Source organism: Sebastes fasciatus, chromosome 2 (genome assembly GCF_043250625.1).
Source record: "Sebastes fasciatus isolate fSebFas1 chromosome 2, fSebFas1.pri, whole genome shotgun sequence".
NCBI lineage: Eukaryota > Metazoa > Chordata > Actinopteri > Perciformes > Sebastidae > Sebastes > Sebastes fasciatus.
In genome coordinates, this window is record NC_133796.1 from 11176161 (window position 1) to 11283321 (window position 107161).

At 40.8% G+C, this 107161-nt stretch overlaps 3 protein-coding genes across 4 annotated transcripts; all 3 read left to right on the forward strand.

Moving 5' to 3' along the window:
* The first annotated feature begins 13647 nt into the window (after positions 1-13647).
* cyp1a (cytochrome P450, family 1, subfamily A) lies at positions 13648-17491 on the forward strand. Its single transcript, XM_074661628.1, has 7 exons — positions 13648-13776; positions 14220-15099; positions 15211-15337; positions 15439-15528; positions 15760-15883; positions 16082-16168; positions 16380-17491. Exons 2-7 carry the CDS (start codon positions 14260-14262, stop codon positions 16675-16677), a joined length of 1566 nt encoding a protein of 521 aa, XP_074517729.1. The 5' UTR covers positions 13648-13776; positions 14220-14259; the 3' UTR covers positions 16678-17491.
* Positions 17492-18875: 1384 nt separating this feature from the next.
* On the forward strand, positions 18876-43544 carry LOC141783981 (enhancer of mRNA-decapping protein 3-like). The gene is made up of 7 exons (XM_074661640.1): positions 18876-19007; positions 20748-20927; positions 21590-21786; positions 31834-32190; positions 39353-39506; positions 40351-40568; positions 41121-43544. Exons 2-7 carry the CDS (start codon positions 20764-20766, stop codon positions 41453-41455), a joined length of 1425 nt encoding a protein of 474 aa, XP_074517741.1. The 5' UTR covers positions 18876-19007; positions 20748-20763; the 3' UTR covers positions 41456-43544.
* Positions 43545-45824: 2280 nt separating this feature from the next.
* On the forward strand, positions 45825-101897 carry cskl (c-src tyrosine kinase-like). Of its 2 annotated transcripts, none has more exons than XM_074661760.1 (13): positions 45825-46080; positions 76750-76833; positions 80948-81061; positions 82916-83028; positions 88750-88969; positions 96184-96277; positions 96827-96892; positions 97011-97110; positions 97237-97327; positions 98230-98303; positions 98989-99184; positions 99956-100042; positions 100395-101897. In XM_074661760.1, the coding sequence occupies exons 2-13, from the start codon at positions 76819-76821 to the stop codon at positions 100575-100577; spliced, it is 1353 nt and encodes a 450-aa protein (XP_074517861.1). In that variant the 5' UTR covers positions 45825-46080; positions 76750-76818; the 3' UTR covers positions 100578-101897. The 2 variants fall into 2 exon arrangements, with proteins under 2 accessions (XP_074517861.1, XP_074517869.1); XM_074661768.1 differs by lacking the exon at positions 45825-46080 and adding an exon at positions 67808-67832.
* Positions 101898-107161: the final 5264 nt, after the last annotated feature.

The following is a 107161-nucleotide window of genomic DNA, read 5'->3' on the forward strand; positions in this document are numbered from 1 at the left end:
CAATACACGGAAAGAATAGGATAGGAATTTTAAACCTATACCGTATACAAAAGATACATATGAATTTATTTCAAGCAATATTTCAGAATATTACAACAATTCATGGTAATACTCATCAAGGTCAAATTATGAGATATTATAACTGAATTTGTAAACTATGGTGATGTGCACTTCAAAACACATGTTTAAAGGAACAGTGTGTAACATTTAGGGGGATGTATTGGCAGAAATGTAATATTCATAACTATGTTTTCATTAGTGTATAATCACCTAAGAATAAGAATTGTGTTTTCATTCCCTTAAAATGAGCCGTCTACGCAACTGAGATCCATAAAATAATGGGAATAAAGTTAAAGTACTCATTCATTACACTATACTTGGGAAAAATACCAGAAATTGTTTTACACAAAGATAAATATTTAATAAAGATTCTCTTAGCAAGTAGTAAGAAAGCCATAACTCGAAAGTGGTTGCAGACTGATCTTCCAACATTAGACCAATGGCTGGGTATTGTAAATGAAATATATTGTATGGAAAGACTCACATCTATTTTAAGGCTTGAATTGGAATAAAGTATTGAGTACTGGGAAAAATGGATTGTTTATTTACACCATTGATTGAAGTGTGACATTGTAAATAAAGATGTATTTACAAAAATGTACTGTGATCTGACATTGTAACACCCATGACCTCATGTTCTTTGTTCTCAAATAAAAAAAGAGTTAAAAAAAAAAAAAAAAGAATGAGCCGTTTATATGAGTGGGTCATCTTCACGGAGTCGGCCACCATGTTTCTACAGTAGCCCAGAACGGACAAATCAAACAATGGCTTTAGATAGGGTTATTCACATTTTCACGTTTTCGTGTCGGCCATCGTAGTTCTCCTACACGCTTGGCACACAAGAGAAGCTTCAGTTGGTTGCAATCTGCAACCTCACCACTATATGCCGCCAGATCCTACACACTGCACCTTTAAAGCTGCAATCAGTATTTGGCCACAGGAGGGCAGAAGAAGAAAACATGCCGTCAGATCGGCTATACAGTCTGACATATTATAGCATCTTTAGTGCGCTTGCTGTTTGGCTTTCTTCACCATCTAACTTTAGTTGTTTGTTGTGAGTTTTTTTTTTTTTAATGAAAACAGCTGCCTGCTGCTTCTTGGAACCAGAATCAAAGCGTAAATGTGTCGCAAAACCAAAAACGAACAACTAAAAGAAAAGATTTTATAGCGCTGCAGAGTGGAGTGATAGCCTCATTCTATTTGTCTGTCACTATGAGAAACACGTTTCTCATAACCATTTTATTCAAAGTTGATATAAAAATATTGATTAGTGGAGCTTTAAATATTTTCCTGGGAGAGGGGAGAAAACTAACTTTTTTTTTACCAACCATGGCGCCAGCATGCAGCCATGGCCAGACAGTTAATTAGGATCATGACCTCAATTCACTCATTTACTCTATTGCAGCGCGAGGTGGATGGTGTGTGATGCTGCCTGCTGTCAGGATTTGTCCCACGACCACAAAGCTTTCACTACACACAGGGTCTCTATCAGAGGCCATGTTTTGAGTATAGGGGAAGGAACTCTTTTTCTCAATTTGTCAAAAGTACATCTTCCCTATAAGTCCAAAATGTATGTTTTAAGAAGACTTCTGATTACACTTTGTTTTGTGTTTTTTTTACGTCATATGTTATATGCAGGCCTATTCTTGACAGTGTGAATGTTGTTTTATATTACTTGGTAGAAGTAATGAATATGTTCTTTTGGCCTTTTTATGAGCTTTTTTAATGTAATTTTTTAAAATGTTAATTTACTTTAATAATAAAAGTCAAACTCAAGCAATCCTTAGAATACATTACAATAAGCATCTATACTGTAAGTGATAGCAAGGTCAATATACATGGTATAGCCTATTTTTGATCATTTATTGGAGATACACAGGCATATCAGTCACTTTGGATTGAAGCCAGAACGGCCCACTTGTGTTTTGTGCAACACCATAATACCCATACAAAAATCTGATATGTGGACATTTATGAACATATTAAACATTGAACTTTATATTCTTACATATATTTTGATCGATTGATACTTTGATTTTGGAGCAGTATCTCCAAAAAAGGATTATTTTTCTCTTTTTTTTTTTTTTTTACTTGTATGTTCATATATGTTGACAGCTTTTTCTTTGATAACTTCAGAGTTGACCCAATGCATTTTATTTCCAATTTGTTTTTTATTAAACAAAAAAAAATAGAGAAATAAGTCTGAAGTTAAATGATGTAATCCTACTGGTTTGATTTAGCAGTAATTTAAAAAAAAAATCCTTTTGTAAAACCATTATTTCCATCAGCTCAGATGATTTATTTACGCGGTATCCATTCTGCTGTATTAAGCCAATCTTCTCACACGCACAGCGTGTCTGGTCTGGTCGGTGCTGGTTCTCGCTGTGCAGGTCATGACTCTCCTCAGACACGCATCTTAAGGGGTTTCCCATTGTGACCTCACCTTCCTCTGCCTTGCCTTTTACGCTCAGTTATGACACCTTCGTGCACCGAGAGAGAGGGAGAGGTGACAGAAAGATGGATGACCGAGATATTTCCGCACGCAACTATTGTTATTGCCGCGGAGTGCAAATACCGGCTTGCAAAAGGACGGAGAGGGTTGTGGGGACGGGAGGGGGGGGGGGGGAAACCATTAGCTCAGTTACTAATCTGGTATTCACGCCTGGTCAGGAAGGGAAGGTGATCCAGTACCCCCCACAACCCCACACACACACGCACACACACACGCACACACACACAATGTGAACGAGTCTTTTTCCCTCTCAGGGACGCTTCATCATGTTTGTGTTGCGTTCATGGTTGCGTGTGAAAGACATATCAGCAGCGGCGGATCAGCTGATTTTGGTGTTTACTGGTGACCCACCCTGACCTTGTTATCTCGCCTATTGATTGTGTCTGTTTTAACCTGAGCTGATGTAACATGCCTCTGACTCTGTCCTCTAAAATAGTGCTGTCACCTGTTGCACCGCACATTGGCCTTATGATGAACCACTGTCACATTATCATGTCTCACTCAAACCTGAGTTACAATTATAAATAAGGAGAGTGAACATCCAGTATAGCCCTAGCAAATGTTTTCAGAAAAACATGAATTTATTGCTTTTTCTTTCTTAAAGGGTCCAGTGTGAAGGATCTGGCGGTATCTAGCGGTGAGGTGAGTAGATTGCAACCAACGTGCGTCAAGCGTGTTGGAGCCATTGTTACACACTAGACCTTAAAAACACTGAACTTTAAAGGTGCTAAATGCGAGATTGGGAGCATTTCTATTGCCTCCGCACGGCTCTCAACATGGCGACGACTGGGCCGGCGGCTCGTAGCTAATGTGCTAACAATAAAACAACAAAGCAGTAGTAGTGCTGACAGAGCTAACTTCGTTAACCTGGGGTGGAACCGGAGGGTGGGCATTATGCTTCCGCAACGGCACCGTCAGTCAGGACGACCTTATCAGCTGTAACCGCCGTATGAGTTAGCCATGGGGCACGCTCACGTGCACTAAAGGGCACATGTGGCCGGCCCGGCAATGTAAACAAAGCACGGAGAAGTTGGGATTGCAACACACACAGAGGAAGAAAGACTTCATTCTCTGCACAGGTAGACATTACTGCTCTATATCTTTACATAGACAATAGGTGTTTGCTGCTATATTAATGCCCTGCGCAGCACCTTTAAAGTAGGCTGTAACTTCCACATTAGATTGACACGGATTATGTATACCTTGAATAAAGAAAAAAAGTAATGTTGGGTTACCATTATTGTGAAATCGATTTAAAAATCGACACTAGTATTAAGTGCATTCCATAAATAAAAGGACGAAATCACAATATCAGGTTTTTTCAGTGGATGAAAGTTGATACTGAGGCATGAAATGTCATATGTCATGCTCAGTTTGACTTTTTTTCTACTGAAAAGACAACAGTATGTATTGTGTGTGACCTATGGTGTTATTCAATATATTCTGCAATGAATCTGTGAATATCAAATTACAGTAGGTGGTTTCACTTTTCTACAGGTGATAACAGTACCAGTCATTTAGCACCATTCCTCGTATTACAGGAAAACTAATCATTTGTCATTTCTGACATTATGAGTATATGACCATCCTCCAGGTTCAACACTGAGTGGTGAGTTGTCTTTAAGGCTCGGTGACTGAACTTCTCTGCAGTCCATTCTAATGGTGGAAAATAACTATGTACATTTACTGAAGTAATGGTTTACAGTACATTTACAAGTACAGTTTTGAGGTACTTTACTTGAGTATTTCCATCTTCAGCTACTTAATACTTCTACTCCACTACATTTTTTTAACAGCTCTAGTTACTTTTCATATTAAGAGTCTACAAAACAAACGATCAGCTTATATTAAACTACACAATAGTATAAGAAGTCAATATTAGCGCCACAACAACCAGAAACATTAAAGTACCTCTTACATAGTAATGCATCAATAGCAATGATCCAACATTATAATGATATAACACTGTAAGGGACCATTCTGTGCTTTAACTTTTGATATAATTACAAAACTAAAAGTACATTTTGCTGCCAATACTTCTTTATTTTTACTTGTAATGGAGCGCTTTTGTGCATTTACAGGTTTTATGATGCACTTCCCCTTAAAACACACTGTAAAATCACACTGGAATGTTTCACAGGAACTTCAGGTTAAAGGGGAGATATCATGAAAAAATCACTTTTTCAGTGCTTGTGCACATATATTTGGGTATCTGGATTGCCTACCAACCTCATTACAATATACCACCCACGGCTTGAGAATTACCTTTGCAAAGGTGCACCATATATTATATTATTGGGTATATTCAGACAGACAGTATGAGAAAAATAATGTGTTTTCTGAACATTAAAGCATGTAAACATGTTCTGGTAGAAACCCAAAATACAAGTATGAATCTGAAAATGAGCATGATATGTCCCCTTTAAAACTAAAAAGGGACATATTTTGAAAAGGAGAAAGAGAACTGTATCAATGGGTAACTATAACTAACCTAAATGTTAATACAGTATACAATCAAAATGACTGTGTATATGTGTGTGTCACTCAACAGATGTTGAAGCACCAGTCGGTCAGAGTGGCGTGCTGTAAGTTGCAACCACAACCTAATGAAAAACTTCTACACATTGCATACAACAAGGATTTGTCTATTGTTTTACTTTCAATTTGAGCACTTTGACCATATTGCATGCAACAGATAAGATACTGTAATAACGTGTACTGGAAAACATCAAATGCAGTTTTGTGAAGCACGAGGTGATATGCCAAAACGTAACTGATGTGCATCTTTTGAGCATCTGACACAATCCGTTTTAGCTCCGTATTAATGCAGTGAATGGGATACACTGTGAGTTTGTATTAGGTCATAGGCAACACTCATGTGAGGTGTCATGACCTGCAGTCCAAAATAATCCTATTAAGGTTTGCCCGATCGGCCACACGCAAGGCCAGGAGCCCGTTCACTGATGTGCTGTACTGGTCAAGCCATAGTTCTCTTTGATAGTAGAGCAACTGTATCACTACATTTATGTTACGGTAAGGTTTAGCTTTTGAATTTAAAAATTAATGCAGAGTAAGTATTAAAGGGGCACTCCACCAATTTTACACAAGAAGTGTTTGGCTTTGGTGGGAGCTTTCCAAAGTTCGAACAAAATAGGTGGTGAGGCAGGGAGGGTCTCAGGAAAAGACGCTACGGAGTTGAATTATGGGAAATGTACAGTAGGGCCCAGCTTGACCCATACAGTCATGATATCTCAGCCTCTTCTACTTTTTGATTTTTTTGGCTATTCTTTTTTGACTTGTCTCTAATGAACAATGTTGGCCAATGGGATTACAATTTGAAAAGGGCTGTTATCAGTTTGTCGTCTCTGTGTTCAGTAGACAGTCTGCTCTCTACCAAAATAGGAGAATTGTGATTCCCAGTAACTCCAAAGTTCACATGTTGTGTGTTCTTTATAGCTGGTTTGCTAACGTTTTGGTCAGAGTAAGAGGGTGTGTGAATGTGTCGTTTTCTGTTTCTACACGTGTTAAAGGTTCTCTATTTGATATTCAGAGCATTAATATAGCATCAAACAACTATTTGCTATATAAAGATATAGAGGAGAAATGTCTATCTGAGCAGAGATGTCTCTCCCTCTATGTGTGTTGTAATCAGAGCTTCTCTGTGCTTTGTTGACATGGCTGGGTCGGCCGCGCGTGCCTTTTAGCGCATGTTCGTGCATGTTTGTGCACGTGAGCGTGCCCCACTGGCTTGCTCACGGCCGCTGCCGCTCTGCACTGCTCTCATACGGTGTTGTTACAGCTGATAATGCCGTCCCGACCAACGGCGCTGTTGTAGAAGCATAGCACCCCTCCGGTTCCCCCTCAGGTTAACACTGTTAGCTCTGTCAGCACTGTTGCTGTTGTTTTCACTGTTAGCATTGAAAAAGTTATTTAGGGCTAAGTAATGTAATTGCATTTTAAATGTGGGATGATAAATTGATTACAGTTTTCCAGTAACACTACTTGTGAGTCCCCCAATTTTATCGAAGTATAATACTTATTTGAATGCCTACGTCATCCAAGTCACAGGTAACAAACAGTAATGGCTACAATAGTCAAGTCAGTGTTCTGCCGACATTCCAAAAAGTAAAATATGAAATAAAAACAATTATTACACCCGGGATACCTGCAAACATGTATGTGTAGGCTAACTTTGCAAAAGAGGCCTGTTGTTGCCATGAGACTTTAATGTGATCCTTAACTCGCTGAAGGGGAATTCCTATTTTGTTTTCCCACTTCCTCAAAGTTCCCAGCTCATCAGTGCTGGATCAGGACAACACTTCAGTGTCTTGCTCAAGAACGTTTCAGCAGGGCAGCTCTTTGTCAGAGCATGAGGACAGGTTTTGGTATTTAAGGACGTATTAATGTCGTAACCTCCTAATGTTAAGTATTAGGAGGTGGTAACAGGGTCAGTGATTTTATTTATTTAGTACATCTTTATCTAAAAAGTCCTATATGTTTGATTTTCTTCTTACAAAAGTAACATAAAAAGCATGCTGATATGTATAAATAGTTATACAATAGTTTTTTATTATTTTTATCTTTGTGTTTCGGAGATGTTTCATAACATGACAGCATGACAAGGTGCACTCATTCAGTCAGCTCAGGATAAATCATGAAAACCAACACAAAGTAAAAACAACCTCCTGACAGCGGCGGTATGCAAAGACACTCACAAGGTGAAACGGAGGTACACACCTGCTCTGAAGGTGTGTGCGTGACAACCTTTGCGTGAGTAGAAACTAACAACCTTCACATGTCATTACACCTGCTTTTATGTCCAAGAATTCTGTAAGAAGTACATGGCTGAAGGCAAAACACTTTTTTTCCTGTTTTCTTTTTTTTCTCCCGCCCAGGACACAGAGCAAACTAACACCACACACCTCCAGGCCGCCGTCCAGCTCTGCATTCCAGCTCATCCTGTGCATCCTGACACAACCCACCACTGCCTTGGCTGTGGTCGACTCTACACACGGCTTTGCACAGTAGCACTACTCTTCACTTCCTGTAGTAGCAGCCTGTAATCTCTTTAATCTTTTTAAGGAGTTAGGAGCTCACCACAGAGTCTCCCCACTGACTCACATCCTTCCACTTCTGCCCCCCTAGTTTGCTCTCCCACTCATTTCAGCTATTCTGTCTAGAAAAGAGAAGCTCAGCTGATGAGATGACTGACTGCCAAATGCCTAAAATGTGCATTTGAAAGGGGAAGTACAGTTTTCAGCCCAGTTTTATGTGACATTTACAGTTGCCCCATCTCCAGCTGTGAATGCCGCTCACCTGTTGTGATCTGACACACTCCTGCAGCATGAGTGCCCACTGAGAATGCAGCCAGCTCTCACCTCAGGCAAACCACCATCACACGTCACGTTCATCTTTAATCAGGTTGAGTTACATCACTGAAGAACACAATCACACTCACTTAAAATGCAACGCTTGTGTGGATCAGAATCCCTTTGATAGCTGAACAATAACAGGAGTTCATTTGGAGACATTGCTCTAGATTTCAAATATTTTGAGGTCCACTGCACTGTACAAAAATTAGTCTGTACTGGTGATGAGTAATTCTGGGTTTATATGTGACATGGCTTTCTCTTTACCTACTAACTCAACAAGAGCAGCAGGATAAGGCACACACCATATAGCCAGCATTGTGTCCATCACAAGCACACAGATGGCACTTCATTATTTGTCAGTTGGCGGTGTGGCATATAGTTGCAGCTGTAATATGACATTTTTTTCAGATCCCAATAATTAGAATTGGTTCAGTTTTTTTTTTTTTACTTTAGTTCACTGAGCTATAAAGGCTATGGATTTATTTATATATAATGTATCGCTGTCTGATTTACATTTTGGATAAAGAGCTGGGGTTTCTCTCTAATTATTGGGTTCTCAAAATGTTCATATTAAGCTCCCTTATTATGGTTATTCTTTTTATTTTTTAATTCTTATTTAATTTCAAATTATTTTTTTTTATTTGTATTGCATTATCTTATCATTATTATTATTAGTAGTATTATTGCTATTATTATTATTGTTATCATTATTATTATTATTATTATTAATAATAATAATATTATTATTATTAATATTAATAATAATAATAATAATAATTCATTCATGTCATCATTATTATTGGTAGTAGTAGTATTTTATTATCTTTTTTACAATGGAAATGTATAACTTTTTCTGTAAAAGCTGGGAGAGTGAAATCACTGCTCAATTTAAGCATCCTTTTTCATGTTCTCCCTGTCGTGACTTTCAGTTAAACATGGAATTATTCATCATTTTGCAGAGAGACTCTCTGCACGCTCTGCCAGGCTGGGCTCTGCGTGAGAGAAAGTGTGACTATAGTTCACCTTGTTTTCTAAGTCCCAGTGTTCATAACTTGTTTTGGTGGTTTCTCTCGCCTGTGTGGCTGGCTGCTCAGTCCTGGCCCCAACGTGTTGCATGACTGCAATGAATGAAGCCTGAGTGGCAGATTGCATGACTCCAAAGCCCCCAAGATCCTCGCATTTACAGAAGCTATAGCGCGCAAATATGTGCACCTTCGTGCCCAAAGCTGGAGGGGAGGGAAAAAAGTGAGTCTCGCGTCCTGCGCTCTTTGTTCTGCAAGTTTAAGACCCTTGTGTCTTTTTTCCAGAGGCTGCTGCCTTCGCGTGACTTGACCAAGCAGATTTAGGATTGTCCAGAAGACCCGAGACCCTCCCCTCTGGACCACAGCTCCGCTTCTCACGCAACCTGCAGCACCAAAGGAGCAGTCCTGCAGCGCACTGAGAGAGTCCCTGGAGAGTCTGCAGCATGCAGCTCACAGTCGCAGTCCTTGTCCAGGAGTAGCAGGAGGACAGAGCTGCACCGCAAGGATTACACTCAATAAATAAATATACATGCCACACATTTACCTGCATGACTTTTTTTTTCCTAAATTCAAACTCTTTCCTTGATTTCATAGCCCTACTTTTGGTTTTACCTGAAATGCATGTGGGCTATTTCTAAACACAAACAACTTCTAGCGTGACTTCAAATACACAGAGGGTTTTGTTTACGCCTAATATAGTAACTCATAATGTGCCAACAGGCTTTATTTTAACCCTATCTTCCCTACACATATCTGTCGTTATTTGATTTTCAAAAAACAAACAAAAAAACAAACAAAGAACTGTTACCTGCAGGACTTAATTTCAAACTCTTTCCTTGATTTCATAGCTGTACTTTTGGCTCGCACTGTTTGGTAGAAGATGGTTTTACCTGAAATACACTGAACAAACAATACATCTGTGCAATATTAATACACTGAATGTGAATACATTTATCTGTGCAATATATCCTTGATGCAATATACACCTCAAGTGTAACTTTGTTTACATTTTATTTATTACATATACCCTACCTACTTTACAAGTGCAATAACCTCTGTTTACATAACATCAATTTTTAGATTTATACTTCTAGTGTAACACTTCTGTTTATATTTATTTATTTATTACATCTACTTTACCTGTTTTATTTACTTCATGACTGGTGTGTGTGTGTTTCACCTGTTATATGTTTTATCTGCCTCATTTAATCTTGTCAAGTATTTGCTTTAAAGCACTGACCAGAAGTGGCAACTGTGAATCTTGTTGTATTTAATACAATGACAATAAAGCTTTCTATTCTATTCTAAATGCATGTGGACTATTTCTAAACACAAACAACTTCTAGCGTGACTTCAACTACACTGAGGTTTTGTATATTGCCTAATAGTAACTCATAATGTGCCAACAGGCTTTATTTTAACCCTATCTTCCCTATCCATATCTGTTGTTACTTGATTTAAAAAAAAAAAAAATGATAATAATTCCACCTCTAAAAGTAGACACACACACGCATCCTGACCAGAATGAAAAGGAATTAGTTGATAATAAATCAGGCTCCTCTGTTTATATGCCCACAGACAGCCCTTTAATTAGTTTTTTAATTGTTATTTTAGGCTGAGGCATTTTTTTTTATTATTATTTCTGTCTAATTTCAGGAGATAACAGGAAGATCATTCTTGTGCCATTTGGAATTGCATAATTAAAATAAAATAATTCAAAGAAGGCAAACAAGAATTAAATTCCCCAAATTATAATTGACATTATCCTTTATTTCAAATAAAAGTAAGGATTTAAGCTTTCACTATACATCACACACCAGAATGCTCTGCTTTCATGAGCCTTGGGATCATTTTGTCATGTTTTGTGAGTTTTGCTCCAAAAATGAGCCTTCACATTTTTAAGGATATAAAAATCTGAGTATATGTTCTTGAGTAGCAGTCATAGTTTACAGACTGAATTATAGATATTGAGTGGTAGAGTGTGTTTTTTTTCTTTTAGATGCTTTTTTTCCACAGAAGTGACATGATGAATATAGTTTATACTATATACTATACACTATACTATAGTCCTTCATCCATCCATTGCCATATTGTCTGATCCAAAAGTTATGAATCCACAAGGGACTAAATAAAACTGTTGAAGTCCAGATTTTATGTCCTATGTTATGTCAGTTTAGATTCACAACCTTCAATAATATGGTTTCTCCAATGGCAAAGCTCCATATGATAAAGTAACCAATGCAGCACATTATTGGTGCAAATGAACCTATTGATTATCTATACATTACTGATCACTGCACAAAAACAAATAAACACAGCAGAACACATCTTAACTGAAGAAACTTCAAGAACCTCACATCATTCCACTAACAAAGACGAGCCAAGTAAAAGCCTACACTGTAAACAATTGCTGTCAATTTTACAGCAGGATTTCAACAGTATTAACCTGTTATTGCTAAAAACAGTGCTTTACTGTTAATACAAAATACAAAAGAAAACCTGTTAAATTACGCTCATAGGCCGTTTTTTAACTGAACTATAATGCATTCTTAAAAAACAACACTTTACTGCTGATCAACTGTCTAAAGTATCATCAGAAACAGTTTCATGCAGTATTTTTTTAATTCTGGGACCTGATCTGCACATGTGAGGCTTGTACATTGTACATGATTGTAAAATCAGTGAATTAGCTCAGTTCTTCACTCACATGTTGTTCTGGTTTGCATTCTGTGCTTGTAGCCAGCTATAGACATACATTTTGGGAAAAGTGTCAACAAGTCTATTATAGCCTTTTTCCTAACAAGTGCCTTTAATTGTATTCAGTGTGACTATTCCTATGTCTGTAACCTGCTAAGTCTATTCATCTAGGCAAAAAAATTATGTTTATTAATATGTAAAAAATACAACCTAAATAGTGCATTAAAACAAATCAGTGAGATAATGTAAAAGAAAGGTGGAAAAACAGCTATATAATGTATCTTTAAACAGTAAATTAACTGTAAAATACTGTGAAATTAATAAAAAAAAAAAAACAGTTCAAACTGTATTTTTCATTAACAGTACAAAGCTGTAAATTTCAGCGACAGTATAATAATGTTAATTTTACAGTAACATAAAGGCAAACCCTGCTGCCATCAGTTCTTTACTGTTATTTTACTGGGAAATTCTTAACAGTGTAATAACAAATAAGGAAGGGGGAAACAAAATACAAAATAGATTCATTCATATAAAATGTGTTATTGGTGATAGGGTTTAGTTAAGTGTATAAATCTGTCTGCAGAGCCACCAGTGTTTTTCTCCATCACAGACTTTAACAGGTCACAGATTCTAGTTTAACACCTGTTGCACGACAAGTCCACATCATGTAACAGTTTAAAAGGTTAAAAAAAAATTACTAAGGATTATACATTTTTCATTTCATCTATCGAATGAAGTTAGCATTTATGATTTTTTTTTTTTTTTTTTTGTTTAATCCCCCAAGGCACAGAGAGCAACAGTAGCCTGTGAAGCGGTGCTCTATAATGTCGACTTAGAAAAAATCAGTGTGGGTATAAAAAGGTTGAAAAAGGGACAGACAGAGGAAAGGTATTGAACTCGTATACCCTCCAGCAGTGAGTCCTCTTCAAAGGGTTTGATCACTGCGCTTCTCACGCAACTGGTCAATCTTTAACTCCGGAGGAGAACTAACAGGTACAAGCACGACACGACATTTCACTGTTGTATCAGGACTTGAAGCTGCTGCCTGCCAGCATGGGTGGCTGCTGCTGCTGCTGTGGAAAGTTGTCACCAACTCCTATTCTCACACCCAGACCTTGATTTTATTCGCCTGCTGCAGGGCAAACAAACAGGACTGACTTTAAAAGACATAACTCATTAGTCTATTATTTCTAAAGGTGGAAAGTTTCCATGATATTTATAGATTATTGCCTATAGCAAAAAGACAAATATACTTCCTCTCAGTCTTGATCAATAAAACCGATTTGATACCACATTGATAACAAAGCTTCCCCAAAATATCGATTCAAGTCAGTTTGAAATCACAATATCAATATGTGAGATGCAACAACCTGCTATCGCCTTAATTCATTTGCATAAGAAATTGATTGCTGAGTGGATTAGATCATTTGAGCACAATGAATGAAGGTTTCTGCATAAACCAACACAACACTGGCAGAGAAGAGGTCAAAGCGCGGGTATTTTATATAGATAGTGCATTTTTAATTAAAATTATGATATATATTATAGCCCAAATATTGTAAAAAAATAAAAACATAAAACCATAATTTCGCATCTGCATAACAGTGATAGGTGACATGCATGAAATAGAACAGTGTTATCAGAGATTGGAAAGTTTTATAGTGGTGTAAATGATCGTCTTATCTGTCATTAACAATAAGACATAAATAGCATTTAAGGCTACAAAGTCATGCAAGGCTGCAACTTCCAACAAGTGTGATACATGCGATTTCTTCATTGACACGAAGTTGTTCCAAACTATCTCTAATCTTGCACGCAAGTCACGCACACTAGAACCACACTCACTCACACTCACACACACACACACACACCTTTTCCCAGTACTAAACTTCATTCATGACAAACAGAGAGAGAGGGAGGGAGAGATTACGTCATGAAGAGCAGCCAATGAAGCTGTGGAGCGCACTATAAAGCGAGAGCCCATTCTCTGTTTTGGAGACATTAAGAGAGTTAACTCGGGCATTAACTCTACTAAAAGATATATTTTTTTAACTCTCTTGGAAAGTACCTCTGTTGGCTCACAGCATTGTTCCTTTGTTACCGTTCCACTAAGGTAAGCTTGATACATGCATGGCAGGATTGATTTCTAACTGAGCAGGCAATGTCAGAGTGATAAGTGCTGAGTGGAGAATCTTTTGCAAGCAAAGCTGTTAATAAGTATGAGTTTAGTCTTTGCAACTTTTAATTTATTTATTCAATGCAACTTTTTTAATATGCTCATTCTTTTTCAATTTAATATGTTGTATTTATGGGCTTTCTATGAGTCATAGTATGCTGGTAATAAACTTTACCCACTACTTTGCATAGCCTACCGCTTGTAAAAGTGGTGTTTTTGTGCAGCATGTGAACCTATAGAGTCCAATTAATGGCAAACGCATGCCGTGTGACAATCTTTAGTTACTTTAAACTTCATGGTGCATGTAGTCAACATGTTGCACAACACTTCTCCTCCTCCCTGCCTTCACTACTCTAATGCCCCTCCTATTTAATTTCCAGCTTGTGCAGAAGCCAGAAAAAAAAAGAAGGAGTTGTCATCATGGCGCTAATGATACTACCATTCATTGGATCCGTGTCGGTATCGGAGAGTCTGATTGCCATGGCAACGGTGTGTCTGGTCTACCTGATCCTCAGGTTTTTCCGCACTGAGATTCCTGAGGGGCTCCGTCGTCTGCCGGGACCGAAGCCCCTGCCTATCATCGGGAATGTGCTGGAGGTGGGCAGCAGGCCCTACCTGAGCCTCACCGCCATGAGCAAACGCTACGGCAACGTCTTCCAGATCCAGATCGGCATGCGTCCCGTGGTCGTGCTGAGTGGCAGTGAAATGATTCGACAGGCTCTCATCAAGCAAGGGGAAGAGTTCGCGGGCAGGCCGGACCTGTACAGCTTCAGGCTCGTCAACGACGGCAAGAGTCTGGCCTTCAGCTCGGACCAGGCTGGAGTCTGGCGTGCCCGCAGGAAGCTGGCCTACAGCGCCCTGCGCTCCTTCTCCACCCTTGATGGCACAACCCCGGAGTACTCCTGCATGCTGGAGGAGCACATCTGTAAAGAGGGAGAGTATCTGATCAAACAGCTCAACACCGTCATGAAGGCCGACGGCAGCTTCGACCCCTTCCGCCACATTGTCGTCTCCGTTGCCAATGTGATCTGTGGAATGTGCTTTGGCCGACGATACAACCACAACGACCAGGAGCTGTTGAGCCTGGTGAACCTCAGCGACGAGTTCGGCCAGGTGGTGGGGAGCGGTAACCCTGCGGACTTCATCCCCGCTCTGCAATTCCTGCCCAGCCAGACAATGAAGAAGTTCATGAACATCAACGCTCGCTTCAACGAGTTTGTGCAAAAGATCGTCAGCGAGCACTATGCCACCTATGACAAGGTACGCCACACATTAAGTCCATCCTTCTTCCACGAAAATGAGACATTGTTTTCCCTTTTTAATCACTGCGTATGAAAGAGTTATTGAGATCGTCCAATCATCTTCTTTCAGGACAACATTCGTGACATCACAGACTCCCTCATTGATCACTGCGAGGACAGGAAGCTAGATGAGAACTCCAACGTCCAGATGTCCGATGAGAAGATTGTAGGAATTGTCAATGACCTGTTTGGAGCTGGTAGGTTGAATTTCTCCACACATTGAATGACCTGATCAGGAGTGACCGTCCAATAAATAAATAAAAAAAATATCCTTACAGAGGTTATATTTCTCTTCTAGGTTTTGACACCATCTCCACCGCCCTGTCTTGGTCAGTGATGTACTTGGTGGCGTACCCAGACATAGAGGAAAGGCTTTATCAAGAACTGAGTAAGTACAGCTATTTTTACACAAGATACTTCCATTTATATCACAGGACCATTTTCATTCTTGCTTTGATTAATGGTAAAAAAAAAAAAAAAGTATTGCAGGAACGCACATTTTGTTAGTTAAAGTTAAAGTTAAATGGTTGGTTGTGATTCTTTAATCAATTAAAAGTGTGGGTGACTGCAACCTCAATCTTCATCCTGAACTAAGTCAATGATCTTTTTTCATTTCCAGAGGACCAAGTGGGTATGGATCGCACTCCTCTCCTCTCTGATAGACCCAACTTACCCTTTCTGGAGGCCTTCATCCTGGAGATCCTTCGCCATTCTTCGTTCCTGCCCTTCACCATCCCTCACTGGTGAGCTTCATCTCTTTTAGTTGCCTGAGAGTACCACATGTACCTGTTAAAAGATCTTAGGTGTTAAAGACATGTTAAATTCTTCAGAACCAACACAGCAACATTGAGCAACATACATAGCTATTACGACCACAAGAATGTGTGTGATATAAACCTGTAAACACACAACCGACTAACACTTTTTTCCTTCTTTTTCAGCACCACAAAAGACACATCTCTTGACGGCTACTTCATTCCCAAAGACACCTGCGTCTTCATCAATCAGTGGCAGGTTAACCACGATCCGTAAGTTATTTTTGTTACAATGAAGATACTAACAATTCCGAGCTACCCAGTACAACCAGTAGAGAGAGCTATGTTAAAGCTCAGGCAGACCTTGCTCAAAGGAGCCCCATTGATAGTTGCAAAAGAAGCACAGCAGTCCTCTAAGTAATCATAGACCTGCATTTTCATTTGTGCAGCTTATCTTATTTCTTCATTCACTGCACTTTTTTAGTGAGCTGTGGAAAGATCCGTCCACTTTCAACCCGGATCGCTTCCTGAGCGCCGATGGCACCGAAGTCAACAAGCTGGAGGGGGAGAAGGTGATGGCTTTCGGCATGGGAAAGCGGCGCTGCATCGGCGAGGTCATCGCGCGAAATGAAGTCTACCTCTTCCTGGCAATCATCATCCAGAAGCTGCGCTTCCACACGATGCCCGGAGAGCTGCCGGACATGACCCCAGAATACGGTCTCACAATGAAGCACAAACGCTGCCACCTGAGAGCCACGATGCGAGTGAGGAACGAGGAGTGAAGCTATTTATAATGTACAATGTATGACTCAATATATATATAAGTTGACTCTAACACTGTATGGGTCACAAGCCAGTGAAAGACGCATCTTTCTCAGAATGTAAGGCACTGGATGCCGAATTTGATCAACACAGCTAATGGCATTGAAGCAGATCAGTGCAGAAATGTGCTTGTTGCAGATTGTCAGAGATGTTTGTGTGAACAAATCTCTGTCATGTTTTTGGTCCTGCACATTGTTGGTGCTTCTCAGTGAAGTATAAGGAGACACCTGGTTCTCCCGTGCAGTGTAAACTAAACTGCTCCCACTAAGAAGTTGTAAAACATTCAGAGACTTTGAGAAGTTGCTTTGTTCAACTTTGGGACACACAGTATGTTTTACTGCATAGGCATTACTATTTAGGCTGCTAAAACCTAAACTGTTTTCTTCTGTGACACAGGACTCTGAACTGAACAGATATTACCTTGTTATGATACCATTTACACTTGTAAGCTAATTATTTTAATTCCATTGTAATGTGGATGTAAGACACTGAAGCTATATTTGTATCCCAAAATGTGATTTTTTGTGTGTATATTCTTTGTATTTTATAAAGTCATTTTTTTTATGTGCCTAGCGTTTGTATATATTTGAGTTGAAATAGTTTTGCTGTGCATCTATATGAAATAGCAGGACACCAAAAGAGTTCCAGTGATTTTTTGGAATATATTAGTAGGCTATACAATTTTGTAATTCTATCTCTAATGTATCAATGATTGTATAGCATGTAAGGGCATGTGATCTGAACACCACGCAAATAAAACATGTTGAATAATGATCATCTTGTTCCTATTGTTTGCTTCATTTGAAAGAAAAAGAATCCACCCACACAGTAATAGAGTGATGGACATCACATAAGAATGAATACAGTCACTGATGAGTAAGAAAAAAAAATCCATGTCAGACTGTATCAGAGTATTGAGTTGTCGCGTGAACTTTATAGAGAGAGAGAGGGAAATAAATGGCTGTGTCAGCTCTGTCCACAGACATAGGTGGAGACAGAGCAACATTTCCTGCTACAATGTAGCACATGTGAAGAAATTAGGAAAAAATTCTTCACAAAAATGAAATGTAAACTCCAAGATTTTGATTCCCATCTACTTGGACAAAATAGTGTCATCGCCATAGAAGCTGCATGATATGTCAGTGCAAGAGACAACCACAACAACACATAATAGATGTAACTCACACTTTTATTTACTCCTCTACTTCATGTTTTATTTTAATTTTTTTACATTTATCCTTTGATATTGCAATATATTGTTATTAATTGTTTTTTATATGTTTGTTGTTTTATTGACACAACAGACATTACTTACTTCTTAATTGTTTTCTTCCATTTACATGCATATTCTTTTTAAATATCTATATATTGTAATTTTCTTAATGAATTGTATTCAAGATTTCAAGATGTTTATTGTCACGCCAGTTATACAGGTACAATCGTGTGAAATGCTTTTTGCTGGGAAGCTCCATTAAAATAATAAGTTATATAACAATTATAAAAGGAAATACTTTGTACAAGGGCATATTAAGAACATATACATTAAGAACATATACAGTATATACAGTATAAGATATATTTTTGTGTGAGAAGGTGTCATATGAATTATCTATTTAAAAGTCTGATGGCCTGGGGGAAAAAACTGTTCCTCAGTCTGCTGGTGAGAGACCTGGGAGTCCTGTATCTTCTACCAGAGGGCAGGAGGGAGAACAGGCTGTATATCCTCCTGAGACCCAGCCCATTGACATGTGTCCTCTGTAGTGGACATTTTGTCCACATGCATATCCTCTCACTCTTTTGACCTACTCTATCAACCCCTGGTGTATTGTAAAGAGCACATCCTAGGCTTTCCAGGGATATGGCATGTGTTGTTGTTTTTTTTAATCAATTTGAATGTATTCTTGGTTTAATATCACTCTACAGCCATAATCTGTTCATTTTTTTAGTCTTTTCACACTGAAATAGTCCTGTAGTTCACTACAGAGGACAATAAAAATAAAGTTTAACAAGCCTAAATTGTTAAGATTTTTCTTTTAACTCTAAATAGGTATATATATGTTTTTGTTTTTATTTTGTTCTTTTTTAAAAAAAATCTGATTTATTATTGAATTGACTCTTTGGCAAAAGATTGTTCACCTGACAGTCATGCCAATAAAGCAAATTGAATTGAGAAAAGAAATCACAACAAACCCACGTGGGATATAACGGAAGTGACGTCACGTATCAACCCGGAAACCGGCACAAACAACAGGCTTTCTTTGACTCACTCAGCTACAGATCTATCGACCAGGTATATATCTATCCGTTATCTACTAAATAAACTCGGTTAGGAGTATTTAAAGAAATGTAAGCACTCGTTTACACAAGCTTACAGCAACAGTCTGCTTAGATAGAAAGTAAACAAGAGGAGAAGCTAATGTTAACTAGCTGCACAGCTAGCACTGCTTTCTAACAGCTCAGTTAAATGTTGTGATTATCTGTGAACTATGCACTCATATGGATGTTATTTCAGGATATTTCCCCCCCAAGTTGTTTATAGTCAAATTCTACCTCAAGAAACACGCAAACAAACCTTTTAAATGAACAGTAATTAGCTAATGTTTGTGCACAAAGCTCGGTAACGTTGCATAGTGAAGAGCTTTTAATATGCTGAGCATGACATAACGCCAAGCCGGGACTAGTTATCCCAATTATATCACATTTAATTTACCATTTAACCGTCGTTTAGTCTTCTCTTCACCGGTGGAAGTAACTTTGATTTAATGAATTAGCTAATTAGTGCAGGTGAGCAGCGCGTGGACCAATTAATTAAAACCACGTGTGCTGCAGAGTTAGTGGGCCGAGTGGACCGGAAGGCCAGATCGATTAATATAATGTCTTCATTTAAGATAGATAGATAGATAGTAACTTTATTGATCCCGAGGGAAATTCAAGTTTCCAGCATCACAGTTCCATAGTGCAAAACATGTTAGTAAAAAGGCAGTAAAAAAGTTAGTTGTGCAAAGTACAAAAAAATATACCAGATATAAAAATACAAGGAGATGAAGAAAACTGTTAAAACTTAATATAGTGCAGGGTAACAGCTGTGATACAGGACTATTAAAAGAGTGAATATAGTGCAGAAGAGACTATTAAAAGAGTGAATATAGTGCAGAGTAACTCCAGTAGCTTAGTCTATGAAAGTGCACTGTGTGCATTATCTGTCCTGCAGACCGTCCTCCTTTGCCCCCCTGGGTGAAACATTTGTCGATACGTGTTAGCAACAATAATCTAGTAGATTATACAATGGAGTTTGGTCTAATGCTCCATAGCAGGGAAGCCAGATGATTAGGGCTGGAATTAGGGACATAGATTTTTAGAAATACTGAGATCCAAATAAATCCAAGTTTCCCAAGACACCAAATAGAAGCATGCTGAAATCATTTAATTCTTTAAATCCTTTGAATACTTTAATTATGCATTGGCCTAAAAGTTGTCATTTTTCAATGTATTAAGTCAGTGGTCTTCAAAGTGGGGTCTGGGGCCCCCCAGGGGTCTTTGAGGGAGTTTCAGAAGGACCCTAGAAAAAAAGGTTAAGTACGGCTATTTTGGTAATGGGTTTCATACACTTTCTGTAATAAAACATCTAAAAGCAAAAATCCTATCAGATGGGGGACCCTAGGACACAATCTTATCAAATGGGGGTTCGTGGTTCGGGCATCTAGTAAGGATGCCCCCTGGGCGCCTCCCTAGGCGGCGACCCGATCCCGAATAAGCGGTTGAAGATGAGTGTGAGATGAGTGAGAGTGGTCCGCGGACTTATTTGTGTCAGTTTAGGAGGCTTTGATGTGAAAAAGTTTGGGATCCACTGTATTAAGTAATACCAGAATCAGCCTATAAAATGTGTGATTTAAAACTGTTGAATATAACTCCTCTCAGGTTGTCTTTGTTGTCATCAATAGTAACTACAACCCGGGCTGAAATATACATAAAGTAATTGTTACTCATCTCTTGAGGTTGATTTTTCCTTGTTAATGTTTTTGAATCGTAGGATCATCGTGAACATAATGGCCGCGGACTGGTTGGGTAACGTTGTGTCTATAAACTGTGGGCTGACGTTGGGAGTTTATCAGGGAGAGGTGTCGTCTGTTGATCACGCCAGCCAGACCATCTCACTGAGACAGCCCTATCACAACGGGGTCAAATGTCCTCTCCCAGAGGTCACTTTCAGGTAAGATCACATTTTCTTGTGTTGCACATCAACAGGAAATGCATACATTTAACCTTAAGCAATATTGAAGGCTTTACAAGTAGTCTAATGTTTGTATTTCATCCTCCCCCCACAGTTTCCATAAAAAATGCCTAATGTTTGCATTCTGCTATGCATCAGATTTATTTGTAATTATTACCACCACCAAGGAGATTCTATTTTTAGTGTCAACACTTATTAAAAGGTCTAAATGACATTTGGTGGAAAGGGATGACAAACAAGTGATCAATTTTAATGCATGTTAGATATAGGAAAACAATTTATTGTCATTACAAGACATTTTTAGTTATTTTCTAATCTACTGCATTTACTTGGATGAAAAAAATCGGCCACATCTATACCAGCATTGTCTATCACCATGTGTATTTTTGATTCAGGTACAGCTCTAGATGCTGATTTAAATACAACTTCTAACCAAATTTAGAAGATTGTGAAGCCTTGGTGGAGGTATCTAAATGAAACCCCTTATCCCTTTTAAATGTTAGAGCTCTTTTCCGCCCAATGAGCTCCACAAGCCATGTCTGGTAGTTTTATGCTTCGGCATTCCGACTGAAAATAAATGTCTAAAAATCCAAGTCTAGAGACATGTTGAATTAAGTTTTGTAATTTGTTTTGTCTTCTAGTGCCATGGATATCAAGGAGCTGAAGTTCCTAGATATCCAGAAAACAGTCAACAAGCCCGGCTCTGGTCAGGGTGCTGCAACAGAGCCCAGCTTCATACCTTCAGCACGCCACAGTCAGAGTAACAGAGTCACTCAGCCTCTTGTGACAAGCAGCAGCTCTCAGTCCAGCACTGCTCCAATCACCATCCTACGCAGAGGTAAGTGGACCTGGAGTTTAATCACCTCACAGTTATACTGTCCGTGTCTTCTTTGCCACCTGCGAGTCCATATACACCGGCGCCTCTTATTCTAGACGTTTCAGCAGACAGGATGGCACAGATGATCAAGGCAGCACGTTTCTGCCTTGTTAGTGTTATTGTGACCCGTACAGACCTCTGCTAACAAACAAACTTTACCTGCCTTGGAGCTTTCAAACAAATCTTTATTGACAACTGTCAACATCCAGAACGGGCCTCAGTGGCCGACTGGCCATGTTTTCTTTTCTATTTTACACGTGCTGTGTGAGCACTCAGGGCGTGGCTGATGATCGGACCGTACAGTGTGAGCATATAAATTGTGAGATTTGGCTTTACATCACAAACGATCCACTCGTACAGTAGGAGTAGGATTATTTGTTTGATTATTATTTATTTGAGCCAGAGAATGCGGATATTCAGATTTTAAAACAAGACTTCTCCTTGAGCGGGACTTGGACACAATAACAAACAGACCGGATTAAAGGAAAAGTAAGAAAAACTTGTTATTTCTCTGTATGGTCCTTTCCATAATGTTGTCAGACACTTATAATGACAATCTGAACCTGTCAGTGGCAAAAACAAGCACTTTTAGTGGACGTAATGTTACATACTGACACTTGTTTTGCAGCTGCCGGTTACAGCGCTCTGGCGTAATACTGGACCTGTTTCAAAAATTGTTGTCCCCATTAGTCAATTAGACACAAAAAAATGGGAAAATAGGGTCCAGAATAAAAAATACAAAAGTTACCCTTAAAGCTAGCATGATTGAATTGTTTGACGTCTTGTCTGTAATTGTCTTTTGGTGTTCTAATGAGTGAGGTGCTAACAGCATCAGCAGCAGATAACAGAATAAGAGTTTGTACTGAAACCTGTGACATTAACACTGCAGGTGCTAAACAAGCTCCAACAAGTGAACACTGTTCAAGGAGAGCGTGATTGTGCAGTGGAATACTAGATGATTGACAGGTTATTTCCCAAAAGTTCCTAAAAATAAAGACAGTTTGACGTACCTTTTCATAGATTAGGCAAGCTCAGGTTATTTAAAGATTTTGCTTACTCACCGTGACGGTGCATTTCTTAGTTCTCAAATCACACAGTCATGTATCGCATGACAGGAATTTACCACAGGGATGGCCGTACAGTGTTCCTCTGTTGAGGAACAGAACATAGATATTGTTCACTGACTGACACACGACAGTGTTGTCACATATTAGCCAACTCTTTTTAAAATTCCCAGAAAGTTTCGACTGAAGATGGACTGAAAGTGCAAAGTCACTCAACGTCACCGTTTTTGATTGTACAATAGACGTGTGGGATGTTTTACAGTCTACAATAGGAAGGAAGTCCATTTTCTTCATTGACTCAGCAGATCAAATTATTATGCAGATGTCAGATGAGTATGCAAACAAGTGAGAGGTCCTAAATAACTTTTCACACACTGCTTGTTTATCAAATCACAATACCCTAGTGCCACTAATGGAGTGATGATTCTAAATCCCATGAAAAGACCAAAACCAACAGTCCAGCAGTCCATCTCTCAATACTCTCTGACTTCCCCAGCAGGCATGAATGTGTCTCTCAGCCCCCAGGCCATTAGTTCCTTCTGAAGAAATACATCTTTAGTAGTGAGTCACAAATATGTGATTTCACTTCATTATGACTCAGTCATTTTCTAAAACAACTAGGCACTGTTAGGGCTGTTACAATATCGCAATATTGACAAGCCAACCGCAGGGGATGGCAAGCAACCGCTACAACCACTAAGTTCATGTCTTTTTTTAATTCTTTGCAATGGGAGCACTTACATTTTGTATTTACACTTTGCTACAAACGGCAGCAGCGTGACAAGGTGCTGAGCAGCTATTCTGCGCTGAGCACTGCACGTATTGTGTTTTTCTTGTTCAACTTTGGGTAAAACTCCCCAATGACCAACAGTCACATCCTACATGTAGGCTACAAATGCTGAACAACAACAACAATGGAGGAGAAATTAATACACATAGACCGATGGGTCTGTCCTCTCTCCATACGTGCTTCAGCCTTCCCTTCATCCAGAGCAATTTGTGCCGACATTTTGATATTCCGTATCATAGCAACGAGACGCATCCAAAGCGCTTCAGCTCATTTTCCTTCTGTGATCTGCATTTAACAAGTATTAATTTTTTTTTTTTTTTTTTTTAAAGTTGCAATAATACGGCATATCGCGCTGTTGAGCCAATCACTATCACCGCAGGAGAAATTCCTTCACTGCGACAGCCCTAGGCACTGTAGTTTTTAACAAACATTTCTCAAATGAGAGTAATTAGTGATTTGTAGGTAGAGCTGCAACGATTAATTGGTTGGTCGTCAACTATTGAATTAATCGCCAACTATTTTGTTAATCGATTAATCAGTTTTGAGTAATTTCTGTAAGAAAAAAAAAGTCAAAATTCTCTGATTCCAGCCTCTTAAATGTGAATATTTTCTGGTTTCTTTACTCCTCTGTGACAGTAAACTGAATATCTTTGAGTTGTGGACAAAACAAGACATTTGAGGACGTCATCTTAGGCTTTGGGAAACACTGATCAACATGTTTCACCATTTTCTGAAATTTTATAGACCAAACAACTAATCGATTAATCAAGAAAATAATCAACAGATTAATTGACATTTAGTTGCAGCCCTATTTGTAAGGGAACATTAGCAGGATGGTGAATGTGGGACTGACTCAAAAAGAAAGTGATAGTGCCCATGTTCATGGTAATGAAGGAACATGCAACGTTGTGGCTCATTGATGTGCTTTTAATAGTTGTTGGACAACTAAAACAAGGTTTTGTTTTTTTCATGGGGTTTACTGACAATAAGAAATACATTGAATAGCAACACAGACCATCTGAAATGGGCCTTCCTTCTGACCAGTGTTGAATGTGCGTTGGACACTGCTCGGCTTTGGGGAAAAATAATTTTTAGAAAATCTTAGAGATAAGAATTTAGTTCCATGTAACTAATATAAAGTGAGGTTTGGTTCAGTGTTATTGTTATGTTACAACCTTCTCAATTAGTCTAAGGAAAGGGGAGACAAAGTAACAGGAACACTTTAGAAATGTCGTGCAACGCAGTGGCCGTAGCCAAAACATTCTGCCAGTGAGAAGCTTATGGTATTGTTTATATTAGAGACGGGTTGATTCAACTCAGTAGTAGTAAAATTGCAAATTTCCCCACTGTGTGACTAATAAAGGAATATCTTATCTTATCTTAGTCGTCTGTAGTAATTTGTGGTGACATGGTTTGTAGTGTTGATAAGCAGGTGTCCTGTCCAGTGTCTTGTAGTCATTAGTGATAAAAGTCAGCTTGTGACCTCTGTTCCTCTTTGGCAGATGTCTAGAGTGATTTAAGAGCGTATTATAAGTCATCTGTAGCTGTCTTTGGTACTGTGACTCACTAATTTCTGAGTTAAAATGCTGTTTCATGTAGTGCTTTTGATATTTTGTAGCCCTGCTCTTGCCCAGGTTGGCTTTTAGGCTGTGTGTTTACATTGTTTTAAAAAACTCTAAAATGGTGACATTTTAGCTGTTGAAAATCGCTAAATATAAAATTTTAGATTTTACTGTAGTTTTACTTTTATGGCAATTTTTAAAAAAATATATTACTTAATTGAAATGAAACCCTTTATCTCCAAAATGTGATTGAATAAAAAATGTAAATACAGTGGAAACCGCTTATAGTGCTCACGTCTGTCTATAAGCGGATGGTTATTATAAACAATTTTGTATAATTTTGTTGTTGTAAATGTAAATCAACTTTTATTGTCACACAGTACATTATAGACAGTCCAGCACACAGTGACATTTACTCTCTGCATTTAATCCATCCTAGTGTTAGGCAGCCCGGGGAGCAGTTTGAGGGTCTGGTGTCGTCCTTAAGGGCACCCTGGCAGTGCCTAGGAGGTGAACTGGCACCTCTCCAGCTACCAGTCCATAGTCCGTACTTACACTAATTGTCATTTGTATATTTATTACATGAATACAAAGTAATGAAACGGACAGCTTTGCTATTTACTGGCTCGCTGCCAATTCTTCTCCCTATTCCCTCACCAAGAATGAGACATTGCCGTTTTTGGCCGGCTATGAGCCACCACAGCACGGGCAGCATATGCAGATGAATGACACCCCTTTTGCCGCAGCTTGAACCACCTCCAGAAGCCGTCTCGGGCCTTTGACACGGACCTCCTTTAGTTCCATTAGGCAGTAATATATATTTGAAGGTAAATATGATTCAGTCATCTCTGGTAATTTTGTATTTTAACCACCTTTTTGTAAGTGCCCGTCTTATTCATAATTTTTTTTTACATTCAGGTTGTCATCGGTGCCAGTATGTGATTGATTTGCTTTAGTCCATGTGTAGTTTGAGAGCCGGTTGAGGATCAGCGAAGTTTCACTTTGGGGACATTACGTGCAGGCATTATCAATCCACTTTACAAGGGCGGCTTCAAACACAGGGGTTTTCCCCGTGTAAATTACTTTCCCTTTTCCATCATGATTTCAATGTGCAGGCAGCACAGGTATACAGCTGGTAAGCAGACGGTCTGTAAGGCAAAGTATCCAAGAGAGTAAAATAAAAAACAAAACAGAAATTGAATTAATGTTAATCTGATGTAGTTTTAAAATGTTTTTGCATATGTTGTCATCTAAAAAAAGACCCAAAATGAACATTGTAAGCGGACTACTTGATTACTATAAGCAAATAATTTAAACAGCATTTGTAAAGGAATGATTCTGTTCGAAGCTTTTTGCGGTTGATCACTGTAACTACAAAATATGATCAGTTATCAGGACAGTTGTCACATGTCTCAGCCAGACATTAATACAGAAATGCACATCTGCATTCTTCTGTCCCAAGTTGTACATGCAGCTGCAAAAATCAGAATGCGTTACTCAACCTTCCTGATTAGATAAAGGCTAAAAGCGGCATTTCCTCTCATCAACATCCAGTCAGCAGGAAGTCTGCTTGGAGAAGCTCTGCCAGAATCAGTTAAAGTACGTTCACTTTCACATTCAGGATCACCAAACAATGGAGGAGTCAGAGGTCAATAGCATTGGCTGATGAATACCGTGCAATATTCTTCAGCCTGGTTGTAAAAATGACCCCTGTGTTAGTGCTTTTCCTGTGCGTGGAAGATGAAGCTCGCACAAAAGGAAGCCAGTCTTTTGTTTTCAGAGAAAAGAAAAGAAATATGTTCATATTGCAGACTGCAGTTTTCATTTTGTGTCAGCAAGACTCATAGCTGGTTCCTGCTCCCTGTGTGTCACTATTCAGAAGCATGGGACCAAAGCACTGTCTTGCAATGGCTCCCCCCTAAAATTCCCATAGCGTGCTAAAGGCTTGTAGCAAAGTTCCTCTTTACAATATGTGTGTGACTAAGATCAATAAACATTCCCCCTCCCTCTCCGTGTCTGCTCCTAAAGAGAAGGTTATGCAAAGCCTGGCTTTCGTGCCTCAGTGCCCTCCTGTCCTCTCTCTCTCTCTCGCTCCCTCTCTCTCTCTCCCTCCCTCCCTCGCTCCCGCTCAGCACAGGAAACCCCCTCCCCGACAGGAAGCCGTGTTGTCCCAGTGTGCTCGGAAGGCAAAAGCGATATCAATTGTGGAAGCAATGTTTACCTTTTGAGTTTTCAGTTTAATCTCCAGCTCTCAGGCTGGTGGCCAGGGAGCTAATGCCCAAATTGCATGGGGCCACAGTGCTGAGTGGCTTGGGCAGGGCTGGTCCTTTCACACGCAATGCCATGCTCCCAAAGAAGCCCCCGGCCACAAAGAAGGGAAAGCAGGGTGGGCCGTTGCTTACACAAGATTGCGGATTCCAGGAATGGTTTTGTGAATATCTGCCGTTTATCTTTCTGGGAGAGTAGGATGGGAATTTAGAAATTGTGAATAATGCAGAGTCGAATTCCATCAGAGCCAAACGGATCTCAATAAAAGGGCATTTTGAAAGAGGACCTCCAGACTCTGCTCTCATCAAAACCATTCCCATAACCAGCACCACCTCTGTATATGGAGTGAAATTGTGTGCGGCTCATTGTTTTTCCCAAAAACAAATCTCTGCTTCAGATATCTTTTAAACCTCTATGGTATATGTCTTGGAAAGGTTCTGCTGTGCATCCATGTTTTGTTTAGCTTCACTCATGTAACTCCACACTTCCACACTGAGAGCTTCCCAGTATGATTACGGACTTCCACCGTTACCCACACAGCAATTCCTGTGTATTTTAATTAGGGCTGTCGGTCGATTAAAATATTTAATCCGAAACTGTCCATAGTTAATCGCAATTTATCGCAAATTAATCGCAGTTGTTTTTGTCCAGTATTTAATACTCTTATCAACATGGGTGTGTGTAAATATGCTTGCTTTATGCAAATGTATATATATATTTATTATTTAAAATCAATTAACAACATAAAAGAATTACAAATATTGTCCAGAAAGCCTCACAGGTACTGCATTTAGCATAAAACAATATGCTCAAATTCTAACATGGCAAACTCAAACCCAACAGACAACAACAGCTGTCAGTGTGTCAGTTTGCTGACTTGACTATGACTTGCCCAAAACTGCATGTGATTATCATAAAGTGGGCATGTCTGTAAAGGGGAGACTCGTAGGCACCTATAGAACCCATTTTCATTCACATATCTTGAGGTCAGAGGTCAAGGGACCCCTTTGAAAATGACCATGACAATCTTTCCTCGCCAATATTTAGCATAAGTTTGGAGCGTTATTTAGCCTCCTTCGCAACAAGCTAGTATGACATGGTTGCTACCAGTGGATTCATTAGGTTTTCTAGTTTTATATGATACCAGTATCTTCTCTCTAGCTGTAAAACGGGGCCCGCTACAACCTAAAAAACACAAGTTGCATTAATGCTTTAAAGAAATTAGTGCCATTAAAACAAATTTGCGTTAACGCGTTATTATCGCGTTAACTTTGACAGCCCTAGTTTTAATGTTTAAAGTGCCTTGCTCGCAGGCACATCAACGGTAGTTACTGAGGTGGTGAAGGTTACAGATTCATATTCCCTGTTCAGATTTTCCCAACTGGTTCAGTCATTCAAACCGGCAACAAGTACACTTCTTTTACATGCAGTAGTGGTGTTGGTGTTGGTAGCTCAATCTCAATCTCGTCGGCCCTCGTCCTGTTGCTAAGCATTGTTGTTCTCCCACCGGCGTCTTCACCAGCTCTCTCTTCCTTTTCGTGACTGGATGTTACTCACACGCACAGTTATTATGGCTGGATGTCTGTTTAGTCTTGCATTTGAGCACATTTTCCCTTACCTTGCACGGCAGCTGGATTGCGGGATCACATATCGCAATAAAATCTAAGTAATGCATTTGTGTCCGGCAAGCCAGAGCACGGGCCAATCAGCGTCCCGTGAAGAGCTACCGGCTTCAGCAAGAGTTTGATTGACCAATCACCTGCCAAGTATTTTTTTGAAAGTGCACCTGCACTTTTCTAAACAGTTTCCAATGACGGCGTCTCAGATGATTCTCTGTAACAAACCATCTGACGGGTCGGGTTACATTTACCCCCCTTTGGCCTCTAGACTTTACACACTGTCAGTCTCCTGTTAATCTTTTCTATCAGCTGATTTCTGCTTCCATGATGATAACATTGATCAACAGTAACATTACAGGTGAAAAATTTTTTAGCATTTTCCAAGCCTGTAATTGCTGTGAAAAATGTTATCTATTTGAAAATGTGACGGACTGTAATTGAAATTGGATAATGTTTAACGACCGGTTGGGAGATCACTTCAAAAAAGTAATAATTATCCCCTAATTTGACACCATGTCACAGTTTAGCACTCTGTGTTAATATGTATGTATTTAACGGTGCAATTCCACCACAGCCCATATTTCAGTTTGAATTGCTCCTGGCCTGTGTACCTACATGTACTAATTTGTGGTGGTAAATTTGTTCAAACTGAAATCATTGCAGCTCACTGTCTTGCCTCCCTACTTGTTATTCATTAGCCTGTTTGACTTGGAGCTCTGCCCAGTTCATTCAGATTTTTGATTCGCAGCATGACAAAAGACTTCCTTGTAAATAAAGACATTGTTGGCTTGTGCTAATAAGGCCGGTAGCTTTCATCCCAGTTCACACAGGTGAATGCACTAACCCACCACCCTTCTCCCCAACACGTTGGACCAGTCGCAGTAATGCTGCTACTTATAATAGATTGTAAATCACTTATGAATACTAGTACAATAGGCACATTATTATGACTTAATATTTTGGAAGTTAACAATAAGCCCTGTCTATTGGTGGTTGTAAGGCCGTATTGTGATATTGAAACAGGTCTCATATTAGCTTATAGTTGGTTTGTGGTTTCGTATCAATCCCAGTTCATGGTTCATATGACTGAGCCTCCCAGTGTCTTGCGTGAGAGAGTCCAAAGTACCTTAGCTGTCACAGTGACAGTAGCGTGAGACTGTGCCTCTCTGTCTCCCGGTTAGCGTGAGAGCTCAGCATGGTTGAGGGTTGAAGGCCAGGTTTTTCCAGTTTTTCTTTTTTTTTGTTCTCTGTTCATTTAGTTTTTTGTTTCTTTTGCGCATACATGTATGTAAACTTTATTGAATACCGCTCAGTCGGCCATTGTATGTTTTGTGTTTCTGCAGCGTTTTGTCCTCGGCGGGTTATAGTAACTAACCGAGAGAGGATAAGAAAAGCACCAGTCAGAGTTACACTAGATAAAAGGAGCTACGAGCATCTAGCCAGAATCTGAAACTACTGAGTGCAGGAACTTATTGTGTGTGTGGATTTACACTGTTTACAACACAAGGATGTATAGCGAGACAGCTCACAGCTCCTTTCAGTGGTGATTAGGATGTGAGCAGGGCTGAGACATGGGGGGATTTCTGGGTAATCTGTGCAGTTTGGGTTTGAGATTAAAGCCAAAATGGGCCTGTGGTAGCCCAGAGCAAAACATCCCTCAGTTTATAAGATTTAGTGTTCTTGGATTTATCTTTTTCTGTAAGGTGTCAATGTTTTCTCACAATATATATTGAACATTTCCGTAATACGTTAAGTCCTTTTTAGCATTTATAAGCAATATATAAACATTTGATAAATGGTTTATAACATATTTTTACGTAGTTGTACGCAGCTATTAAAACAATTGAGTGTTTTGTTTATGTACAGTATTTGTCAGCAATTATAACTTCTATAAAGACATATTTTATATTATGTGTTTTACTATATTGTCAGTAATTATCTGTTTATACACCAGCCTTCATGTATGGGGAGTTATAGTTGGTGACCAAATACATTACTACCATTTTCCATGTTTATGTGCTGTTTATAAATGCTAAATTGGGGACTTTAAGTATGGTGTTGCCAAAATGTCTAATTATATTTTTGGCATCCTTACCAACCATTTTCTTCATATAATATCTGCAGGTCAACCTTACTCTGCCGTAATATTGGTTGATGGTGAAGTGTACCATAGATACAACTGAGTTCATGATTCACTGGTTGAATTTCGGTTTTTGATTAAATTTTTTTAGGTCTCCAATTCATCCAGTAAGAATGAGTAAAATTTTAATAAACAGAAATAAATGCACAATAATGTGAATATATCTTTTACTTTTCTACAAAGTCAAATAAAGCAGACTTATTAGATATACAGTCTTTTTTTTAAAAATTGAGTTAAGTGTAATAATTCAAATCAAGCATTTCATATGGATTGTTGTTGACACCAAAGATTCTCAATTTATTTATTTATGTTATTATTATTTGTTTATGTCCATTTGCTTATTAATGTATGTGTAGTGCAGAACCCTGGATGTGATCCAAGTGAATTCTTTTTTTATCAAAACAAAACAGGTTGTTTGATATAGCTAGACAAAACAAACAATGAGACAAACATTACATTACAAGTCTAAAGGTGGGGCATGGGTGCGGGTTGATGACTAAAGATAATTATAAACACAACGTCTCATGTCTTTTTGCTCCCATCTTAATGTGTCTGTGTTCTCCAGCCCCTGCAGGTTCATCTAACGGCAGAGGAGCGAGCCAGGCCACACAAAAGAAAAACAGTGTGAGGAATGGAGGCACTGCTGGAGGGCCGACGAAGACAAAGGATGACGAGTGCTTCGGAGGCGGGACCGATGACAACATGGACGCAGACTTCGACTTTGAGGGAAACCTGGCTCTGTTCGACAAAGTTGCCGTCTTCTCCAAGATTGAGAAGGGCGGCAGGGCGCAGCATCCCAGCACACAGGGAGCAGAGCAGAAGCCCCTGTCCTATCGCCATGATCAGAATATCCTGGAGGTGAAGCCCGTCATATACCGACAGATAACAGTGCCCCAGCATGGGGGCAAAGAGTACTGTACCGGTGAGAACAAAACACATGTGCATACTCATACAGCGCACACAGACACACTCGCACATATAGGAGTTAGAGTGTCGTTTATGTACTTATGGCCTCGTGTTACTCTAGATTCCTTAATGAAGTGTCAGCTATGGAGGACGGAACCTGCCAAAATAAAAAATAAATAAAATAAATGACTTGATAGATAAAAAAAAATAATAATTCATTAAATGTAGCAAAATAATAATAATAATAATAATAATAATAAATAAAGATTGATAAAATGTGACATAAATTGACATTTCTGTTTTAATTTGCTTCTTTATTTATTTGTCTTTGTATTAATTCCCTTATTTATGTACTCTTCTGTTTACTTTTCCATTTTATTTATTAGTGTATTTCTTTTTATTGATTTTTGCATTTATTTCTTTATTTTATATTTATTTTTAAATGTATGTATTTATGCATTTATTTATTTATGCATGATTTTCCCTTACATTTCACCCCTTATTTATCTCCCCAAACTTATTTATTTCTGTATTCTTATATAAGTAAATAAATATAATTATTTATTTATTTATTCATTTTTGATTTTGTCAGGTTCGGTCCTACATAGTCAGCAACAAACATTTCAACAAATATTGAAACTGTTGCAAAGACAGTTGTTGAATCAGGTTTTAGGGAAACCAGCTTTCAGCTCCAACACTCATGTTCAATTTGCCAGCAATTCTGTAGCTGATGTAGCTGACACCACCCATGAAGGATTGGGGCTGCAAGTCTGTAAAACAATGTCAAGAAAAAGAAAAATATCCGTTGCGGTTCACCAGAGCAAAAGGAGACTTCCTGAAAGGATAACTCTGGAAATGTTTTATATTTTTTCTTATTGTCAGCAAATGCCATTAAACCATCAAAGTATTGTCTGCGTGACCAAGGCCTAATGTTATTATGATGATCTTATTCCTCTGCTCTGTGCCTGAAACCTCCAAAACACATTAAAAACACATCATTGAGCCACTCCAAGTCACTGGGTGGCATGTTCCTTCATTACCATGAACAAGACGGAAGTTTATTTTGAGTCAATCCCACATTCACCGTCCTGCTGCTGTAAACACTCACTGGGGCACCAAGTCTAAAGATGAAAATAGTCCCCACTAAATGCACTATTTACTATTTACAGTCCCATATGTTTTAGAAACTTAGTTAGGGTTTTTATGCAGCCGTGGCCAGAGGCATAACGATTTCACATCTGTCCCATTTCCGTGAACGTGATATCTCAGGAACTCCTTCAGCGAATTTCGTCAAATTTGACACAAACATCCACCTGGACTCAAGGATTTACTGATTCGATTTTGGTGGTCGAAGGTCAACGTCACTGTGACCTCATAAAACACGTTTTTGGCCATAACTGAAGAATTCATATGCTAATTATGACAATTTCACACACGTCTAATAAGATAAAATGATGAAGTCACTTTCACAACCGTACTGATACACTTTTTTTGAGATATTTTATCAGTGAGCGTGTAAGCTTTGTGAACACAGTGTTTGTTTTGGAAGGAGTATTTTTTTTCCACTGTGTTTAATCTTTGACCAGGAGTATCATCTGTTTATCTAACAACACTGTTTGGAAGCAAAGTCACAGCCTTTGCCAAAAGTTTTACACTTGATCCTGAGAAGCTCTCACTGAGGAATGTGCTGTAGTGTTTCATTCTGTTGAACACAATGAGAAAAACAACATGCACTATAAAGGGTTGTCATCTTGGGGCAGGCTGGCTGGAATCATATCCTCCTGGTTACTGTTCATCATGACCTTTGACTCCCCCCGCTGTAGACCCCACAGACATGATGAACCGTCCCCTTTTCACACTTGAGCTCCCTCTAGGAACCTGAGCGTTACATAACTGGTTAATACAGACATCAGATAAGTAACTGGCATGCTAACACAGGCCCTGGAGTCACTCTGTGGGAACAGGAGCAGCGGGAAGGTGGAGGGTGGGTGGTGTTGGAGAAAGGGCTGAGTCGTATGGTGCGTGTGTTACACTACAACTAGAGGGGTCAAACTCTACCTTTGTCTGGTCTCAAGATAAGGTCGTTTGTAGGGCCGATGTGGAATAATTTAGGGAAGTTATTTCTCTTGTGAAATCTCTCTCTGGTCAGTATTCAAGGTTCTATATACAGTATCTCCCCTGTCCTGAACAATAGTAGGATGACAGGAACCAGGCTGTGTATACCCAGACTGTCTATCTACCACAGCCTCTGCGGTGACAGCGAGCAGCTCAGCAGGGAGCAGCTGTCTACCATTCAGCAGACAGCTGCCGAGCAGAGCCTCCTTTTCTTACCGTGCAGGCAGATCTGCTTCCCAGGGCTGTCATCATAATCCCCATCCTCTGCACTCTGTAATTAGCGTGCCGCCGTACAGCCTTACATAAACAGCACCTCTGAAGCAGGAACAAACCGCAGTGCTGTTGACCCGGAATCTTTGCCAGTAAACAGATAAATCAACAATACGAGAATAGAGAAAGAAAAACAAAAGTGCCCGCCTCTATGTAAGGGCTGCCATGGCGCACTGGCATGGGTGTTTGACAGGCCTGTTTCTATAGACTATTGTTAATTGTCATGGTCTGTGTAAGTTTAGTTCTGCTATTGTCTTGCTTTCCTGTGGTGTGATCGACTCCAGCTGTGCAGTGCAACCACGTCCTCAGCGCAAACAAGCCAGGCCGCAACACAAATTGCAACCAAGCCAACTGTCAGCTGGTTTTCCTAGTTTTCTTTTATTTATTTATTTATGCAGTATCACTTGTAGAGAAAGCAGGATGCAAAAGAAATGTGTGTCATCACAGAATATTTTACCTAACGTGCTGTCAGGTAAAGCGAAGGCAAACATGGGGAAGTGATGCATTTTAAGTTTCAAGCTGCAGTTTTGACGTTTTGATCCTTCATATTCATTGCCTCACTTGCTACAATGCTCTTAAACTCCAGGAAGTGCCTTATCAAAATGATAATCATGATTATTTATCGCGATTATTCACTGAATTTAGGGACAAAATGTTTTTATTGCACTTTCACATTTAAATAAACAGAGCACTGCTTTCACGTCCATGTTGTGCTACATTTCTTCAAACATACAAATCTTTACATCAAAATAAGACTCAAAATAAGTTTCATCTTCACCTGAATTCATTGCATGTTCGTTAATACACAGTATATTACTTTTCTACTCTAGGCTACAACCGCAACATTCAGGAAACATTCTCACAGGCCGCCACTGTAGGGTGTGTGCGCAGCAGCATCTCGATCGCCCCCTGGTGGCTGTTAGTTTAGGAAGGGCTTGATTTGATATGCAGCCGAGTTTTCCGTAAGCGGAGCACGCATTTTAAACGTCAATATCACAGTCGATCATGTTCATTTAATTATGGGAAGCTAAAATCGGGATCGCGATTAATATTTGATTAGTTGTGCAGCCTTTCTTTCACCCGATGATGGCCTGAAATGTCATTAATAAAGTGAGAGCAAGATTCATCAACTTCATTGAATATGAAGCAAACTTTACTAACAGAAAATCTAATGAAATACAGTATGTAACGTGGTTTGATAGATTCGTGCAAAATGAGCTGTTGGCACCAAAGATAAGACCAAAATGGTAAAAATCAAAAGGAATCTCACAGATTACTGCATTAAGGTTCTTTTCTGTGCCCCATCTTGCTACCTCCTCAGCGTGCAGGTCAACATAGTTCATCCCTTGCGGTGCAGCAGAGAGGAATGAAACAGCCTCGTCTAACCCTCCCTAACGCAGCACAAGCCTTAGTCACACACATGGCCCGCATCCAGCCAGCGTGTATTGCTTTCAGTCCCGTCAGTTCCCTTGTCATGCTTGAAGGATTGCTTCCAGCTCAGTTTATTTTAGTGCTGCTGCTGCATACTCATGGCTACCCGGTTTAGCTAGTTGGCTGTTGGGTTTTGTTGTCGCACCACATCGAGAGTGTGTGTGTGTGTGTGTGTCACAAATACACACACATAAATCACTTCATGTGTGAGAGAGTGTGAAGGAGGAGGAGATGGCGTGTGCATGTTGTCGGGGTTGGGGTTGGGGGGTAGTTTTGGTAACGTAAACTTCAGCAAGAGAGTTATTAAGAAGAGCACCTGGTGGGACGGTTGGAAAGCAATTGGTGCATACGAGTGCAACTCCCACTTCTTCTGAGTTTGCATGACAAGAAGCAGTTGACTTTCCTCCTGCGCTTATCACTCACGTGAGGATTGGCATTTCTGTTGTCCACTGAAACATATTATATATCAGTCTTTGCGCGGTATCAATAAAAGAATAGTGGGAGGGGAGCAGGGCCAACCTAAAGATAAGCAAGATTTTCAGTCAGGCACGGCATGAGTCTCCGTGTTTATATGTAATTATCTTGGGTACGAGGGTGTGTGTGTGTGTGTGTGTGTATATATGTTGCGTGGTTGAATGTGTGTGTAACTCTGTCCGTGTCGCATGCCAGGGTGAAAAGTTGTGGGCAGTTCGTTTGTGAGTGCTGTAGAATGAGATGTGTGTGTTCACGCGTGTGTGTCAGTGCGGATTCGTGCACACACCAATGAGGCCACCAAGTTCTCGGCTACCAGGCCAGAGATCTGTAGGAGGCCATTAAGGACTTAACTGCCTCCCAGCAGCTTTATTTATCAAAGGGATCCTGAGCCTCGCAGTTCCCCCAGCTTGACTTTCATTACCCTTCTAATGTGCCACGGGCAATAGACAGCTAGGGGATTAGAAAAGGCTCTTTAAAGGTTTCCACACACTTCAGTTTGTGCAGTGATAAAAGGCTGAATTGTAGTTCTCTAATACAGTAATTAAAAAAAAAAAAATACACAGATGAGCAATTCTGACAAGGTTAAATGACTTCACGTGACAAGTGAGACACATGAAAACTAGAGGATTGACATATTTTTCTCAAAAGAAAGATGGTAACTAAAGAGAAAAACACAAGCTTGATGTGATAGTGGTAGTGAGTGGAAATGTAAAAGTTGTTCAAGAGTTCCAATCCACATGTAGTCACTATATCTGACCTGGTAAGAACATTTTCTATACAAAAGGTAAACTTCTGCACAATTCTTAAAACCAGTGCTTAGTGTAATGTGCTGCATGTCAAGCCTCCTACAGTAAAATAGATTAAAGGGATAGTTTGGGTGTTTTGAGGCAGGTCAAATTACAGGTTTTTTCAACGTTTTTTGACTTGGAAATATAGAGATATTTGACAGCAAGCAACAAGCTTCATCAAAGACAGTACCATTTGAGAAAGGTTGTGCATTCCTTGAAATGCTCTACACATTTCTATACAGAAAAGACAACTGCAAATAAGTTTGGTGACATATTCCAACTACAAATGACAGTCTCTGAATTACTTTGGTAGGTTAAAAAATGTGTCTTTGTTTAATAGCCATTGGCCCAGACACCGCCGCCATGCCTCCCCCATGTTTAGACCTCCCCAATCTCTCATCACGAGCCGTTGGGATACAGGTGCAGGTGTTCTTATATATACATATATGATGTTTGTCCCCTTCTTTGTCACGCCAACATGCTGTATGTTTTGAGTTAGTCAGCAGCCGATGTGGGGGGTCCAGCCCAGCGCAGCCCCGTCCCCAATGGGGATTGGTCAGAAACCATGTGATGGTGCGTGTGAACTCGAGGCCCGCGGGGAATAGGCGTCTCACCCTGACTGCCTCATGTTTGTCATGTTTTGTAAAGGCTGCCAATCTTCCCTTTGTTGCCACAGACAGCAATGACAAACAGGAGAGGAAATGGAGAATCTTCCGTGATGGGAACAAGATCAGGTCATGAGGAGGAGGAAGGGCATTTCCCTGGGGAACGGGTTCCTGTGTGCTTATCTGTAGACCAACGTGTGTCGTTATCTTAGAGGTCAGGTTTCTGGGTTTCACTTCTACTCCAGCTGCTGTACTGATGAAGATGAATTGCAAAATGACACATGAAGATTTATTACAGCTCGGGTCTATTTTAGAGAAATATGATACATGTCAGACCGTTCCAATGGATGCAGGAACGTAAGAGTACAAATATGCATATGAGTGTTCTTCAGCTTTTCATTTCAGGAGTTAATTTTGTACAAATTAGATTTCCTACTTTCCCTAAATTTGGTGTATGCTGCTCTGTCTTTCTCTGTTTCAGAGAGTGAGATTTAGAAATTTAAGATTTAGGCATACATCAAATATATCTGGTGCCATTTATCTTAGCAAAATGTTTAAAATCATAATAAGATTGTATCGTGACTTAAGTATCGCGATATTGTATTGTGGGTCCTCTGATTGATGATGACCTTGATAGCAATGGAGGAATGTTAAAGCTTCAGTAGGCAGAATATTTTTGGCATCATTGGGCAAAAATTCCATAATCACCTTTCAGCATATTGCAGCAATTCAAGTGTTCTGAGAGAAAACCACACTTCTGCACCTCCTCATGGCTCTGTTTTCAGGCTTTAGAAAATCTACCTTGGCCAATCACAGGTCATTTCAGAGAGAGAGAGAGAGAGAGAGAGAGAGCATTCCTATTGGCTGTTCAATCAACGGAGGCAGCTGTCAATCACTCGCAAACTCCGATCAAACAGTCAAACTAGGCAGCGCTCATGCTGATTACTGTAATGCCTATTTCTCGCCTCAAATATTATCAGAAACATCTTGCAGTGTACTGTTTAGCTGTAAAATGGGAAAGTTTGCCCCGGCTGGTGGGCGGTGCTTGGTATTTCCTCAACTGATCTCAACATGGCTGCTGGGTCACAAACTTTCTCATTTTACAGCTAAACAGTACACTGACAGATGTAGCTCTGATTGGTTGTTTTCCTCCGGTCTGTGAAATCTTGCAGATGCCGTTAGGAGCACTGGAGGACACAGAGGAACGTGATTTTTTTTCAGGATATAGTGACCGTTTTATAAAAAATAACTTTGAATCATATTTGCTCCATTTCTACCCGCTGCTGCTTTAATGACAGAGTTTATTGTTAGTGGAGAAATTCTCTTTTTTTTTTGCTTGTCTTTTGCTTAAGGACACTTCATCTAGGCAGATGAAGATGCATTCAATAACCACCAAACCAACCTGTCATGCTCTATGTTCTGTTGCATCAGACATGAGAGACTAGAGAACAGCATTAGCATGCTATCCATCTCACCGTATGTTTTCTCTGTGCAGATTCAGGCCTGGTGGTTCCCAGCGTGACCTATGAGCTCCATAAGCGTCTACTAGCGGCTGCAGAGCGCTGGGGCCTGTCTCTTGAGCGCCGGCTGGAGATGATCGGTGTGTGTTCCAGTCAGATGGCTCTCACTCTGCTGGGCGGACCAAACAGGTAAGGAATACCACTGTGGGCTCTGGTTTAATGGTGTGGTCTGTACAAATGTCTGGTAAGTGTGTGAAAGAATGAAGTTCTTGGCGTACATGACTTGTCATCTGATGTGCAGGACGGTGCAAATAGAGCCACCCTATTTGCATAATTAGAAGTAGACTGCAACAGTGTGCCAAACATCCTAGTTATGTAATGATTAGCCGGTCTGTCCAACTATTTGTTTTCATGTCATGTTTTCCAGTTTCCATAGCAATCATTTTTACTACCATGTTTCTACATACGTTACACGGCGTTAACCTTGACCCCCCCCCTCGGGGTTTATTTTCTTAGGAAAGCACTACAGCGAGCAGTCACACGGCAGGTCAAGAACATCCTAACAGACTGAAGCAGCCCTGGTTGGCATTGTTTACCTTTATGAGCGGTGTAGTCTTATTTAAGATTAAAGAACGGCAGCGCTCAGGCTCATATAACAAACAGGTTTATTGTCTCAGCTCCTTTTATCAATTTAGCACCGTAATACCTGTGTCTCTCAAGTTTACACTGGAACTACTGTGAGCTCAGATCAAGTGTAATTTTGTATTGTAAATACCAGAATCACAGACAATGGTGTTCCACTATTCCCCGTCATACAAGTCAGACTCAAAAAGTGGAAAGATACTCAAGCGTTTCAAAGTTTCAGCAATGAACCGTCTTCAAAGTTTTCTTTGGGTTACTGATGCATGTCGGGTTGGATATCAGTCAGCATGGTGCATATGATGCAATTTGTTTGATAACATATTTATTGTTTAACTTATGAATACAACATTTATTGTACTTACTTCTTTTGTCATCTCTTGAATGTTCCCAGACTCACCCCAAAAAATGTCCACCAGAGGCCCACTGTGGTCCTCCTGTGTGGGCCACACATCCAGGGAGCCCAGGGCATCAGCTGCGCTAGACACTTGGCCAACCGCGAAGTGGAGGTCATCCTGTTCCTGCCCAATTTTGTCAAGATGCAGGAGTCGGTCACCAGCGAGGTCCAGCTCTACAGCAGGACAAGCAGCAAGCAAGTGGCCAGCATCAAAGGTAGAACACACCAACAGAGAGTATTTAGATTATTAAACCCCTGTCTACTCAAAGTGATGGTGGTAAATGTAAACACAATTCAGTGAGTTCACATGAGTGTCTGTGATAGGATCAGTTCATGTTGTCCTGTTGGAACAGACCAGCGCAGATAAATGTTGCCCTCTAGTGGAGCAGCAGCACTTAAAGGGGACATATCATGCTCATTTCCAGGTTCATTCTTAAATACTTGACAAATCTCCCTTTAAGGTACATTTTGAACAGATAAAAAATGTGCGAATAATTTGTGATTAATCCCGATTAACTATGGACAATCATGCGATTTATCGCAATTAAACATTTTAATCGATTGACAGCCCTATTATTTTTCTCATACTGTCTGTCTGAATATACTACATTCACGCTCTATCTGAAACGCTCCGTTTTAGCGCCTGTGTCTTTAAGCCTCCCTCCCGAACACCAAAAATTTATTCTCTCATGGTTTTGCGAGGCACCATTTGAAGCACCGCATCCATCAAATTAATATCTTGTTCTCCTCTTTCTCCTCTGTCCCAGACCTGCCAACAAGCCCCGTTGATCTGGTCATCAACTGCCTCGATTGTCACGAGAACCCACTGCTGAGGGAACAGTCCTGGTACCAATCAGCCGCTGACTGGGCCAACCAGAACCGGGCTCCAGTCCTGAGTATCGATCCCGGGATCAGCGGTCAGCATCAGACTGTCGAGGCGAAGTGGACCCTCTCTTTGGGCCTTCCTTTACCTTTAGCTGAGACGGAGAGCAGGGTCTACCTCTGTGACATCGGCATCCCTAAATCAGTTTTCCAGGAAGTTGGAATCGACTACCGCTCACCCTTTGGATGTAAATTTGTCATCCCGTTGCACACGCCGTGACAGAGCTCCCACTGACATTGCACTTAATGGACAATAGGAGGGAATGGTCTGCTTTTCCACAGTGGGTAAAGGTACTGTTGTGTTTGTGGCAATAGCTGAAGATAAGGTAAACTATGTTTTGTTACAAAGTGTACATAACGTCATGACGCGTCTGAAGGTATACGGTTTAGGGTCTTTCCTCTCTATCCCGCTGGAAACTCCCGGTGCTGGCCGCGCGTTGCGTGCGACACCTCTTGTTTTCGAGAGGGAAAGGTTTCCTGTTCTTCGTTGTGTTTTGATAAGGGCTCTGTGACTATGTGAATATGTTTACAAAATGCTGACCACTGTGAGTCTATCTGTGACCTCTGATCCTGTGACCAGTCAGAGCAGCAGAGACACAGTTCCCGTTTCCTCCTTTTAGATTGCATGTGGAGTCCGGTCCTGACCCCGTGACCTCCCGTGCACAGCTCAGCCTAAAGCCGTCTGCCAACCCAAACCTGCCATTCATCTGACCCACGGTCCACGTCCATTGTCTTTCAATTTAATGCAATTTTGTACTCACTCAAATGGGTGTGTTTTGTCTAGTAATAGTTGTAGCATGTTTCACTGAAAAGGGGATATTACACAGAATCTATATTTGTATTTATTTTTGGAATACATCTCAGGACAGTGTTTGAAAAATGTAAAAACTTTATATTTGCATTTACATTACATCCGATAGCACTCTTCTTGCGCTGTCGGGGTGTTTTGAGTTTATAACTACTGACACTGAAAATGAAAAGTGGTAGCAGGCACCCCTGAGGATTATTTTTCTGTATTTCTGAAGTCTTGCAGATTAGGCAGGATTTTGAAGCACACATTCCAAGGACCAAAATCATCTTGGACCAGGTTAATCTCTAGGGCTTAGAGCTAGTTAGGTGTAGTGAAACCTAATTATTATTTTCCATTTTAGATTCAGCCACCTTCAGTGAAGCAACCACTTCCTGTCTTTTGGTCAACACAGTGAACTCCTGTTAAAAGCTCAGATCAGCAAACTGCAAAATGAAAACAACCTTATTTTTAGACTGGCAGCTATGCACTTTTGAAATTATGCTGATAGCTTTTTTGAAGAGCGCTTAAGTCCTTGCGTCATGAACTTCTTTTCCAAAAAATACACTATTTCAAGTTAAAACCTGAGAGTCAAAAAAAAAGTAGTACATGACAGATTGATGGGCTTTGCAGGGTTCTCACTTAACTAACTGTTACACTTTGGATTTAATGAATCATTTACTGCTCTTCACCAAACAGCAATCTATGAACTGAGGGGTGCTGAATTTAGTTTAAAGCTGTACTGTAGCAGAGGCTGTTCTGCCAAAATTAGTAAGAAAGAATCAAGGAGTTTGTGGTGAAGGGAGTTATTAAATTGACAGCTCCTGAGAGCTTGCCAAAACTGGAAACTGCCCAGGTTCAGGTGTGCAAAGCTGGTAGAGGGGGGACAGAGTGGATGCATGAATCTGTTGGTGATTCGACAAAGTTCTAAGTAAGAGATCTGAATATGAATATAAACCTCTGCTCAGGGAAACGCAGGCAGTTTAAGACCCTCTTCTCCTGTGCTTTCTCAGAACCACTATTCTGTTTCTCCTCCATTGCAGCAAAGACTGACTGAAACACTTCAGATTTGTCTGTGATGAAGCAATCATGTTTAAAAAACATTCCTTGCAAGTTTGATCGGGATCAGACTATCAGATTACAAAACATTGCAATCCAAAATATGACGAACTAGGTGCTGTGATGGGTTTGTATCACATTTTTTTTCAGGAGTGTAGTCAACTTTGGAAAATCTTGAAAAATATTTTGTACCTGACATATGAATAATGTATTGGTTATTTCTGACAAAGCGGCTGAGATGAGCACTACAGTAAGTAAATAAGCCTGTTAAAGATGGGGAGCGTGATCTAAAAACATGTTGTTTAAATGTATCTTTAGGTATACATGTGAAGCACCAGGCAAAACATTTGAATCTGCATCCAGCCTGGATCTTCTGACAGGGTGCAGATGCATAGCGTGGGTGCTCCTTTATATGCAAATTAAATAAAAAAAGAAAATAAAAAAAACACTTTGTAAACTGTGAGAGATCTTGTTCTTGGTCATTGAGAAAATACACCTCAATTATTACACCCTAAGTGCAGTTTTGAGACACTCCCTTTACTTGGGTATTTCCCTTTAATGCTCCTGTGTACTTCAACTCCACTATATTAAAGAGGGAAATACTCCACTGTGTTTGTTTGACAGCTATAGTTACTCCTTTGGATATGAATATTTAAAATATATGATCAGTTTATACAATATGACGTGTTATAGATTCAACTGCCCAGTAAAGGAAGTAGAATTAGCTCCACCTGGAACAGCTGCAACATCAACATGCTACTTAGACATGAATGCATCAGGGATAGTTATACGGTAATATAACACTCTGAAAGGGGCCATTCAGCATAGTGATTTACTGTACTTATGCTACTTATCTACATCATTTCATAATGCTATTATAAGACTACTTGTAGTGGTCTATTTTTGGTGATGACCATTTTTACTTAAGTCAATATGAATACTTATATCACTGCAATTAGGTTGTTATTTGACCTTTTTAAAAAACTCTACCTCAGTTCTCATCCCGCATTATATGCCATATTTGACATTTCTTAATCCCCTGGTCTCTACTGTATATCTCCTATATGTTATTATCCAGCACTACATCACTTTTTGCACTATATTCTCATTTTTAATAGTCCTGTATCTCAGTTGTTACCCTGCACTATATTCAGTTTGAACAGTTTTCTTCATCTGGTATTTTCATATTTGGTATATTTTTTATACTTTGTACTTTGTACTTTGCACTACTAACTTTTTTACTGCCTTTTTACTAACATGTTTTGCACTATTGAACTGTGATGCTGGAAACTTGAATTTCCCTCGGGATCAATAAAGTTACTATCTATATATTTATCTATTTATCCATCTATCTATCTATTAACTATGGAACATCATGCGATTAATCGGGATTAAATATTTCAATTGATAGCCTTATATTTGATGTGTAACAGGACAGAAGGGTATGTTTTGTAATAGTAGCTTATTATACTGCTACTACACAGCTGGTTTTAATTACTGCATATTTCAACAACATCCATTCTCCTCAGGGAGATATCAAAAACACCTGTTGTGGGAGAGTCCAGTTTGAACATACTGCTCTGAATTACCACTTGGCTTGGATACAGAACAAGATGTACCAGTGTATTACAACATATCCATCATCAATCAATCCATCTTTATTTATATAGCATCTTTCAAACAAGTCAAATGCATTTCAAAGTGCTGTACAGATGATTGACAAAAATGTAGAATGTTAAAAATGGATTTAGAGACTAATGCACACCAAAACAACTAATATAAAAGTTAATTGAATAAGAAAGCAATAAAAGATGGGTATTTAAGATAATAAAAGATAAATGAAAATACAAATAACAATAAAAATAAATAAATACAAATTATGAAACTACACAAAATAAGCAGATTGTATTAAAATAATGACATTTTAATAAAATAGAATAAAAGAGATAATGATCAACAATAAAATGTTGATTAAACAAAGTATAGTAAAAACACTATCATGGTGAACAGACTTAAAACAGAATTAAAAACAGCTTTTTCCCAACTGCCATAAACCTCCTGAACTCTGACGTCTCCTCTGTCTGAGTTGAACACGTGCAATGTAAATGTGCAATAACACGTTGGTCACTTTTGTGTCACTTTTACAATGTAAATACTGTAAATCTACTGTTACGGATATGTGCAATGACATGCTGATCACTCTGTGCAATAATTATATAATTATCTGACGGACACTTTGTGCAATAATCTGGCAAAACTGTAATCTGGCAAAACTGTCATCTCATCAATATACATATTGTATTTTTATATTTTATATTGTATTATATTATATATATATATATATATATATATTTATATCTTTATTGCACTATCTCTTTTTTTATTGTATTATCTTTTTTAGCACCTATGGGATCACAATCTAATTTCGTTGTACTACACAACAACAATAAAGGGCTTGAATCTTGAATCTTGAATCTTGAATGATAAATAAAATAAATACAAACAATGAAACCTTTAAAATTATAAAAAAAAATTATAAAACCCTACATAAAAGCCAGACTAAATAGATGTACTAGTTCCATGTTTTTTTAGCTGGTTTGAAACACAGCATGCATGCAAAGCTTAAAGGGTGAAATCTCCCTCAGTAACAACAAGGCCTCCATCAGTTGACAGTCCCACCTGTTGGCCACGTGGCTGTGCTCTCACACCACTCACCTTGTTGTCTGTGCTCCTCCTCTGCGCATGCGTGGAGACCATTTCATCCAGCAGCAGCAGCAGCAGCAGGCCTCTCACAGCAAAGCAGAGCTCCTCCTCCACATACACAAACATACACACATATGCAGACACAGAGTACCGAACAAAACGTCAAAGCAAAGCCACGTTTGGTTGGGATTGTCTCACCGTTAACGCCGCTAAACCTGGATGCCAGGAGTCCTCATAAATGGGCCTTCATCGCTAATTGAACAGCAACATCAGGTCGACACAGAGGATCTTTCTGGGTGAGTTGTTGCTCAGCGCAGTCTCTCTGGTTCTGTCTCGTGCTGCTGCTGCTGCATCGTTTCTAGCTTCAGCAAAGCTTAAGGATGGGACACATTGTCATTGTTTGGATGTTATATTCTTGTATTAGTCTGGGTTTTTACTTCACATTCACTAACGGCTTTGAAATGTTATGATAAACCAGTTTTTTACACTGCTGTTTGTTAGCCTTAGCCTGCTAGTTAACGCACAATGTGACGAGATCCATTATCGGACACAATTTTATGCTAGGTCCAAACAACAGATTTATCTCTCTCCTCCTCCTCCAGTTTTTTTCCTCTCATTATGTTTGATAATAGAGAAACAAAATCACAATTAAAAAATGTTTTTTGTTTACGTTTTCTACCTATAATTCTTGTTTTTGGGGGTGATTTTGCAGCTTTGCCCCAAAAAACCTCCGAGTCACCCACCCTCCTCCTCTCCTCTCCCCCTATGCTTCCATAGTCGGACGCTTTGATTTGCGGCTAGTGTTTTGTGGTTTTGACCTTTTACCTTTCACTCTATTCTCCATCCTCCATGAGTGTTTGTTGACACAGTGTGCTCCAGTATTGTAGGGAAGTAAAAAAAGATGAAGCAGAGAGTGGGTTAAACAAGGTTAGCCATGCAGTGTTGTGTGTTACAAGAGGATGCGCCTGTTTTTTTGTGATTGTGCAGCATGTTGTTGATCTGACTGTAGAGGGACAGCTGGAAATAACAACCATGTGCATGTCAAACCTGTAGCAATACTGTGGCCTGGCTTTTTTGGTATTGTTTTGTATTTTGCTGGGGAATACAGACTATGAGCACTGAGGAATGAATGTGTCCGATAATGGACGCATGTACTAATTTTAGCACTAGAACAGAGGCTGGAGCTGAGGTTCAGCCTCTTGCACTGAGGAAACACTGATCTCTTCACTGATATACTGTTTTAATATAATGTGTCTACTATTATTGCATTCTTTTGCATTTGTCTTTGTTTGAAATACATGTACACTGTTGTGGAGAAGTGCTTCAACAGAGTTGTCCTGTTTATAATGATGGCAGATTTATTATTTATTTATTTAAAAAGGATCCCCATTAGCTCATACCAATGGCACCAGCTAGTCTTCCTGGGGTCCGAAATCAAGTACATTACATTTATCACATACATACTATATACAACATCATATTTGTGTGACACTAATAACATTCAAATTTTCCAAACATATCTAAAATTCACATTCATACACATCTTCCACAACCAGTTAGCCTCCAGGCCCATCATCAGAGAAAAGGAACAAAAGAAAAACCATACATGACCAACACTGGACTATCGATCAGCTGCTTAAGTAATGTATTCTTAGATGGTATTTGAATGAGGATTTGTTAGAGGCTTATCAGATCATTAGAAAAACACTGGTGTGATCATAATGTTTATCCCAGAGGGGAATTGTTTTTCTCTTGCATCCCTCCATGAGGGAGGTCAGAGGTCAGACTAAGATACTGAGCTGGTAGACGTCCAGCATCTTGCTCAAGGACACTTCAGCATGGATGGCTAACACTCAGGTTAAAGAACATGAAATGCGTTAGAAAAATAAACTGTGCTATTGTTAAATGTTGTTGGTATTTATTGAATCAGACCTGCATAGAGCCTGCCATCCCTGCAGCTTTGGCTTTGTCGTGTTAGTACCCTCACTCAGTAATACAAAGTAACTCTCTGACTGAAATGTACATACCTTTGCAAGCCGCGGCACGACTGACAAAAGCGATGTAGTCGTGTCTGTAGCACATTGTTACTTCACATAGCGTTCCCATGAATGAATGCCTGACTGCTCTGCTTTGTAACGCACATAAACACTCTCACTCCTGGGTTGTTTTCAGGGAACAAATCTCATGATTAGCGTATTACCTCACTGTCTGCACTTGTTATCTGACGCGTTACTGCTCAAAATCTAAAATATCCCTTCGGATCTTGTTGCCTATTTTGATAACTAACTGTCATTGGATTTTGCGTTATAATCTGTATAGAGACGTAGGCAAGGGGACTGTCTGATTTGAATTACTATGACTGTCAAAGTTAACGCGATAACGCGTTACTGCAAATCTGTTTTAACGCCACTAATTTCTTTAATGCAATTTGCAGTAGCAGGCTTAGATTTAAAGCTAGAGTGAAGATACTAGCATCATATGAAACTAGAAAACCTAAGGAACCATGTCATACAAGCTTGTTGCTAAATAACGCTCCAAAGTTATGCTAAATTTTGGCGAGGAAAAACTAGCATGGCTGTTTTCAAAGGGGTCCCTTGACCTCTGAACTCAAGATATGTGAATGAAAATGGGTGCTATGGGTACCCACGAGTCTCCCCTTTACAGACATGCCCACTTTATGATAATCACATGCAGTTTTGGGCAAGTCATAGTCAAGTCAGCACACTGACACACTGACAGCTGTTCATGTCTGTTGAGATTGAGTTTGCCATGTTATGATTTGAGCATATTTGTTATGCTAAATGTAGTACCTGTGAGGGTTTCTGGACAATATTTGTCATTGTTTTGTGTTGTTAATTGATTTCCAGTAATAAATATATTCATACATTTGCATAAAGCAAGCATATTTGCCCACTCCCATGTTGATAAGAGTATTAAATACTTGACAAATCTCCCTTTAAGGTACATTTTGAACAGATAAAAAAATGCAATTACTTTGCAATCAACTGTGGACAATCATGCGATTAATAAATGTTTTAATCGATTGACAGCCCTAATAATTACATTTCACAATTTGCTCGTTTGCACATTTTAAAAAATTGACAACACAAATTTGTCTTCAGCATTGCATTTATTTTGTGCATAATGGTCTAAAAGAAACGTGATTATAAAAAACAACAATCAGTAAGAGTAGGTGTCTGTTGTTTGTTTCTTTGCGACGGTTGTTATCTCATTTCGATGCCCACCTGTCTTAACTGTTGTGCTGATTACAGTGAGTGCAGACTGCTGATGAAGCAGCATGATAGCTTTGGGGTTTCTATTAGCGAAATCTGTTACCAAGATTGGCTGGAGAGTGAGGTGGGGGTGTGAGGGCTTGGCATTCGTCATTATCCCCAGAGGAATCTGGTGAACCAGACTGCAACATGTTAGGAATCCATATGCTGCGTCTGCCAGGTCTAACCTGCTGCCGGGTCGGTGTGCTAGGATGTCCGACATAGTGCCGCTGCAAGAGTCTGTCCTTGGAGGAGCTGCAATGAATGCCTTTTTCTATTCGTGCAAGAGTTTAAGTCAAAATGTTTTATTTCAGCACACAGTGCGTAATGTACCAGTCATCTACACACATCGTGACTCAGCTCTGGTCTCAGTAGTGAGACTGTACAGCTCTCCATCTGTGAAGTCAGACTCATCGAGTAAGGTGGCAGAAGACTCACAGATTAAATCTTCGACCACACTGAGTTCTTCCCTATCTTCTCTCCGTCAATAGCTCTCTCTCCCTCGTCTCACTGACTGACTGATGGCTGGATCGGAGTAGTCTAATTGAGGTGCATCCTGACGAGGAGTAGAGGAGACAGGACATGTCTACAGGACATGTCCGCAGGCCAAGCTACATGTCGACTCTCTTCCTTTTAGCGATGAGTTATGAGGAGGAGGGGGGGGGAAATCGCTGTCTGGTCGATCCTTAAAGCTGCGAGGAGCTGAGCTGTGTTACTGTCTTATGTTAAGCTCGGAGTCTGTCTTATGCGCTCAACGGGGAAGTAATGGATCCTCTGTCTGTACACTGACCATCTCATTGCACATTTGAAGCCTGTCCAAGGCCCTGCTGACCTCAACACAATGACCGCGTTTAGTTCGTTTTTTTCCCCCTCCAGCCTCTTCTCTCCGACGTCCACTGTCTCTTTAATCGGCAAGTGCAGTAACAGACGAGGGATTTATCGTGGAGACTTTGGTGCAGAGCTTAACAGTATACTGACACTCGTGAGCAACAGGACATCACAGATGGTACAAGACGTACTCTGCACAGTAGGATGTATCACTCTAGATGCATTCAACATAATTTACTTCATGGCCGCCTGCATTTCAGGCAGTCGGATATAGTGTGTTAGCGGTGCGTGAGTACCCAAATACACACAGTGCACACACCGTGATGTATTTGATTGTGTCTGATAAGGTATGTGCACACTCTGAGTTATGCGGGTTTATTGTAGACAGTGCAAGATGCAAAGTGGCAAACAGCGACACGGTCCACTTGTTTAGGAAGAGTGATGGAAAGTGAAACCGGCAGCAGATGTGCATGGCACCTGCAGCTCTTCCTCTTTTCAAACGTGTGTAAAGACAAATAGGTGTATCACATCACAATACTGTATACCAGGGCTGCAACTAACAATCATTTTCATTGTCGAGTAATCCATTGTTTATTTTCTCGATTAGTTGTTTGGTCAGAAAATGTTGAAAAATGTCAACCAGTGTTTCCCAAAGTCCAAGATGAAGTCCTCAAATGTCTTGTTTTGTCCACAACTCAAAGATCTTCAGTTTACTGTCATTGTTGTTCATTGTTTGGTATTTGTTCAGCTAACAGTCCAAAACCCAAAGATATTCAATTAAGCATCATAAAGGGCTGATTAAAACCAGCAAATATTCACATTCAAGAGATTTTAACCTCTAACACATTCAGTACTTTTGCTTTAAAAACGACTTACATGGTTAATCCATTATCAAAGTAGTTGCAGATTATTTTTTGCCAGTTGACTAATCTATTAATCAACTAATAGTTTCAGCTCTAAACTGCCATTTCAACACAGTCTACAGGTCATTTTTCTTTGCTTTGATAATCTTTTAGTCCTCTTACAGTGTGATGTGAATGTTGCCTTGTGAAGCATCATATAAGTCAATTATGATTATAATATTTCACAAAAACATTTGGTGCATGAAGGCTTTAAATCCTTGTTTTTCTCTCTTTAACTACATTGACGAGAAACACCAGCTTTCAGCAGCGTAACAGTGCAGAAAGCTATCACATTTAATAGAGAATTGACTAAAGGTGCTATGTAAACATGACCAGGCTGCCTTAAACAAAGAGCACAACCATCATCTGTCAAAAATATTTTCCCACTGCTGTGGCTCCTATATCTTCCTTTCTGTTCAGCACCTGCTGAGCTGTGATAGAGGCAAACCCCCCCTCGTGCCCTCCTTCCTGGTGATCACGCTGCCCAGTAGAATAGTGGCATTGTGGCTGACATCTTGCGTGCAAACTCAGCGAGGCCTCTCCATCTGGGCAGCGGCTGGTCAGTCAGGCAGCTCCTCGAAGTCCGGGAGGCTTCTACCGCCACGCCTGCTGGCGAGCTGCACAATGTAGGCAATGAGGAGAGTCGCTGGCCTGACACATGCCCAGTCTTTCACTACGCCCACGGCCTCTGGAGATTTCCCTCTGGGAACTGTTTCTCACAAAGATAACAATAATGCAACATTTTAGTATTTCTAGAATATGCCATTTCGGAAAAGTCATATCTCATTGTTTATGATTCCTCTTTGCACTGTTCATGTGTTGCTACTGCTTGCTACATTAGAGAGGTAGTGATGTCATATAAGGAGCCTCATCTATCCGATGACAACCCAGACGACCCCCACCAGTTCTTGCAACCTGCAGCTGAAATGTTTTATCATCCATATAACGATTTTCTACCTGAGGTGATAATTTAGAAACGCCATTGTGAAGAATTCCTCAGCTCTAAGACATAAATCTGACAAAACTACCAAGTCACCAGTTTCAATATGGCCTATGGGTCCCTCCTCATCCCTCACTAACCACTCCACCTATACCCAGAGCTACCCCCATGGTGCAAACCAGCACCATGCAACGACCGATCAGTCTGTGTTTTCTGGGTTGTGGACGACCTGATTTGAATTAATAAGCAGGAGACATTTTTCAGCTGAGGGAAACAGTCAGACACTTCACCCTTTGAGTGGATCCATTCAGAAAAGCTGAGGCCTGGAGATGCACATTTGATATATATATATATATATATATATATATATATACATACACTAGGGCAGTCACTAGGGCTGTCAATCAATAAGAATATTTAATTGCATGATTGTCCATAGTTGATCGCAATTAATCACAAATTGATCGCACATTTTTTTATCTGCTAAGACTGTACCTTAAAGGGAGATTATCAAAGTATTTAATACTCTTATCAACATGGGAGTGGACAAATATGCTTGCTTTATGCAAATGTATGTGTATATTTATTATTGGAAATCAATTAACAACACAAAACAATGACAAATATTGTCCAGGAACCCTCACAGGTACTGCATTTAGCATGAACTATGACTTGCCCAAAACTGCATGTGATTATCATAAAGTGGGCATGTCTGTAAAGGGGAGACTCGTGGGTACCCAGAGAACCCATTTTCATTCACATATGTTGAGGTCAGAGGTCAAGGGACCCCTTTGAAAATTTCCATGCCAGTTTTTCCTCGCCAAAATGTATCATAAGTTTGGAGCGTTATTTAGCCTCCTTCCCGACAAGCTAGTATGACCATGGTACCATTGAATTCCTTAGGTTTTCTAGTTTCATATGATGCCAGTATCTTCACTCTAGCTTGAGCCCGCTGTAACCTCGAAATTGCAACTTGCGTTAATGTGTTAAAGAAATTAGTGGCGTTAAAATGAATTTGCCTTTACGCATTATTATTGTGTTAACTTTGACAGCCCTAATATATGCTTACCTTGCATTCAGCCCACTTTTGACAGGTGAAATTACGTGTGATCATCATTCATAAAGATCTGAGACCGCAACTTTAGTGTTCTAGTTGCTCTGTTTTGTGTCAGTCAAGACAAGTTTAAACATCAACCACATGATCAAAGCCTGAGTGTCCGGCTGCGTTCAGCCCAGGTTGAGATGGGGGTAAACCAGGCAAGGTATGATGATCGATGTAGACCCGTTCCTATTGGCCACAGATACAGGTTCATCCTGTGTAACTGTGTTGGTCGGAAAGGGATATAGTGGGATATAATTGGACAGCCAACTAATCATGTTACAGTAGGACGTTGAGAGGATGATATTATCAAATTCTGCTTTGAAAGCAGCAGCAGCAGCAGCTGCCGTCTCCTGTATATAAATGTACACAACATAGACAAACAGACAAAAACACACACAGTAGGACACTGTTCCTGTGAGTCCTGCAGTCAGATCCTCACCACAGTCCTGTTGCTTGTTTAACATTCTGCCTGTGAGTCTAATAAGAAAAACATAGGAAAACTTAAGAAGCGACAGGGCATTTATGGGGAACGTTTCATGTTATATATCTAGCTGTTGTATTGTAGGTCTGTGATAAGTGATTGTGGCCCCAGGATGTTTTGGAGGAACAGACTTGTGCTCTTGTAAAATAAACATTTGATTGTGATAAAGTAACGCCATCAGCAGCACAGAAATAAATTCAGCTGATGAATAACTAACTTCAATCCGAAGCTGTGCATAAAATGCCGGTCTAACTCGAACATGGTGTTTGATCAGCAGTGCTGCCTGCACTGTCTTACATGTGCCAGGAATCATAGCTTTCACATTTCCAGCTGATGAATGAGAGCCGTCTCTATCTCTAATATTTCGCACTAAAAGCAAAGAAGTTTTCCGGTCTTCGCCCCAACAATGCGATTTGAAAGTCGAATTAATTACTGTGACGTAAACTATAATGATCATCAATTGCTCGCTGCTATTTTTTGTTATTTACCCTTAGTGTCTCATCTTTTGTGATAATTTGAGTTGCTACTTGATGGTCTAAACAGTAACCTTAGTCATTTCGCTGTGTGAAATAACGCTGATAATAACAAAGACTACTTTTCCCAAGCCTCGTGTCCAACCTCAGTCTGGTTTCGGGCAGGTTTGGTCTTATGATGTTTCAGGTTTAAACTGCCTTCATGTTGCTAGCGTGCACAATATGAAACAGCACTATTTGTTCAAAATGGGCATTTAAAAGTCATAGCAAAAAGGCATAGATTTAAAACATCATATTATTAAACATTTGGGCGATACGATGATATATAGTACTGTACCCTGAGATGATTGAGATTTGTCAGTTGTCGCAGTTTATACGGAAGCAGCTGTCGTTTTTTAATATAATATATTAAAAAGCGACAGCATATTATGTTGTTTGAGGCCATTGGGAGCAAAGCTGAAAATCAACAGAACTGCTTTAGGTCAAAATTTGAGTTAAAGGATTTTTCATTGCAATGAAGTTTAATTTGTCAGGTATCTTTTTGAGTGGATTAGCCTAAAACAGACATTACCATCTGGTCGCTTCACTGATGTGAAGCCATGTCACTCACGATGTATACTGTATATAGCTCTCATGATGTAAACAATTTTATAGTGCGATCGACAATTGCACTATAAAATAACAATAATTTGACACAAAAACGGTCTGACGGAGTCCGACATCAGAACTGCGTCCATAGCAACAGTCTGTTATACATAGCAACGGTCTGCTATAAAGAAATAACAGACCGTAGAACGCCGTGATTGACCAATCAAAATCAAGTATTCATAAAAGTTGGGTAATAAAGGGGAAGTAGTGCAGTCAGGTTGAAGTTGATGGCTTTAAATGTATAGACACATCCTCTGCCATTATTGTGAATGTCATAAAAGAGTACAAGATGAATCACTGATGATAATAATGAATCCTGTCTCAGCAGGGAGACTCAAGTGCTTCCTCTTTTATCTACCGGTCCATGCACTCCCGGAGTAGTGTTTGGGAAGTTGAGTCACTTGAAGTGCATCACTTCAAAGACGCACATAAATGCTTCTGCTTTAATGATGTCACAGAGAGTGCTGAAAAGTAAAGTAACCTGAATTAGGTCTACTCTAATACAGGCTTTTCTATTAAAGGAAATATTTTACTTGATCTTTTCTTTGTGTAGAATTCTCCCCAGGCTATCTTTTTAATAAAAGCAAACATTTGTTCCTGATGTTTTCAATTGGGAGATTAAACCTGCGCAGTGTAGAGATGTTATTACTGGTGACCGTGGCCTACATTTGGACATGTTTCTGATACACCGGGCTGATGAGCCCCAGGACTTACTGAGAGGTAGATTGATGCATACGTAGATACTGAATGATGGGTTTAGAGATACTAGGCAGATGGTTAATTCTTTAGGTCTTATCTTCTACCGTTTTATCATACACGTAAATCCTAGGAACACAAGAATGTCATCATCATGGTGTTTTGCTGTCACTGGAGAATCTGGCATCCTATTCGTCACTGAGAATCAATACTTTTCAACATTTATTTAGATCCTCATTACCAGTTACCAGTACAACAGCTCATCTTCCATTTCAGCTAACAGCTTCAACCAGCTCGCCCCGCTCCACATGTGAGCCAATGGCTGTTTAGTAGCATATCATTTATAGAAATACAAACTGCTGGCGCAGGATACATGTAGTACATGCCATTGGTACCATGTATACAGAGATGATTGCACATATAGTGAGATTACAGTGACAAACGGAGATTTCTTCCGACCCTCTCATTTTTACTATCTAGTTTTCAAATGGACATTTGAAGAAATATGGGTGACTGCATACTGCTTAGAATGATTTGAATGAATGATGAACATGAGTAAGATAAGCCACTGCGACGCTTTCATTTGTAATGCGATTACTGTACCATATTTGTATGTTCACTTCTATATGATTGCATATGGAAATAAATGATAAGTGCACAAAAAAAAAGAAATACAAACAGCTGCATGGGTAATGAATACAATAGCCCACATAACTGTTCTCTCTTCTAACCCATCTTCACTCAGTATTCATAATGTAATAGCCACGTAATTTAAAACTAATATGAAACAGATGTAGTAGTATGCTCTGGTGATCATTTAATACTGGTGATTATAATCTAGGTAGTAAATATATTTATTACCAGGTGGGCATCTTTCCTTGGATTGTTTCCAACATTTCAACAGAAAAGGGAGCAGTCTCATACAGTTAGATGTAAACTTCACTCATAATGAAGCACAGCTGTAAAACACAACAGCAGTCTGGTGCGTTCTATAGAAATACTGTCACTCTGTCTCCTATCTTGTCCCTTTTTAGCTTTTTATTTTATTTTTCTGCTCATTAACTTAACATGCACCCAACTATCATCGTCATATTCAGGATTGTTTCATTATGTATGTATGTGAGTTGTTGCATTAACTAGAATAAACCAGTAATATACATATGGATATCAGCCAGTATGTTATTGGCTGTAATGAAAATATATACTGTTTTTGCTGTCGTTACTAAACAACACAGCAGTAAAACTATTAAATAAAAAAAAACAATCTCCATCCAAACAGGTACCAGGAATAAACTGTGTACTGGTTGTTTCATGCAAATGCTATATCCCAGTAAAGATCCAGGATATCATTTTCAGAATATTGTTATGCGTTAAGGATGTGAGATTTTGAAAAAAAAATCTAATAGCGATTATTTTGACTGATATTGCAATTACGATATGATTTGCGATTTTAGAGGGAATGGTAATTTTTACATCATTATTCTAATTTTCAATGAAAAGCATATTCAATTTATTATGGTGTCATTTTTGCAGAGATTTGTACCAAAGAAACATGTTTTATTAAGCCTGAAGAATGTGATGTGTAGGCTAGGACATCTCTGCAGCACCACAATATTTAATTTTAAATGGTATTTTGTCACACATTTTGCCTTTAAGAAATATTGTGATTTTAACAAATACTGCGATTTGAAAATTGCAGTAGGCCATGTTGTGATTCTGATAAAATTTCGATTAATTGTGCAGCCCCATTGTGCAGCCCCATTGTGCAGCCCTATTGTGCGTGTGAATACACAGTTTCTCTCTGTCCTCTGCTTAGTGCAGGTTGTGAAAAATCAATATCGTGTTGCCACCTGATACAGGGTCTCTCCCCGGAAATCGTTCAGCCAAGGCGGTGAGCCACCCAGAACCCAATACATCTCATTTTGAGATCAATTTAGTTAGGAGGTGATAGCCACACTCAATATATGACCTTTGCTGTGTGAACTAGCGGCTCTGCTCTTTAGTGTATTATAAGTCATCATATCTATTTCTGCCTTTCGACATGAAGTTACTAGTTCAATTCTCGGTTCCTAGAAAAGGGTGTCATCCAATTGAGGAAACGGGATTACTGCAGTTGAGTGTTGTTCGTAGTGATTTGTATTTATAGTCGATGCTGACCCGTTGACTTTCGCGTCTTTTCTCTCAACTCACCCATTCACAATTCCATTCACACTTCCTCTCATTCCAGTCTCGTACCCGATCTGACTTATGCACACACATGTTCAGTCACTCACACCCATTCAGACCCATATATCATTACACGGTCGCTCTCTGCCACACACATCTGCTGTTCTTGCTGATGTCCAAGCCTCTAGTCTGAGTAGACCGCGGGGTCAGCAGCATCGGAGGAAGAAAAAGCCACCCGTCTCAAGTTTCTGCAAAGCTCTGTCTTGAGTCTCCGGGGAACGTAAGAATGTACCAACCGTTTAGGACGTGCAGCAGACCCCTCCCTGCATATTCTTCAACATGTTTCAATGTTAACCTCATTGTGTCACGTAAGGGGCAGAGTTTGGATAAATGTTAGGTCGTAGATTATTTTCATGCTTGTTGCCAGATACACTTCCTGCATTTAGCTCAGCCAGGCAGCCAGAAGATTGTCTATTGTTATTGGCATAGGAGGCACTTTATGTTGTCACTATGATGTTATTGCAGTAATAAAGTCCCAGTCTGTTTATGTGCTCGTGTAAAGCCATTTTTCCTTGACCAGTCCTGAACCCTTTTATAAGCGCATGGCCTTGTATCTGTATATATTGAATGGTGTGTTGTTGGTGTATCCAGCACATGGCTGAGGTCTTATTCTAGAGCCTGTGTGCTGCTGTGTTTCACTGTAAAATGCAATTCAAGGTCAGGATGTTTACTCGGGTGTCCACAGTGTGTCCTATGCTGTTCCTTCCTGCTGTCTCTCTACCGTGTGTCACCACATGTTATATTAAATATATATAATCTAATGCTGAAACAATTAATTGATTAGCTGATTGACAGAAAGTGAATCAACAATAATATAGATAATTCATTGTCTAAGCAATAATCCTGCCAAAATAAGAGTCGTTACTCAAATGTGACGATTTTGTGTAATTTTTGTATAATTGTCAATTGAATATATTTTTTTTTATAGAAGTATTTAACTGTTGATCAGAAAGAAATGAGTCATTGGAAGACGTCACCGTGGGCTTTTAAAATGCAACAGGTATTGTTTTGCTATTTTAGAACATTTTATAGGCAACTGGTGATCTCATTATCAGTTAATCTGTCGGTTATTTTCTCTATTAATCGTTTGGTCTACAAAATATCAGAAAAATGCCAATCATAATCTCTCAAGGCAAAAGGTTATTTCTTCAAATGTCTTGTTTTGTCTGACCAATAGTCCAAAACCCCATAGTGTTCAGTTTACTGTCACAGAAGTCTCTAAGGTACCAGATAATATTCACTTTTGAGAAGCAGGAACCAGAGAAGTTTGGTATTTGTCTTCAAAAAAATTACTCACAACAAGTAATCAATTATTAGAACAGTAGCCGGTTAATTATGTTTTCGGGTTGTCCGTCCATCCGTCCCATTTTCTTGAACGCGATATCTAAGACCTGTAGGAAGTTTCTTCAAATTTGGCACACATGTCCACCTGGACTCAAGGATGAACTGATTAGAATTTGTTGGTCAAATGTCACGTTAACCTCACATCTGTCCCATTCTCAGGAACGCCTTGAGCAAATTTCTTCAACTTTGGCACAAACGTCCACCCGGACACAAGGATGAACTGATTAGATTTTGGTGGTCAAAGGTCAAGGTCACTGTGACCTCACATATGTTTTTTGGCCATAACTCAAGAATTCATATGCTAATTATGACAATTGTATACACACATGTCTAACAGGATAAAATGATGACATGATGACATTTTGGACAGACATGGATGTAAACTGCAACTTGACTGTTGGCGGAGACATACAACTACGAGTCGATAATTCTAGTGTTTCAATCAACTAATTGATTAATTGACTAATCGTTGCAGTTCTAAGAATAACCAGTAGTTAGTACCTGTAGCATTTGAAAGAACCAGAGTACCATTAATGCTGTGTTCAGTTGGTCCAACGTTTGTTAGTTTTATCTGGACTGGACCAATGGAACTGAACCACAGGTGTTGGGAGAGCTTTAGTGCTACTCTGGGACCCAGGGATGGTCTTTGATATGGTGGGAGAAGCTACATGTAGAATGGTGATTTTGCATAAAATCATGTTCATTCAATAGATATATTACGAGGGACAAAATTATCATGACATACATTGTTTCTGGCCAATATTGAAAAGAAACTGGTCCTACAGCTCAGGCCTATTTACCCAGACTTCTCTTTAAGGCTGTATACCTGTCCCTGGGCTGTGAGAGTGAACAGGGTTATCATCACTGCACGCAGCGTGTGTGTGTGTGTGTGTGTGTGTGTGAAGCTTTTGTGAATTTACTGAAGAAATCCCTGAGCCCTGCTCTCCGCAGGCAAGATTTGCAGTTGCTGCCTCTGCAAACATTGGCTCTGCATTAGCAGGAACTCTCCTCTGTGATCCCTCTTGTGTGTTTCATCATCTACCTGGGCTTTTCCCACCCACATCATCACCATCACCTCATCACCCAATGTCCTCTCCTACAGGTGAAAACACACTCTGAACGTGGTGCATTAATGCATTTTTTTTCAGCATACACCAAACTCTCTGTAGATCACACACTCTTTCAAATACTTTAACTCAACGTTCTTTTACTCTACATTAATTTGTTCTCTGTGTTTCAGTTTTTGTCTGCTTCAGCTGATGTGTTTTGTTTTCCTGCCTGACACTGGAGACTGGTTGGCAGGTTGTGTTTGCTGGCTTTGTGCGTGGGGAAGCAGGGTTGTTTTCCTGCTTTGATCGAGAGGTGTGGAGTGTATCTGTGAGGTACTGCTTGCAGCAGATGCAAAGCCGCTGATAAGAGTAAGAGTTGCCTGCTGTGTGCACATGATTGTTTGCTTGTGAATCGTTGTTTTATGTGTGGTGTGATTTTTTTATTTTTTATGAGGGCTTAAACTAGGGCATACTGTACATGGGGAGAAGTGACAGTACATACCACAGTGTTTCATCTCTGACTCGCAGACACACACCCAGCCGTCAGACCTTCACCTCCTCCCAGTGTAGCCTATAATGTCCTATCTAAGCAGTATTGCACTGATTTACAGCTGTCAGGCAGTTCTCCTTTCAGCTAATTAGGCTACATATCTTAACCTCGCCTATGAAAAGAATCTAATGACCCAGATAGCGTTGTCTCTGGGGTTGTACTGTTGTAGCTGAAACAATGATGATTATTAAGTGGTTATTTTGCTAGATATTGCTCAGGCAGTTGTTTATCACTTTCATCTCTCAAAAATTTGGTGAACCAAATATTTCTTGTATTTTATATCAGTGTTTTGACATTTGAAGACCCTTTTTAGTGTTGATTCAATGCCCATAATTCCATGATTATTAAACTCTGACTCTGAAATGGTGATATGACGTGTCATTAACAGCAACGTTTATTCTAAATAAACCACATTTGTTGTTAGAGTTGTTCCAATACTGATACCAGTATTCGAAATGCTTCCGATACGTCCCAAAATTCAGTATTGGCTATCGGCGAGTACGTCAGTCTATGCACCGATCCAATACCATCATTTATTAACCCAGGAAAAAAATCAACTTGTTTAACTGGAAACCAATTCTTCTTCGCCGCTCCAAAACAGAAACCTTCACTGTGCTGCCGCCATGGATGTATCATGGCTGCCACTGGCAACTACTGTTTTAGAGCAGTGAAGAAGAACTGATGGCAGGTAGTTTGTCACGGGACGATAGCAAACAACAACAGTGCGGTGCTAGTTGAGAGTGTATCAGTAGTCAGAGCGAGGAAAATGTAATTTGGAAATATTTCATTGTAAAATCTGTTCATGTTTTACAAAGGGTTTAACCTGAGCCAGGCCATACAACAAAGACCATGTACGATCAGCAGCAAAGAGCTGTTAAATAATTATAGCTATGTATTTTTTTTAATCACGCTGGTATCGGATCGGTACTCGTTATCAGCCGATACCGCAAGTTCAGGTATCGGAAAGGAATAAATGTTATCATAAGATCTCTATTTGTTGTTGCCCAAAATGTAAAATCTATCAGCAGCTCTGCACCAGCGGAGGTTTCTAAGGAAAAACCTGCGAGACGCTTCAGAGACTAAAATCATTTCACTTCCTGTCGGTGTGAATATTCATGCGAGAATGTGCATGTGTCAAATCTGTGCACATGCACTATGCGCTTTTCACTTCCTGTGTGTGAGCAGCGCACGCATGTGGTTCACTCTAAGCAGGCAAATGTGCCCGTACCCCCACAGTGGAGAGAGTGCCCCACACACTGAGCGCTAATGCAAGTCTGTGGTTTGTGAATTAATAATTCAGAGTGCTGGCATTGCTGGGTGGAGCCTCTATTATTCATGGTTGGCATTGGAACCGACAGATGACTGCTGTTAATATTAAGGACCGGCAGACGCAGTCCACCGCCAAGAAACCAGGCAACACTTTCATGTCTGTCTCTCCACCCTCCATCCTCCATCCTCCATCCTCCCTCCTCCGTCGTCTCCACCCCTCTAACTCCTCGATGCCCTTGCTCTCCTGATCTCTGTCCTCTCCATCTGTGTGCATCTCTTCTTCCTTTCTACATCTCCCCATGTCGGTCGTGCTTTCTCTATCTCTCCGTCTCCTATTCACTCTCTCTCTCGCTGTGAACTCTTAATTCAAATTCAAATATGCTTCCTTGGAACAAGATGTTTAATTTGCGGTTTAGAAAATGTTATGTAACCGAAAATAAAGATATTCAGCTGGGCCTGAAATTTAGCTCAAACATATAATTACTTAAACAGAATAATGAACATGAGGGCAGCTTCACTTTTATTTTATCACGTTTTCTGCCAAGACTGATTTGTCAGTTAATTCACGCAACGTCTGCTAATGTGTCCAATGATTTAGAAGTCATTTCAGGGGGGGATTGCTGAGCAGAAACGGTTGCCCAGTTTTCCAGGGCTCCAGATTTGGACCGCTGTGCCGTCTACTCGTTGTATTGAATGTGACAACCTGATGATTGTATCTCATTTTTCATAAGAAATTACAGCTCTTATTCCATCTGTTATTGTGTTCTCTCTTGGGGAAACCAAGTCTTTCTATGTCTACCTTCATTTTAGAGCAGTGGTCTCAAACTCAATTTACCTGGGGGCCGCTGGAGGCAGAGTCTGGGTGAGGCTGGGCCGCATCAGGTATTCCACAAAAAAAGCTTTGTTAAAAAAAAAAACAATCTTCTCAAACGTCATTATTAACAGTTCTTTAACTTGAATGGGTTCTTCTGAACATGAACTGTCCTGAACATGAATGGAACATTGAAGAACATGAACGGTTCTTCTGAACATGGCCTCTATTGCGTCTCCCACTTTTCCTGAAATTGTCTGTGCTCGTCACCAACCTTTCTCTTCACTGCAGGCTTTGAAAAAGACATGATTGGGGCTGTGTGACAAGATATATATTCATTCCACTTGGTGTCACTCCGCAATAAAGTTGTGCCTGCTGTGTTTGTGTTGCTCTGCAATTACACCACCAAACCGCTAGTTGGCGGCGGCGTCTCTATGAGTTTCCTCTTCTTCTTGTACTACAAACAGAAACTGAGCGGAGTTGGAGCTAATAACTGTTGAACCACAGAACTTTTACTGACATTACTGCAACGCCGAAAAGAGAAAATATATCTGAGTGGATTTGTGTGAACAAACATTGAAAAGATGGAGGCAGAGAGAAGTAGAACTTGGTCCTGGCCGCTCAGCATCGCTGAGAGACTGGACCAATCACAGCTGTTGCGGTCTGCGTCGCCGCGACGTGTAGTTACATTTCTGGAGAGGTGCACGTCAGGCTACGGCGTCGATTCAACGCAGAAGTATAAATCAAGCTTTAATCAAGCTTATGCGATGTTACACGGGCGCCGCCACAGTTGTTGTGAAATGTTTCTCTGCTTGCATCAAGCCTGGCCGATTGCCCGCCCCCGGGAGCCATATACCCCGCTGTGATTGGTAGGTTCGTTCAGCTCGGGCTCGCGCAACAAAGGGACCTTCCACGGCAAACTGCCATTCACATAAAACTCGCGGGCCGAGGGCGCCTGGTTAGCTCAGTTGGTAGAGCGGGCGCCCATGTAACGAGACTTGGTCCTGACCGCGGCGGCCCGGGTTCGAATCCGGCCTGTGGCCCTTTCCGCATCCACTCTCTCTCTCCCCCCTTTCCAAGACTCTATCCACTGTCCTGTCAATAAAAATGAAAAAATGCCCCCAAAAAAAACTTTATAAAAAACTTTATAAAAAAAAAAAAAATTTGCGGGCCGCACTAACATTAAACTTTCATATCAAGGTGGGGGCCACAAAATATCGTCTTGCGGGCCGCAATTGGCCCGCGGGCCGCGAGTTTGAGACCCCTGTTTTAGAGGCTTCGCTCACTGCACATAGTCAATTTCTCAATTTGGGATTACCCTCCGCTCAGGTAATCTGTATAATCTCTATTTTGAGCCCAATAGTATTCCTGTGTGCTTTGCGATTTTACATTTTGCCTTTAGCTTCTCCCTCTCTGTCTCCATTTTCTCTCCCTCTTTCTCTCCCTTCTTTTTAGTCCACTGAGTGTGATTTTTCCACCATGGTGTCAGTGCTGCCGCCTCTGAATGCTTCTTTTATTGAAGAGATTTGGAGCTCCAGTCACCACTAATGCCGCTGCCATATTGTACCAGCACCCTGCTGAGGCTGCTGCTAATGACATTCTTTGTGTCTCCATCCTCGTGCTTTGCCTCCTCGTCTCCTCCTCCTCCTCTGGTCTGAATGGAGGGCTTGTCATGTGTTGCCATCAAAGGAGGAGGAGAGGCAGTGAAAGCAGCAGCGAGCAGCTCCCCCACGCCCCGTCCTTCCTCGCTCATTCTCTCGCACCTCCTGGGATGTTTGAAGCCACTTCTGCATATGTGTGTGTGTTTGAGAGACAGCATATATTAGGCCATGGTTGGAGAATGTGTTTGCATATGTATGTAAGTGGCATATATTAGACCGGAGGATGAGGGCATTTTGTGTGTACTTTTGTGGTTGTGTGTATATTCATCGTCAGTAACATTGAGAGGATAAGCAAAGGCTGTGGAGTGTGTGTGTACGTGTGTGTGTGTGTGTGTGCGTGTGCACGTGTGCACCTGCCAAGCAGATGTCTTGTCAAAAGAGCACAGAGCCTCCCAGAGTCCCATAACCCTCTAGCTCTCAGCCTGCATCCCCTCCACCTCCTCCCAACTCTCCCAGCGCCACTGTTGGAGCTTCCTTCTCTTACCTGCCTCCGCATATCATTTAGCACTCAGGCCAGAGTCGTCCTCCTCAGTCATCCTGTCCTTCTGTTCCCCTCTGCCTTTTAACACAGACACCTGCATCCTCTCACATGTAATAGTTAATGGATAGTTGATGCCAACCACCGACACACACACACACACACACACACACACACACACACACACACAGTGCTGTTACTGTGCTTCTGAGCATGTTCCACTTTAATTCCTTAACTCTCACCACTACATGCTCAACATAAAACTACTGTGATGAGAGGTCATCTTTCATCACGCCGGTAGTGCTGCAACTAACAGTTATTTTCATTAGCGATTGATCTATTTTTTCTGATTATTCAATAATCGTTTTTGTCCATTTAGTGTGAAAAATTAGGGCTGTCAAAGTTAACACGTAACTTCAATAATTTTTTTAGTGCATTAACGCAACTTGTGATTTTTATGATTGCAGCGGGCTCAGGTTTAAGATACTGAAGAAACTACAAAACCTGAGGAATCCAACATGTCATATTAGCTTATTGCAAACGAGGCTAAATTACGCTAAATTTTGACGAGGAAAAACTGGCATGGCCATTTTCAAAGGGGTTCCTTGACCTCTGACCTCAAGATATGTGAATGAAAATGGGTTCTATGGGTACCGACGAGTGTCCCCTTTACAGACATGCCCACTTTATGATAATCCCATGCAGTTTGGGGCAAGTCATAGTCAAGTTAACACACTGACAGCTGTTGTTGCTTGTTGGGCTGCAGTTTGCCATGTTATGATTTGAGCATATTTTTTATGCTAAATGCAGTACCTGTGAGGGTTTCTGGACAATATTAGTCGTTGTTTTGTGTTGTTAATTGATAATAATAAATATATACTTACATTTGCATAAAGCAGCTTGTCCACTCCCATGTTTACAATAGTATTGAATACTTGACAAATCTCCCTTTAAGGTACATTTTGAACAGATAAAAAATGTGTGATTAATTTGTAATTAATCGCGGTTAACTACGAACAATCATGCAGTTAAAAATAAATTAATCGATTGACAAAAAATCGCCACCATAATTTCCAAGAGCCTAAGTTTAGGTCTTCATATTGTTTGTTGCAGTGAATTCTTGGGTGTTTTGCTTATCATGCTTATTGTGACAGATGTGTTTGAGTTGCATTATGGGAAGTGTAGAGTCCAGCGTTTTTGGAGCATGACCCCTACCAGGAACTAAAAGACAGGATATCTCAGCCTCTGCTTCGACTTTGACAATTTTTTGTTTAATCTTTCTCTAACAAGTCCTCCAATTTTATGAAAACAGTATGTTAAATTGCTGGACAAGTTGGTTAATATATTTGCCCTTAATTTATTTAGTTTATTGAATTATGCTTAATTTTTGTATTTGTACACATGTGCTTCTAAAAACAATAAAACACCGTACAATCCTGACTGCAGCACCCAACATGGTCCAAATGGGGAAATCCTGAAAGAAAAGTAGTACAAGCAGGCCACCTCACAGCAGGCAGACTCCTTAATGCAGCGTCTCCATAATGTATGCGATGATGAAAACGACTGCAGCCTGCCTCCGCCTGCATGGATATTGAGAGGATATAAATAGCAGGCCTGGTTGAGTGTGTGCTGACACTGGAACCGCAGCACACAGAGCTCAAACAATAAGCCGTCACCGCTACCCTTCCTCCCCTCTGCTTTCTCCAGTCCAGCAGCCTCCCCGAGCTCGAGAGGGGAGGAGGAGGAGGAAGAAGAGGAGGAGGGGTTCTCTCTCCCTCTTCCGTTCTTTCTTCCACTTCCTGCCTCCCTGCTTTTGTAATCCGTCATCAGTGGTGAGCCCGAGCCTGTCACTTGCTACGTCAGAGAGGCAGGCAGAAGGGGCTGCCTGTCTACCCACCTGTCTGTCTGCCTGTGGTGGGAGAGGGTTTTCTGTCACGCTGCTCTATTTTTCATTCAGTTAGATAAAAATGGGGGACGACGGCTGTGGATTAGACACGCACATGACTTCTTTGCTCTGCTGCAAAGAAAGGATGTGATTATCTTTTTCCTCTTGCTCAAATTCCAGTAGGCCACCTCAGTGTTGTTTGTTGGTATTCGTGGTTACATTCGGGAGTTGATGACAAATAGTGTGTCTAACACAGTCAGACTGACTCAAGCTAAGGATGTGACGGTGAGGGAATTTTCCCACCGGTTAATAAACTCGTCACAACACCGGTGTTACAAATTTATACCAGACATTTTACAAGAAAAGATGACGTTCAATATATGTAGTGCGCTTACTTTGATCTCTGCTCCGCAGCCATGGCCTCATTAATGTTATGGTTCCCTTATAGCATTGGGTTTAAATCTGAAATATTGCCAAGTTGTTGCTTTTGCTTTTTGCTTCGCTTCGCATCGTCTTGTCTGTCAACTCTCTCTCATCCCATGTGTGTGAAATATGACTCCTGCTACTCTGAGCTGAGACTCTGTATGGATGCATTCACGGTCAGTTTGTAGTGTCCGTCGTCTGACTTTGTATTGATAACATGCCACTGATACGCCAAAATGAACTAAATGTGTGGGGCCGTTGGGTACTTAATGTAATCTGTGTGTGCCCGACCACCGTGTAACACCGGTAACACCGACTACCGCGACAAGCCTAACTCAAGCCATCATGTCTTATTACTGTCCGTTAGAAGTCCGTTTGATTCAACACTTTCCAGAGTAAAGTCAGTAAAGTGATCTAGTTACAAAGGTTATTAGTTCAAATCTCTGAGCCATCTGGTGAATCTGTATAAGGGTCTTTAATCTTGCATTCCTCTCCTCCCTAAACGATTAACAGCGAGATACCCGTGAGCAAGGCACTTATATGTAATCCCTCTAGTGCAGCTGCTGGTTGATGCTAGAAGTCTGTGGTCGTGTCGGGGCAGCATTTTTAAAGTTTAAATAAATGGTTCAAATACCGCAACGACCTCAACCCTGCATTCGCCTTTCCTTCTGTTGCTGCCGAGCCAAAGAGAAGAGCAAAGAGAGTTTCTGTGGGACAGTGAAAACTCAGCAGCACCACAGCTAAAAAAAGGTGAAGATGGCTAGAAATGTTTCATGTGGCAGATGGCAGAGGCAGGCACACAGTCGTAATGATTGAGTAAGCCACAGTCTCTCTCAACTTCCTTTTACTCCGTGATCTCCTCCTTTATTATTTACCATCCCTCGCAGCTCTCTCTCCTGTCTCTCTGCTCTACTTGAGATATTTCAGTGTCTCTTCAATGCACCTGTTAGTTTCCTCCCTGGTATAATCTCAGACGTCTCTTTCAGGAACAGGAATCGATCTATACTCGGGTATCTATGCTTTTTACAGTTTGTATTTAGTAATTTATTTCTAATCTTTGTTGGTTTGAAAGGTTTGATTAGTGGCGTGATTTGTTGTAAATTGTTCCTACCAACTAAATCACTGGCACAGCGTGTGCTCAAGGATTGTTGTTGTTATATTGGTTTTGATTACCACTCCAGCAAGTGTTTCCTGAGGGACATATTTTGACGTTGCACATCTGATTTTACCTGCTTAGCAGCAAAACTACTCTGTCAGATTAGATCCTGATCAACTCATGGTTGATTTGGGCGATGTGCTGTCAGATCAGTGGAGACACAGCACAGAACATACTAAGTTCAAATGAGATGAACAAATCATCATCAGCCCTTAACCAGTGGCTTCAAAATAAAAAGTAAAGATCTTCACACCTTTACATGACTTTGCACTGCACATTCTGCTGACTTGGGCTTCCTTATTATGTAATTTAATTAAAATGTTCTGTATCTAGTCATGTGAAGATAAACAAATGGGAAAACTGGAGTCATATCGGTTTTCCTGACACTCTTGTTAGATCTTCTATTCAACTGTCAGCCTGTTGGTCTTCTTGCAGGCTGTTCTCATACACCGTTCGTAGCTATATCTACGGAAAGTAATTGTATACTGTATATCCCACAAAATGTGTTCATATGTAATCCATGTAATCGTGAACCAGAAAGTATAAAGAGTGGCAAATGCTGCGTAGGGAGGAGGTCAGAATGGTGTCAAAAAACACTGTACTTCCACCCAGGAGACCGGTGTTTATACCCCGAGTGAAACCAGAAGGTAACGTTGATTTATTTGTCATGTAACTTCCGTACTTAAGTTACGTCACTTACGGAGTTATTTTAACCTAAACCAATTTTTTTTCCTAAACCTAACTAAATAGTTTTGTTGCCTAAACTTAACCAAGTCGATCTGTTCCTAAACTTATGAAGCAGTTTTTTTTGCCTAAACCTAACCAAGTCGATGTTTTCATAAACATAACTAAGTAGTTTTGTTGCCTAAACTTAACCAAGTGGATATTTTCCAAAACCTAAAGTTTTGTTGCCAAAACTCAACCAAGTCGATCTTTTCCTAAACCTAAGTAGTTTTTTTGCCTAAACCTAACTAAGTAGTTTTGTTGCTTAAACCTAACCAAGTCGATCTTTTCCTAAACCTAACTAAGTAGTTTTGTTGAGTTGTTTCCTGTGAAGACGGAAGTTTATTTTGAAAAGACTATGCATGTAACAAGCAGAAATGTACACATGCGTGATGTGTTGTTGGACATTTGCACGAAAAATGAGGAATTACTCCTCTTGCAGTAAGCTGTGATTTGATGAAGACATAGTCTGGTTAACCACAAGCTTTCAACGGTTGTCTGTGGATTCAGTGTGTGCTTCTCTTATCGTTAGACTTGCACTTATTGTTGGTTTGCACTTGAGGTGACCTTTTGCATTTCCCTTGATTGGGCCATATTCGTCTTACACAACTCAACTCTGTTACTGGAAGACAGAAACAGAGCTCCCAGTTTGAACAGCAGAGTGGTGAAGTAAATGTAGGGTTTATCCTGTAATTAAAAAATAACAATGTGTCTGTTCTGTCAAAAATAGACACCACTACAGCTCAATGTCTGTAATGTAAATGTGAAAGTGTGACAAGCAACACAAGTAAATTGTGTTGAATAACGAAAATGGCGTCAGACATTAAAATGTATTAACTCACTTTTGTACATACAACTGTATTTGCATATTTCCCAACCAGGGGTATCATATTTGTTCACTGACTGAACACCACCTGATTCCCCTCATAAGTGTTCATCATTTGCTGTTACAAACAGGCCTGCTGTCAAGTACTTTACATATGGGCAAATGTGATGCAGCCACGAGTCATTTGTTGTTGACAGTTCCATGCTGTCCACTCTGCAGAGCCTCCAGCACTGAGTGTTTTTGTGAGCTTATACTGTATATTTGCATACCCAGTAGGTGACATTTCCATATTCAACCCCCGTTTCTTTTCTACCATACTAACTCTGTGCTATCTTTGCTGAGCTTGAGTCAATGTTCGATAGCCATAGCGGCACTATACTTGAAATCCCTTTTTAACAGATAAGACATTGTTGATGGGATTATGTCACGGTTAAAAATAGACAATGTATGTACTATACCAAATGTGGTTATACAGTACTGTAAATAAACTTGTTAACACAAAATTGACACCAACTTTGATAATACAATAATTAAGTTAAAGTTAAAACAATAATAACACGTTAACACAAATTTGTTTTAAGGCCATTATTTCTTTAAAGCATTAACGCAACTTTTGATTTTTAGGTTGTAGTGGGCTCAGTTTTAAAAGTAGAGTGAGGATACTGATATCATATGAAATTAAAAAACTTAAGAAATCAATCGGTACCAACCATGTCATACTAGCTTGTCGGGAAGGAGGCTAAATAACGCTCCAAACTTAGCTAAATTTTGGTGAGGAAAAACTGGCATGGCCATTTTCAAAGGGGTCCCTTGACCTCTGACCTCAAGATATGTGAATGAAAATGGGTTCTATGGGTACCCACGAGTCTCCCCTTTACAGGCATGCCCACTTTATGATAATCACATGCAGTTTTGGGGCAAGTCATAGTCAAGTCAGCACACTGACACACTGACAGCAGTTGTTGCCTTTTGGGCTGCAGTTTGCCATGTTATGATTTGAGCATATTTGTTTATGCTAAATGCAGTACCTGTGAAGGTTTCTGGACAATATGTGTCATTGTTTTGTGTTGTTAATTGATTTCCAGTAATAAATATACACATACATTTGCATAAAGCAAGCATATTTGCCCACTCCCATGTTGATAAGAGTGTTAAATACTTGACAAATCTCCCATTAAGATACATTAACAGATAAAAATGTGTGATTAATTTGCGATTAATCGTGATTAACTATGGACAATTAATCCCGATTCAATATTTTAATCCATTGACAGCCCTAGTTTAGTTATTACAGTACATCACAGAAGCTGGATGATGTTCAGATGCATTAGCCTTTTTTTTTTTTACAATTATAATTCATATATTTTAGTAGTAGTCTTTCCTTCAATCTGTCAATAACACAAGTGTTATTGTTAGTTAGGCTTATAGAGGATGTGTGATTGTTTGTAGAGGGAGGTGTAATTGGATGTTCAGGCCTATTTTTGTCAGCCCAGCTGTGCACAAGCAGTCAGATCATACAGGAAGCAGATGTTTAGCTCTGTGTCTGCACCTGAAGTTGCCTTAACATCTTGTGGTCAGTCAGTCCCAGAAACCAAAAACAAGACGGCCCGACACCTGACTCTGACCTGACATGACTTTGGTCAGGTTGAATGCTGCCTTTATCACGTTCACATGTGCTCATCTGCAAACACACTTAGCGTTGTGTATAGTACTGCTCTCTTTGCAGCACACAGAGCTCTTATGTTGCCTTGCTTGACTAACCAGACTTGGAATTTGATGGGAATGTTGTTTACCGCTTAATTTATATAATGCTGTCCTTTGTTGAGTGTGGTGGGAGCTGCTTTTTAACGCTGGCTCAGTACATTGAATTTCCCCTCAGCACAACTAATGACATCCTGATTTAAGCAGACATATAGCTGAGCCAAGCTAAATTGTCACCCAAAGTAAAAGTAGACTTTTCTAACCTCTGCTCGACGCTGTGCTAATAGGACTGTAATCTGGGGACGGCCTTGGGCCTGCTTGGGCCAGACTTCTGGTTTACATAACCCGAGGGCTTTGCCACGGTAGTTTTTGGAAACTGACAACAGCAGCCTCAGTTAAACACCAGCCCTCTCTGGTGATTTCTGTTCAAGCTTTTATTTATCCAGGAAAAGCTGACGGAGCAACAATCAGCTAAACATTCCCACAGTTGCTTGCACATGATAGGTGTCCAGTACAAACAGCGTTGGGATTCTTGGGCTGAGTGTCGGCTAATGAGAGCTGGATTAGCGTGTAAGATAAATGTAGCTTGCTTCTATAGCAGAAATATGGAGATGGAAGGCTCATAACTCCATCGAGAGACAAACCGGGAGACTGATTTGTGCATTTGTAAGATGGTGATTTGAGCGATTATATCTAGACGAGTTTAGTTTCGTAAGCAGTGCCAACAACTGTGAATTATGCGCTATTACTTTGTCATCATCGTCTGTACTGTCACCGAATCAAATCAGTCTCTCATCCAGTGTCGGAGCAGCTTGTGTGGGTGTGGTGTAAATTGATGAAGTAAAATGATTGTAATAAATTACACCTACATAAAGTGAGGAGAAGCAAATTGCATAATGAGAATGAGTGATGCTGCAAAAGAAACGATAGCAGAGACCCAAATGAACTACAGAAACTACAGCATACCGTTCAAAGGAAACACATTTGTCATTTTCAAAATCGCTGTTTGATTATCTATAATTTAAGCCTTCTTTCAGTTTTTTAAAAATCCTTTTCCTTCTTTCAACAAAGTGATTATGTGAGTGTAGGAGTAACCTTTTCTTCACTGTGTCAACGAGGTGGAAGAGACACCTTTGGTTGTCTATTCCGAGATGATTTGCTTTCCGACACCTTTTGAGAAGTCTTTAAGAAGGCCTGGACGGCTTAGGGCAAAGACACAGACTTGCCATAGGGTGTTTTTTGGATGCTCTATGCAGTTATGCTTTGTGTTGAACAGAGCAGCATAGCTCCTGGCTCCTGGATGTTGGTGTAGTAGGAAACAAAACATTGCTTTATTCCCAAAAGTGTAATGAATATGCAGGGATTTGTCTCAGAGGCACAGTGCAGTGAAATATTAATGCGGCGAAACGAGATGATATAAAGTAGATAGTAGATGAACAACAGGACCTCACAATCACTTTATCACTTTCATCTAGATTCATCAAAGCGGTTCCAGGGCAGAAGGTTGCAGCAGTAGACACGGTGCACAAAGACAGTTTAAGTAGAACACAATACAAGTTATAATGAAAATGGCACATAAGACAAACAGTAATAATATTCCTGTCATCTGGCATCGCAGAAGAAAAGGCAGCGCTGCACTCTGGGAAGTACTACATTAAAGGCTGCTGTTACATCACCGTGTGCGTTGCCATGACACTGTCACCAGCTGCTCCTGTTGCACAGTGAGAGAAAATTAGGAGGAGGAGGAGAAAGAAGTGACTTCCACTTGTGTATGTGACACATCTGGTAGCTGGAGTGAACTAGGATGCTAAATGTATACTTTGAAGTGTGGCATTAACATATGAAGAGTCGTATAGAGAATAAACTATTCATTAAAAAGTGTTGGTGTCAAGCACTCGACTAGTCCTTGATCATGGTTGGAATGCAAATTATTAGGCTGACAATCGCACGGCATCAAAAAATTAAAAAAAATGTATAGAAGTCTATGAGAAAATGAGCCACTTGAGTTATTACCCCAGTAAACATTGTAACATTTATGGTCTCAATTGCTAGTTTCAAGTCTTCCTCAATACAGCATGATGTTCATTTAGTAAGTTATGGTCCCATTTAGAGTCAAATAGACCATAAAGCAGGGGATGCTTTTTAGCGTGGCTACCTTGTGATTGACAGGTCGCTACCACGGCGCTGTCTGAATTGGGTGTTGTCCGCATTTTGGTCTTACAACTTTTCACAGTGCGTTTTCAATTCATGAAAGTTAATTACAACATTTTGGTCGCCTAAAAATGTCTTTTTCAGCGTTCAGTTGTACTTAGCTCCACCCTCTCGTGTCACTTCTGGTTGCAAACAAACAAGATGGCGATGGGGCAAAATGCCCAACTCAAGGCTTCAAAACGGAAGTCCACAAAGCAGTGGGTGACGTCACGTTGACTACATCTACTTCTTATATACACTCTCTGTATTTAATCCAAGCCAATCCAATTGATGCAGAGCACATATACACCAGGTAAAATACCTTGCACCATTGCTAATTCTATTGTTTATATGGCAAGCATCAAGACAGAGGAGCAAGTCATCGCTGCATTAATTACTTTCCAGAGATGTAAAATCCTGTCTAAAGGAATATAAACTAATGTGCAGCGTCTTGGCGTCTGATAAACCTTCAAACTGGACTTCCTGGGTTTGTATTTTGTCTCCTGACCTACCAGTAACTGTAGCAACACGCCCCAATACATACGTAGCACATTGTTTTTGAAGGTTTAGATAGCTTGGATATTCAGCAAGGGTGACGTTGTACTACACAGGAGTATCCACACCTTCTGAGCATCAAACATGAATGATATCACTGCATTTATTTTCAGAATGGCTGTTGGAACCATATTCTTCTCTGTGAGAAACTCTGAAATATTGGCACCAAAGTGAACACAGTGGTATTGTCCTTTACAGTCTGCCAAAGAAAATTGAATAACTCTTTTCACTCCCAGCCTTTACTGAGTACCACTTGACTAACTTAAGAAGAGCGGTGTGAGCAGTGTGATGCTGAAGCTCTTGAATAGCTTGCAGGCATTCCTCAGCGTCGGAGAGAGATAAGAATAGCACTCGCTTGTCTCTCCTCTATTGGCTCGCTCATGTGGCTGTGGGTTGGCGAGCCGCGCTGCTCTGTTCCAGCAGTAAACGTAAAGAATGGCAAAAGGGAAAGAAGCGGGTGCCCTCTGGGTGCAGCCTTGGATATATTTGGCTCTGTCCGTTTGCATACAGATCTGCACTGGTCTGCAATTAGGCTGTTTCCTGTTTGAGCACAGGATATGGCAGTGCTGTGAAGCTCGGCCATACAGTAGATGTTCTCAGGGAGCATGCTAGCCAGTAGCCAGGGCCTCTGAAGGAGATGCATCATTTTCATGGCTCTAAAATTACACTTTGTAAGTGGAAAACAACTGGCACACGCTCAGGGGACAAAATGTTACTTTCCTTGAAACAGAGGTAATCAAAGTGAAAGCAATGGGCTCATATTAATTGAAATCCACATCAGACACGCAGGGGAGATGTTAAAGAACGCATTTTTAGCTATTCATCTATGAATTATACTCAGGTTGTTTGTGGTGCTGTGTTCGCTGTGTTATTGATCTATTCTGACTCCGGCTGTAGTCGGTCTAAAGGAAGGCAGTGACCAGAGTTCCCATTCTGCTCACACTGGACTCCCAACTAAAGCCCCTCCCTACCTCGTACAAAGCATTGGAAAATATGCGTCAGCTACTTCCTCCTTATCAATCGCCTCCCTCCCTCCCCTTTCCAACTTCCTGTTCTCTTAGCTGGTCGGAAGTGAGATGCTTTGAATGGAGGCTGCTGCGGGAGGCCTTGTTCAGTTACTGTTACATCTTTAAAACAGTCGTAATGTTTAGTATGCTTCCACTGATTTACTTCTGTCTTTTGCAATGAAGGATCACAGTAGAAAGACACAAGAACACACACAGATATGGGTTTATATAGACACACTTGTCCCCTCAGGCACACACCAACACCCTTATACATTCTTTCACTCACTTTCAGCCACACACATGCTCTTCTAGGCACACATACCCAACCAGATATGGACCCTTTTAGATGCATACCCGAGACACACTAACAATTTGTCTTCACGTTCTTTCTCCCTTGTTTCTCTCTGCAGCTCTCTCTCTCTCTCAGTCCTTTTTGTCACTGTATCAAGGTCACCTTCAAAAGACTAGTAATTGGCTGCAAAAATCAAGATGCTCGACAGACTCGGCTAATACCTAAGGCTGTCTTCTACTCATTTCCCAGTTTCAGGATTTCAGATTTTGCATCCGATCTACACAATATTTCTAGAAAACATAGATAATTAAAGAGTTAAGACTGCCACCTTTCAGCTAGCGATGTTTCTATTTGCTGTCTTCTTTCAGAAGCTAACTTTATCTGTCGAAGGAATACAAATTAGAAATGTGGAGGATGGATAGTGTTATATATTCAATTCAATGTTTTATGCATGCTGTGCTATGTAAAAGTGTAGAAGCCCTATTGAGATTTTGCACAATTTGATGTGCTATAGACTTGTTTGTTGACAGGGATCTGTACATTGATTCTTATTGAACTGAAATCATAAAAGCTTGCTGCTGTAGCTCATGATACATGTGTGTATGTGTGCGTGACATTTGCTTCACTTCTCGTGACTGCTGCAGTAGAACGGTGGGATTTTGTTTGGGGTTACTTTGCTAATACATTCAGTACTATGAATCCATTTCTGTCATTATTCCCGCATCACATCTCTTCTAACAGTTTGCACAATGTATTTACGTATGCACAGTTAAGGCATGTTTAATGTATTTGCCCCACTGGCTTTCATAAACAGAAGGACAGTGACTTTCTTATGTTGGAGCCAGAGCATATTTTTAACTATTCTACATACTTATGGACATATTTGCTCATCTTTTGGTCCTGGCTCTGTAGTAGTTGTCTTCAGCCTTTGCATAAAAGGGAAGCATACCCTCACTAGTTACCATGCAGTATGTTGCACTGATGGTCCTCGGTCACTTACGTGATGTTATCATAGGCTTTCTACACTAATGATAAAGCCAAATCCATATCATGGTACATAATTCTACAACTTCGTGTTATACCACCCACTTCAACTGTAGAAGTAGAATATGTAGAAGTGAAATACTGAAGGGGACTTTGATGACTAATTATTTGAAGTGGTTGTTGTTCTGCTTGCCTGGGTAGCAAGACGTGGTTGTTTTGTTGTGCTTCACTGTGACCTGCTTTCTGTGGACAACATGCACCTGTCCATGTTAGCAGTGAGTACACTTGTCAAGATATTAAAATATGGACTGTGATAACCATTGTCAGAGGGAGGTCTTATGATTCTAACATAATGACCACAGGACAGATCAGTCATTACCTGTAGTGTAGAACCAAAAGTGTGCCGATTTCAGAATACAGCTTTCATTTAGCCTCTGAAATAAACAGATTGTTGGTTGTATTTCTAATGCTTTGCTTTTCTTTTTGGTTCCAGCTCTGATGGTACTAGCTGAACAGTGACCGCTACCTGCCTGAGGACACCTGCTGTCCAATTCCCTTCATCATGACTGGGATGCACGTAAGTGAAGCACACATTGCTATTTTCCACATTTACCTACCCAGTGTACAGGTTTTACAGGTGCACAGGTAGGCAAACACTTTTTTTTTAAACACTACATTTCATACAACTACCATAGACTGTATATAGGAAGGGGACGTAGTAACCGTGACATCCATCCAGACTTCTATACAATCTGACTTATTTTTGCAACCAGAGGAGTCGCCCCCTACTGGCTATTAGAAAGAATGCAAGTTTAAGGCACTTCCGTCAATGGCTTAATTTCTCAGACCCGGAGGTTGCCCGCTGACAACTGCACACATCTAAACCGGGAGCTGCTCAGGATAACCAACATCTGCTACTGTTGGCTTCTTAGACTGCTTGACTCAATAAAGATTAACCAACGTGCACGCACATACACAAACGTGAGCACGCATGCACACGCAAATGGACTGCGTGCAAGACACAGAGGTGCTGAAAGACACCCATATCTGTTGCAATGTATTAATGCACATAGCTGGTGATGAGCACACATCCATCACAGTGGCTGGCTCAGTTTTAGTGGTTTCACATTACCCGACTGTCACAGCGGTTTAACTAATGCTTCTCAAGTGCTAGCTTCAGAGTAGGATTCCTCATCCTGCCGTCACATGTCCTTATTGATCCGGGTTGTTTTTAATCTGTCACACCACAGTGCTCCACTACAGTCAGGTAAAGATTATTAAAAACAACACCCTTTTTGGAATTTAACCCTTTGAACTCTGCAAAAGAAATGGTTTGCCAGTGCCTACATTGGTATTTTTGCTTATTGTGACTTTTCTTGGAGTATCTTCAAATGCTTCATATAGCCCTAAAATCTGTACAACCTAAGCTACAAAGTTATGTCAGTCAGTAAACCATAATAGTTGATAAGAAAAGTATTGAAATTGTGTCATAAATTAGAATAAAACGATCATAAAATGTTACTAAATAAACACAAAACATATTGATCCAATTCATTTCTAACTGTAGAAACATGAATACAATATTGCTTAACACTCCATAAGTTATTTTGAACTATACACATTTTTTTTTGTTTTTGAGATATGCTCATTTTTATGAGCAGATCATGTGCAAAGATATTTTGATAGTTTTGTTACGTTCCACACATCACATAACGTAATGACATCATCGCGAGCGTACAACATGATGACACGAATGGCAGAAGCCTTAGTTTTCTGCTGCAAAAAGAATGAATGCTCTAGCTATTATGGTTTTTATTTTACATTGATTTAAACAGGATCATGCAAACAATAATCTCCCGCGTTTTAAAAGAGTTAAAAAAAATCAAGGCTGGGATCCAACTAAATGCTTTGAATCTGTTAAAATCTTATGGAAGTGTAATCAAATAAAATGAGAGAATTCAATATTTTGAGTCCAGCTGTGATACATTCATTTGAATGTATGTTTCTTATGCTTTGTTTCCTACTAGCTTTCTGACGTTTTCATTATGTTTTTGATAGTGAATCTTAGTTGTAACTAATAATTCACGTTGTAATGCCACAATCAATAATCTTGTCAGATTATTCAGCCTATTTGAGCCTCAAGCCCCCTGACTGAAAAAACTCTGTGGTTTATAGCAGCATTAATGCATTATGGATTTAGTGGGATTCTGGCTTAAGATTGATGGTGTGTTTGTATATCTATACAGTGGGTTTTCTGTAGATCAGGAGGTCACACAATTCTTTTAACCCAGACTATTTTGAAGGGCAGCAGTTTCACCTATTGATAATCTTACCAATCCATGAACAAAAGGTCAAAGATTCATGAAGTGTTGTGCGTCTATCGGCATCCCTTGAGCAAGCACATACAGTAAACTAAACTGACTTGTAGGTCACTCAGGAGGTGAACTTAAAGTTGGATGTCAAATAATGATGAAATACTATATACAGTTGACCTCCAATATATTTTACTGAGTGGGGGGAAGACGTGAATATGCAACAAAACTGAATAACGATTGAATAATTTCCTTTTAGGAAGCATACACAGGGGAAGTCTATATTGGCTCTAAAAGATGTGAATGCAACTTCAGGTTAAATGCAGCCCATGGTTGCTATGTGTGTCGCACAAGGCTACATTTTAAATTACTAAAGATCCTCAAGGAAATATCCCCAGCAATACATTCAGTCTAACAAAAAAAACAGTTTTCATAACGTCCTTTGGTTCAAGTGACCACATGGAAATGAATAACAGCGGAAAAGCAAGGTTTTTCTGTATCTACATAACCCTCAGTTGTCACCAGTGGTCCAAACTCATTATGCGGCATTGACTGAGACCGCTTCAGACACAGTGAGCCGTACCGTGTGTTGTCTTGAATAAAGCAGCGTGTACAAGGAAGGACCTCGCCCGCTCACTCACACCTGCTGCTTTGTACTCTGGCTTTCTCATTTCATCTCATTCACTCTATTGTGGTGCGTTTTTGATCGCACCCGCTGTACCGATCTAACAGTGCAAACTGAATACACAAAGAATCCTTATCCTAGCTGTCATTTCCATTTGTATTTTAGGCATGTAGCTGCCACATTTGCAGTATTCAGAGTCACTGACAATGAGCGCGGATAGCCTTTCAAGAAATATTCAGTAAAGCAAATTCTGAGCAAGAAAAATGTGGTATAATGACTTCATTAAATATGAGCCAGAGAACAGGAACTGAGAGCACAGATTATTTTAGTTTTTAAAAGACTCACACAGGTTTTGATTTTTTTGAATTACCTAAGGTCGCAAAACTACCAATATACCAATGAGATTAATGAAGGTAGAAGTTGTCCCACATGTCTGCATAGCATTGTGAGATATGTTTCATTTATAAATTTCACATACCTATTTATATCTGTTGAGAATTCACTGTGTCCCTGTTCAGACCTGGTATAAACATGCGTCCTGAGTGATCGGATCACAAGTGGACAGCTCCAAGTACGTCTGTTCACACCTGGCGTTAGAATGCGTCTCCACATGCGTCTCAAGTGACCGCTTGTGATCCAATCTTGCTTCCCCGTTCTATATGCAAATAAACACGTTGTAAACACACGGCTACTACAGCAGACAATGCAACATAATATTACAGGAATGTCATTAGTAATATCCTACATATTCGTGAATTTAGGTACATTTTATTTACATCAAAATAAAAGGTTATTGTACCGGCGGTCCCCCGGAGACCTACGTGCCGCAGACACTGCTGCCTTCGCCAGACAACAGCGAGGTACAGTGCTTCAGAGAGCCGGGGATGAGAGAGAGCGGGTGTCTGCTCCGTGCAAAGCACCGGAACAAAAACACAGACACATCTCCGACAGTATGATAATAATGCACTTTGCGTTACTTGACTGATAGTCTGACTATTTTTAGTGGTATTATGTAAGTTCTATGGCAATGACTTTTTGGTGGTACAATAATCCGCCTAAAAAGGCATCAAATGAAGGCTTTACAACTTGTCTGTTAGTTTCACAGTTTGCCTTCCAGCTTGAAAACTTTTCCCCCTTTTTTTTCTCTCAACTTCACTGCCTCTGTAGATCCTGCTCTCTGCCTTTGTAGGGCAATACAGTCTCCTCAACCTTTTGCCAAGATTCACACAACCACCTAGGGGTATATTAATCTCTCACTTTGAAGTGGGTGCTGTTAGCATGCATATGCACGGAGAGAGATTATTGCCAGGGATCTGTGCCACACCACAGTGCGTGCACTCAATTTAATTTTTGAGATATCATCGCTAATGTTTTGAAAATGCAGGCGGAAGTTTACAGCGGTAATAATCGCATATTACCACTAGAACGTGCCTCTAGCCATGTTAAATTATGTCTTCTTATTTTTACCATTAATAATAAATTGTGGTGCTATGTGTGAAAATCACAAAAGGTCCATGTGAATATCCATTTAGACCTCCGCTTTGCATTTGAGATGATGACTAAAACACACAAACATGGGAAGAACAACTCCACAAAGAAGGATTCAAACCCAGCACCTTCTTGGTGTGAGGCTGTGGTGTTAGTGACTGAACCACAATGTCATAACGTGGTGAAATCAAACTTACTGTTACCTCTTACTAAACTGAGTTACATCAATGATTAATGTTGGTTCTTCTCTGTCTTGTGTGATGTAGGCACCATGGTCAACTGGCACAGAGTGTGTAGCCAAGTACAACTTCCAGACTGCCAACGAACAGGACCTGCCTTTCTGTAAAGGAGATTTACTGACCATCATCGGAGCCACCAGGGTAAGTAGGCAGGCGGCTCGGGGGATATCGCTCAAAGCTGCTTTTCCGGCCAAATAATCATTATTCGAGGAATGAGCCAAGAGTTAATTGTTTAAAAGATTTTTTAATGTACGTCTTCATGAGGTTGTACAGTGAGTTTATAGAATCATATGTTACAGTTTCTGTTTCCCAGTTAATGATAACATACTGAAAACTGGAAATTTGCAATAGCAATATTGATAAAAAAAAAAAAAGATGGCCAAGCAGGATGCAGGACTGTCACACAAGCAGTACTGTTCTCTCAACCCACTTCATCTAAATGAATTAAGGTCATTACACCTCCAATGCTCAATACTTGCTTTCCCACAATCCACCTCAACACCAGCACAGCTAGAGTTGTCTCTACTTTCACCTCATGTTCCACATTTGTATGCCTCCGCGCCGGCGATACTGTAGCTGTGGCCGGAGGCATTATGTTTTCAGATTGTCCGTCCATCCGTACATTCTCGTGAACGTGATATCTCAGGAATGCCTGGCGGGAATTTGTTCAAATTTGGCACAAATGTCCACTTGGACTCAAGGATGAAATTATTATTTTGTATTTATATGATTTTGTTTTGTTTAGAGTTTAAGTTGGATGTTAGTTACGTTTGTGACCTTGTTTTTAAAGGTGCTATATAAATAAAGTTATTTTTATCATTAGTATTATTATTATTATTAGATTTTGGTGGTCAAAGGCCAAGGTCACTGTGACCTCACAAAATAAATTTTTGGCCATAACTCAAGAATTCATATGCTAATTATGACAATTTCACGCAAAATGAAGTGAGGACATTTTGGACAAATATGGATGTAAACTGCAACTTGACTGGTTGGTGGAGGCATACAACTGCGAGGCGGTAATTCTAGTTGTTTATGTCTCAGAAACCAACTTATATTGTTGATTACAGGGTAAAAGGACAGCTTCCTCTTCTAGCTTTAAATAGCCAATGCAGCAGTTTCATATAACTGAATTGTTTCAGTAAAAATAAACACCAATAATTGACAATGTGTAATGTCTTATTTGTGCTACAGTATCTATATTGATACATGACTTCTGTCTTACGGGTAAGATTGCTGTATTTAATATCAAGTTAAGTTATGAACCAATACTTGTAGTTTATAGTTCATGTGTAATACAAAAGACAACCAAAAGCTTACCCACTAATGCTGATGTCTTTTTACCGTTAATATATTAACTGGTAGGTTGCCAACAATCACAGCAGCCATGCAATCAGCAAAATGTACAGTATGTTGACAAGGCACAAAACAAGAGCTACATGATACAGTATATCGCTTTGCAAAAAACTAGTGAACATAATTCCATCAAATAGCGATGTAGCCCCAGTCAGTGGGTTTCCTGTTGGTGCTTCACATACACAGCAGCCACCACTTCCTACAACAACTTATGCCCACAAATTGAACCAGTGGTGTCAAAGTGGATTTTGCATCCATTGTCCACTATGTGTAGAGTTGCTGTAGGTTTGTAACACTAATTTCCGGGTTTTAGGACTCATTCCTGCAGCACTTAATTGCAAAAAAACAACAACAAAAAACATAAAAAGGTCATGAGTTGTTTGGAAAATAAAATCAGCATCACGTGTCCTTTTACAAATTTCTTCACATGAACACAGACCATCACCAGACAGAGTAAAGCTTGTCGTTCTCAGAAGCTGAATAATATCGACTGTAGCCTCGGGTCATTGGTTCTGTGCTTATGCAACTGTTCCTGGGGGCACACAGTGTTTTCTCGTGTTTTAGAGAGGGACAAGAGGGACAACCTCAATTATTAGCACCGGTATTAAGGTTGTGTTGTCGTGTGTTTGGCTGTTTCAGGATCCCAACTGGTACAGAGCAAGGAACTCAGGGGGCAGAGAGGGCACCATCCCGGCTAACTATGTACAGAAAAGGGAAGGAGTCAAGTCAGGAGGGAAGCTCAGTCTTATGCCGTAAGTACCAGAGCGGTAATGGAGGAAAAACCCCAAGTGTGTGTGTGTGTGTGTGTGTGTGTGTGTGTGTGTGTGTGTGTGTGTGTGTGTGTGTGTGTGTGTGGGCGGGCTTTCTTGAGTGTCTCATGTACAGTATTTATTTAGAAACAAACACAAACTCAAAAACATTTTTGTGATTTCTATATTGTAAGTCGTGATGAAAGGCATTATAAAAGCAGGGTTGGACTAAACGTAATTTAAATGATGGATAATGTAGAATGTTAACAGTACTGAAATCTTCTATTTTGAAAAGAACGTTGTTGATGCATAATGTCAAAGTGTAGTACAGCAATATGAGGATATGCAGCAGTAATCAAAATAACAATTTGAGATATGGTTATGTGTCTTCTACAGCTTTGCCACATCATGCTCTCTTTCCTTTTTAAGTGTGAGAACAAGTTGTCGTACCCCCGCTCACTTCTGTTCCCCGCAGCGAGGGAAAATGTTGATTTCAAAAGTCAAGCAAAACATCAAAAGATGGAAATTCCATCTTTTTACAGTCTTTTTTTTGGTTTGTGCTGTGTCTTCTCTCGTCTGTGTGTGGCTGCCACAGAGGCCAGGACCAGCTGCGCACTACATTTGAATCAGGCTCTTTGAAACAGCCGCTATTTGAAAAGGAGGAAAACATAACGAAAAAGGCATATGCAAATGAGGCGAGACAGGAAAGCCGAGAGCACGCGGGCTGCCGCAGTATCATCACATAGTTATGAGATGTTGTCATCTGAAAGCTGCCGAAGCTTTTGTGCGCATCCCTCGAGTGATAACAAACAAGTAGTTAAACTTTGCAGTTTAGTTGAAGGAGTTTTTAATTTCAGTGTTTCAGTGATGCGAGGAAATGTAGGACCCAATCTTTAAACATATCTATTTAAGTTTATCAGTGTTTTCTAGTGTTGTGCTTATACAGTGAAGACTGTTTCGTGGATGTTTGATGTGTTGATGTTTTGATTGGTCCTCTTGTTTTCCTGAAAGACACATTCGGCTTGAGAGTATTAGGGGCCGTCTTGTGTGACTAAGCTGACCCATCCTAAAGGGAGTGTGCTTTTTCTCTAAAAACAGAGATCAGCCATGAACATGGGAGTCCCGAGTTCAACAGTGCTTATAGAGCTGATGGTATGCCCCATTAGCATCGTGTTGGCAGAAAACATTTATATAGCCATAGTCGTCAATCAATTCAAATATTTAATTGTGATTTATCGCATGATTGTCCATAGTTAATCGCAATTAATCGCAAATGTACCTTCAAGAGAGATTTATTTATACTCTTATCAACATGGAAGTACGCAAATATGCTGCTTTATAAAAATATATGTATATATTTATTATTGGAAATCAATTAACAACACAAAACAATGACACATATTGTCCGGAAACCCTCACGGGTACTGCATTTAGCATAACAAATATGCTCAAACATCATAATCACATCATAACATGGCAAACTCAACAACAGCTGTCAGTGTGTCAGTGTGCTGACTTGACTATGACTTGCCCCAAACTGCATGTGATTATCATAAAGTGGGCATGTCTGTAAAGGGGAGACTCGTGGGTACCCATAGAACCCATTTTCATTCACATATCTTGAGGTCAGAGGTCAAGGGACCTCTTTGAATATGCTAGTTTTTCCTCGCCAAAAATGTAGCGCAAGTGTGGAGCGTTATTTAGCCTCCTTTACAACAATTATAATTAATATAACACATTATATTCCCAGGTTGAACGCCCATATACACTAAAGGGAGTGTGTTCTTTCTGTCAGTCATGAACATGGGAGTCTGTAGTTCAACAGACAGTGCCTATAGAGCTGATGGCATGCCACTGTAACATACATCCTGTCGGCAGGAAACATTTAAATAGACTTCTGACCCTCTTTGTCTCACTTCATCAACTGCTGCTGAAAGCTTCTTTAACCTCTCCTTTTGCCACCACTCATGCTGCCTGCTGCTCCATTTTGAACATGGTGATTGGGTCACCCAGCTCTGGCATGTTGCTGTGTGTCTGTGGTCTGAAGAGGCCGGATGGTAACTTTAAATTAGCCTTGTGCAGCATGAAGTACTAAACTCCAATGCTAGCTCCCACTTTGCTGTTGCTCCAACTAAATTCAATTTTGATTGATTATGTTATTATTCCTGAAGTCTGACAAGTAGTCCACTTTACTTTAGTTACCAAATGCTTGTCACAGTTGGGGGTGTAACGATCCATCCATCTGGATCGATATATATCGATTCAATGATCAACGATTCAATATCATGGATGCAAAGTTTGCAATTTCTGTCCAAGCGCACCTCATTCCTACAGAGCCCAGTAATAAAATTGTCAAATCATATTTTAGTTGTTTTTTGTGAGTTGATATAAATGTAACTGATTGTGTTAAATAGATTTTGCCTGATATTGATTGAAAGCCCCTGATTTGAATTGAATCAAAATCGTATCATAGCAGACTTTGCGAGATTATCAAATACCGTATCGTCGAAAAAATCAGTTTTTCTTTGTTGAGAGCACATAAGATACTAACTGTTGATTGCTGACATCAGTCAAAACTGTCACTAATTCTACTTTGATCTCACTTAAAAGAATGAATAGACTCATGTTTGCACTTGTTGACCTCATGTCCTTACTGCTGCCCATGTGATCGCTGCATAGTTTACTGTTTTCTCAAAACGCTCAAGTCATCAGAAGTCGTTTTTCTGGAGCCATTAGCTGTAGCCCACAGGGACTCGTTGATTTAGTTGTGAATCGCTAACAGATGTCTCGGAGAAGACCTCTCCCTCTCTTCTGGGTTACATAAGGGTTCAGCTGTGGTCCTCTGTCCCCGTTCTCGCCCTGACCGATTGATACTCAGCAGTTAGATACAGCCCTCGCCTCCCTCGCTGGCATTTAACAGCTCGCTCTCTCTGCTGCCCCCATGTGGCAGACATGTGCCGCACATAACAGCACCACCCCCTAAAGAAAGCCGGGGTGTTCAACCCTGCTGCCATACTTCCCCTTTCCCCGTTGTCCCCACCGAGTTGTTTACAACATTTCTTTTTAAATTTCCGTATGATGTAATGTATGAAAACTGCAGTTATTTGCTGTGAACAGAACAGCCAGTGTGCGTCCACCAAAGGGCCATGTGTGTCTCTGGGCCGTCCACGCTTGGCGCCTGCTCCTGGATTAGTGGGAGTTAAGGAGCTGCTGTCCATCGGAGAAGCTGCCTGCACTGATCTAATCAACTCAACCCGTATTAAGCTGCTTTGCCACAAGGGCCTCTGCTGTCTGAGGAGGCCGAGTGCGAAAAGGAGGAGGAGGGAGTGACGGAGGCAGCCACGGCAAAACAAGCTAAATCAATTATAGCCGTTATTAACCAGCCGTTCACTAGCCAAGACAGATAGAGAGACCCTGTAGCCTGCCACTGTTTGCAGCCAATACGACCTTTTACACAAGGAGTGACATGAATCGATGGGATACGGTGTGCTGTTTTGTGGTTGAGGTCGCTGGCATAGTGGTGTGTTTGAGCTCAGGACCACAGGTCTATAGAGGCAGAAGATATCCTCACAATGAGGACTCAGATTTTGTCATCGTCTAACTGTATTTTATTGGGAAATAAGGGCTGTCAATCGATTAAATTGTTCATCACGATTAATTGCATGATTGTCCATAGTTAATCGCAAATTAATCGCACATTCTGTTCAAAATGTACCTTGAAGGGAGATTTGTTAAGTATTTAATACTCTTATCAACATGGGAGTGGGCAAATATGCTGCTTTATGCAAATGTATGTATATATTTATTATTGGAAATCAATTAACAACTCAAAATAATGACAAATATTGTTCAGAAACCCTCACAGGTACTGCTTTTAGTATAAAAAAATATGCTCAAATGATAACAGGGCAAACTCAAGCCCAACAGGCAACAACAGCTGTCAGTGTGCTGACTTGACTATGACTTGCCCCAAACTGCATGTGATTATCATAAAGTGGGCATGTCTGTAAAGGGGAGACTCGTGGGTACCCATAGAACCCATTTTCATTCACATATCTTGAGGTCAGACGTCTAAGGACCACTTTGAAAAAGGCCATGCCAGTTTTTCCTCACCAAAATTTAGAGCAAGTTTGGAGCATTATTTAACTTCCTTCGCGACAAGCTAGTATGACACGGTTGGTACCAATGGATTCTTTAGGTTTTTCTAGTTTCATATGATGCTAGGATCTTATCTGAGCCCGCTGCAAGGTAAAAATTGAGTTGTGTTAATGCATTAAAGAAATTAGTGGCGTTAAAACGAATTTGCGTTAACGCATTATTAATATGTTTACTTTGACAGCCCTATGGGAAATTATTTATGTGCATAGAAGAGATCTGTGAAGAGCAGTAGATGACAAAATCCTGGTTATGATCAGGTTTTTGGAGTGTGTGTTGTCACTCTTGTTTTCCGTCACCGTTGATCAGATGAAGAAGCCAAATCCAGCAGATTAATAAGAGCAGCAGAGTTCAGTTCATTCTCAGTTGTTTAGGTCACTCAGTAGAGAAATAAGAGGCTGACATGTTAAGGAATCAGGACACCCGCACGCAGACCAGCAGAAACCTGGATACTGTTATGACCACGTCAACAGGGATACGAATAACCAGGTTTCTCTGTGGTTCATATGCACACCATATTCTGAAACCAGGATACTAATGTGCTTGTAAACGCACTCACTCTAATGCAGCCGTCTTATCCATCCATTAGTAGTATAGATATATCCACCAGGCCATATGGTGAGGGTGAAGCAGCCAGCAAAGCAAGAGCTTTATTTGTTATCAGAGCAAGTTAAAGCCAGTAACACCCTGACCAGCTTTTTATCTCAGCAGCAGACGCCTGTGTTAAAACAAATTAAACTTATAATAGTCGGCCCATCTCATGGTTTCCCTGACCTCAGCCGGGAGTGGGTGACTTATACTACCCACCACTTCGTCCGAGCACTTTTTGCATTTTCCTGTTATTGCAGCGGCTGTGTGTCAGTTTCCGATCCTGCCTCGGCCTCCTTGTGTGTGTGTGTGTGTTTGTGAGCGCCATGCTTCCTGTTGTTTGGGTTCAGGTACTTTCTCACTGACTCCTAGAGTCGAGACGACCCCGCCCCTGCTCCGCTCGAGCTGAACAGAATGGAAGTGCTGCTGCTGCCGGCTTCCCATTAACGCCACGCTCTTGTTTTTCACTTCTTATTTCAGAGGAAGGCTGCGGGGCCGTGATACTCTTGAATCCCTCTGTCTGGTTGAAGTTGCAAATGAGCCAGGCGGGTGTAGGGTTGAAGGATTTAGGCCTATCTGATGTTGTTAACACTGACACGGAGCAGATGAGGATTTCAATTGTTTTCCACAAGAGCTGGCACATGTGTGGATCAGACTCTTAATAGTCCACAATTGTTACATCAACTTGTGTGGGTGTGGGTGTGGGTGTGGGTGTGTGTGTGGGCATGCAAACAGTACATGTCCGTTTTTGAATCTCAAACAATCCCTTGACTAGTTTTCTTTCTCTTTTCCTTTTCTTTCCTCACTTTCTTTGTCCCCGTTTGTCATTTTGATGTCTGACTCACTCTCTCCTCCTTCGTATCTCTTTCTCCTTTCACTTTTTTTCCCTCTTCATTTCTTGTTCTTCTTCTTTTTCACACTATCTCTCCATTGTTTTCCCGTCTTGTCACTAATTTTTCTCCCCGTCTTCCCTCCTCGTAGCTGGTTCCACGGGAAGATAACTCGAGAGCAGGCCGAGCGGCTCCTCTACCCTCCGGAGACGGGCTTGTTCCTGGTGAGGGAGAGCACCAACTACCCCGGCGATTACACCCTGTGCGTCAGCTGCGACGGCAAAGTGGAGCACTACCGCATCATCTACCACAACGGCAAGCTCACCATCGACGAGGAGGAGTACTTTGAGAACCTCATGCAGCTGGTTGAGGTGAGGGACAGTGGACAACATACTGTCGCTGCCATTTAAGCTCCTACTTTTTCTTCCCATAATACTCTTCATACCCATAATACTCTTGGCTTTCAGTCTGGCAGATGAAAAGGATAATTGGCCACTTATTATCAGTTACAGTTGGTTGGTTTGTCTTGATAATAGTGAGAAGTGAAAGTCACAGAGTGTTCAGCTCAACCACGGAGGAGAGCATGTGAAGAGAGTTGTTGTTTGTAAGAAAATGAAACCTCTGACATTCTGTTCATAAATGTCACTATTGTTTCATTTATGAATAATCAGAAGATACTTCCTCTCTCCTGAAAGTCAGTGAGATGAAGGCAATATTTTCAGGTTGCTGGCAACGCACTCTGCCCTGAAACAGCTGCTGTGGCAGAAACGTTTGATTTTAGAATATGAATCCCACAAACGTTATACCACATCATAGCTTCTTCAGGAAGACTGGAGCGTTGAAGCAAGTCAGTCGATCGGCAGAAAAAACAGCTGCAACTATTTTAGTTTAAGTCATTTTTCAAGCAAAAAATCCAAATATTCTCCTGTTACAACTTCTCATTTGTGTGGATTTGCTGGTCTTTGTTGTCTAAACTGAATATTTTTAAGATATGGACTATTGGTTGGACAAAACATGCAATTCCAAGACATCACATTGGACTCTGGGAATTTGTGACGGGCATTTTTCCCCACCAAACGATCAATCAAGAAATAATAATCTGCATATTTGTCAGTAATTTAAAAAACTAGTGCAGTGCTCGTTCAGACAGAGAATACTTCCTAATCCCAAATTCGTCATGGTCACTCAGATATCATATCTACACATGTCCACCAAATGTTGTCGCAGTAGCACAAAGCATTCAGGAGATATGAGATTTGTTTTGTAATATAAGCCCTGCCCACAGCATTTGAGCTAACTGCAAGGGCCAGCTATAGCAAAACTATATGGAACATCAACAAGCCAATAAAGGAGCTTTTTCCGGCTTGTTTTCTGTATCAAATTTGGTTACGATTGCTCAAAATTTGTAGGAGTAGCAAAAAAATGGCAGAAATCCATCTAGATCCAATGCAATCAATCATGCAGTAGTATGATTACATAACTCTCTAAACACAGGTGTAGCAACTCATAACATAATAACTGCGCACATAATGTAATAAAACCTTGAGCGCATAACATAACAGTTTAGTTCATAATGTAATAAGTTATTACATTATGAGAACATTATTACATTATAAACTTAGCAAAAACAAGTTGAATAATGTAATATATTCAGTGCATAATGTAGTAATTTTATAAAAGAGAACTCTCCTTGTCCTCTTAAAGCACAGGAACACTCTAGTTTTACATGACACAAGTGGAGTAGTTCATTTAAAGCAATTATTCCAGGAATAGTTATGTATTATTGAACAATTATTTCACATGCTGAGAATCACCAGTATATTAAATTCGGCATCATCTCTGTAAAGGTTCTCTTTTGTCCAGGTCACTAGATATCTTGTAGCCTCACATCCAAGAGGCTTCATGTCCGCAAGACCAAACAGACAAAGTCCAGTTGCTTTAACTTAAGGACTCCAACTAGAAGTGTTCATGTGCTTTAAGACACAAGGAGAGTACTCTTTTTTTTTTTTTTTATTATTACATTATGCGCTGAAGTTTATAATGTAATAATGTTCTCATAATGTAATAACTTATTACATTATAAACAAAACTGTTATTATGTTGTGCGCTCAAGGTTTTATTGCATTATGTGCTGATTATTACATAATGAGCTTTTATGACCCCCACACACACTCACAGACATTCAGTGTCCCCACGGAGTTTCCCTAAAATTCAGACTCGAGTACATGTTCACATTCTTCAGAAAGCTGTCTGATCCTCTCACTCACTGCCTGTTATCTGAGAGCCGGTTCAGAGGAAGGACATGGCGGGGAGAGGGGAAGACAGGAGACATACTGGCAGAAGGAAGGAGGGAGGGAGAAAGAGAGAGAAAGAGAGAGAGAGGGGTCTTTCATCCTCTCCGTTAAAAAGAAGAGCTGGATTGGCGGCTATCACACTTTTAATTGGACCCCATCTCTTTGCCTTGCGGGGCGTTGTGCCATGAATGTGCCAGCTGGCACTGAGACCATCTACATCCCCGATGCTTTCTTGTTATCAGTCACCCACAATCTATCTCTTCTCTCTCTCTCGTTCACACCCCCCAGGACTCAGTTCTACCTCCACTTCCTTTCTCCACCTCCTTCTCTTTCTGTGTTCCCTGGTGTATACCTGGCTGGCATATTGCTTCCTTTCCTCCTCTCTTTGTCATCCATCTCAACCTCTTCCTTTGCTTCCCCGCCCTGCGTTCCTCTCCCTCGGTCTCACTATGTCTTTATCCTCTCCCCTGTCTGCATTCCCCTGTGTCTTCTCTTTCTCTCTATAATAGGCTATGAGAGGATGCCTCGCATTCTTGTGTGTTTATCCGGCTTGCTCTGCCTGCCCTGCTCTTATTGGCCTGTCTCAGCAGGCTTCACATAGCATATACACACTACGCGCATACATATATATACTGACACACCCAGGCCTCCTCTCTGTCAAATAGTGTCAATCACAACATCCACAGTGACGTTATGCATACATGTATACAGCGATACTGCAGAAGTGAAACAAAGACGGCTCCATATGTAACAGCACGGTGAATGTATTTTCAGCTTACAATGCCCATTTAGTATTTTTACTGTGATTACACCCTTCTGTGTTAATTACATATGGGAAGTTCTTGATTTATCCAGCACCATTGTGCAAAAAAATATATAATTTCATGCATTAAAAGACTAAATTTAAGTAATTGTAATGTGTTAAACAAACAGTATTAATAATGCAACATTCAGTCTTTACATTATATGATGAAAACATTGCACATATAAAATGACATATCTACATCACTGATGGATGGTGAAGCAAATCTAAACATGTAATTCTGTATATAAGTATATATATATGTTTGGATCGAGGGTGGTGCGGTTTTTATTTGACATATGTGGCTGCATATGTGAGCGTCAGTGCTGAATAATGTAGTGGAGCGGACCCCTCCGTCACCATGCTGCCCCCTGGTGGTTGCCACGGTAACTTACACTGTGGTCAATTTGCCATGCTGCAGTTGTGTAACATTGTATAACAGTTCCTTTTTTTTGCTTTATTAATTATGTGGTCACACAGAGGTTTGGTGTTTGTTAGGAACACACAGATTCACTGTTTTTGTCAAAATGAGACATTCATTATGCCAATGTCTAACCAGATTTCACGTTGATGAGCAGATGTTGACGGGTTGTTTGGTTGGCTGTGTGTTTCTGGGGGTGAAAGATCAGATGCATTGACCTCTCTCACACCCACACACTCCTCTTCCTCCTCCTCCTCCACTGCTGTTGCTGCTGCTGGTTCCCACAATAACCTTCACAGCTCCCAGCAGGAGAGCTGCTCTAGAGCCTCCTTCAGATGCCGTACGCATACTGTCAATCTTCAGCAGAGGTTCATTCATTTCAAAAGACTGATCCCGTCACCTCACTCGATGTGTGATTGCAGTGCAGATGGGTTTCGGTGAATTGGATTCATTCTATTCACGGTTGTGTGTAGTAGAATTTGCTTTCTGTGATGTTTTGATGATCTAAATCATCCATATCCGACGAGATAAGTGTCAAACTGAAAGGAAAAAAGTGCTTGCAAGTTATGCTTGCAAGTTGTGACCTTATGATTAGAGTGCTGGATGCAACTCAGCACAGGTATATAGGTGAATTTGTTGTTATAAATGATGTTATATGTTTTCTTTTTTCATGAAATAAGTACAAATTTGTGTGTGTCCCCCCAATAATTCCCCTTGGAGTCGGAGTTGAATTGAGGCGGTTGAGCACGGTACTTGCACAGACAACAGAAAGAGATATTGTTAAAACAAAAATGAACAACATGTATTCAAATCAAGCACAATTATGGCTCTGAATCTTATGTTATAGCAAACTTATCAGGAGTCAAAGGTCTTTAGTTGCACAGTTAAAAACAGGAATCCTTCCTCTGGCCCTTGAAGTTGGTAGATTTAAAAACACCCAGGAGGACTACAGGTTGTACGAAGTATGCGAGTTAGGAGAGGTTGAAAATGAATCACATTTTCTTTTGTATTGGCCATACTACGACGAGTTACGAACTTCAATTATAAATGAAATGTCTGTTCAAATTCCCGAAACTTCAGTCCTGACACATGGTGATATGCTGTATATCTGTTCTACTTATCTCCCCCCATTTTATTCCATCTTTTGTATGGAAATGAGGCAGGGTTTCTGTTTTCCCTCAAGACTACCGCCATCCTCTTTAACACTGATGCGTGTTGATAAAAGTTCTCTCGTGCTTTCTATCTCCGGTAGAGGCAAACCGCCGCTGATATCTCGTACATATTAAATCAATGGAGCACATCCACTCTCACCTGAATCTTCTTTTCATCACTGCCTTCATGTTCTTCTGTAGAGCGTTGGTGGAAACAACTGTCTCACTTTTGTTTTGCATATCAAAAGCTTGTATACGGATTCAGATTCTTTTGATTTTGAACATCAGACGAACATAGGTCTGAGATAGCAGAGCGAGAGGGAACTTTTACAGTATATACTGCCGACTGTTAAACAATAGATTTATATAAAGTCAGAATATGAAGCCCTGGGTTTTTATTGTTATTTCATGTAGCGCTTTCTGCACCTTTTTATAAAGGTAGCGCCCTGTGTTCGTAAAACTTAATTCCCAGGTTGGCTTTAGTTAAACCCTTATCCCTGTTGTTGCTTTATTTTAATAACCCATAATTATTTCCTCCCTATTTCTTATATGTGACTGCACTGTGGTTATGTTTATACCTAATAAAAATCACATAACAAATATGTCCACAACAATTTACTCAATTTATTAACTAAAAGGGAATGATCAATACTCTCAATAATAGTATACCAAGAAAATAGTACTTTGACCTTTCACAGAGATAAACAAGTCAGTATTAACCCAAGTCAATCTTCTATGTTCCTTTAACCTTCTGGGGTCACTAGCATATAAGTCACCCTTTAATGTACTTGGTCTAGCCCAAAATAACATAAAGCAGTACCAAAGGATATGCAATGAACTCTTACGACAACCCCCGTTGCAGGCCTGGTCGATGCTTGGGAACGTGGTGGCCAAAAAACAGTCGAGACCGTTTCGCTCTAACAGCCAAATAAAAGCTGAGTACTCACGTTAGCGTAGCAGAGTTTGTATCACAGAGTCCTAATGTTGCACCTCCAAGAGTAGTACAAAAAGCTAGAAAGGCTGATAGCTGACCGTGGCAGTCCGATGGGTGAAATCTTCTTTCTCCCGCGTTGCCAGAGGAGCTACCAGGCTTTTATCCAGGTCACCTGGAGCCGCTATCTGGGCAGTCCAGCTGGAAAGGCTAACAGCGCAATATCAGCTACTGCGTTGATAGCCACTTAACTACTCGCAACGTATACATTCGGCGTTTCACTGGCTTGCAGTCCTATGCTCTAGTTTTTACAGCACTATAATTTACAAACACACTTTAAACCATAAATCTCTAATTACTACATCTCTTTTCGTTCCACTCATTTCTCTCCAACCTCTCCGTTGCGCCGCTCCCTCACTTCTCTCGCTCGACCCCCCGCTGCTCGCTAGTCCCGCCCCACAGCCAATCACAACCAGGTAAAGTGCCATGATACATAAACAACCAATTACATGTAATACAATTAAACAACATAGGTTGTACTCAAAGTAAACCACATGCTCACCAAGTACACTGCAACCAACCTATTTAAAGTGACACAACTTACTGGGGGTCTTTCCCATTTGTTCTTTTATACGGCTTGACTCCTCTCCTCGACTCTTCTCCTCGCGTCTTAGTCCCGCCCACGGGAGATGCGAGCGGAGGAGGCGAGGAAACGACTCGAGGACAGAGGAAACGAGGAGATATGTTTTTAGAGACATGAAGCGACGTCCGTTTCTGATGACAGCAGCAGCTGATCACAGCTGGATCAGCTGTCAGTCAGCTTTTACAGCTGTTTATGTCTGAACTGTATATTAATAAAGAAACAGAGTTATCAGAGCAGCAGTGTTTCTCTCTGTAGCCTGTTATCTTTTGAACAAACACCTGCACATGAATAACAAGCTGCAGTCTGTATTTCTACTGTGGACTGAGTCCTGCTTAGAGGACCAGGAACCATCTCTACTGGAACAATATCTTTATATCATTTATTCATTACTAGCGTCTGTATTTATTGATATTCTGACAGTAGAAGTTATGTATTAGGCTGAATGTTTCAGGGAAAAGTGAAATGATATAACTCATATCAAACCAGACGTTCAGGAATTATCAGCCTCGTGTGACTGAATGGAAATGAGGATAAATGATGTAAAAGGTATAAAACACAGACTCTCCTTCGCTCTCTGACTTTAACTGCATCCATAATAAAAGTGAATGGGGGAAATAACAGATGATCAAAAGAAAACTCTTTCTAATAAATGAAGAAAGTTATTTTAAGTCTGTTCGTTGTCAGCTTTTATAAACCCCTTTCAGTGTCAGACTCCTTCAGTGACGGTGTGTGAAGCAGAGATCCTGCAGGTCCTCCTGCTGCTGGAACACCTACAGTTAACACAGGTTATAACTACATGGTGAATCAGAAGACAACTAAACTATAAAACGTTTAATCTGTGATCTGTCTTCACTCCGGTATAAAAGTCCAGTGATGTTGATGTATCGGATCAGTCTGATCGGCGCAGCGTCCAATCAATAACTGATATCCAATAAGGGGGCGTGTCTGTCGATGATAAACTTCCGTGGAGGAAACACTGGAGGATACACTGGTGTATCCTCGCTCATAGCTCCTCCAGCAAGCCTCCTCGCTCCTCGTTCCTCGATGCGCATTTTAGGAATTTGGACGTCCTTCAAGATGGAGGACTGAGATCGATTTCCGGGTCACAGCCGGAGGATCGAGGATCGAGGAGACGAGGAGGCGAAAAATGACAAAATGAGAAGCACCTTGTATGTGTATATTGAACTGAACATGTAAATATTAACCAAAACATATTTATTCTGAGCAGAACCACCAGGAAACTGGTAGTAGACCAGGAAACCAGCCACAATGGCACTCAGGGGCAGAACAAATTGCCCTGGGGCTACATACATACTGACTTTTGTTTCTAACTCTGTCCGCAGCATTACACCAAAGACGCCGACGGCCTTTGCACCCGGCTGATTAAACCCAAGTTGATGGAGGGTACAGTGGCGGCACAAGACGAGTTCTCCAGGAGTAAGGACACACTGAGCTCATTACACTGCTCCACAGGGACATTATTGTGTTTATAAACTGTCACGTTAACCTCTCAGTCTGTGACACACACACACACACACACACACACACACACAGCGTACATACAAAGCCTGCATCTCCTACATTTATCCGCTATCATCCTTGTCCTAATAGCATTAATCAACAGAGGTTAATTAATCTTTGTGTGTCTGGGGAGTCGGGCCGACTGCTGAGGCCTCACCAGTTCCCAAGGTCAATCTGAGTCTTCCTCCGCTCCTTTCGCTCTTCATTCCTCTTCATGTTACCCATCTGACCCGGCTAAGACTCACACCAGAGCACTGGGAAAAAGCTAAATGATGAAATAAATACACACTTTTCCTCCCAAATGAGGAGATAAATAATTTAGAAAGTAGAACTGACCAGGGGATGTATGGGAAACTCACTAATTCATATTTTAATACATTTTATGAATAGTTAAGTAGTTCTTGTTCTTTGATGTCAATGTTTTACTTGCAACTCCGCTAAATGTTGTCCGTCCTCTCTTGGCAGGCGGCTGGGCCTTGAACAGAAAGGAGCTGAAACTCCTGCAGACCATTGGCAAAGGGGAGTTTGGAGGTGATGAATTTATTTCACAAGGATCTCTACACCATTTAATTTCATACATCAGAGCCATAATAACTGAGGTTGCCTCGCTTATTGTACTAAAACTCCACCCCGTCTGTGTCCTTGTCAGATGTGATGGTGGGAGACTACAGAGGGACCAAGGTGGCGGTCAAGTGCATCAAAAACGACGCCACAGCGCAGGCTTTCATCGCCGAGGCCTCCGTCATGACGTAAGATCCTTTAACTATGGCTCTGTCCTTCACACTACCTGACACACCTTTCACTTTCAAATATAAAGTTGTTTTTCTATCGCAGGCTATTTTTTCATCTGATTTTTCTGCTTCTGCTTTGTACAGGCAACTGAGGCACAACAACCTGGTGCAGTTGCTAGGGGTAATTGTGGAGGAGAGGGGCAGTCTCTACATCGTCACAGAGTACATGGCTAAGGTTTGTTGTTTTTTTTACAAGTTTTTACATTTTTAAAAACATGTGGAAAGAGTATTGAAAATATGCTATTTGGTTTGTTTAATCCGTACAAAAACCGAAGCCATTTTACGGAAGATTAAGTACTTGGCTATCCTGGAGTTTCCGCTGGTTGCCTGGCAACTGCTTGCTGACAAGAAATAGTGTCACACCTAACAGTACACAACGTAACATATGTATTAAACAAACATCATGTGAACTAGAAAGCATCAGAGATAGTGGTAGGTGGATTTTGTCACAGCCAGACTAGCTGTTTCCAGTCTTTATGCTGAGCTAAGCTGAGCTAACTTGCTGCTGGCGGTAGCTTCAAATTGACTGTACAGATATGAGAGTAGTAGCAACCTTGTCATCTAACTCTCCGCCAGCAAGAACATAAGCGTATTTCCCAAAAATGTAGAACTATTCATTTTATAATACTACAATTTAAGCTAATATTAAACACCTAAAAGTGACAAACAAATGAATAAGAAGTATAATGTAAATAAAAAAATTATATTTGAATAACATATAGAGAAACGGCAACTTTCTTGACTTGAAAAATTATCTTTTAAATTGACAAACATCATATGTGTGAATCATGGCACAATTCAAACAAGATCAAAAAAAATATTTGTCTGCCGTACATGTTTTTCCGAAATAAGGTCCCATGGTGGACACCGGAAGGGGAGACTTCACTTCTCTATTTATAGCCACCTCCAAGTTTTAATTTGTAAATTGACATGCTCTAAAAAACATAATTGTAACACAGTGTGGCCCCATGTAGCTCAGTTGAGGATACGCCAACACGTTCGGGGTCAGTGATTTGTTTTTCACCGGAACCATCCATGCTAAAAAATGTCCTCCTCCTCCTCTGAACCGTGTCACAGGGCAGCCTAGTGGATTACCTCCGCTCCCGAGGACGGACCGTGCTCGGCGGAGACTGCTTACTCAAGTTCTCACTGTGAGTCCTCTTCATCTCTGTTCGAGTGCTTATGACATTTGTAGAAAAGACACACGTTTAATCAGCACAGCTCAGGGTCTAGAGCTAAACTGCTGCTCTTTAGCTGTCAGGATCTGAATAGAGTTTAAGAAGAACAGTGTCACGCTCTCGACTGGGAACATAAAAGGACCCTTTGTTTGCACAAGCAACCATCACGCAGGGTGTTTGCCTTGATAAATGGCTGCTTCATCTGCAAGTCAAGTGCCTTTAATGTCTTTGGTTATATTTAATTTAACAGTCATTTAGCTGGTGCTGTAACCCGGCACAAGTAAAAATGAGTGCAACCATTACATAAGTGTAAACACTCAGTAGGCATGAAAACATGAACCCACAAGGAAATGTTTAATGATTCATTTTCAGTGTGAACCCTTGAATGAAGTTGTTAGAGATGTGCAATGGATTTGATTTTAACTGCAAGAACACGAAGCAAGTAAAGGAGGAAAAGAAAGGTGTCGAATTTTAGATTTTTTTTTTATCCTTCACCATCTTTTTGCATTTATTATATTTGCACTGCAGTTGTCTTCCGATGTGTTTGGCAAGTCTTAACCGTGGCCACAAATATGTCCACATAGATTAAGGAGTAGACGCCCACCTGTGGGTTGTTATTGTCTAAGTCATCCGCTCATCATCTCGTTGTGTCACCCAGTGACGTGTGTGAAGCCATGGAGTACCTGGAGGCCAACAACTTCGTCCACAGAGACCTGGCAGCTCGCAACGTGCTGGTGTCTGACGACAACATCGCCAAGGTCAGCGACTTCGGCCTCACCAAGGAGGCCTCCTCCATACAGGACACTGGCAAGCTGCCCGTCAAATGGACCTCCCCCGAAGCGCTAAGAGAGAAGGTGAGACTAGGCGACGAGTTGACACTGCTCTGACATCACATTAAGCAAGAAACATTGGACATGGCAGAGAATCTGTACCTGTCTTGTACATCAGGTCTGGTTAACTCGTAAATTTCCTTTATATCAAAGAGAAAATTAAAAGTACAAAAAAATGGCGGATGCTACAGATAGTCACAAATCACTTATACGTGCCAAAAAAGATGACAAAATAAAATAAACTAGTGTGCAACTGTCTGGTAATCATGTAACCAGAGTTCTCCCTCATCTTGGGTTGGTTGGATCGCCTCCTCCCGCTCTACTTCACTCTCCTAATCCACGTCTGCCCAAATCACGTTACTTTGCGAGAACAGGGAATTACGCAAGAATATCTACCGCGGTGGAAACGGTTTTGCCAAATCGCTACCGGCGGACACATTTCTACTGTTGCACGTAATATACCGTCATATCGCCCAGCGCCTAGCAGCAGTTTAACTAAGAGGCAGCCTGCATTTTCATCTTTAATCTTTCAACTCTGCATGTGCACATGCTCCTTGGAGCCTACGCTGACAAGGAATTCCAACTCACTGAACACATTTTGGTGTAACTTTTTAGTTTATCGTCACACGATTCATGTTTCCTCACTTGAACTCCTGAAATAGCACCAAAACAAACAAACAAACCAAGACTCACTTTTTTATGGATTTAGGAAGCACAAACATACCTGAGCTGCTCTCTGAACGCCTTTGTTTGATATGTGAATTTATGGCTCCCCTTTTTCTTTTTGTCTGACAGAGGTTTTCCACCAAGTCAGACGTCTGGAGTTATGGCATCCTACTTTGGGAGATCTACTCCTTTGGGCGTGTGCCTTACCCTAGAATTGTAAGTACCTGAGCACCAGATTTCCAGCAGATGGCAGGCTTCATTGCTGGGACCAGTGTGTGTACACATTTTGTTTTTGTACTGGATTAGTGAAATGTCTTGTACCTTTTAGTGCTGACCTCAAAATAATTAGATTTGTGCCATTAGACCGCTGGAGCAGGTGATGAAAATGTGACACGTAATATGTACTCTATTATGAATTTAATTATTTCTGCATGCTTCACCACTCGTTACATTTATTAGTAATTTGTTGTTGTGAAAAGTAACCTTTGCCTGGGATGGTTCGGTGCAGTTGAGTTGCATCAGCTTAATATCGATCGACATGTTCAACATTGCTCTGTCTGTCTCTCAGCCGTTGAAAGAGGTGGTGCCCCGGGTAGAGAAGGGATACAAGATGGACGCCCCAGACGGCTGCCCGCCCGTGGTATACGACCTGATGAAGCAGTGTTGGACCCTGGACTCTGTCGTGCGGCCCTCCTTCCGCATGCTGAGGGAGAAGCTGCAGCATATCAGAGCCAAGGAGCTCTACCTGTGAAGAGGAGGCCCGGCGGCTGGCGACGACACGGGAGGAAGAGGAGGGGGGGGCGAGACACAGCCCAGCACAGCTGTAAAGTAGGAGGAGGAGGAGGAGGAGATGAAGAAGAAGAAGAGGGACCACAGCACCTTCCTCCTGCCTGCCCAGGCTGTTGACCTGTGGGACTGCCATACTGTGCCCCCCTCCCCCGACCTCAAGGCGTCCGCCAGCCGCCCTCCGCTTCCACACAAGGACTGTTTTCCTGTTTGTGTTGTATAGCTTTTGCCAGACAGTTTCCTCTTCTCTCGACGGGCCACTGCTCTTTCCTCCCTCTGTACCTGCTCACTCGCTCTCTCTTCTCTCTATTGGTCCAAGTTTCTCTTCTTCCTCCACCTGGAAGATCCCTTTTCTTTCTTATGTTTTCCTCCCCTCCTCCTCCTCCTCCTCCTCCTCCTCCTCCTGAACATGGCATTAACTGAAGGGGAGGCTGGCCTTTTCCTCCACGTTTGTCAGGTGCTCTTTCTTCTTCTCCCCCTCCCTTCATCATTCCTGGATCTCTGTATCACCAAGTGGCTCTGCATGAATTCAGCCCAGCTCTCCGTCATTCCATCCCTCCCTCCCTTCCTCCCTCCCCTCGGCGTGGTGTCAGGTGTGGGGCCTTCGCTCTGTGCTAAAGTGCCTCCAGTCTACAGAGCTCCAGACTTCCCTCCAGCACGTCTTTCAATTGGACTGTTGTAGTTTGATTTTTTTTAAATTACTTTTTTTAAGAAATCTTTTTTATTGCTTTCTTTTTTTTTCAGGGAGGTTATCAAACCATTTTTCTTTTCTTTTTTTAGTGCCATCTCCTCCACCTCCACCATCACCCTATCAGACTGGGATTTTTTTTTCTCCCACGTATCCATGAAGAGAGCGTGAACAGGAAGAGAGAAGATTTTGGGGGGGCCAGTATCATGTTCGTCCTCCAACCAATACAGTCTGGGGGATAATAACAGGAGACGGGGGGGCGGGGGTGAGAGAGGCAGTTCACAAACATGGTTGATTCATCATACGTGGGCTTGTTTTTATATCAAAATATATTTAAAGGATTAAAAAAAAAAAAAAAGAACAAGGAAAAAACTGACTGGGCCGGAGAATAAAAAAAGGAGGACTTTCAGAAGCCGGGAGTCTCTCGGCGTCTCTTAGGAATGTTCAGTGTCTCTGTGAACGCTGGGGTCGGGGTGGTGCATGCTGTGTGTGAGAGGCCTTGGGTTCAACTGTCAGTGCTTTCAATGTTCATTGTTTTATTATGCTATCATGATTATGAATAAATCATTCCATCTGAACAGTGTGGAAACACCTACATCATTGTATCAGCGTGTGTGTGTGTGTATGTGAGTGATAGAGAGTGAGTGTGTGTTAAGGTATCAAGTGGAGTCATACGGGCATCTTTCCCTCCATGTGTGTGTGTGTGAGGGTGAGATCTGAATGCACACCTTCTTAGGGTTTAACATATTGGATTTTTAAACAACATATTACATCCCCTGCAGTCCATAGTGGAAATATTCAGCAGGAGGACAATGAATATTTGGCCATAATTAAATTACAAAATTTCTGTTAAAAGGTCCCGTGGGCCAAGCGTGTTTGAGAACTACGGTGGCCAACGCAAAAACCTGAATAGCCGTGTTTGGTTTGTCCGTCCTGGGCTACTGTAGAAACATGGCAGCCAGCTCCGTGAAGAGGAGAGGACCACATGTAGCTAAAAAGAGCTCATTCTAAGATAATGAAACGCAACGATTCTTATTTTCAGGTCATTACCCACTAAAGAAAATATACTTATTAATATTATATTCCATTTCTGCCAATAGAAATGTTACACACTGGTCCTTTTAACTAATTCAACTCAGGACAGTTGTCAGAGAACTAATCTGGTTCATATTCTTCCACACAACCACACCTGTAAGCTGTGTGTTACAACGCCAGGTTACTCAACAGCTGCACTGGAGCAGATCAGGGTTAAGTGCCTTGCTCAAGGTTACCTTGATAGTAATAGTTGATAAAGGTTTCTCATTCATTCTCTCCAATTAGATTGTCCTGGCCCATCCAGGTTTAAAAATGGAGACCATAAGAACACTTTTCAAACTACAACATGGTTTGCAGCCGTCTGTAATAGAACGTCTATAGAAACATTTGAGATTAGGATGGATGGAATACACTCCACAAGGATAGGTTCACATTTTTATGGGTAGTGTCTAGAAGGGAACCGCAAGTTGGGGAAACTCTCACGAGATGGTTAAGGTCAGGCATTGATCTCTAATAGTTAATGTTAGGATAGGTCATCGGGCAGCGAGTTTTTTTGCAAGTTTTTGCAGATCTCTGATCAGATTTTGCAATTTGCGGATTACCTTCTAGACAAGACCATTGTTTTCAGGTTGTCTGTCTGTCCCATTCTTTTGAACGTGATATCTCAGAAACGCCTTTAGGGAATTTCTTGAAATTTGGCACAAATGACCATTTGAACTCAAGAATGAACTGATTAGAATTTGGTGATTAAAGGTTCCTGTGACCTCACAAAACATGTATTCAGCCGTAACACTAGAATTCATATGGCAATTATGACAATTTTACACACACATGTCTAACAGGATAAAATGATGAAGTGACGACATTTTGAACAGACATTGATGGTGTGTATGAATGGTTTTTGGCAGAGGCGTACAACCGTGAGGCGGTAATACTAGTTTCAAGGCTGTCTTTAAACGATATTCACATGCCCATATATACACTGAAATAATAGAAATAAATGACTCCTTACTAATGCGATCACAATGGGAGAGATGGGGGTGGTCAAATCCACAGTTCCACAAAAAGCATGCGTTTAAACAGAAGGAATTTGGGGGTAAAAAATATTTGAATTTAAAATCAGTTTTGTACAAAACACACTTTAGATTTTGTCCTCAATCTCTTACAGTGGAGACGCTATGAAGGGATTTCATCATGGCTAGTATGCAAGAACTCATTCAGTGTACATATGAGCATGTGAGTACTGTATTAAGACAAATTTGGAAAAAATCTCAACCCATCCTTTAAACAAATGTATCTGTTTTTTAGCTGATGGTCTGAGATGGTTTACTGGAAGGAAAATTTGTCATCACTGCTAATTTCTCAACAGGTTTTGTCTTATTTGTAAAAACGCTGTCTCGTTCTTAGCGTCCCTCTCCCCTTGAATCACATCAAACAACCTGAAAAGAGAAAATAGTTCTTTGATATTAACTATTCAGCGCAGCGCCAGCAATCACGAGACAAAGTGACTGTGAACCGATGCTCTAAAGAAGCTTGTCTCGCATCTGTCTCAGAGCCCAATCTCTTCACAGCTACAGTACATCGGCTATAAATAAATCCTCCAGTGATCATATTTTGATAGCAGAAGTGCCACAAACAGGTGGTGAAGTGTCAGCAGCAACCATATAGGTGTGAAGGAGTGTTGGTGTTACGTCAGCTGAGCAGTTCCCAGCGCTTAACACGAGATTGAGTTCAACTGTGCCACCTCTGCTCTTCTTTGGAGGACGTCCACTCGCCCACAGTGTAACTCACAGGGTGGGATGAGACCAGCAATCTTTTAGTCTCACTGAATCTATCTAGGGCTTCCACTTTAACTCATTCGAATCTCTTTTTGACTTTGACCAAACCCGGCGTCTTCTACAAGTGTTTGGGGTGATTTCATGTGATTCCCATGAATTTTAATGACAGTGACAGGGCGGTAACAACGGGCTGGTTACGTAAGCAAGGCAGTTTGTGCTCATGGCTAAGACTGTGCTGCTGTCAGGACCTATCACGCCAGTTTACCATCCTGCTACGGCAGCACGAGACAGGCCCCGCTGCAGAGGTCCCTTCCCCCCTCAGTTTGTCTCCTCATCTCACTGGCAAATAGTAGAGCTCCGTAGCCGATTGGGGGAACATTTTTGGATGTCTGACTGCCAAAAGTCACCACCGGGAGGCATACTACAGTCTGAGTTCCCAAGGGAGCAACACAGAGCTTCAATCTTGGATTCAATTTGGGAAGGAGTTGCTCGAGATTTCAGACAATAGATTTGGAGATCCTACTGGAGAGGTCAAAGGTCAGCTGCATCCTTTAAATTGCCTTGTTCAAGGATGCTCTGTCAAAGATGGACACACTTTGGAGACACAATCTTGTGATGCTCTCTCGCCTCCAGACTATCTGCGACCATATCCTTAATTTTTTACATCCATGGTACTGTAAACCCTTGTAATTTAACGATATATTTTAAAATGTAAAGCCCAACTAGAGGTATCACTGTGACGAGAGCTGCTGGTGACAGGAGTGAGAGTTAATACACAGCTCTCGCGTCTGGATGCCTTGGTCTCTTTCGTTCACACTTAAGTAATCCTGACAACCGCGGCGCTCGGCGTTCTTAGTAGGCACAAGCAGGAGGGTTGATGTGTTAATCAGCTTTCGATAAGTTATGGATCTGTGCTACACTGGCGGCAGCCAGGGACGCTCGACAGCAACAAATTAGCTTCTGAATTAATCTGATTACGCCGACACAATTTTTGGGGCCCGAGTCCGAGGAAGATGCTGAGGGCTGCACATGCTTTCGTGGAGTTAGCATGTTCATTGTCGTACCGGACCTGGCAGATATACATGTGTGACAGAATGAAGCTTTGGCTTCATGTGCTGTTGCTGGGTTATATGATGGCAGATTTCTTGAAGCCACATGACTCACCAGGAAGACACACATCTCTGGCCCGGATCACTCAGCATTAACAGTTTTTCCACCATCACTGTTTTCAGGGAGACTTTTCTTTCCAAGCAGCATCGTAGCTTTTGCAGCACAACCCTGCTTTATATTACTAACCAGTAATACCAGTCAGTTACTCTGCAGCAGCTGGAAGTTGCAAGAATTGATCAAGGGCACCTCAGTAGATGATGACGACAGAGGGGAGTCATTTTGACACTTTCACAGGTTTCTCAGGCTTTTCTAAGGCACAGTGTGTAGGATTTGGTGGCATCTAGTACTGTGGTTGCAGATTGCAACCAACTGAGTACCCCACCGCTCACTCCTCCTTTTCCAAGACGGTTAGTGGCACACACAAAACACAAAGATGGCTAACATAAACTGTAAGCCGACACCACACGTGAAGGTTAGAAGATAGTGTTATTTTGACCGGTTCTCAGAGTTTCACCCATTTACGTACTCTTCCTGCTGTTAGTGATTGGCTTCACAGTGCAAGAAAGCATTTTGCCAAAAATGTTGAACCATTCCTTTAAAGACAGGTCGGAGATGCAGGAGATTGCAGGGGAGAAAGTCTCCTCTGAGTTATTGACACTGAGTGGTTTGTTTCTCAGCTCCAGCACTGTCATTGAGTCAGTGTGGGAGTTCTCCATTTCCAGCTCGTTCCAGTGACAAGGAGCGGGCGTCGAGCTGACAGGAGATGAAGGAAATGATATTGACATTATCAGGCCAATGTGCGGCTGGCTGTGTCAAACGTGCACATGTCTTCACAGTGACAGATCTTTTCACACTGACACATCACTCGGTCGCATCACATGCCTTTTCCTGTCTGGGCTCGCCACTTTGCTAAACGGCCCTAAAAATATGCAGTTTCCTGTTGCAATTAGTACTCTATTTGGGGACATTTGCGCAGACAGGGATGTTAGCCTTTCAGACATGGGTGCCACTTTTTTTGCCCTTGTGCTGTGTCACAGCAGTGTAGTGGTGTCGGAGGTTTTAGCAGCCTGAATCACCCCCCTGTTGGCCATGTGCAGCACACAGAGTGGATTCGACTGCATGCTCTATTTATTCTGATACGGCATCATCAGTTGTCTGCCGCGTAAATGTTGACGTCCTAACGTCACATTTGGAAGTTGGAAGAAGAGAGCTCAGTGTTTTTTTCATGTCTGACTGCAAGAGGCATGACCTCATAAACTTCAAGACAGAAGGGAGGGCGAGCTCAGACGTCACCGGGTCGGAGAGCGTCATCAGGACTTCCTGTACTGAAGGAACGGATATTCAGCTATGAATTAAATGCATAATGAACTCATGGCTTATTCAGACATGTTTTATGTAAAATTTCTATTTTACATTTGGTACATTCTGTACAGCACATGAATTCAACCCCTCACAGGATCGGTTTACATATTTCCAGTCGATCTTAAAACAATATCCACATGCACATGTGTAGTGAAACAGTTTTTGGTTGTTGTAATCATGACTCCCCTCCATATTAGCAGTGAAGAGATCCCTTCCTAACACACTTTTTAAGTCTGGATGGTGTCCTGCTGCTGATCAAAGCCCGAGCTGTGAGCCACATAGTGTTTTTTGGAGCTCAGTGCTGGAGACAGATAACATGCGGGTGCTGGGTCCGACAGCGGATGCAGAGGACGAGAGCGCAGCAGTGATGATAATGACGGACTAATGTGGGCCAGTATGTGTCTCCTCTATCGGCCCACCCTCGCAGTGTCTCACTCCGAGAGTCAGTGATGGCTCACAGACGGAGGGAGACTGGAGAAGGAGGATAACGACCACAACAAAGGCGAGCCTTGTCCGCTGAGCTGCATGTAAACAGTCCCCACTGCCTGTGATGTAACACCGGCCTGCTTTTCTGAA

Bases quoted from the DNA above. Each gene is read 5' to 3' on its own strand.
- cyp1a (XM_074661628.1), top strand. From the start codon at position 14,260: ATGGCGCTAATGATACTACCATTCATTGGATCCGTGTCGGTATCGGAG. The intron at 15,529-15,759 runs GTAAGTACAGCT...TTTCATTTCCAG, and splicing joins AAGGCTTTATCAAGAACTGA to AGGACCAAGTGGGTATGGAT. The intron at 15,884-16,081 runs GTGAGCTTCATC...CTTCTTTTTCAG, and splicing joins CCCTTCACCATCCCTCACTG to CACCACAAAAGACACATCTC.
- LOC141783981 (XM_074661640.1), top strand. From the start codon at position 20,764: ATGGCCGCGGACTGGTTGGGTAACGTTGTGTCTATAAACTGTGGGCTG. The intron at 39,507-40,350 runs GTAAGGAATACC...GAATGTTCCCAG, and splicing joins CTGCTGGGCGGACCAAACAG to ACTCACCCCAAAAAATGTCC. The intron at 40,569-41,120 runs GTAGAACACACC...CCTCTGTCCCAG, and splicing joins GCAAGTGGCCAGCATCAAAG to ACCTGCCAACAAGCCCCGTT.
- cskl (XM_074661760.1), top strand. The intron at 98,304-98,988 runs GTGAGTCCTCTT...TGTGTCACCCAG, and splicing joins TGCTTACTCAAGTTCTCACT to TGACGTGTGTGAAGCCATGG. The intron at 100,043-100,394 runs GTAAGTACCTGA...TCTGTCTCTCAG, and splicing joins GTGTGCCTTACCCTAGAATT to CCGTTGAAAGAGGTGGTGCC.